At 40.9% G+C, this 144179-nt stretch overlaps 4 protein-coding genes across 7 annotated transcripts in view; 1 reads left to right on the forward strand and 3 right to left on the reverse strand.

Moving 5' to 3' along the window:
* COL6A6 (collagen, type VI, alpha 6) overlaps positions 1-623 on the reverse strand; it is a 59337-nt gene extending 58714 nt beyond the window's left edge. For both annotated transcript variants that reach the window (XM_014937855.1, XM_014937856.1), the window contains exon 1: positions 585-623. The gene's annotated coding sequence lies outside the window, so the exon portion shown is untranslated. The remainder of the gene's footprint in view (positions 1-584) is intronic.
* Positions 624-7875: 7252 nt separating this feature from the next.
* Positions 7876-64956, reverse strand: LOC106885569 (collagen alpha-4(VI) chain-like). 2 transcript variants are annotated; one of them, XM_014937857.1, is made up of 35 exons: positions 64532-64956; positions 64017-64072; positions 49931-50015; positions 48199-48289; positions 47963-48066; positions 43289-43638; positions 40402-40480; positions 39685-39830; positions 39498-39590; positions 37976-38029; positions 35522-35593; positions 35043-35069; positions 32517-32561; positions 32197-32250; positions 31889-31951; positions 30848-30913; positions 29722-29775; positions 28736-28771; positions 24603-24665; positions 23721-23783; positions 22779-22841; positions 21143-21205; positions 20654-20704; positions 18633-18668; positions 18445-18507; positions 18082-18144; positions 15842-15877; positions 14935-14971; positions 14365-14376; positions 13773-14260; positions 12743-12830; positions 10919-11590; positions 10101-10194; positions 9622-9884; positions 7876-8523 (listed from the first exon to the last, which is right to left on the reverse strand). In XM_014937857.1, the coding sequence occupies exons 3-35, from the start codon at positions 50001-50003 to the stop codon at positions 8351-8353; spliced, it is 3735 nt and encodes a 1244-aa protein (XP_014793343.1). In that variant the 5' UTR covers positions 50004-50015; positions 64017-64072; positions 64532-64956; the 3' UTR covers positions 7876-8350. The 2 variants fall into 2 exon arrangements, with proteins under 2 accessions (XP_014793343.1, XP_014793344.1); XM_014937858.1 differs by lacking the exons at positions 48199-48289; positions 49931-50015; positions 64017-64072; positions 64532-64956 and adding an exon at positions 46282-46336 and having other exon boundaries at positions 47963-47998.
* Positions 64957-76352: 11396 nt separating this feature from the next.
* Positions 76353-107880, forward strand: CAPN7 (calpain 7). The gene is made up of 21 exons (XM_014937760.1): positions 76353-76512; positions 80756-80864; positions 82514-82671; positions 84872-84939; positions 86048-86248; positions 87048-87134; positions 87986-88112; positions 88941-89026; positions 89951-90044; positions 92811-92957; positions 94628-94734; positions 95335-95455; positions 95691-95835; positions 97563-97662; positions 98931-99066; positions 99529-99604; positions 102095-102240; positions 102908-102970; positions 105855-105985; positions 107162-107254; positions 107336-107880. The coding sequence occupies exons 1-21, from the start codon at positions 76411-76413 to the stop codon at positions 107478-107480; spliced, it is 2442 nt and encodes an 813-aa protein (XP_014793246.1). The 5' UTR covers positions 76353-76410; the 3' UTR covers positions 107481-107880.
* A 4250-nt stretch (positions 107881-112130) lies between these two features.
* Positions 112131-144179, reverse strand: part of SH3BP5 (SH3-domain binding protein 5 (BTK-associated)) — a 53018-nt gene continuing 20969 nt past the window's right edge. For both annotated transcript variants that reach the window (XM_014937759.1, XM_014937758.1), the window contains exons 4-9: positions 130443-130607; positions 122663-122793; positions 119188-119230; positions 116815-117034; positions 114310-114570; positions 112131-113577 (exon numbers count right to left, since the gene is read on the reverse strand). In XM_014937759.1, coding sequence (XP_014793245.1) covers positions 113396-113577; positions 114310-114570; positions 116815-117034; positions 119188-119230; positions 122663-122793; positions 130443-130607 — 1002 coding nt within the window. In that variant the 3' untranslated portion in view covers positions 112131-113395. The remainder of the gene's footprint in view (positions 113578-114309; positions 114571-116814; positions 117035-119187; positions 119231-122662; positions 122794-130442; positions 130608-144179) is intronic.

Consider the following 144179-nt stretch of genomic DNA (forward strand, 5'->3'; position numbering starts at 1 on the left):
CTATTTTTTTTCTATTTATCAAATCCAATTGAATTAGCTTTCGGTTACATTTTAAAAATTTAAATTTTCAAGAAAAGGATCACCCAGCATTGTCCTCATGGCTAGGCTATTACAGCAAACATGAATAATACCAGTGGATATCATTCACCTCCTATAATAACACTGCCATTATTAAGTGCTGGAGGTCTGTGAGATTTTATCACCATTCACACGTTAACTACCTCAGCGTGTATAACAGATATAATCTTAAAGACTTCATTTACTTTCCTTAAGTCATCACCCTTTGAAAATCCTGAGTGCATCGTGTTAGTCTCTGTGTGTATATGTTCACAATTAAACACGAATATATATGCATAGTACAGATGGAGAAAAAGAGGAAAAAAAATAACAAACCTAAACTAAAACAAGTCCAATAGCTTTTAGGGAAAATCAGTAGGAATTTCAGAAACTCAACCCAAAGCTTTTTCAGAGTCATAAATGAATACAAAGAGACAAATTTCTTAAAAGGAGATTTTTTTTGTTACTGCTGGTTTTTTAAAGAAAATCTTTTCCAATGAGCAGAACAGACACTTTGTAACACTTACCAGACAAAGGGGAAGGTGTCTGCGTGGAACATTTCAGACCATCAGCGTCCACAAAAGGCTTATGGAGACTGATAGCCTTTTATAGTGTTTCAGTTAATTGGCCATAGGAAATCTTCCCACAATGGTATTTAATAAATACTTTCTGGTGGTTTGGAAGCTTGTAAAAAAAGTATGTATTTGTTTCCTTTTCCCCTCTTCACCTCCCACCCCTTTTTCCCTAGAACAAGTGCTATCACATTCTTGGACTGCACTTTCATTGCTTCACTTCTCAAAATTCAACACATCCATCCTACCACAGTAACTTCTTGGAATTCAAAAAATAGATTCAGTGCATAGATGATGAAAAGTTAGCCAAAAGCTGGAGTTGCTCTGTGTGTATGTAACATACACAAACCTGTTGATTTTAAGCCTAAAATTAGGTGCTGTAAGAAGAAAATCTATATAAAGCCTATCTGTAGCCAGCATTTGTAGGCAATCAAAATTTCTTTAATGCAATTTGTTGTTCTCACATTTATCTCCACATCAGGTTGCTAGTGGATGATATTGTGGGACATAGGAATTTTTTTTAAGATAATCCCACAGAGTGATGGATCTAACAGCATTACCTACTTATTTTTCTCCGTTTATTTCAAAGATAATTTCACCATTATAAGAATTTGATGTTAAATTAAAGCCTTGATTTAGCAAAATCCTGAAATGCATTCCAGATCCAGGGGCAGCCAGGGTAGAAGTAAACAAAGTGATGTACATCTGTTAACAGACTGACCTGCAGAGTTGTTGGAGAGGAGCATTGCTATGGGGCTGCCAAGAAACTTGCTACAGAAGTTCAGAGACTGACTGGACGCCTCCTTCTCTCTTCTTTCGTTTCATGGGTGAGTGTAAGTCCCAAGATCAGAGCACATATCACATAGAAAAGGGCGCAAAGGTCAGCCTGGAAAGATAAAACAGACAGTGGACATTGACCTTGCACAAAGCAGAGGCGACACCAATAACCAGAAGGTGGCATCTGGATGAATTTCCATCTGCAGAGAAACATCCTTTGATTAAAGACGCCAGAGTGGTGTTAGTCTGTCCATTCAGCTTCTCAGTTCACAAAAAACTTCTGGATTTGTCATCGATGGCAGCCTGATACAACATTAGCACTATCTCCAGGGGAGTGCCCTCACCTGACAGACCTGACAAAGATCTGGAGTGTCACAATATCCAAGCATGAAATTATCAGCCTTTACAAAAATCTGTTACAGACTGCTACCAGGCTTCCACAGTAACACAGGCTTTGCTCGGAGATTTAGCCTAGCTGAGGGGAAGAGGAGAGACAGGGAAGAATGGCTGATGACCGCCATAACATACTCTGTCTCCAGAATTGCAGTTTTATGTGAGGCTATAAAAAGGGCACAGAAAATCTCTGGTCTAGAAATAGCAAGATCTGCTAGATCTATTCTTTCAGTTTTTAGTAATGAGGTCAATGAGGTCAAGCCTACTGCTAATCCTTTTGGTATTACACTCTGAAGTTTTTCCAAGAAGAGTGAATCAGTGCTTTAATGCAGAACAAATGTGTTCTTAAATGTCCTTTTGGAGATACCTATTACTAGTTTGTTCTTATTTCTTCCCCTCTTTTCCTCAATGGCAAAACACTTGGTGTAACACTGGTTTGTTGTGCTGGGTTATCAGGTTTATTGGCATATGGTTATGAAAATGGAATCGGCCTCAGTGCAAGTTAAATGCTCTTTACTTATGCCACTGTCACCACACAGCCAGTAACTCAGCACATTTCTGACAGATTCTTGCTGCCTTAAGGGAAAGCTAAGGTTTGCCATGGTGCTAGTGGCATTCCCTCAACAATTACAGAGTGCAATGGCTGTACCACTGCAGTCACAAATGCTTTGTTTTGCCCACCAACAAAATAGAGAAAGAGATCGGTTTCTGTGTCTCTCTTCCACTCCAGGGAAGCGTCTCACCCTGCAGATCTGCCAGCTAAACTTCTTACATGAGAGCTCCCAGATCCTATCAGGTAAAATGTTCAGGTTTAACCCTGAGACTTGCAAAACTTTGGGTTTTTTTTCCCCAGATCAGAATTATTTTGTCAGAAGTGGGTTACGGAGCCTTAACACCAGCAGCTACATCAGCAGATCTGAGAAGGTGAAAAGACAGCAAAGGAGAGGCAGTGACCTTCCAGTTAGTACTGCTACCCACAGTTGTGCAAAGGGCAGGTGCTCAGCAATGCAAATGTTAAGGTACCTCAGGCACTATGCAACAATTTTTTCATAGTAAAGGAAGCTTTACAGTTGCCATTGCAAAGGTGGAAGGAGGCAGTGGGACTGGTCCAGGGCACCCACAGCCCTTTCCCTGGAAAACAATGCTATTAAGTACAGAGGTGAATCACAGGGAAATCTGCCTTTGCAGAGTTCTCCGTAGGGAGTCACTCATGTGAGTCACATCCCTGCACTGAACTCTCCGAGTTTGCCTTGTCATGCATCAGTAAAGCATAATGTGTCCAGCTGTCCCCTGCTCAGAGTTACAGGAAACCCTGCTCTAAGTTGTTGCTTTTGGCAAGATAGGCAGAGCACCTCTCGAGCGAAGAGGGTGAAAGTAATGTAAATGTTTTGCTGGTTATAATTCTAAGTTTTTACTTAACAGTGACAGTGGCCAGGTGCCAGAACATGCAATCCCTTCTGTAAGCATGTTTTCCATCTGGATGCCCTCATGCAACCTGACAGCAGGCAGCAGAGTGATTCTGGAAGAACCAAGAGAAGGGCTGCCTAGGAAAGCTGATGTTCAGAGCTTACAAATATTTGTATGTGTATTATATCTATATATATGACCTGTTAAACAGCAAGGGTGAATGGTTGTGTTGCACATCCTACTTAGCACAACAGAGTAACTTAGTATTTTTGAAAGCAAATGCAGCTCCCTCTGAGCCCTCCGTTTGCTTTAGAGGTCTGAGCAGTTCATTTCAAGCAGCCTTTGGATGACAGTACCTTTTTCAGCCATGATTCCATGTACTTGCATGTTACGAGAGAATTTCACCTGAATGTCCCAAAATGACCCATGAGGCTATTTTGCTCTGTGGGGTTAGTCATTATGTAAAACATATTAGTTTAAGCCTCAGTGAAAGAGGTAGCAACAGGAATAGCTAATGGGGTAAGGGACTGGAAAAACAAGACACAAGAAGGGAAAATATTGAGCCCTTGTGGTAGAGAGAAAAGGACTTCCTGACTGCCACACACTGGTAAAGGCTTTGGGTCCAATTAACTGCACAAAGCCCTACTAATGGTTTTGTGTCATTTTTTGTGCAAAAATTTCTAATCACAATAGCTGGTTTGCTCTCATGGCAAATTGTTTCAGCCTGCCTCAACAAGCCAGAAACTGCTATGTATTTTGGCAGTTAGAGTTCCCTCAAAAGCAGTATCTACACAGTCACAGAACCACAGTATCATGGCATGGCTGAGGCTGAAAGGGACTTCCAGAGGTCATCTGGTCCAACCCACCTGCTTAAGTAGGGCCACCTGGAGCCAGTTGCCCAGGACCATGTCCAGATGATTTTTAAATATCTCTCTGGGCAACCTGTACCAGTACTCTGTCACCCTCACAGAAAAAAAAGTGTTTCCTGATGTTCAGAGGGAACCTTTTGTGTTTCATATGGTGCCCGTTGCCTCTTGTCCTCTCGCTGGGCACCTCTGAAAAGAGCTTGGCTCTGTCTTCTTTGCACTCTCCCTTTAGGTGCTTCTATATGTATTGATAAGATCCACCCCTGAACCTTCTCTTCTCCAGGCTAAACAGTCCCACTTCTCTCAACATTTTCTTATATGTGAGGTGCTCCAGTCCCTTCATCGTCCTTGTGGCCCTTTGCTGGTCTCTCTCCAGTATCTCCATGTTGCTCTTGTACTGAAGAGCCCAGAACTGGACACAGCACTCCAGCCTCACCAGCGCTGACTAGAAGGGAAAGATCACCCCCCTCCATCTGCTGGTAATACTTTAATAATGGAGCCCAGGATACAATTAGCCTTTGCACCAAGGGCACATTGCTGGCTCATGTTCAACTCTGTGTCCACCAGGACTCCCAGGTCTTTTTCTGCAAAGCTGTTTTCCAACTGGGGGGGGGGGCCCAGCATATATTGATGCAGGGGTATATGTATTGATAAGATCCACCCCTGAACCTTCTCTTCTCCAGGCTAAACAGTCCCACTTCTCTCAACATTTTCTTATATGTGAGGTGCTCCAGTCCCTTCATCGTCCTTGTGGCCCTTTGCTGGTCTCTCTCCAGTATCTCCATGTTGCTCTTGTACTGAAGAGCCCAGAACTGGACACAGCACTCCAGCCTCACCAGCGCTGACTAGAAGGGAAAGATCACCCCCCTCCATCTGCTGGTAATACTTTAATAATGGAGCCCAGGATACAATTAGCCTTTGCACCAAGGGCACATTGCTGGCTCATGTTCAACTCTGTGTCCACCAGGACTCCCAGGTCTTTTTCTGCAAAGCTGTTTTCCAACTGGGGGGGGGGGCCCAGCATATATTGATGCAGGGGGTTGTTACTCACCAGAAGTAAGACTTTGCACTTCCCTTTGTTAATCTAACATTGAACGAAAAATGAGGAAGGAGTTGTTCTTGATGTCGTATTTCTTGTTGAATTTCATGAGGTTCCTGTCAGCTCTTTCTCTAACCTGTCCAGGTCTCTCTGGATGGCAGCAAGACCCTCTGGCATATCGGCCATTTCTTCCAGTTTTCTGCCATCTGCAGACTTGCTGAGGGCACACTCTGCCCCATCATCTACATCATTGATGTTAAGGAAGATGTTAAACTGGACTGGACCCAGTATTGACCCCTGTGGTACATTGCTAGTCACTGGCCCCCAACTAGTCTGCACCACTGATTGCCATCCTCTGGGCCCAGCCATTCAGCCAGTTTTCAATCCACCTCATTGCTCATCCAGCCTACACATCAATAGCTTGCCTATGAGAATCTTATGGGAGACAGTGTCAAAGGCCTTACTGAAGTCCAGGTAGGCAATACCCACTGCTCTCTCCTCATCTATCAGGCTAGTCACTTCATCGTAGTAGCTTGTTCAGTTGGTCAGGCATGACTTCCACCTTAGTTAATCCACGCGGATTACTCTTGAAGATTTTCTTGTCCCTTCATGTGCCTGCAATAGTTTCTAGGATTAGCTGCTCTGTCACCTTCCCAGGGATCAAGGTGAGGCTGACTGGCTTGTAGTTCCCTGGGTCCTCCTTCTTGCCCTTCTGGAAGTCAGGAATGACATCTACTTTCCCCCAGTCTTTAGTACTTCTCCCAATCAGAATGATTGATCAAAGATTATGAAAAGTGTCTGGCCTTGCAATTAAATCTCTCCGCTGCCTCACAGGTGCATCCCATCAGAGCCCATAGACTTATCTCCTGTTTGCTTAAGCATTCCCTGACCTGATCCTCTTCCACCAAGAGTAGTTTCCCTGTGGTCTCCAGGATCTAGGATTCCTGAAGGCCTGCCACATATTGGGAAACAGCACCTGGCCACTACTAGCAACCCTGCAAACTCGAGGGCTCTATTGGTCAATGAAAAGAGCAGTCAATCCCAATCAAATTCTGCACATGCATTACATTTTGCCAAGATGCGATAGCGTTCACCTCATGTCTCAAGAAAGAACATAAGACTTGCATTCCATTCACACTGGGTTCAAATTATGGCCAGGACACATACCAGTTTTGTTACAAAAGATACAATTTAACCCTTACATGTTTCAGATGAGCTGGGATCCTTTCTTATTAGAAAAGCTGGTCAATTTAGCTGTCAGATATGAGGCCAAATACTGCAATAGGAGCTAGAAAATAAAAAACAAAACCAGAAAGCCAGATGTTTTCCCTCAAATGTGCTTCAGATATTTTAGAACACAATCTGGTCCCATTAAATTAATTCACATATATATCATTAGGTCTAATTAACAAAAGACACAATCTGAAACCTTTTACAAATTAGTACTAGATTAGGAGCATTTTCACATCATTATAACCCTTATAACCAAAAAATAACCAAATAAGCAAGGGCATTAAACTTACTCACTTTCATTCAGCAGAACTCACAGGCAGTGTTTTGGTCCCAGGGACATCTGTTCTCTGTTGATCACCTTCCTTTTCAGAGGATTGGGCCTCAGAATTCAGGTACTCTGCATTACAAAACTTAGAACATGTGCATTTGGGTTGACATATGACAGTAGCAGCATAAAGTTTAGTAGATCTACCTTCTTGCACTTTTTAAACTACAGACTATATTTACTACGGCCCTCACCAGCATAAACATCACACACAGGTTTACTGTGGCAAAACTAAATTGCTCCCTGAACAGATTTACAAGTGCATGGCTTGACTGCCTAAATACACTCTCTGACAACATCCATAAAGATGCCACTTCCTTGCTACTTCTGAGAGGTTCACGTTTCTTTTGTAGTTTGGGAGGAATCTGGGATTGAGCAGGGAGAGTTTGCTCTTAATTCCCTCAACTGAGCAGCAGGTACATCTTCAGAAGACTGCTTTCATTAGCAGAGAGAATGTTATCTCTTGGCAGACAGTCATATCCCAACACAAATAGTTGTACCCCAGTTTCCAATGTGTTAATGGATAGCTACTCCTATATTAATTAATTGGTCTTTAAAAAGCAGGGTTTACTAACATTGGCACAAAGGCCTTGAGCTAGGGTGTTTAAACTGCCTTCAAACTAGAGCCAGCTGCAGGAGAAGGCACATAGCACAAGCTATGTAAGCACCTGGGGGACAGGGCAGGAGGAAGGGCATGCCCTGGCCCAAGGAGATCACTACATGCTATACCAAGGAGTAGAGATCCTTTTACAGTTCCACCATCTATTTACACCAGTGTCACTCAAAAGAATGGCATGGCTTCAATAATAGTAGATCCTAGGTACTCCACTACCTAGAGCACTAAAAGTACAGTATGAACTCAGATTTCTCATGAAAGTCTGTTAAGTTCCTAGAAGCAGCAACACCAGAATATTTCACTGGCATCAGAACTTAATATATCACAAAAATATATTTTACCACCTACTGAACGCTGATGTTGCACAATTCAGCAAAATGCAGCAGTCACAGAAGTCTGGTCAGTTGCCCACAAAATAATTCTTTTCATGTTTACACATGAAAAGCCACAACATGAGAATATGCTTACATCTGTTTGAAGAACTAACAGCAGAAGTGAAATATTTAAGAATGATTGATTTTATTCATGTTATATTATTCAGAAAAAAATTTAAAAGCCCAGAATGACTCCACAGTAGAAAATCCTCTAAATCAAAGTGAAGTAAGTTCTAGTAAGCCTGTCCTTTGACAGCTCAATGCTTTTTGGTATTTTCTATAAGCAAGATAAATGCAAGCAAACGCATCAAATCATTTTGACATTAATGAAATAACATTGGATGTGAGAGACTAAAGTCTCTGACGTACTATTTTATCCAGTACATTTCAAAAGTGCACATTTTGGTGTTTATGGAACAAAGTCAAGTTTTAATACTTCTATCCCTTTTAAACAATACACTGTTAGCTAACAAAAGTTTCTCATTATGCAACGTGTCATATCAGATCAACTGTGATGTATTTTTAATTTTATTTCCCCTATTAAGCTACTAGATAATAACTTCACAAACAAGTATTTCTTTCAACTGAAATGTGGGACCAAAGTGGCTATGTAAAGATTTCTCTTTCAATCCCTTTTCCCTATCACCCTGATAGTGTAACTGAAGAACTAGTGTAATTAAGAGTCCCTGCATTAGGAAGACTCTATACACAAGAATCCACATTCTTCTTGTGTTTCAAATCTGTTTTTATTGTCTCCACAGCCCCCATACCAGAACCAACCACACATTTTCTGCTCTTTGTTGTAGTACCACTTCAGAACATAACTCTGACATTCTCCACTATCTTGAACAAGGTTGCACGCATCTGGAAAAGGCAAATAAGGACAGATTTAATAAAAGAAAGATTTACTCTTCTCAGCATTGTAATTTCAGGGAAAAGTAACGTTCAGCACAAACTGGCAGATGAAAGACTGGGACTGGGCATCAGTACAATGTCCCTGAGCCACAGCAAATACTTTATTTGTAAAGTATAAACAGTAATGTGTGCTACTTAATTTTCTGTGTTACCACAGAGTTCATGAATTGGTTAATGGAAGCACTGATTCAAGATTTTACACATGCAGTTACGTGACAGGACACATTCCATCTGTGCTCAGCAAGCCTGTCATGCACTGTGGATGTACAGCATTCCCAGAGGTACATTAGCTCTTCATTAAAGATCCAACATTAGAACAGCTTTGTAAAAGCATTGGCCCTCTCTCGTCAGGAGTGGGGTTACCGGACGTTCCCAGAACTATTTTTGAGTGGAGAGAGATGAAGGAGAAAGGGATGTCATAGCAATGAGCTACCACACCCAAAGCTATGCAGACACTTTTTTTTTCCACAGAAATTCTCTCCAGTTGTAGTTTAAACAATAAAACCGCTCAATAGTGTTATATGAACATTTGCGACCAATTATCTCACTATCAGCATCCCACACCTATTGTATCAAATAGCAAATCTGCAAAGAAAAAGGCATAATTAGGAAGTAAAAACTATGAAGAATATGTATTTTGATAGGATACCTCTACTGAGGGATCCTGCTCTTCCTACAGGAACAGACTGTAGATATATTTAGTTCCTTCATGTTGAGTTAAGTTAGCAGCAGGAATAACTCAGTAACTATAGTAAAACTTGGGGATTTAAAATGATCAGCTGTTTTAGTGAAGAGGATTAGAACTTTATATTATATTATTACAAAAAGTTACAAATCAAAGATAAGATCGTAATGACACTTGCAATTAAGCCTTTAATTACAAACTCTGCTGTGTAGATTTAGACTGAATATAAACATATGGTAACAAAACACTTTATAAAACAATCAATGGAAATGCCTCATACTGCATAAATGTTCAACCGACCCCTCCACAATTTAGAGTCTTTTTACTGAATTAAAAAATATTTTCATATTCTAAAGTCATACCATAATCACTACAGGAAGCTCTAGTTTCTACTGTTGCCTCTAAATTTTCCTCATTCTCCTGAGCTTCTCCATAGTCTTGTGGCTTTTCTCCTTCAGCATCTTCCTCTGTGAAACACTTGTTCTCCTCATAATCATATCTCATTTCTGGCATTGTGTATACAGGTTCTGTGGCTGTCTCTCTAATATCCCCCAAGACTCTACCTTCAGTTCTTTCAATGTCTTCTAAACCATAACCAGTTTCATCAGTTCCAGGAAAAGGCATCCTTCCAAGGAGAGGAAAAAGAAAACAAATTAAGTATTCAAGCACCTGTATGGCTTTGAAAAAAATGAATCTGGTTCATTCCTTCTGAATACCATGAAAAAAAATTTTTATCCTGGTCCTGTTTCTGTTAAAGCTATTTTGAATACAACTGATAAGCGAAAGGAATTAATCTCGTGTTGAGATACACACTCAAAAAGTTTAATAGGCAATTCCAAACCTTTCAATCACAGACACTTGCTGTTGTGCATCTCCCTGATCTAAGTTTTCACACTCTTCTTGAAGTTCAGGTGAAGGATAACCGTTCATGTCTTCTGTGGGGAAAGCACAGATACCACAGGTGTTAAAGTTCTCCTAATTCCAGTATGTTTAATAAAAAGCACTATATGATTTTTTTGTTGTGAACTGGAGTTTGCATTTTTCAATAAGTAACACACCATGTCTAGAGCAACTGGCACTATGTCCAGGACAAAGAAAATTATGTTAGAGATCAGCTAGATTAGAATGACTCCTCAACCAACCTTTTATACTTTTGTCTTGCTCTGTAATACACTATTTACGCAGGAGAGGAGGAGTAACTGCAGCAGAGAGATCTTAATGCCAAATCTGCTATAATGTTTAAACTTGTATCTGCCCCAAAGCCTAAATAGGCATGAACAGCTCAGTAAATCTGGACCTGCCAACGGTCAGAGGAGAAACGCAGGCCTAAATCAGGAACATAACTCTGTTCTCTTAGCTAAAGAATGGTCTTTCTTTAGTGAAAGTGGAGTCAACAAAGCCACACATTATATACAAACTTAAGGGGAAAAAAATCCACTTAAGACTTTGGCCCAAGGCACCATTAAAATATAATGCTGTTCGGTCATTACTGGCACTTCCATTAGTGTCCAGCATCGGTGGTAAACTAAAGATGAAAGACTGACTAGCTAAATTATGACTAGAAGCTGAATGATAGTGCAAATACCCTGGCTACCTTTTGCTATACAGCATTTCTCTTTCTTTCCATAACTTAAGCAAAAGCCACTGTGCACTACTTACGTTGTAGAAGATGTAGAAAAGCCCGGCTAAACCTCTGCGCGTACACCATCTCAGACGCTGAAACCCTGCTCAACGCCAGTAAGTGCTGGTCTGTGGGGGAGCTTGCCAGCTCCATCAGCTCATTGTCACTCACATCACTGCCAAGTGCAAGAGTGAACAAGGTGAACCCTTGACACTTGGCTCCAAGTGAAATCTCTCTCAGTTTCTCTCTGTCCCACATGCTTGTTTTGCTTCCAACTATTGCAAATATGACCCTGTGTTTTCTTTGTCTGGGGGCTTTAAAAAATACATTTTCAACCGTCCACTGCAGGGCAGAAGCAATGGCTGACGGCCCTTCCAGTTGGCGAACAGACTCTTGGATATGTTTCTTCATCAAATCTTTATTGCTGTATGTGACTAGATCAAACTCCAAGGCCACAGGGGTCTGGTTTCTGCCAGGCAGGAGGCCCCTGGGAGCCTGCTGCACCAGTGCCACTCTGATGCCTCCATATGATTCGTTTGGCTGTGAGGAAACGACAAACTGATCTATCATGTTGCTCACAAAGTCTTTGGCTCTCTGAAACTCTTCACTGCTGATGCTTCGAGAGCTGTCCATGATGTAAGTGATATCCATGTCCATCAGAACAGGGGGAGAAGAGGGCACCTTGCAGTTGGTATTTGGTTTGCATTTATCTAGAGAGGAGGAGCCAATAAGCAGCAAACTATTTAGCAATACAACCAAAGCAATAGTTCAGAAAAAAAAAAAGAAAATCCCACAATTCTATTTATCTGTATATTTTTTTTAAGGTTTTTTTTTTTTAAAACAATAATCAGTTTGCAATTTAAGGTTGTTTTTTTTTTAAAACAATAATCAGTTTGCAACTTGAAATCCTGTTGTTCTAGTAAGGAACAACAGGTGAGTCTTGCTGAACAAGGTTTTAAGATATCATGGGAAATTATTCAGGCATAAGAGCAAAAAAATCCTCTTAAGATAAAACTTAATATGTAAGAGTTCCCTTGAGAAATTTTCTTCTGTGAAAATCTAAATATTGTAAAGGAAACTGAAACCAACTCTATTTTTTCATCTCAGACCACTGTTCAGCATTCTGAAATATTATAATTTAGTACCTTTTCCTCCCCTCACAATGTAGAATTTACAGTAAATGAACCTGGTTCCCACAATGTTATTTCAAGTGCATTTCTGTTAAAAAGGAAATGCCAAACAATAATTAATTTCACTTGGCTACGACAACAACTAATTAAATAGCTTTTGTGGTTTTGAGATTCTAATTCTTATCATCCTTTGGATTAAATTCAAATTGTAACTTCTCAGCAATGATAATCTGTAACCAAGGAATGATCTGGCATGGAGGACAAGACAGCCCAGTTGCAAAAGGGATTAAACTGGCTGGAAGCAGAAATGCCAGAGACAGAACAAGTCCCTGTAAGGGGGTGAAGTTTCTCCTGGTGATGACAAGAAACAGTCACAGCATTGTCTTATAGCTATCCTGGAATACGAGCGCTTGGGAGCCACCTTTGGGCAGCAGGGCTGGGCTGAGTCACCCCATACAATCACTTATAGGATTGGGGCTGGTATAAGTGCATATAAGGAACCAGCTCTTAACACATCTTTGCAGAATCCTTGTAGAACCACTTATGGCAGTAGGACTCCACCCAATGCACTGTTCATTAATTTTTAAATTTTTTTTAATACTTAAGCACAAACGTGTTTATAGGGTACCATAAAAATTCCCCAACACCACACTGCAAAATAAAATCTATAGAATTTTTTACTGAAAGGGCAAAAAGACCAATATAACACCTGGAATTTGCAAAATGTCTTACCAAAGCAAAGTGTACAATCTGTGATGCTCTTCAGACTTTCATCCTGTTGTCTTTCCCAAACAAATAATTGAAATCTAGTATCATCAACCTATGTTTTAAAGCAGACACAAAAGTAACATTAAAAAAATATATACAAAATACAGAGGTATACACAACACAATTAATTTCTGATTAATGTCTGTAAAGGATGATACAGATAGGTCTCTTCAGAGGAATTAGAATTAGCAATGGCTGTTTAAGTGATCTTCAAACTGAGGCTCCTAAACCAAACTAACCAAAGCCAGCAAGTATCTGTGGCTACAGGCTGGTAGGATCGTGAAGACCAAACCACCTGTCAACTGCAAAGGCACAAGTCCATCTAAAATAAAAAGGGAGGTTGTATTTTCCTGTGTGGTGGTGGTGAAGTTGGTTGCCTCCCCATCACTGTAATCATAAAGGAGACCTGGGCAGTGAGTTTTTTGCCTTTCCCCCTGCTAAGCAGCTTTTTTAAACCTTTCTACTCTGAAAACTGATTTAGGGAAAGTTGGCACCTACATAAATACCAGATGTCATCATATGCAACTGACCAAGAGATACGAGGCTGTATGAAAGTAAATGTAATATGAAGATTAAAGGGCTGACTTAGATGGTACTAGATCAGAACTTGGACTCCAAGTTTTGCACTTTTTGTCACAGGTAAGTAAACATAATTTCCTTCTATAAGGATAATTTTGAAGAAACAGCAGCTGGAAGGAATTTTATTTTGAAAAAGTTAAAACTGAGCACAGATGATACAAAAATAAATTGAAAAGAGAGAGAATATGGAATCATATTATGAAATCCTAAAGAAACTTAAAATTGTTTTGTTTTGGTAATTGTTTTCTTTTGGTACCTGGTAAAATGAATTGCTTACTTTTGTTTACTACCTTTTTACATGAAGTAATATTTTAAAGCAGAAGTTGTTAATTTTCTCCTGTAGTAATGGCAATACGACTATCAAAAGGTAAGCAAATGGATGACTGACCCAATTTTTTATAGTCTATCTACTTACCAAGAAGGCACGTCTGACATTTGGCACTTCGCTGAAGGCAATAACCACTGGAGTGATATCCAAAGCACTCAACTCAAGCACAGCTGTGTTGATGGAAACACCATCCTGTGACAGACCATTGGCAAAAAAAAGGGCAACTTTTCTTGTGAGGATGCCCTGACGAACACGCTTGAAGACATTCCTTGAAACAAATCTCATGGCTGCCCCAATATTACGTTTTCCAGTGGATCTCCCTAGTGGTATTCTCTGGACCGCTTGCAGCAGCAAGTCACTTTTTTGGAATTCTGAGAATCGGATGAGATAGCGTGTATTCGTATTGAAAGAAACAACGGAGACACGAGCACCTGTTGGGCAATTGCTTTCACTGATCTTAATGGTCTTCAGCAATGACGTAACGATGTTCCTCATTCTTTCAAATGCGGTTGGTGTAACATCCGCAGACATATCGAAGGCAAACACCACTTCAGTTGGATAAACTGGACATGTGTCTGTATATTGAAATTAAACAAGTGCGTGAGAACCTTTCCACAGCTCAAACCTTGTTAGTTTTTCATTCAAGTCTATAAAAGAATGGACATGCAGAGGGGCTTACCTGATGAGCAAGCTAGAATGAAGAAGTGGAGAGCAAATAAATTATTTTGGACTCGTATTCCTTAAAATATTGACATATTTTTCTTTCACTACAGAGCCTGATTCAAAGCTCAGACAACTAACAGAATCTGTCCATGAAAGACAACACTCCTCTTTCCACAATCAAATACTTAAAATAATGCAATTTTACTGGGTGAGAACTAAAAAAATTGTTGTGGGTTCTGCTGAGTGTACAAGTCTGAGAGAGAATGAACACTCCAAATCTGGAGGACAGGTCATATACAAATATTGTCTTCCCTCAGATAATTCCCCAAAGACAGTTGGCAAAATGCCAAACAATTAATTTAATCTTAAATGAGGGCAAGAGACATTTGTTACAGTTTCTGTAATTCAGATAAAGGAAAATTGAGCAAAAAGCTTGAGCCTGTTTCATACAGTTAACAGCTACCAGTCATCATCAAACTGAACCCATATACAACCAACCAGCCTACAGGGTTTCCAGTGGAGGCTATTCCATTTAAGAAGGGTGACTAGATAGAATCAGAGGTAAAAGAAGATGCTCCCTACTTACGGCAGTTTTTTCGTGTAAAATTTACAAGTTCACAAGGCTGGAGAAGCAAAACAAAATCCAATTAATGGCAAATCCCAGATCATCCCAGAGTAGGAATATTACTATTGGTTTGAGTTGAAAGCCATATCCCAGCTCCTGAACTAACTCTAATGTGAATCCAGAATCACACATTCCAGTTTCTCTGTATTTCAAATAGTACAGGGGCTCTGCCCCTGCTGCAGAAACTAAGGGCTTTTTTAAGACGTGCTTTGTTGGCATTTAATTATGCTCTGGAGTATTAAGCAACCATTTATCCATTCTTTATTTTGTGTAATAATTTGATCTAGGAGGTCACCAGGCAATGGCACTTCCATAGTGGAACAGCCATTTCAATAGCAACTCACATAGGAAGCATAAGGTCCACAAAGGAGGAGAGGACCCCTTTTGGACATAGAACACATCTGCAACAGTATTGCCAGCAGGTAGTTGTCCATGCAAGGGATAGATGAAACCTTTACTCAGAAGTGTTCATTTTACATGGGATTAGGATTCTGAAGAAATCCTGCCCTACTATCCCTAGTGAAAACAGCTGTTTGCTGAGGAAACACCTTCCTTTACAAGAGGGTGAAAAGCAACCCTAAACCTGAGCTGGTGCGTAAACTGATGTGAATGAAGAAACAAATCAAGGAATATTAACGCCTCAACCGTTTGTAAAAGTTTGGACACAGCATTAATCCATATGCACAACTGTTTCTCAGTCCTTGGTTATTTGCAGAACAGAAGCACCCACTGCACTCTGATGAGTATTTGAAAAGGGTATGGTTTCTAACAGCTAATTGTGCTCATTGCAGTCATTGCATATAAATGGAAGAAGACTAAAACTGTTAGTTCCATGCACTGTGCAGTTAGCTGTAAGGTATTTACTTACTTCCATTAAAATGGTGCCCATTGGTCCCTTGGCACCCTGAAACAAATTAAACACAGGTCCAGAAAATCAGACCCTGATGATGTATTTCCATCTATGACTCTGTAGCCCAAAGAAAATGTAGGCATACAGTGTTTCCCTGACAACCATTTTTGAATTTGAAATATTAGGAGACCTCAGTTCCCAGCACAGATTTCTGTGGACCTGTTCCAGAGTTGCAGACCTATTTCTCAGTTCATTTTCTTTTCTGGTTTTATAAATGTTCAGTAATTGTTGCCCTTAAGGACCAGTATAATTCAGAATTGGACTTCCTTTCTAAACAGCAATTTCTGTGCTGTGACTCAGTTATCTGTACCTTACATCCTTTTAAACCTCAGATGTGTGATAGGCCTGCCCTTTACGTTTGTGGCGTACGATCCCCACAGTTCTACCCTGAGACATCCTGCAAGACCATACACACATCATGACTGCTCGTCTAGCTAGCTTTGGCTACTCTGCAGCCTTCTCATTGGGAGCTGTGGGCACACACCAGGATCCCAATCAAGTTTTTTTTTAAAAAAAATACTGTTTAATCTTCATGACAGGAATAAAATACAGGAAAAAGAACTTTTTTTTTTCAAGGCAGCTTGAAAATTTTCATCATGTGCTCAATTCAGATTTTCACTTACTTGCAGGGGGGCGGCAGCGAGATACACCAGAAAAATCTGAACTCCACATCCCACAACTTTTATATTAGCCTCTCTACCATAACACTACAGTTGACCAAAATCATATACTTCCTTACATCCCCAAATTACAATCCCATCTCCATATTTGTTGCTTCCCCCTCCAACTAACCTTCCATTCCTCCATCTCCTGCCTGAGCTACCTTCCTCATTTCCTCTGCTGTCTTGCTGCTAGCACTACCACAGCCATTCTGTGCTTTTATCTTTTTCTGTTTTTCAGCAGGTCCCAATTCTTCTTTGGTACTCTTCAGCAAGAGTTAACTGTGAGTTGCCTGAGCGCTAATGAATGTTACTTGCAGCAGCTTATTAGTGGTGACTGAGCTGTGCCAACTTGACCCATACAGATAATCATGCCACCAAGTTAGGAAGGACGGGTAAAACAGGCCTATTTTGGCTGGCCTTGCCTACTGCCTGTACTCCTTCCTGCATCCCCATCTCTTCAAGTTCCCACGGAATTCCCACCTTCCCATTTCCCTGATAGACTGCTACTACAATAATTTCATCAAGCCCATACCTCCCAAGCTCCTCTCTCACTTCTACTTCTGAAGAGGAGCTCTTGAGCTCTGAAGACTTGGACCACAGATTGTCAAGGCCAGCAGCTATCTGGCTCATCAGCACACAAGGTCTGTCTGTCTGTAACGTATGTGAACAGCCAAGCAGCAGGGAAGGCAATACATTCCATCTGGCACTCTTGGTCATTCTTGTGCCCAGCATCATCAAATAAAGTGGGCAAGGTACATTCATTGACTAGCACAGTGTACGTAAAAAAAAAAAAAATAATGTTTTCTAAGCTGCACGTATCCCATGGGCAGTGTTATACAGGTAAAGATACTGTTATCAATAATGTTCCATATTTAAACTGAAAGAGTAACCTTAAGAAAGTTCAACAACAAAATAACTAACAATAGGGATTGTTTCTTGTCTCCATGGTGCTGATTTGCAGAACTGCTGCACGATAAAGATAAGACACATCCAGGGATCTTCCTAACAGCCTACAATGTTAGTCCCAAATACCACTGAAATCGCCAACACTTTCTCCTGCTTAGAGAGCGAATAAACCTTTTTGTTGTATAAAATGCAGATCACAGACAAGTACATCAAGACATCTACTTGTACATATTTACAGGTTACTGTCATTTAAGTTTTAAGTGCCTGTAATTGCAAGTCTGATTTTAAATGGCTTTTCTATTTAAATGAAAAAAATACATAGGGTATCAGCAGAATAATCCAGTTCTACATTTTAGTACTCTCTTCTTTTTTAATTAGATATTTACCCTGCGTAAAGATGATACCAAATACTGTGGAAGAAATTATGCCCTGCATTATATCTTTGCAGCTCCATTTCCAACAGCAGGGGCTCTTGTACACACACATCCACAGGCAAGATGTAACTCTATAAAACTGCCAGGCCAATTAAGCCTAGTTTACCAGATGAAACATTATTAAATATTCCATTAATCTAATAGCCAGTTTACGAGCAATCTAAGAGTGATTTTTTTTATGATAAAAATGTATTACCATAGGTCCTGATGGCCCTTGGTCTCCTTGATCTCCCAGGGAACCGGGTGTGCCAGCAATTCCCTAAAAATAGAAATACACATTTTTTATAATTGCACACACAGGTGTAGAATTGCAGCAGAGAAAAATCTCTATAACTATATTGCGAGTTGGATCCTGCATGTACACAAAGATAGACTACTACCCCTAAGAATTATCTCTAAAGACTTAGACCAGCATTTTGTCAAGATCTCTTGCCCAGGACATGGCAATAAAAGATCAAAGTGGGAACCAATTTCAAAAATTTTTGGTGAGGAAACACTTAAGACATAAGAGCTTCACTTATAGAACTCTTCACAGAGTTAACAGATTTATCATTCTTACTCTTCTACCCTTAACTCCTTTGGGTCCTTCAGCTCCTGGAATTCCTGGGTCTCCATCTTCTCCCTAAAAATTAATGAAATCCAGAACTTTATAGGCAAGGTAAAGACAGGCAAAGACAGATAACCACTTCCAAACAAGAACAATGTAAAACAAGACATAAAGGAAGCAAACATCCCATTTAATCATACCTCTGGACCAGGATTTCCTGTGAATCCAGATTCTCCCTACCAAAAGAAAGCATGAAGACTTCGTAAGAATCTAGAAGATTGCAATCTGCTTAGTGTTTGATGTCTTTAAACTAAAAACAATTGCAAAATTATTCTTAGCATTCCACCCCATTCAAGTAATACTGGCTACTACTACTGCCTCAAATGACACCATTTTAGATTTACAACCTGTTCGTCTAAAGGAAGAATATTTTGAAATTTCCATCAGTTTCTGAATTTTCGAGAGTATTCCATCTCTCAAATAAGTGTTTTATCAAAACTTTTTTAGGCCTCCTAGTAACATATGTTGGAAATTCAGAACTCAGTTTCTAAATGCAGTTTCAAAATGTTGTACTCTCCACACTAAGCAGTGAATCCATAATGTTTTGTTGGCATATTAGAAATCACTTCATTAATTGTTTTCAGTTACTTCAGTTTTCAGTTCTTTGCTCATGTATGAGAAATATGAGAAGTCTCACAAAGACCAATCAGAATTGAAGCGTATCTTTCCTTGACATTAGAGGAACTACCAGAATTCACACTATGTACATACGTCCTTGTTTTAAGAGCTCCCTCCCATGTGGAGGAAGTGGAAGTGAGCATGCTTGTTAAACATCCTATGACTTCATCCTACAATTTCTAGAAAATTACATGCACATAGGCCCCACATTACACTTAAGAGAGAATAATGTGACTGTGAACCTGTATAATTAACAGCAACCTTAAATAAAATCTATACTAAAGGCTTTTCTCTTTGCTATCAGGGGAAACCAACTCTTTCTAGATCTCTACTCTGGGGTGAATTGGTTTTTTGTTTGTTTTTATTAATTGCTTTAATTCAGACCCTCCCAAACCTTGGGCAGACACATCAGCGTGTAAGAAAGCCTTTAAGTCACTATTTGTTGTTTTAAAGGATTGACAAGAAGATTTAACAGAAACATTTTTTTCCTTATTTTTTGTAACAAGGAGGATGTTCCCTGAAATGAACAAGTGGGAGATTCCAAGAGATTAAAAAACCTAGTCTTTCATATAATGCATGTGTAACCTGTGAAACTCTCCCATAAAAGGAAATTTTTGGGGCGAAGAAGGTAAGAAAAGAGATTGGATAATATGAAGTGTCAAGAGTTATTTTAATAAAAAGCCATTTTAGAAAAAGGAGCTCATCAGTTGAAGAGGCTCCTGGGAAGCCTTTCATATCTGTTCTGCAGCACACTGTTTCTCCCACAAAAAGGGAGAGTGAAACAAGTGGGCCTCCAGTCAGATCCATTGGACCACTTCTGCTTTACAAGCAATGAAAAAGGACTAGTATTGTAATACTACATAAACTCTTGAAAGAAGGACTGCAGCTGTTTCCAACATGCTGAGCATTTTGCTCAGACTGACCCATTGGTACCACTGGTCCCATGATTTTGATCTCATACTTTCTTTGCACTTCTTATTTTAGCTGGATTCTTGTACATTTTTAGAGAAGCAGGAATTTCACTGCTATTTTTTTCAGGATTGTGAAGGGCATGACAAAAATTTCTAAATGTGTAGCAATCCAGAGGTCAATCCTCAGATTTTACAGCCAACCACAGGAGCACAAGGAAGAATATTTCACATTAAAACAGTGAGGATGTTTGGAGGGTAATCACCCTCACCTTGGTAATCAAGGAATCCCTCCTCTGAAAGAAGAAAGGAGTCCAAGGTGCCTGGCCCACCAATACTTGCTAACAAGAGTGGCTAGTCAAGCAGACTGAAGTGGGGAGAAAGCAGCAGGTACTCCAAGAAGTACAATCCCCCATGTCCATATACACACATCAAGGGAAAGAGTAAGGGAGAGTGCTTCTCAAAAGAATATCCTTCCTACTGCAGAATTTCTCACAAGGATGGTTGTGGGAAGGCTGAGCCTCTTTTTGAAACTCAGAAATGCACTGTGGCCATGTCTTACATTTCTTTTGAATCAAATATAAGTGGTCACATGTGATTTGACACTGTGAGACATCCTGACTCTAAGCACTCACCTTTGCTCCTTTGCTTCCTTCAGGACCATAGGCATCTCTGCCATCCATGCCCTGCATAGGTTGAATATACCATGAATTAGCTTTTAGTAGAGGATTAGATTCACATCCAATTCCATTTTGCAAAAAAGATCTCCCATTACAATGAGACATCCATGCTGTTAAGACTGACAAAGTAGGGTAAACTATCACAACACAGTCTAAAAGACAGTAGCAAACGGAGGTAAAATCTGTAGAGAAAAAAGAATTATGGTCACACTTCCTCTCCACTATGTGCCCTACCTCTAGCATATTCTCTTTCTCCTAGAGAACCTGATGGGAAAGATACTGTCTCTAGCCCACAAGGAATCTGGTGTCCATAAGGAAACTGAGAACCAAATATGAAATAATTTTAACTGTAGCAATAGAGAAAATAGAAGGGAATTAACTGTACTGATTCAGATGGATGGGTATTAAGGTATAGGGGCCTTGAATTTGGGCAAACAGACTCACAGGCATGCCTCTTGGTCCAGCTGGTCCCACTGGGCCCTTCGCTCCAGGGTCACCAGGTTCACCCTGTTATAATTGAAACATAAAAGGCATTCATTTGGCTAATCCAGGAGAATTCTTCTTTCTGAAATGTAAACTTGTTTATCAGACTGAACTGTGCTTATACATTTTATAGACTACTTGATGCTGGTCAAAAGCATTCTATTACAAAACATGTTTCACGGAGGGTTCCTTGGGGTAGAACTGGAAAGTACTTGGCAAATCAGAATATGCGGAGTATTCATCCAGCTAAACCCCAAAGGCCTTCATCCAATAAAACTCCCATTGCTACACATAATTACCAGTGAAAAGAGTGTTCTCTGCAAAAAGTAATATTTATGTTGGCACACCATAGCCTGGAATTCTACCAGCCTGAAGGATCTGTTGATAGCAGACAGTTTTTCTGAGGCAGGCTGTCCGCACTGTGGTCTTAGTCCTATTGCAAGTTTTGTTTTCTTCAGTTCCTTTTTTGAGTTTCACTTTCTTAATGAACTTTCTTCTAACAAGATCTCCAATATTAAACAGCACAAAACCAAACTGAGAAAATGGAATGTATGGTGGATAAGATCCCTACATTTCTTCCCAATTTTTGTCACTGTTTCACTGTATGTTTTCACACAGTGACTTTTCTCATAGTAGCACTTCGACCTTTTGATATCTCTGGGTCACTGAATGTAGTAACTCTACAAAGAGACTGAAAGGCTTAGCTAACTGGTCTTATTTATGCCTTTTAGATCCAGAAATACAACAACACCTAAAATGAGTTATTTTTCTTTAATAAAGTAAATCCCATATCAATGGCCATTAATGAAAAGAAAGTAAGGGATAACATTTATTATAAGTGAACCATAATGTGGACCACTTAGTAGTATAAGCCTTTCTGTTTAACTTCATGTTGATTCAGTTCTTCTCAACACATTCATTCCTGTATAATAGGCATCATAACAGTCAAGGTTCCTTGAACTGGTTAGGAATCTTTAGAACAAAAAGTTTAAAATAAGCAGCTATGTTTCATTGAACTGGGAAGTTCAAACTGGATATTAAGAAAAGGTTCTTCACTGAGAGGGTGGTCAGTCACTGAACAGGCTCCACAGGGAAGTGGTCACAGCATCAAGCCTATCAGAGTTCAAGGAGTGTCTGGATGATGCTCTTAGTCATATGGTTTAGGTTTTGGTAGTCCTGTGAGAAACAGTGAGTTGGACTCGATGATCCTTATGGGTGCTTTCCAACTTGAGATATTCTATGATTAACTGGTACATATTTTCAACAGATTGGACAGATCCTAGGAATCATAAAACAAGCTCAAGGGTCATATTCCTACGCATTTTATGAGAATCCAGGCCCCACTGGTGAGAACCATGACAACAATTAGAACAGCAGCCATGGCAACACTAAAAACTTCTTAGTAAAGCTCTGACACCTGTAAGATTACCTTGAACAAATCACTTGCCTTCCCACGCAATCTAAAAACGTCTACAAAACTTAACATTTTCACATGTTCCATAGGAACAATACAAGTGTTTGTTCATGCTTCTTCAGCCAGTTCTTGATTGAACGTTGCTGTTAGATTGCTGTAATTGGGTACCTTAAAAATCCTTACCTTTGCTCCTCTTGCACCTAACTTCCCCACAGAGCCAGGTGAACCTGGGGTCCCCAGACTAGCCTGTAATCAGAAGTATCAGTTAAAAGGTGCACAATGAAGACTCAAGGGCTCATTGAACTCAAGGATTCACTGCCAATTGAAACTATTACAGAATCAGTGTAAGTATTAGCACACTGTTAGTGCTAAGTGTTAGGCTTTTGAGCACCACAGTAAGAGTTACTGGTCAAGCTATCATTCCAGCTATTTACTGTTTTCTGTAAAACTCAAAGCGTTATTAAGTATGACATGAATATTACTTGCTATCTACATACATACCTAGTGAATACATACATATGTGCACAAACAATATGAGTACATATACACACACAGGTGTGTAAGCACGAGCATCATTACATGACTGAAGCAGACGTCCAAGACCGACAGAGTAGGATATTACAGTCCTGAGTTACCCTGATGTAATTCCAGAGTAAGAACCCCTGAATCAACAGCATCCCACAAGTGAGAAGACCAGCAGTCAGTGCTCAGTAGTTACCACCTCATCATAACCTAGCATTAAATCTCAAAGGCCAGACTTTAATGAAACCACTGACCATTACCTAACTTTGCCCTCAACTACACCACTGTACATCTGAATTTACACATGCTGTTAGTCCTGATACTATAGAACTGAGAGTGAAATCCAGAGCTAAGGCTTTTCATTGCAGTCATGCAAAAGCTTGGTAACACTGACGTTCACTTCTTATTCACCCACCTAAAATTATTTTCAGGACTGTAATTTTATCATATGAGGCTGCGAATCAGTTTCCTTAAGTACTGTACTGAAAAATCCTCCATTTCTTCTTTCTATATTTTTTTTAAAAACTCTTTATAGGAATAATATCAATGGTGAGAATAAAAAGCCCTAATGTGTACAGCAGGAATATATTATTTAAAGCTAACCAGAGGGCCTGGCATGCCTTGTGGTCCTGGCGGTCCTCTGATCCCTTGTGGTCCTCTTGGGCCCTAATGTAAAAAAGCCATTGGAAAAAATGTCAGTTCAATGGCAATAGCCTTGCAGTGAAAGTTAGATTGCTGCAACAATCAGAATCCAAGTGCCTGTTTCGCAAGCCTTAATGCACAGGTGAAACTTCTCGCCATTTTGTCTGTGTGAAGCATCTGAGATGGTTACTGCTTGAGGGCCATGTTCATAAAGCCACTGTAGTGTCTAAGATACCACAGGAGCCATAAGCAACCCAATGGAAGGCACACCTTCTCCAGATGCTTATAGCTTAAAACTTAAGAGCATCTTTAGAGCATCTAAGAGCATCTTAAGGTTGGAAGCTACTGTTAGTAGTCTACCACCATAATTCTCTACAGTAGTACTCCACCACACAATTTTATAAAAGACAATGCTTTCCTCATTGGTTTTGGCAACAGTATATCCTTTTCATCATTTTAATGCACCCTGGAAATACAGTACATTCAAAAATGTCACAGATTTTATGTATGTATTGCTAGCAACTTCTAATGAATTAACTTCAAAGATATCTGCTTGATAATACCCTGTAAGTTAGAGATGTGTTGGTCAAATTACTTATTTCTGCTATTCACTTTGCATACTCACTTTTCATTTCACTAGAAGTGCACCCACATGAAGAGAAAAACTTGCCACATTTAATTCTTCAGGGTTACAGAGGAGATTTGCCACAGAATAATCTTACTTATAATATTCATTAGTTGAAGTAAAAAAAGCATTCAAAAAAGAAAAATAAAAGATCAAGACTAGTAACTCATCTTCCCCATAGCTAACATAAAAATAATTCAGAAGTTCTTTTTAGTTACCTGCGGGCCTGGAAGACCAGAGTCTCCTGGGTAACCTGCTTCCCCCAGATCTCCTTGCTCACCCTGCCAGAACAAAATCAAAAAAACCAACCACCAAACCAAATAAATTAGCACCTGTCATATGTACATCAACAGATAATAATTTCATATCTGCACAGAGTATCAGTTGAGAGAATGTTTTCCAGTGCTTCCAAACAGTTATCAAGCAAATTCCTGTTGAAGAAAACTCAATTAAGAAGCAAAAGAGTTGAGTAGCTTTTTTTGTTGTTTAGAGTATGTGATCACTGTAAGAGCCGCAGCAGTCAAAAAGGTCAGTTTCATCTGCTTTGCATTTTGCTAAGTGCATTTTACACCTCAGTCTCAGCAATATTCCTGCATTACTCTTGTCCTTATTCACTGCAGAGACCATGAGAAGTCATAAAGCCCCAAGGTCAGATCCCTTCACCCTTATCCACCCAAAAAAAAAAAAACCCAAAACTTTTCCAGCTCCCAGCTACATAAAGTTGCTATCTAAGGATGAGTCAGTTTCACTGACATCCATAAGAAATATTTGTAGTCTGCTGGACTGAGTAAAATGGTGATAGGCCTGGCATATCTCCTTTCACTGGAGAAATTATAAATATATGCCTGAAGATTCTGAGGAAACAGATGGTTTTTGAAATACTCTCCTGAGGAAAACTGCATTTAAAAGGCTGTACTCCCATTCTCCATCATATGACTGAAATGAAAGATAACAATACTAAAAAAAAAAGGGCGGGGGGGGGAAGCATTGAGCATATTGAGCATGCTTATTTGTAGCCAGAGTAACAATACCGTAACACAGAACATCAATTAGTAGGCTGATGCCAGGCTTACAGCAGCTGTAAAAAAATAAAATAGAAATAGATTTCCACAAAAATCACTTCGACTGCAATGAAAATGGAAAAACTTCTTAGGCATATTCTACTGGAATCCAAAACCATGAACCATTAAAAAGTTTTCAGCTACTTAAATTAACTTTGAATCAAACCCAGAAGAGCTGTTCTCTTCTTTTTTCTCCTTCCCCCCCCCCCCCCCCCCCCCCCCCCCCCCCTTCTCTTTTTTTCCCCCCCCCCCCCCCCCCCCCCCTTTTCCTCTCTCTCTCATGCCTTCCTTTTGTTTATTCTCCTTCCTTTCTTCACTATTTTGCTTTGCCTTCAGAACAGAGAGTGCAGTGTTTTTCTTGTCTGTGACAAACACTCCTCTGAGGCTTTTAATCCCTACTGACCCATGCAAATATTATTTGTTACACTTTTAGAAGTCACAGTTGGTCATCAAGTACTTAAATGAAAACAGTTTGGAAGATCTCTCTTGCTGTGGGGTTCAGTCATCTCTCATTTCCTACCATATTATGGAAGAGTTGCCTTATCACTGGGGGAGGGCACATCCTTGGAGATAAAGAAGGTTGTCTCAAAAGGTTCAACTAATTCTGCACTCTGTGAGTTTACTAAACAAGTTGAATATTTTTACTTTCTAACCACACCCGAGTTCCTGTGCTTCTTAGTACAACAAAGATAAGGTACAAATCCATTTCCACAGACTGCAAGTTTTGTCCTGTTACCCCCATAGCTCACTTGGAGCTCACTTCTTTCTTTCTGCTGGTACCTGACAGAAAAATGCAAACAAAGATTTTTAGAGTTCAGCAGCAATTAAATGGGGGAAAAAAAAAACCAAAGCAAAAAGTTGTTACATAATTACGTAAGAAATTATTTCTGAGCTATCAGTAATTAAGAGGAAGGCTTCATGAATATTTGTATCTAAAATGTCAGAATTTCTGAGATAGGGATAGTAAACAGTAACTATAAAATGCTTGTGTTCTTTCAAGTTATGCTGATCCCTGTAAATAGGATACGTGCTTTCCCCCTACTGGCAGAGAGTATCAGAATCTTCCAGAGTCTATTCCCATCTGCGATCCCCCAGACAGTTAAAGTTCTGGAAACCAGCTGGGGCAGGGGTTTCAGCACAAGGCCTTCCTGTGTATTGCAGGAAGCTGGTATGTGATTAGAGTGTAGTTTGGGGAATTTGCAGGACTCTTACTTCTCACTGTCATTTCCCAGTGAAAAACTATTTCGAATCAGCTTAAATGTAAAAAGCTCATGTTACCTGGCTGCAGCACACAGGAAGACAGTAATAAAGGTATAGGAAATATAACAGGAGAGGGACAGGAAGGCCAGAAATAAGAATCAAATCAAACACTGTGCTGCTGCAGAAATATTACTACCATAAAAGACATCCCACTCCTTCCAGTAGCCTTTTTCCTTTACTGAAAATTATGTCCTATATTGCATCATTATTGTTATTCTCACTGCTATTTAGTAACATTTTACACTTGGCCTTCAGTTCCTGTTGCAGAAAAGGCATTCAATCCATGCAAAAGCTTAAAGAAAAACCACAAACCTTTTGCCAAATTAAAAACACAGCAAGCACTTCACTTTACATACAGCATCCACAATTAAAAACACAAGAATAGTATCAAACTGAGCAAACTGTTACCAAGTGTCCTCCAAAAGCCTGTTTTGTACAGGTCAAATACTTCCATGTTGTGAGCTTTGATGAAGAGAACAGGAACTTTGGAACAATTGCTAATTGAGGCCAGAGACAAAGTACATGCACTTCGTCCTGTCTCTTCTTTGATATTAGAACTGCACTGGAACTGCATGAATACGACTTGGAAAGAAGAGATGGGGTAAAGCTGGTCTGAATCTTGCTCTGACTATGCTTGTGAGTGAAGAGTTGCATAGAACAACCTCTCCTCAAAATGCTGGTTTGCACATTTATTCAGAAGCTACAACTCTGCCCATTCCCCAGACTCAAACACAGGGTAAGACTTCAAGATGTATTCCATTCTGCAGGTACTGACAGTGTCATACACGAAATTGTGATGTTCCCCTGGGTTTTATACGCACTATGATAAATGGAAAATGCTAAACCAAGGCATATACCATCTTCCTTATCTATGTTAGCAACTCTGCAGAGAGACTGGGTCAAATCTGAACTACTTGTGCTACAGCAACGTGTTTCCTGAAATGATCACATGACCTATACTAGAGAAAGCAAGCAAAAGGATAGATATAAGGAATATATCTTTCAAGCAGATATATGGGAGTCATGTTTTTAGGTGTTCTTATAGACGCCTGCCAGTGTGAAGGACAAAGGAAAATGTTTGTTTACCTTGTCTTAAAAAGAAAAAAGGAAAAAAAAAAGATAAAAAAAAAGAAAGAAATCTGAGTCTTCTCAGGTTCCTAGAACTTAGCTTTTACTTGTACTAATCCACTCAGCTTTTAGAATTGCTTTGATAACTGGACTTTGTAATTTATACCCTGGGACAAACAAGCTTTCTTTTCCAAGAACATTATTTAGAACTTCATTTAAAAGAATGGCATTGACATCTTCACCAATTAGATCTCAGCAAAGTTTCCTTTCCTTGTAGCTCCATGAGGTTTAGGTCTAGGAAAACCAGGGCTACATCCAAACAACATGACAGAATTTCCCATGAGAGGATCTGTCCGGAATGATCAGTCAGCATACACTGGGCTTGACCTATTCTTTACATCTTATACAAGCATTAGAAGTACACTAATTCTCTTAGATATCTTAAATTGTTCTCAAAATCTTGATTCTTTTATATGGTTTGAGCCAATTTTCAGAGCTGTGGTTAACACTTATGTTTGTTTTAGTAAAGCATCATTTAGAAGTAGCCTTGATTTTGTCTCAGCTGCATATGTGCATCATGCATATATCTGCATGCATACAGCAAAGGAGGAAAAATCTGTCAGACTTTTGGCCTTATGCTGCAGGAATGCAGCCTGACTACTCATTCCCATCATCTTTAGCAACGGTCTCTTCTCTGTTTAAGTTCCAACATTTGCCTTAATAAAAGCTACCGTCTCCTTCTGCTTCAGTTAAAGCTCCTTTCCAATTCTAAATCCTTCAAGTCAGGAGGACCTCCGGTACATCCGCCTGAGATCCAAAGGCTGCATTGGCTTGAAATAGACTTTTGATTATTAAACCCTTCTGTCTCAGATCACACTGAAATTTCTCCCTGAAGAGCAACAAACACTGAGGCTGGACATGCAGCTGCATACAGACTGGCAGCAGCAGCGTTAGCCACTCACCTTGATACCTGGAGGGCCTCTTCGACCTGCTGCACCCTGGGAAGGAGCGGCACGAGACATTACATCCAGAACACCATACAATATGTGAAACAGTAGCTTGCAATAAAATACTTCATACATACAATCAAATTAAATACAGCTTATAGAAAGCAATGAAAGGTTTAAGGTACAAATGAGAAAAGAGTGGATTTGGAACAGAAATTCTTACCCAAGTCTTAACAAAAACAAATAGACAAACAAACAAAAATGCTTTACACCCTTAGTGGGTGCAGAAGGCAGGCATCTCAACAAAATTCTGGAAAACATCTTCCCAGGCAGCTGCCCCTTGGCTGAAATACAGAGAACGAGAGCCCTCTTCCCTTCCTCCCAACTAAAAGGTCTGCGCTGCTTCCTGCTGCGCACTGCTCAGCAGCTCTAGCGAGTGTTACTGTTAAACCTCACAGCACTAGGGGCCTTCGGGATGTTTCTGCAGCCTGAGTGACCATCATTCCAGACTTTGGCATTATACATCTTTTTGACAAACTAGAAGTTTGCCTTAATGAGTTCCAGTATCCAGTGAATTAAAAAGAGCACCCAGTGAGCTTATATATAGGCTTGAACAGGCATACAGAACTTGCAATCACAGGGAGAAAAAAGTGATAGATTTATTTATGTTGAAATTACAAAGCCGTTAAGGCTCATATAAAAGGTCGCATTGAGTTTAAGGGCTTGTGACTTCACATGAATCAGACCTGAAATTAACAGGACAGTAAATTCCCAACTTAAAAAAAAAATAATTAAAAACCAAAACACAGCGCAATACGCATAAGTGACTAAATTTCAAGCCAAATTTGTTTCACCATGAAAATTTTAGAAGACTTCTGTTCCCTCTCATTGCAGGAGTTTTAAGTGTGGGATAAAATGAAGAGAAAAATTGTTTTTTTCAATGGGAACCCCATTGTATCTTGTATCAGTTACTTCCACTCCGTATTGATTACTACTCTTACATCAGGGCCAGCAGCACCCTGCTCTCCTTGGAGTCCATGCAGTCCTGGGTGGCCCTGCAAAAGAAAGTAATGAACAAGCTCTTCAAATACTCTTTTTCTTGTCCTTGCACATTCTTTATGTGTTTCTGCTTTGCTTCTTCTCCTAAGTAATTTCATTGCAATCAGTTGTATCATGCTAAATGCTGATTCTTGTTTTCCACAAATCATTTATAATCAAAAATTATAAGCCAGAGAGATCATACTTGCTTTGGTTTCCCAATCTATCAGTTACTAACAGTTCATACTTGGCCAAGGCTCTTGTGAAGTCACTTTTGTTGACTTCACCCTTTCAGTTAGGCTTCTTAAGATGAGAAAGTTTGATAAGGTTTGTTTCCAAAAAGTTATCAAAACGTAATTATCCAAAGAGTGACCCTCAGTTTTTCTACTGCTTTCAACACACTCTACATAGACATATATGAACATACGTGTGTCTGAACATGTGCACACAACCCTACTTGTTCAGATAGAACCAAACTTCCAAAAATAGTGGATTTTTCTCACACGTTGCTTGTTCCCACCATCTTAGCTTTCATCCACCATCACTTATATACTACTGTCCAACTACTTGCAATCTTTGCTTATTCTTTCCAAAGTGCAACAGTAAAATGGGCTGTGCTTTTTTTGTTTCTTTTCTTGCAGTATTGCTCAAACACCTCTTAAAAATGCAGACATCTTTATATAAGTACATATCCTGAGGAAACAGCAGTTCCATAGTAAAATGAGTACAGTCTGTTAATACCCAATGCATTTTCCCAGCATGGTTTTTAACCGTATCCTTACAACCCATTACTAAGAGCCTCTCAGGCTGATGATGTAGATTTGTGGCAGAGTAATACATTTACACTAAATCCCTATCTTCCCTTAGCTCTATATTACGAAAACATTTCCACAGTCTTTGTTAACCTTTTCAACTTTTTGTTTTTCCTTTTTTTACACTATAAGGCACTTCTCAAAGCTTTCTGTGTTGCAGATATATGCTAAAGGCAAGACACAAAATAAAAGAGAAGAGCTGCTTAGTCACTGAACAGCCAATAGAACTCAGAAATTATGAAAATCCTCTCTCCATAATACACTACTCCTTGCTTACCTGCCGCGCTGGGTTTCCCTTTTCACCCTTAGGACCAGGAATATTATTGCTAGTCCCAGGATCTCCCTGGAAAAGTTAAGCAGAGAGGTCATCATTTTCAGTGACCACACCTTTGTTAGTCTGATAATAGAGGCAGGATATGGAAAAGGGATTAATAAGATTTGTCACTGCAGCCAAGAAATACAAGAAATAAAAAGGCTATTTAAATGAAGATGCTTGCAAGAACACTATATAGGAAGTTCTGCAAAGTCCATAAGTTTCTTTTGCAAAGAGATGAAAAGAAATACTACTAATAGGCAACAAATTAAACCCTGAAAGTGTGAAGCTGCTCTGGTTGTTTGAATACAGATAATTCAGTTAATATCATAACTAGTTAGTGAGTTTCAGATGGGGTTCCACTAGAATGAAGTTCCATTTAGCTAGACACAGGTGAAATCCTGATCTCTCAAAGAGGCAAGTTACCATGACCCCTAATATATTATATTTTTTTTTAGCATTAGAAGACAGGAGTCAACACTTTGACTGTTTGGAACAAAGGTCTTTGTGGTGTCTCCACTGAAATTTTAGTACTCGGGGACTCCATTTATATAGGGCTCTGGAGCATGCAAGGAAAAAAATGTCAGCATGAAGAAGTAACTCGCCTTTGCATCATTATAATTGCTAATCAGGAGTCAGTGCACAGGGTTGTCAAGTGATCCAGAAATTCCTCTGTTGGGTGGGAACCACCAGGGAGGACTAAGTAGCTCCAAAAAGGAATTATGTTGCCCACGGTAAAAACAAACAAATAAATAAAACAAAAATGCATGGAACAAGCAGGTGACCTGAGGCTTAAACACCTGCTTCCAAGCAACATATCAAAACACATCAGTCCATCTGTATCTAACGAGTTCAGGACTCCTGAAGTATGCCATACTTCTTGCAGAGTACTGTGCCATCTAGGATTGTGAGCAACTCTTCAAATCATGTATATATCAGGCAGCTCCATCACAAACTCCAGGCACAAATCAGTGCAACCTAAGAAAAATGAAGGAATACACTTACACGATCTCCTCTTAGACCAGGTTCTCCTCGTTCACCTGGTTCTCCTCTGCAGCCTTTTCTGCCCTAAATACATAAAAAAACCAGCAGCAATTTTGGTACATGTAGAAATAGTATCTGTGGCAGAGGAAGGCCAGATAAGAGAACACTGATCTGTTTAAGTCAGTAGAGCTAAACTGATTCACAACAGGAGCCACAACACATTAGAAAAGCGGTGGCTATTAAAACTGACTCTCAGACACTACAGACAGCATTACACTTTGGAAAGAGGCTTCCATAAAACCTAAATGTTACTATAAGGGATATTTTACTTGTTTTCCTGTGTTGCCTTTCTCTCCAGACCGTCCAGGAATTCCACGTTCTCCCTAGATTCACAAAGAGGGAAGGAAGAAGAAAAAATTAATGATTGTTCTTTCTGATAAACATGGTTCTAAAATTTTGTCTGGCAGAATTAAACTTGAATCAGATATGCAACTCTAAACAACAGAATTTCTGTTCTGGTTTAAAGCCCATTAAAGCCCATTCAAAGGCACAAAACTCTGTACTTTACTACACTGTACTTTACTACACTGTACACTTTACTACACTGTACTTTACTTTAACTGCACTGCACATTTAAAGCAATGATTACCTGCTCTCCATCAGTGCCATCAAAGCCACTCTCACCATGTTCACCCTGTAGTAATAAGCAAAAAAAGCATCAGTCACTTACCTCTGAGCAGGGGAAGTGTTCACCCTACTTTCGGAAACTAGAATAAGAATAGTGGTTTTCAATGGCTAGCATGAATAAGTAATAATTATAAATAGGAATTAATAATTCATATTTTAATGAATTATTAACTTTTAAAAAGTCCATAGTTAAGAACATCTAATAAGAACAATTATTATTAAAACTAGAGATTTTCACCAGCATTTAAAATCTGCTTTTCCATCTGTTAGGTTTCAAATCTTCCCAACTGCAGCACCTACAAAATCTAGATATATTCCAAAATATAACTACTAGTATCTGATCTAAAATGCTGATGACCTTATAATTCTGGTGTCAATCATCATATGTGTTTATACTGTGCTTTTTTCTATTAATTTTTTTTTAATAATTTCATACCATGAACGGTGTATTGAGAAGCTAGAATGAATGAAGAGAAAGAAAGAAAGAACCATGATAAAAGCAATTACAGAAGACTGATCTTAGGCTTTAGGATTTGTAAAAGAAACTTTATTACTGTTTCAGCAATGTGATGCTTGCTACATAAACAGCCGTCACACACAGACTGCTCTTTTCCTCCCTTTGTTTGCAAAAATGAATCACCATACTGCAACCATTTATGGAAGGCATTTTCTCACAAAACACTCATCCCAACCTTAGGGAGTTTGCAATGTTAACTTGTTGTTCAGATGAAGAGTGAGGCTTCTGAATATAGTTATAACTGTGAGAACTTTATTTTGTTTATGTATCCTCCTCAATGTTTCAGATTTGGCCAAATATCACATTCAATTTTTAAAAGACATTTTGAAGTGCTTCTTCTGTCTTTCTTTACAAGGATAAAAATGAAGGAATTAACTGTGATGTTTTTATTTTAGTAGGAAATGAAATTAGCAGAGACCACTACCCTGAAAGCTGAAAGGATATTAATCAAATCACTGGAAGTGGCATAAGAGCATGTTGTAAACATTAGTTAAACCAACAGGAGTCTCACTCTGATAGAGAGAACAGATGCAATTGCTTTGTAGGTGTTGGTGCTAAATTGACTTCGCAAAACCACCAAGTTAAAGTTCCTGAGGAAAATTTTCAATAATTTATAACAGTTTTGTATGTACTAGAAGAATAAAAAAGGCGACTGTACATTTTGATAAGATTAATGTCACAAACAATAATTTCTTGAATAAGCATTCCAGAAAAATGTAGAGCAGTAAGCAATCATAACTTTTATTCAAGTCTTAATTTTTCCATCAGTAGTTTCCTACCTCAGAAAACCTGAGCCAAACTTCATAGTATTAAATATTCAGTGTTGGCTTTTTTGTCCGACTAGCTGTACTGAAATGCCTCACAGACTTCAATAAACTGCCCCGACCTTGCTAAGTTAGCAGTATTGAATCACATTTTTTTATGTGCTGGAAATTTCATATTTTTAGTTAAAATAAAATTAATGACTATAATGACTCAACATAATGAAGACACTCACATATTCATCGGATTTCACCAGGATTTGTGCTCCTCATAATTCCTACCACACAATTCAACATGGATAAATCAAAATTGTCAGCAAGAACTCTCCCTCTTCTATAGTCAGATGTTTCGGGTATTTAAAGGAGGACAAATTACTTCAGGGAACAGAGCAGAAAATTGAAAAGGGAGGAAAAACACATAGGAGGATTAAAATGTCAGTACAGAACAGTACTTTAAATAGAGCTGAGGTATCAGAAACACTCTCTGAACTTTCTCACATGAACAGCCGCTCAGGTTTGGAAGCAAACATTTCCTGAGTCTTTGAGGATCCTAAATCTTTTCTAGGAGTGGTTTTGTATCAAAGCACCCAATACAATTTGAATTCCATTTTAATTGCTCTAACTTGGGAACTAATATTGCCATTATAGATCACTGTCTTCCAGGCTTTACATTTTATTAAAGAATTGGTGACAATATCTCTTTGATGAACAGGTATGTTTGAAAGCTTAAATAAGCAGAGCTGCAAGATCAGTGGATGACAAAAACAGCTGAAGACAGGTCTGCATATTGAAAAAGTGTCAATAATGATTCAGTGAAAATACTGTCAAAATCCACAATAAGTGTTACAATCTTTTTTCCCCTTTCTGCTCTGCTTCCTCAACAATTAGAACATGAGAGTGAGCTGACCAGAATTACCACCTTGACAGATTATTTAAATAGCCAGTAAATAAATTCCTTTCCTGTCAATTAGACTAAATCAACTATGATTGCAACCACTCTAAAAATACAATACAAGTAAGACTGCTGGTTTTTAATCCATTAATCACTTGAACCCATTCTTATACAACCATAGCAAAAGTATATTAAATACTCCAAAGTTTTTACATTGTTTTGCTTCCTTGATGATATTTTTATTTTACAAGGTAATAAACTCAAAAGGAATCAGAACACTGTTCTCAAAGAAAATCGATCACACATGAAAACACAAACCTGACTTCCTCTATAGCCTCTGGACCCCTGAAATTGAAAATAAACATAGATGAAATTTGGTCAAGGTATTTTTATTGAGCTTGAGAAGCAGGGCACAATAGCTTGCTGTGCAGAGGCGTGCTGGGCTCCCTATTCATAGTTCCCACTGCCACATATGGGATTGCCCCCTTTCCTATGGGAAGGCAGTACAGCCTTTATTTTCATTCCCATTCTGGAAAGCTTTATAGCTTTACCTAAGGCCAGTCTGGAGCTGGTGGTGGAAGAGTCACTAGCAAGTTGCCGAGTTAGGAATCTATTTAGCCATTTGACCATTCTTTGGTTACACTGAGTACCTCTTAAAAAGAGACAGCAAAAATTGTCTCCTATTCTCACAGCTGGGTCTCACTGTCCATCCATGCTTCAAGTAGACAGCACAGGGATTTGTCTCCAGTACAGAGAACAGCTTTGTTGGAAACAAAATTAGGAAATGACATACTTGCCTTATGGCCTCTGGCACCTGGACATCCCCTGTCTCCTTGAGTCCCATTGAAACCAACTGGGCCTTTCTCCCCCTAAGAAACAAAAGAGAATGTTCAAACTCATCCATACAATGATGGCTATTGGTTAAGACACCACATAAGATTAAAGCAAGACAGAATCATATTACCATTCACTGCACTAAGTACACATACAGAAGTACAAAGCACGCATACAGAAGTACGAAGTGAAAACTTTCATACTGACTGTAAGAGAACAGTCAATTATTAGTTTGAGTTGCACTTGGTTCTCTGCTCTCACTATCATGCCATGTGTTAGACTGCACTACCAATCTCAGACTGAAATCTCTGTACTTGAAAGTAGGCCTTTTTGGTGGGTTGGATTTTAACTGAATATTGAATTACCTTCCTCTAGTCACTGATCTCTGACAGCTTCTACTGCAGGTTTGTTAGTACGGAAGTTCTAAAAAATATCAGAAAGAAAGCAGCATCTCCCAGCAGATCCCCTTAAAATTGCTGTCTCAAAGGTAAACGATATCAAACAAAATGAGAACAAACACGTGGTAAACACGAGAGCTCCTGTACTACCATGCAAAAGAGAAGACAACCTTGAAGAGCCTAAGATCAGAAAAACAAACAGCATTCTCTTTATTTTTTCATCTTTAAAGAAAGGTCTCTCTTTAAAATAGAAAAAAGGCAACATGGATGACATTATAGATGAAATTAGATAATGGTCCCACAGAACCACACGATATGAAAAAACAGAAGTTTAAGCATTTTGGCCTGACTGCATTGCCTATGTGAAACATTCAAACTAATTCCTGAGCTGAGCTGAGCACTACATCACAATAAAACAAAGCTGTCCAGCTTTATCTCCTCAACCTCCTTTCCTTGTGGCATCTTCTGTCGTCTGTTACCAGCTGTCTGCTTTCTGCTGTGCATTCACTACATTCAACTGTTTGGGATGCTTCCAATACTTATCTTGTGGCTGGAAAAAAATTTAGCATTTAGCAAGGAAAATTTACAACATGAAAGTCACTTCTAGGCCTCACAGGTAGGAGATGATGGAGAAAGTTTCTGAAAGAGCAGACATGACATCTTCTGATCCTTCCACAATAAAGGAAAACAAAAGGACCAGAAATTTCAGAAAGAAAACTTCAGTAATTTATCTGTTCTACAAGATTATTCTGGATTCTCAGAAGGTCAAAAATAGAAATTCATTTTGATACACAAAATCAAATTCAAAATTGTTTCCATCCCTTCACCATTTCAAAAAAGACAATATTTAGAATCTTTCAAATCAAAATGCTGCAGTGAAAAATTTGGGGCATCCCATTTCAATGTGTTCAAAATGTTTCTCATTCTAAAAGCCCCTCAAGATCTGAATTCTAATTCCTGCTTATGTCATTCATTTTTGTGAAAGGATGTGAAAATAGTTCTATTTCTGAGTAACAAATATTTTTTTTTAAGTCATTATGGAAATTGCTCAGATGGAATTTTATTCTATCATTCAGCAAATCAGGCCACCTGAAAAAAAATAAATTCTGTGGAAACTGCTCCAGTTTCTGTGGAAACAGCCAGTGATTTCCAAAGAAATCGTAAAACCACCATCACAACGGTATTTTCTTGATAATCTCAGGTGACAACTGTTCTTTTCCACTACCATCTTTCTCTGAATACACAGCAGGGCTTGCCCCAGGCCGCCTCACCAAAGGCAAATTCAGGCTGACTAATCTGCTGTGAGAACTGGAACTACTTGAATGTGGATTTTACAGTTATATACAGAGATAAATCCTCAGCCAGTTCTTGATTTGCAAGCTTTTGACTTGTAGTTAGGAGTAATACACATATCATGGGTGTAGTGCTGTAACCCAGTTAAACCTAGAACTAGGTTTAAGGAAACTATGGTCCTAAGGAAATTATATCTTATTCTTTTGGGGAGTTATTTGTTTGTTTCTAGACAGCAAAGGAGGATGAAATACTCCCAGTGTGTTGGGCTTCGGTTTATGCACATTACGTTGAAGTTTAGGTCAGGAACAGCACACTGCAAAGGATTTGGAAATCAGCAAAATGTACTACAAAATTTAGATGTGTTATCCAGTCAAACAATATTCACTCATGCTAAGAAGGGAAGGGATGGCCTTTTCTATAAGAACTTTCAGCAGAGAATCTGGGACAGCCTGTCATGAAAAATGAGTATATGATTTAGCCAGAAATACACCACACAAAATGCTGTTGTGTGACTTTTTTCTAATTGATTCTTTATCTGTATTATAAGCTATTATTATGTCAAGGTGCAGATGCATAGAGATTCAAGTCCATATACTTACCTTCAGATATATGTTGCTTAAACACATTTCAGGTTAACATTGATGAGCACTGGGTGAATGAGTAAGTGCAGACACACTCGGGCACCAACCAACAACATCTTAGCAGGAAGGAAAAATGTTTACTTACAATTCCACCTTCCTCACCAGGATGACCAGGAGAACCTCTGTACCCCATACTTCCCTGAAACAGAGGAATTCGAGTGATAAGTAATGCTGTTCTCCAAGCATATTGGGTTCATTTCTATCAGATTACTCTGCACATGGAGATAGAAAACATTTCCTGAAAATTAGATCTGGTTATGCTGATGAGGGCAGGTTCCCTCAGCTACATTTACAAAGACACTCTGCACAGTCCTATGAACTTGACACGGCTGTGGAAAAAAAACAAAACAACCGAAAAACAATGATGTTCAACACAAAAATGTCAGTATGTTATTTCAGGAAACTGCCTGATGGGTTAAGAATGCTCATTAGGATATTCAGTCAAATTAAATATCTTTCTTAGCGACTTGGAAAAGGAAACATTATACGAAACATTATACAGTAATGAAATTCTAAGCTGAAATGAAAAATATAAGGAGTTGAAAACTTGGTAGGACAAAGATATTGCAATACCTTACAAAGACTTTTAAGAATATTGCAACTTTGTGTTTGAAGCAATGCAAACCTCATGCCCTAAGGGCAAAAACTTGATCAGAGAGAAACTAAAGCAAACGGAATTTCTAGGAATGAGGATGAACAAAAATAAGACATGAATTTGTGCTGCAAAAGCATGCTTTTACAATTGTAGCCTGTACAACTCAGACATCATGTTTATCTGCCTGCAAAACAACTATGCCTACATTCTGAACACTGTTTTGTCTAAGTATGTTAATCTAGACATTTTAGCAAAACAGAAAGGTGCAGGAAAATCAACAAGAGTAATGAAAGAAATCAGGAAATTGGTTTACGAATAAATATTAGAAGACTATACTTTCACTGAGACATAACCGAAAATTCATTTAACTGCAATTACATAACTGGAGAGTGTGAACTACAGATACAATTTACTGAGCATGTTACTGGAATAACTAGAAATAATAGTCAAATGGAGACTACATATACTAAAAAGCTTAATAATGCTAGCATTACTATTAGCATACTGTAAAAGTGATAGCTGTAATACTTGAAAGGCTTAAAACAGACACTATAAAATCTTAATGTAAATTAGTACTGTATTTGGTAAGAATAAACTTATAGCAGAGGATATTTGGAATAACTCGTGGAACAAAAGGATAAGGCTCACACATAGTGAAGAAGGATTCTTTTCTACTCTCAGCTTGTTGGCTGGAAGTTTCTTGTTCACAATAACTAATAAGCCTCTTGGCTAATCAGACTTAATTTTTTAAATCCCTCTCCATTTGCTGCTGAATTGGTGAAGAAGAGTGCTTAATGTTTTTTATATGTATGAACTACTTTCATTACAGAAATATTTTTGAAATAGGAACATGCAACAGAGAAACGATCACATTTCATGTTTCTCCTTCATCTGTCCTAACAGCAAAGGCCATGGGCACATGCATGCATGCACACTCTGAAATACTACCAAAAAGGAAAACACTTTGAAAAATAAAGCAATTCTTAAGTAATATATATCTTAGCTCTCCTACCTTCCTTCCAGGACTTCCCTGGCCACCACGATCACCAGTTTCTCCAAGGCATTTACAAACAACCTTACAGCATTTCCTTTCTGCAACAGTATCCTGAAAAACGACAAGAAACATTTAATTGATGTATATTAGTCATAAAACAAAGACTGATGTTCCCTCCTTTTGCTTATATCACAGAAGGACTTACAAGATTTCTCTGCAGGATGTTTGCAATCTCTGCAAACCCAACACTCAGAGGTTCATTGTATCCAAACCCTCTGCCAAACTCTATTTCCCGAAGTTCAGTCAAATTCTGTGTATTGTCCAGGCCAACTAGTAGAAATGCATCAAGACCTTCAACATAAGCACAGATCTAAATTAGTGGATGCCTGATCTATATTATTTAACCAACAATATCATTGTGAATAACAGCAGTTCTCTAAAATACTTGTATTTCATGGCTTCACCACAGTATGTTAAAAGAAATCAAGCTACTGAGAACAATGTATAAGTAATTTGCCAATGAACTTCTTTCCCCAGTTGTCAGACCAGACTGCTACTCAGTGCCCAAACACAAGTGGAGAAGTGTTCTCTCCTGCAGAATTCAGAACTGGGTGTAGCCTCTGATGCTGCACTCACCAGTGAGAGGGGTTGCCCTGAATCACCCCAACTGCCAGAGCTGGACTCCAAAAACCAGAATCATTCCAGGCCCTCTGCACCCCTAGGGATGTTTCTGGCATCATCTGCCAGACAAGCCATCATGTACGCTGGTTCACAGGGAGAAGCTAACACTCTCCCAAGTGACTCCTCTCCTGAGGAATGCCATATTAGAGAGGTAATGTTATGTGGAAATGTTGCAGAGAGGGAGCAACACATTGGGCCACTGGTAGTAGGAGGCTGGAGCATCAATGAGGCGCTGTATTACCTTTAAAGTGAAGCGAGTCAGCTGCTTTTCTAAGATCTTCCAGCGAATCATCTAGGCCATCTGAAAATACTAACAGAACCTGTCGGGAAAGCGAGTAATGCCAAGTCAATTGAAAACAGTGTAAAATTTGAGTCATTGTAAAAAGTATAGTTTGCGTTGAAAACTGGCTATGAGGCGGTCAAACTGCGCTACACTCTTGCAGATCTGACGCATGTGCTGGTAAAAGTGCTGAGGAGCAAGGAGAATAAAACACAAAATCCTCTATTCTTCCCTGACAACATTCCCATGTAAGGGATTTCTCTTGGTGATCAATTCATAGCACTGCTATTAATTATCCCTCTCATCTTCTAAGTATGCTAGGCAAAAGGCCAATTATGCTGTGACTTATTGGCTGAAGAGCTTCTCTGATATCAGAGGAGTTCTCCTATATGTGAACGTGGAGAAGAAGTTAGAGCAAACAAAAATTTCCCTTTCTGCAAGAGCAGCTCCAGTTGGCTGTCAACTGAGCCACACCAGGAAGCGCATCCTCTCTGGGTCCAGTCCTTCCTCCCTGCAGATGCTTATGTCCCCTTGCCCTTCCCACACAGGTAGTGATTACCCTGCTCTACTCTATGCCATATTTTTCCTTGTTAAGGCATAAGGCTTAGCTCATATAAAGATGCTAATTCTAACCCTTTTTATTGGCTACATTCCCACCTTTTCAGGCCAAAGAGCTATTGGTAAGACTATTCTAGGGCTGAGGAAAGCACAATTTCTTACAGTTCCCCTCCAAGCAACTAGTCTCTTCACATTTATCTCCTTACCTTCCCCTTTCAAACCAGAAGAAGTCTTCTCAGGTCCCAATTATCCAGCGGATTAGGTTTCCCAGCTGCCCAGGTAAACTGTCTCCTGCCCCCAACAGCAATGACCTTAAGTTCTCCTAAATATACTGACTAACAAGCGGACAAGCACAGCTGGGGCTCCTTCCCTCCCATCCTTCTTATTTTACATTCCCTATACAATGAACAGCTTCAATTAATGTGAACTCTATTACTTCTGTTAAGGCAATTTTTTTCCACAAGTGACAAAGGCAAATGAAGTGCTTGCCATGCCAATCTTCCCACTTCTGTGCTAAAGCAGCAAGGAGACCAGAATTTAAAAGCAGGCAGAGTTAACTGGTTTTGGTGGTGGAAAGTTCCCAAACATCCAATCTGGAGGCACTGGTACCAATTCTACATTTGCTCAAGCAGAGAGTGATACAGAGGAGAGCTGGACCGTGGATTGGTAAACACATCACAGACAAGTTAGAAACAACACTGCAGGCCTGGGCTTGATGTGCTTTTTTGGCAATCTTTTCATTTTAAAAACATGCAGGGGGTTGGGACTGTGGGGCGTTGGTGTGGGCATTACATATATTTACAATGCTTTTGTTAATATAAAGCTTTTCTCGGAACACATCTGAGTCTTGCTTTGTCAAAAATCCTCAAATTAGGTCCAAATGTTTTGCTGAAAAACAAATAAATAAAGAAAAAATGCAAACAACAGAGAATCACTATCCCTGAGGAGTTTTGCAACTAATAATCTTTATGGAACAGCTATGTTATTGCTCAGGATCCTGGAGAGATTAAATTGTGATTTCACATGCATACCAAAGTCCTGCATTTTCGATTTGCACATAAACACTATCAGAAAGGAATATTAATCAACTTGGAAAGTGCTGAGATGTGCAGCATATTTCTTTCTAGTAATAACACATAAGCAGAAAGAAGTCTTGCTTAACTCTAATCTTCATCGGGGATCTAACAGAATTGGCAATTTGGAAAAAAAAAAGCACTGTTTTTACTTTTATGTCAAACAAGTTCTCTCTACTGAGGCCCAAAAGCAGCAAAATTGTATGTGGTCATGTTCCCTGTCTAGAATACAATAATGTTTTAAGAAATCTTTGGAAAAAAATAGTATTAAATATGCACCAAATTACACCCTAGTGGTAAGCCTTACCTATGCAAACGCTGTAAAAAAACAGAATGCCAACTTTCATATGAAAGTAGGGGGATTCGTAACAATATGGCTTTTGCACTCCACATCAGTTTAAAATTAACATCTTCGAAGATAACATCTTTATAAGAGTTAAAATAAGGTCCATAGAGCAAATCCCTTATGTATTATGCAAAGGCCAACCTGTCCTTCCTCAGTAGGAAGGTCTTCCTGCACGGAGACCTTAGTAAGTGATTATATTCAAACAACTACTACAGGACACAGTGCTTTACTGAGTTAGTGCTTTATTAAGAATAAACTGTCAGGGCAACAACCCTGAAACAGTCCAATGAGATCTAACTTTCTTTCACCTAAGTAGAAAGATTCCCCATTCACTTCAGAAGAGATTAGATCAAGCCTTATGCTTCTTCCTTCACCTCACTTCAAGATGGATGAATTACCTGCAGTGTCTATGCAGATTTTCCTGATCATATGTACTAACCTAAATGTTCTGGGTACCATGTCACTGCAGGAGTGCGTTGGGAATTGAAACTGATACATGCAGTGATACCAAGGTGAGTGAAAGAACAGGAAGTTCAATATAAACCTAAGGAAACACTTTTTTACCATGAGGGTGACTAAGCACTGGCACAGGTTGCCTAGAGAGGTTGTGGAGTCTCCACTCTTAGAGACACTCAAAAGCCATATGGACACGATCCTGGGAGGCCTGGTCTACTTGATCCTCCTTGAGCAGGGAGGTTGGACAAGATGACCTCCCGAGGTTTCTTCCAACCTCAACCATTCTGTGATTCTGTTTATTGGATTCACCAATTCCTGAACTACCTTTTTGTTTCCCTGGAGTATTCAGCATCCGAGTCTGTAAACATCAAACTACACAATTTTTCCAACACATATGTTCAGACTATTAAGTTACCTTAATGTTAGCAGAGGTCACATTAATGAACTTCTCCTCAATTGCCTGTAAGAAGTCTGTGTTCAGGTAGGTGTCCACAGTGGTTTGTGCATCTAAGAATTTCTGAATGATGTCTTCATTATATTCTTCAAAATCAGAATCAAAGATGAATTCTTTGGTCTGTGCCAATACTTGGAACTTGAATCTAATGTTGACTGGAGAGCCAGCATTACAGCTGGTATTTGGCAGCAACTTCATCTGGAGTAAAAGCTTGGGCAGGAATGCTTGCAATTTCTCTCTCAGAAGCACTGTGGATGCTGGCTGCACGCGCCTTGAAATATCAATTGCTATAGAAAGATCTATATTGCAATCTGAAAAAAAGTAGAAGAAACAAGAAAAAAACCTACACTATTTGTGATCTTGTCTTTTGTCAGGATCATGGGAGTGGAACAAAATTCAATACAACAGATTTAAAACCAGAAGTCAAAATCAGTGAGATGGTGTTTCATGTTTACAGAAAACCTATCAGCTCACAAGTTTCAGTGGGGCTATGTGAGCTTGCAGATACTAAGGACTACATTACTGGACATACACAAACTGCAAAACAGATCACTGTTCTCCAGCTGTCAAGCGTCCTCAAAGGGCCTAATCTTGCAAATGTTTCCGTGAGCTTTGCTACTGTGAATGTGCAACACATATTCCAGTTGCAATGGGAAGTTTGACTGCACTTCACCACTTTGTCACAAGACCAGATGATACGTACATATGTAGAACAACAGGCCAAAGAAACAAAAGTGAGAAAAAAAAGCAGCATTGCCTACGTGCAATGGTATACATCCCCTGGGAATAACAGCTGCTGTAAGGCGAGGGCTACCTCAGTTATGGAATTGCTTGTGTAGCTCCTAATAATAACAGCAAATATTGTGATCTGGTTAATTCCTCCTCCCTCCCCTGTCATCCTGCCCTCATCAAGCAGCTAAACCACTTGGCCTATTTCTTTTGTACCTTGATTCTTCATGTGGCATGTTACATTTTATTCTGTGCCCCTGGATGCATTACCATCTGTTGCTGTACCTCTGCAAAGAAGTCAGAGGCACGCAACTTTGTAAAACTGCACTCTCCCTAATTTTGTTCCTTCTTCACCCATTGACTCTGAAACGCTTATCAAACACAAGGTCATTTTCCATGTTTGCTAGTTTGGGTTAGCTCCTGTAGACCACTATTCCATATGAGCTTCATTACAGTTTTCTGGGATTTCCCTCACTCTTGAAAAAGATGAATGTGTTCAGCTCTTTAACAAAATAAATCCAGAAATAATTTCACCTCAGAGCGGCCATCGTGATGTTTCAGTATTTTCACTTGCAGTACAAACTGCCCCCTAGAGGGCATTTCATGCTGGTAAGCAGCATGAAAATCTTTATACTCAGAAAGTCACATTGGATTAGTTTTTATGGCTAAAAAATCCAACATTCTGGCCTTGGAGCAATATAAGAAATCTATACAGCTTTTCTGTTTAGTCCACAACAACAAAAAAATTATCTTAAACAGATGAATATATATCTATACACACACACACTCCTCAGACATGCCCCTTAGCCAGGTTTTAAGGCTGGATCTCTGGTTTCAAGATTCACAGAACACCTGTGATCCATCCGAAAGTCATCATCAGTTCAGGGGAAAACATTTTTCTATTTGTGAAGGATGTTTCTGATTAAACATTTCAATGAACATAAAATTTACTGCATATTTCTTCCACTATGTGTTCATGTCCAGCACACAGAGTACGTTCTCACAATGAAATTTTTCTGAGCTTTGGGTCTTTTTAATGACATAGACTGGAGGCAGTGTGAGGGGCAACTGTGGCCTCAGCAGCTTAGCCCTGACAACTGGTCATCCACACTGCCAAAGCTCTTAAAACATTCCCTGCCAACTCCCCAGCGTACCAGTAATAATATCAAAACAGCAGTAAAGCATTCACTTTTGTTCTAATCACCTGTTCTCCCACACACATCCCCATTGTTAAACTGCTCTGTCTTACTGGTGCAAAGATATCTTTTTACCCTGTTGATGATACATTGAATGCAGTTTTTTAAATTTGAAAAATCTGGCAGTTCAAGAGAAGGTGACAACAGGAAAGATCAGCAAATATAGGAAAACAGATGACAGGACAAGATAAAACAGGCTTCACAGGAAATTGGTCTTTGTTTTATGAGACAAATTTATGCAGAACTTAACAATAAATACATGCATGGGCGAGAACAAAACCAATATGATTTCCTTAACTTCTCTCTCTCTAAACAAGCATGCCTGTATATATATTAAGTTTATTGCTGTATCTCCCATGGAATCTCCCTGTTGCCTGACCATGAAACACCAGGAGGTGCTACTGCATCAGCCACGGTCATGCTGTTCCAGGGCAATGCACTCCACTTCCACAGCAGCCCTTCTGCTTTCAGGAACTGGGGGGTGCCTTTTCAGCTGGAGGTTTCCTCAGCTCTTGATGGGCAAAAAAGATGGGGTGGGGGTGCAGAGCTCACTCTGAAACAGGCCTGGCTGTCCTCTCTAAAAACCAACTAGTAAATACAGTTCACAAAATAGCTTGTGGCTTCAGGGGGGAAGGCCCAGCTCTTCATTTTGGCCTGCAACACCCTGCCAAACATCAGCCAGTCCGGGGGTGATTAAGATCTCCGGAGTCCAGGGTGCAGGAGAGGCAAAGTTATCTATTTGTTCACTGGTTCTCACAAAAAGCCTTAGACAAGCAGCGCAGTTATCCCAGTGTTCCTTTCTCATGGAAGTTTCTGCTCACTAAGGGAATGGAACCTGGAGGACTGGGTTGGATCAATTTTATGGCATAACAAACAAAACTAAGAGCGTGTTTCCAATACATGTAAAACATCAGAAGCTTGAAAGGACAGTCAAAGTATGGGCACAGAGAGGAGAAACACTCCAGAACTGTCTCTTTCTGTTATCCCTAATCAATGCCATCCACTTGCATCACAGTAGGTCCCCCTCACCTTCAGCAGAGGGGGAGCTCAGCCTTTCGATTTCTCATTCACTATACTTTTCTTTCTGCAAATTAACAAACATATCTTCAGTATTATCTTACCACATTGCTGGCATGAATATATAATTTTAAAGAGCAATTGTATATGCTTTCTGCTTCAGTCTTCCTACGTGACAAGGTAACCGATACTGCAGCACCAAGTTGGAATAAACTCAGATACAAACCCACCATCTGACGTCTGATAAAAGTTGCTGTTAATCGAAGGCAATACTGAACTTTTAGTCTCTTTGGGGTTGGGAGCCTCTCAGGCTGTGTAGCATCCAAGCTACTGCTGCCACCAAGAAGACATGATAAGCAATACCACCTTCTGTCTCTTATATAGGAAAAGCTTTTGGTAGCATCTCAGAATTACTGTGGAGTTGCCGTTCACACCTTGCCAAAACCTCCCACATATCCAAGGATGGATTTTCTCACAACCCCTCTCCACAGTGCCTCTGTGAGACTTAATTTTTGTCAACAGTTGCTGCTGACAGTCCCACTGAAGCAGTATGGTCAGCTATAGATGACAAAGTTAGGTTTTTGGAAGGCTCTTTTTAAAATATCACTGAAATGCCTGTTTCTCTCTTTTGGTTAGGATACCTTGGGCATATCTTCTCTGGCTCCTTTCAGACACTGAGGAGCTATGAATATGAATGCTAGATGTGAAGCACTGTCTTACTTAAGAAGATATTTACTAAGATATTTACTACAAGTTGAGAAAGTTGCAAGACTGAGTAACCTCAGCAGTATTCTTTGGTAAAACAGCTCCATTGCTGTCCAGCTAGCTCAGGTACTTTTATCAGGGACTGCATGTAGCTATGTGGCTATCCACCATTATACACCCAACAAAATGTTTATGTTACTTACTCTGGCTAAGGAAAATCACATCAGCATATTGTTCTGCAAATGCTGCACAGAGTGGGGGGAAGTGACAGATGAGACATCAAAAGAAATACTGTCAACCTATACCCAGATCTGGCTTTAAATGTAAGCTAAACGAAAATTACAACCTTTTCATTGATCTCCACAATTTTAAGTTTAGACTGAAGTTTTATCTACAGCATACCATTAAACATACTATATAATTGCTCTAATTCTGTAATTTGACTAATTAAAAAAGAATTCTAGTTAAAGTAAACCTGCAAAAAAAGTCCTAAGAAAAATGTCTTGAGAAGCTCTACTTCTGACAGTACTTATGTAGATAAAAGTTTCATCTTTCTTCCACTGAATCTTCCACTTTTGACCATGGAAGTGAGACTGCATACTTTACCATTCCATCCCTTCAATATTCCATTAACCAAGCTCTTATACATCACTACTGAAATCCATACTGCATCTAAGAACTGGATCCATTTGAGCACTTCAGAATACGCCTACTTTTATAACAACGCCAGCCTGTCCCTTTGTTATCACCACAGTGATTTGAGGAACCCATTCTTCCTTTCAGCTACCAGCACCTGCTAGGAAGTGATCGTCTAGCACAAACCAGAGGCTGTGGCCAGTTTTGCTGCCTCCTCCTTTTTAGTGTAATTTCTGTCTCTTCTGCAAGGTATCGTTCTTGTTATAGTAAGTGTTCAACAAAAATATCATGCATCACTGTACTGAATCGTACCAACATGGATTTTGTCTTGCCCAATACCAAAGCCACTGACCATTGTATACAAGAAGTCTTGCACGATCTTGAAGTTCTTTGTCCCTGTGCTCCAGGTTCCATCTACCAGGAAGATGATGTCTGCTATAGACGCTTTCCTGCAGACTAAAGAAATATTTTGTAACTTTCCTGGTTTCCTACAGGATGTGCAATCTAATAGAAGAATAATTCTGCATCCCAACTGCATTTTGGAATCCAAGACCTATTGGCCCTTGTCAGAATAATCTTTCCACCTACCTTAGTAAATTCACAGCACTCACTAGTTCCTTCTTTTCCCCCTGTTCTTCATACAGAGGGTAAGAAGCTACATCCTTCTGCAACACCATTCCTAGGCAAAGGAGAGATGCTGAAAATGACACCAACACAATTTCCATACACAGCCTGCACAGCACTCATATGTAGTAAATGCAGATGGTAATTGCTGTACACACTTCTGCATGTGAACCACAACCCTAAGGATGCACTGACCTGCTGTTAAGTGAGTGTCCTGGTTTGAGCGACACAGGATTAATTTATCTTTCAGTAATTTTACTTTTCAGTAAGGTCTCTTCTAATGCTAGGGAAAATGGTACTTTTAGAAGACTCTAGCATTTGAATTTGTGAAAATATTTACTTTATAGTCACCTATAGTATGTGGGTTTCAGTCTCAGTGTTTTTGAGCACAGCCAGGTGCAGGGGTGAGGAGGAGTGAGACCCAGGCACTTGACCCAGGCTGGCCAATAGGATTATTTCATCCCATCAACGTCACTTTCGATATAAATTAGACAGTTTGCTGAGGAGTTTCTCCTGTTCTATGATTGCTGTGATCCTGAGAACTTCTCACCTTGGTGCTGGACCCCTGAGCCCTTCCTCCTGAAGCAGTAATGTTCATAGTGTCTAACATTTGCTGTCCCCTGCTGGGAGTGCACAGCTTCCTACTGATAGAATTGGCTGAGTATAATCTTTGTATATTTTATATTGGTATCAGGATCAATATTGGTACGTTAGTATTATTAACATTAATTTTCTAGTCTTATTCTATTAAATCTGTTTATATTTCAACCCTCAGCTTTCCTGTTTTTTTTTCCCGATTCCCTTTCCCAGGTGGGGAGGAGTCATTGGGTGATAGAATAATTGTCTCATGACAATAAATTGTCATGGGTTCTTCAAACCATAACAGTGAGCCCAAAGAAAAGGTTACTCATCCACTTCAAGTTCCATTCTGCAAGCGTACATTACTAATAAATATTTATTATCGGGGGGGGGGGGGGGGGGGATGTTGCATGAATGGGGAGGGGTCCCCAGGTTTCGGGGTGGGTCCTGGGGTTCCGGGGGGGTGTCCTAGGTTCTCAGGGGGGGTCCGAATATGGGGAACGCGATTTTCCGAGGGGGAGAGGGGAGGGAGGCGTGTGGGGAGCCCCAACGCTTCGGGGCGGAGGGGGGGGGGGGGGGGGGGGGGCGGAATTCACACCCACTTAAACAGAACTAATAACATTTATTTGTATAAACACCAAACTCATGTGCTTCCACACGTTTCAGAAGCACATCACACTGGTAGGGCATGGATGAAACAGTTAGTTCCTCAAGCCAAGAGTCATGAAGAAAACGTTCTGCAAAGGGACAGACCACTTTCTCAAGCAGATCTTCCAGAAGACTTGACTATCAAAATGAAAATGCTAAATCCTGTGACTTATCATTCTTTTGGTGGTCTTACAATTGTATGCCACTTTTATTGCTTTTGCAAATATGGAACCTCAGCATGCATGAACAAAAACGAAATTTTAACGAGCTATTGCATTTAATTTTGCAACTTTTTAGGACAACCCTCCTATCCTAGTTTAAATATATGTTTCATAAAGACATACCATGTTATCCCTAGTTACGGAAAGAATAAACTGCCATCAATTCTTCATCTCTCTGGCATTGGGTATTAGTGAAAAAATGAATTTTACTATCAACTTGAAAAAGAGTAATTTCTTTAGTGTATTACCAGTCAGCTGTGCATCTATAGAGCAGAAGGTGGAAACAAAGACAAGAACAAGAAGTTGTTTCCAGTCATCCATTTTGAAACCTCCCTAGAAAAAAAAACAAAGACAGTAAGAAATACAGAACTTTAAATTCATATTTTGTTCCCTCAGCTTTTAACACACAGGCTGAACACAGGCTTGCAGAGCCTGACAATGATGTACAGCATACAACCAAAATGAACTGTTCATTGCTCTGCTCTCACAACCATGCTCTGTTTCATTTCACACAGCTATATTTACCATGATTCAAAATTCAACTAAAAGCAAGCTATTCACAATCTAAGATTAATGGGAGCTATGCTTCCAAGATTCCCCTCTAGCCTTGAAATTGCCTACCCACCCATCTATTCAAAAGAAAAATTTTGTGGTGGTATCTATACAATACACATAGATTTGAACAAACATTCATTTATAAGTGAAATATGCCAGTTGGCCAGTAATAAAGACATTTGCCATATGAAAGTGTCACAACTCAGTGCTGTAGGAAATGGGAATGGAAATCTCTCAACAAGAAAGTACAAAATTAAGCCACACTGAGGTGAGGCACACTAAACAAGTGAGAACAAAACCATTTTGAAAACCTTTCAATTCTAGGACACATGTACACTAAATAGCTAAATTTAGCACACTAAAAAAATAATAAACCTGAGCCTCAGAGACCAAGCATGCAAAAAAGGATGAATATGAAAACATTTCATATGTTGTTTTTCTTTGGAGCTGCTGAAGTTCTTCTTTAATGACTAGTTCCAGCTGCTTTCCTCTGAGTTCCACCCTCACATTCTGTCCCAGATCAAAACTGAGCTCTATAGCACAAAGCTGATGGATGAAAAGATTTTTCGTAATATTTATGAATATAAAGGCCAAATGCTTCTGCACAGTGACATGAGTAGCAGAGAACCAGGTTGGCTAGATATGTCCAACAGTGAGGATGAGAAAACCAGGTATAGTGCTTTATTTTGTGCATTTATTCTGTGACCCTTAGTTATTCAAGCATTTAAAACAGGTGAGTAAAAGATGCCACTGCTGCATTTCTGCCAGCCAAAGTCACTCCTCACCAGCCCTTTGTAGCTGGTCCTCTGTCAACTGATAGCACATCTCCTCCTATTCTAGGGGAAGCAACAGCTTGACAGAAATGCTGTCCATGTTGTACTTCTTTCCCATGGATATGGATGTCAGAGGTAATGCTCTTCATCGCTGTATGTAGCCTCTTCCTCAGACCTCCCAAACACACCTTTGGCAGCAAGGTTTCTGCAGAAATTAGATTGAGGAGGACTACAGAATGAACCTCTGAGGAAGGGGAGATAAAATTCAGCAACCTGACATAACTCGGACAATATGCCCAACTGCTCAGTGATTGAAAAAGACACCCCACTGGGGGCTTCCCTAAGATCTCACACTTAATATACCACCTATGTTATAGTGGTGTTCAAGATGCACGGCTACTGACTTTTATGTGCTACCACCTGTTTATTACCAAAATTTTACACAAAGCACCATTGAGCTACCAGTAACATAGAATAAGCCAAACACTGCTCTGTCTCAGGCTATCTTTTGAACCTGTTGTTTAATCCTGGCTCAGATCTGAAGAGACAGCTGGAGCTAAGTGAGCCACTTATATTCCAGGCTTGGGTTAATACAGAGTGCAACCTCAGTAAACCCAGGATCCTGGCTCCATGCCTTTTTTTTTTTTAAAAAAAAAGTTTCAGGGCTTCTGGAATTCTGATGAGAACAATGAATCTAGAACTTCTATTTTGGAGCTGATTTGCAAAGAAACTTAGCCAGCAATTGTATCTCTGCCATTGCCTAACATCTAATGATTATGTTGTCATGAATACTGCCAAAATTTGTAAGTAACAGAAAGAAATGTATGTAAAGACACACAGAAGCAATTGGACAGCAGGCAAAATACAAGCTAGTTCATCCTCCCAGCAGCTGGAGGGCTCCCTAGGCATGCTTCTTGGAACCCAGCAGCACCCTTCTCAGAAACAGACAGCCCCAGACACAAGTTAATTCTTTTTGTGGAGGGATGTGGAACCATATCTGTATATTGTGAGGACATTCAAGCAGTGGCTACAGCATCACAAGTTAATCCACACATTAGTCTTTTCAGTATCTTCAAGGATTGTGCTGGTAGCAGGGTAGCCACCTATGCAGCCTGCTCCTCTTTATTTCTGCCACTTTTGTTTGATAACCTTCCCTTTACCACTAGTCACCAAACAAGTCCGAGTGGTCAGAACAAAGGTCCACTGTGCTCAATCCCTTACCTTTGACAATGGCCATCAGCTTAAGGAAAGAGCATAAAAGTAAAGTTAAACAATGTAAGTATCTATCTTCTCCCTCCCACACAGACTGGTTTAACAGGTTTCCAGGTTGCATATGGGTGAAGACCTTATTTCCATAAATTCTTCTAACCTGTTCTGAAGCCAGCTATACTTTTATATCAAAATCACAAACCGATTAGATTGTGTATTATATTGTTAACATCATTTATATTCTACTGAAAAAGCGAGCCAAGTATCTGTGAAAATATAAGTTGATGATCAAATTCATTACACTGTTTTTTAAACTGTATCTTCGATCTGCAAAGACAACTTAGTGGAAAGGCTACAGCTGGTCTAACATCATAGCACAGGGTGCAGTTCCAGGTTCTTAGACTAACAGTATGCAATATTACCCTAGGTCTTGTAAATAACAAAAAGCAATGAATAGGAATCCTCTGCTTGACTCTGTATTCTACCCTCAGGCAACAGCAAAACTTCATTTCCAAGTATCACCACACCAAGGTCCCCTGAAGAGTTCTTTGGAACCTTCTTCTGCGGGAAGAAAAAAAGCCACATTTCCTATATATCAAGACATTTATCATATATGGGCACTCTTTACTATTATTAGTACAGCAGTAACACAGAGATTCCAGATGTAACCAAGGTCTCTATGCAACAGAAGGAATTTGTAGATTTCTTCATGTCCCACACATCAGTTTTCTTTAATAAGCGCTTCTAATGTAAGAGAAACTGTGGTATGTCATATATGAAACCATAGCCAAAAAAAAAAAAAAGTTTTGCAATCATCTTCACAATTAACTTTTGCCTTGGATTGAATTATTTTTTCTCTATATATCCCTAGTAGTTACTGAACCACTTAAGAGTTCTCCTTGATCACTTTGTCAGAGATTTGATTCCTGGTTATCTATTTTCACTACTATGCTTCTATGACATCAGCCTGTTTTTTAGACATTTACAAGCAAAAAGTTTATACTGAGACAATTAAATATTTTAATGGTATCCAAAATAAAAACAATCATGATTGCTAACTCGCACTATGGTATTATGCAGTACCGACTTTGATAGCACAATTATTGTGCCAGAAGAGCAGCAAGCATGTTGATCTAACTGGTTTTAATAAATTGCACATTGATCTCTAGGCACAGCTAGAAACATATATATTCAAGGGCAAATAAGCAAAATGCTACCAGGATTTCCAAAGCCACTAGTTATAGTAGTGGAGATTCTTAGAGCAAAACACTGAGTTTGTGAAAATATCACCACGCTTCCAGGGTGTATATGGTTGCCAACAGTCAAATCAGCAAAATATAGTTGCTGTTTTAGCAAGGGGCTAGACTTTCCTCACAAATGTAAACATTTGAATTTCATACCGAAGTCTAGCTCTTACTGTTAAACCATACACAATAGTCAGTGCCTGTTGAACTATGCAACTATTTCCATACCTTCTAACAGCTGTAATCTCTGTTTGCCTCCTTCAGCTTCTTCCAAGCTCACGATTCCAGAATGTTCCCTGCTCATAGGGTCAGATACCCTACACCTGCAATCTCTCTCCCACTCTTTCTAAACAGTGAGTGCATATGGGAACCTATTTCCCACTCACTTTTTACCTTTCCCTTCAGTACCCACTATTGGCATAGGGCAGCTTCTTTAAATATACAGAGACACTGCAATTTAAAAACGTGGAGACTAATTTCCCTACTTGTACCATTTGTTTTGCTTTATCTTCACATAGGAAATTCCAATCATGCACTACGAACTCCATAAACAGAGGTACTTTATGCATTCTATGTGTATTTGTCATTATTTGCTAAGTAAAATGAAATAATTTAAAGGCAAACTCATGTCATACAGCTCATAAAAACTATGGATCAAAGCCCAAATAAACTCATTCAGAAACATGCAGTGTCACAGAGTATTACCGATTCTGAGTATTAAGCTAGTGATATGTTAATTCCCAAACTTATTTGAACATAAAACAGTACATATAAGGTCCTAACATAAGCTACTTAAAGATGCTGTAGTTATTTATATAAATATATATATATGCATAATCTATATAAGATGCTAAGACAGCAATTCTCAAAAATCTAAGAGTTCTTTCCACTTTAATGCTATTTTAGGAGACAACAGTATGAAAATTATTAGAAGCCCTTAGACAACTGTATAAAAGAATACATATTTTAAAGCTTATTTAACTGCCAACATTTTTCCTTATTTGCTCCCAGAGATCCACCACTATGTATACAATAAATCTCAAAGGAAGAAGACGACCAGCAGTGCTCCTGAATTCTTTAAATGCTTTACAAAACCTGCTTGCAACAGTATTTTGTTTTTGTCTTTTTTTAATCAACTCACGTCCCAATTTTATCTCCAGCTCCTTCAATGTTTTCTGTAGGTAAAAGGAAGTAATTCTCTAGATGTTTGCTGCCAGAGCAAAATGCACGGTCAAGAAGTTAATCACTTCTTAAGCTCACTATCAAGAGCATGGAGATTTTGAGGCAACATTCGTTTTTCACCTATCATTTATAATCATGTTGCAGGCTGGATCTCCCTGCATACTCTGGTTTGGGGATATTTTCCCTCTTCTGTTTGCATATACTAAGAGAAGGAACACAAACTCTCTTGTGACAACTTCAAATCCCATCTCTACCAGCGCAAACGAATGTGATCATGTAGCTTTCTCCTACCTACTGAAATACTCCAGTTAGATTTCTTCAACTTTTACATGCTGATTTCATTCCTTCTGAAGTCTTTGGAAAAAGCCCAAATCCTGGAGTGCAGCAGACAGACAGCTTCGGCTCATATGCCCCAATTAGTTATCCCCTTCCTCAGCCATCCCCTTTTTCTCTCAGTAGGGCAAATTTAAAGCCTGGATTCCATCTATGGAACTTCTTGGTTTCACCAAACAGTAAAACTAGGAGAAATTCGTCCCATCCTGCCACTTCCCTACCCTCCTCAAATGTCCACATACTGAACTTTCACCACATCGACACCAGAAGAAGGACAAATGTTGCTGTGAAAATAATGCAAAATATTTCCTATGTGTCAGCTCTTTATGCAAATGAAGAAATCTTTTTATTGGTTATCTCCTCTCCGCAGGCAGTTTTTCCTACAAGTATATTCTTTTTTTGTTAGCACTAAAATGACTCAGGAAGAAAATTGCAGCTTTACTCACTGCAGGTTTCTCAGAGAAAAGAAAAGTTTCCTAATGATCCCAGGTACAATCATATTACCAGACAATGATTCAAGTAAGGAGACCCTGGAGGACTTACCTGACTTAGGAAGTCAATGTGATGAACATGAAGTGATCAAGATGTTCCAAAGAATGGTTTCATTTAGAAGGGCAAGCAGACACAGCTGGAAAGGATGTGGCTGTAAGGACAGAAACGCCCCCACAAACAGACACACGTACATACAAGCGCACAACCAGCCCACCCAGTCTTAAGTGGAAAAACTGACATAAGAAGTCAACTTCATTTACCGTTAGAATTGGCATCTGCCTGTCTGTGAGCTAGCGGGACTGATGGTGACTTGTTGACTTCATTTTAAAGAATGGAGAGACACAACAATTTTACACTTCAGTACTCAGCACACCTTTTATAAGCTTATCATCTATTTTTCTTATCTGAGTAAAGCTAAATAATTAGCATGTTATTATGCTGTAAGCCTTAAATATTCATTATTATTCACACTTGTATCTTCCTGCTGGTGTAAACAGCACAAATTGCAATGAGTACACGTGAGCGACATTTTTAAATGGATCCTGGTATCCTAGCAGCCTCAAACAGTTTTTAACATACAATGAAATTAAAAATAAAATTATAGTTTCTCTTTTTAGTCAAGATGATCCCCAAAACAAAAGGATCTATCAGAGGGCCCAGCTAATTATGATGTCTCCCTATCTGAAGCAACCATACCCACGCAGCCCCTCCTGAAGTCAAAGTATTAAGTAAATATTTATATTCCTTCAAGATCAGGACCTGAACTCTCAGCATCCTTTAAAGACCTGCTCTATCTACTCACCTTCCCCTAGTTCAGCACTTCCCACAGTGCATTGTGGTCTCTCCTTCTCAAGGAATAAATAAAACAGGCAGACAAGCACAGAGCTGCTCTTGCTGCCTGCTAGGTATCAGAACTAAAATATTAGTAAGATTCAGACAATAAAATTTCTGAAACTGCTCTGCCTGCCCCAACCCACAATACTTCGCTCTTGGGAAATCTTCAGTGAAAAGTCCGTTTTTTCCCTCCAGAAAGCTAATCTTTATCACAGAATAAAACAAATAGCTGAAAACCCAGTTAGTTGAAAATAAGATCTAACCAGAATACCTATCACATCTGCCTAAGACCACAGCTGGCTATTCAGCTGAAGTTAATTGAAGTATCCCATGATGTCATTAAAATATGAACATTATTGTACGCAGGACCATGGCTTTAGGCTTTTTCTTCTGGTTCAGCTTCCTCAAAAAAGAAGTCAGGCTGAATGTTACATTTCACCTTTCATCCCAGATGGGGCAAAGAATTTGATAAATCAAACCCTGTAAATGGAGCTGTGAAACTGAAGAGTCTCTTAACCTTTTTAAATGAGTTTTTACCTAGCAATGATCCATTCTGACACAGAACAAGTTCGCTTTCAAACTCCTAACCATTTTGGCTTTTAGCTTCGATAAAAGGGCAAAAGGGGACTTCATATGATAATTTGGATTATAATCAATACCTGTATTTCACAGCAAGTTGAGTTTGCGTCCTACTAAGAGATTTACTGAAAGGGAATAAAGGAGGTCAAAAGAGCGCCTTGGTAGGAGGAGCACTTTTCCCAAATCAGAAAGTCCTTATGGAGCAGGATATGCATCTGTTATTGTTGTTCTTCTCTCTTTCTTATCAGTCCTGGCTGTAGACCTACTTAGCATTAGACATGTAGTATCATGGCAGTACTGAGGATCAAGTTTTTTTGCTTATAGAAAAGAATACAAAGGTGACCAATAAAAACCATTGAAGCAGGAAACCAAAACCATTTGACAGGCCTTGTAAAATGGGCCAGCTAAACCCGGAGGATGATACAAGCAATTTGTCACATCCTTGCCAGTTCCTTTGGCTGGAAAGTAGACAAATGTGAACAGCATAAAGGCTAAGAATATCAACTTTACCCATATGTGCTTCACTGATTCATTTAGCAAAGGATATTAAGTGAACTAAACACAAACATTTCATTCATGAAAGCAGCTTCTCAAAGCCAAAAGTGCTTAACAAAAGTAGCAGATGTGACTCTCTTGCTCCCAGGAATACTGAGTGGGAAAGCATCCTATACACAGGAGTAAGTACTCAAATCCATTCTCATCTGCAACAGATTATTTTTTATAAAAAGTCTTGCTTTAGAATAGAAATAGTGTAAGTCACCTCATGTTGAACTAACACAAAGTGGGGAATTCAAAATTGAGGGCAACAATTTACATGTAATGTTACAGAAGTTTTTGAACCACCAGTATGTTATCCACTAACACACCCTAGGTGTACCTTTGAAATAGGATGCTAACGAACTGAGCTTATTGATGATGGCACGATGCAGGTTCTTGTTTTATAAAAGCTTTGTGTAAGAAAATTGTAACCTTGCAATAGTCAATAGATGTAAAACTTCTGCTAACGTCACTTGGCTAAAAGAACCTAATTGTCTTCTCAGTTCTAACACTGAAAATTATGCAGTTTTACCAGAATCTACCACTTTTGATAGCAGGAAGACCTGAAACAAGAAAGAACTGAGACTTTTGCTTGTGAGCATCTTCACAAGTTCTGCCTTGAAAACAACTGGAAAACTGTCATTTTGTAGCTACAAATGTGAGGTACATCTCCTCTTTCTTGCCAGTTCTAGGTTTATAATTGCTTAGTCTTTTAAAGTATATAAGATTTAAACCAAGCTTTCACTAAGATGCAAAAAATATATACCCTGTAAAAAGAAATAAAGAAAGCAAGATGCTGTTCATTTTAATGTCTTCTCTGAAACTTTCCAGTGCTTTTCTCATTGCCATAATTGTTGGAAAACTGAAAAAGCAACACACCTTTTCTCATCCTGTCTTTCCTTACTGCAGACCACACAAAGTACCAATTAGTTCAAAGCTTATGCCTTGTCAAATGAAACGTCTTTGTAATATCAATAAAGTAGAGATTTTAGCCCAAGGATATTACATACACATTTCTGAAGCACTCTAATATTATTTTTAGGTGCATATTTTATTTTGAATTATTTGGAATAAATTTTGTTTATCCAAAGGCACTTGGCTTATTCACTGAAATGAAGCGGATTTGTTTGACTGCATTTGGATTTGAATGTGTGGAATTATGTAAATGATTGTATGCAGGCAAATCAGAGATGAGTAGCTTTATCATCTTTACAACTACAGCTGTTGCAGAAGCAATGAAAATTAAACAGCATGTTTTATATATTGCCACATGGTGAAAACAAAACAAAGTAAATGCTAGGAGTGTAGAAAGCTGATGCTTTCTCAGGTCTCTAGAGTACTTATGCAGGTAACTTAGAAAATGCCTTTTGTGATACTCACCATGCACTAGATATAATGTAAGTTAATGCATATGCATTGATATTCATTGATAATCTTCAGAAACAGCATCACTACATTAGAGCTCCTAGTAGGAAAAAAATGTTTGCAAGCAGCTAAGGAACTTTAAAATACAGCTTCACGATGAACCAAAGTAAGAGCCAAAAATTCCAATTTCTCCTTGAAGGAAAATTAATTGCAAAATAATTAGGCATCCCTCAAAGTACCACATTTTCTCAAAAAGCAATGTCCACTGATTTTTTGCAAATACTATAATAACAAACTTTTAAACACTAAAATGAGCTATATCAAACTTGCAAAATGAGGGTGCTTTTTGTTTCATTTTACAGAGGGAATCCACGTAGCATAGCTGTTAAGAACAAAAGTATCTCCTAATACAGTGTACTCAGCACAAAGAAATAAAAATAAAAATCAGGTATGCAGATAAAAAAAACCACAAACCCCAATACAAAAAACAAACAAACAAACAAAACCCATAAAATCCCAGACTCCTAGAACACACAATTACAGACTACCTGTGAAAAGTCTGTGATATATAATTAGTTGGCATTACACAGGACTACCTTGGAAGATGCATGAATATCATCTGAGTCTCTAGAGAAGTACTGAAATATTGAGTTTTCTTCCTTCAAAGCCCTTTTGTCACAAAAAATCTAGCAAGAATTGTGCACATAACCTCCTTCACTATTATTTTTTTTTAAATCCACAAGGCCCCTTTATCATGCTCACTTGAAAACTGATGTAGGAAAAATATTTGAGGTAAGATACAATTAAACACTGGTTCATACTGAATATGCACAGGAAGTCAGTCATGGAATTTGGCCCTACAGCATCATCTACAAAAAGAATCTTCTGTTTCCTTAGGACCACACAAAAGAAAACAACAAATATAGCATCACTGTTTTTTCCCTGAGCGCTACGAAGATTTCCAGACCAATGCCTCAATTCAAAACTATCATGTGCCCTTAGTTATTTACAAATTGGAATTCTTACATGAGCAATTATGTTTCTACATTCTAATTTTGCATCAGAAGGTTGTAGGTTCAGCTCAGTTGCAAAAGGTCTTCTAAATAAATGCTTCTTACTTCGTCTGGTGTCAAGAATGCTTAAAAAAAGTGAAATCTTACACCCTGTATTGCCCAACATAGTGACATACTGATAATTTATCTGCAGTTGAGTCCCCTTTTAAAATATGTTAATTACTTCCAAACACTGAAAGCAGAGCTCTTAGGATCCTCTGAAACTTGAGCATGGAAGTGGATCCCAGTACCATCTGGTCATGCTGGGAGACAGCAGCAACTATGTACCCAAACATAGCTAGACTTGTTCTAGGTAAGAAAAACACTTGTACATGCTGCAGAAACATTTGAGATGTCTCGGACTTCAACTGGAAGGAAAACACTGAAGGCTCACTTGCCCAGATCAGAGATAATGACTGAAGGCAAAACTCCTGAAGGGGAGAGTGCACAAGTCTAAATCTCAAAGAGAAAAGGAAGTTAATTTAATTAAAAATACTTAACCTTTTATGGTATTAAAAATAAGAGTCTTCCTAGATATCTTCTCACATATAGAGTACACCAAGCCTGTGCTCACCAGTTCTATATATACAGCTACATCTGGTTACAACCTTTCCTTTGGATTCTTTAATTAATGGATGGGGGATGGAAGAGTACAACACTTCAGAACTTTTTCCATAGGGGTTATGTTGTTCCCTGCCACCTTTTTATAATGTACTCATCAAATGCAGCATTTAAGAAAAGATGTCCTGCCTTCCCACTCCCTACTAATTAATCTAGTCTCAGGACACAATATACGTAATAGCCGCATGCCGGAACACTTAAAGAAAAACCACATAACCAACAAGAAGAAAAAGAACAAGCAGTATAACAAAAATCAAGAACTCACTTATGTTCTGCTCAAGCTCACAGAAAGCTTCTAGGAATAGTATTTCTGTCAACAGCTAATAAGAAAAATCCCAGATATTTGCAGTCAACGAACACGTTGTATTCCAGAAATTCAAACTGTTGATTACTTCATGAGGAAATTAGAAATTCATCCATTTAAAAAAAAAAAAAATTACCTGGAAAAATTTAAAACATACTGACTAGCAGAACAGCAGTGGTCAAGCTGTCCATAACTTTACATAGGTCCATCACAATTTAATTCAATAGGTATTACTTGCATGAATAAATAAAAATCCGAAAAGATTTCTGATCTTCTTCAACTTCAGAAGGTTCACACAGGCCCACCTCTCTAGCTTGTCAAAGTCCCTCTGGATGGCATCCCTTCCTGCTTTGCTATTAACTACACCACTCAGCTTGGTGCCACTCACAAACTTGCTGAGGGTGCACTCAATCCCACTGTCCACGTCCCTGAAAAAGATGCTAAATAATACTAGTCCCAATACAGATCCCTGAGGGACACCGCTCATCAATAGTCTCCACCCCAACATTGAGCTATTGATAGCAACTCTTTGAGTGCAACCACCTATGCACCAAGTGATCCACTTGTAAAATCCATGTATCTCCATTTTAGAAAGAAGGATGTTGTGTGGGACAGTATAAAATGCTTTGCACAAGTCCAGGTGCTCTTCCCTTATCCAACAATGCTGTAACTCCATTGTAGAAAGCCCCCAAATTTGTCAGTTGCAATTTGCCTTTAGTGAAGCCACATTGGCTGTCACAGATCACCTCCTTATTTCCCATGTGCCTTAGCATAGTTTCCAGGAGGATCTGTTTCATGATCTTGCCAGGCACAGAGGTGAGACTGACTGGCCTGTAGTTTCCCAGATCCTCCTTCTTTCACCTTTTTAAAATGGGGGTTATGTTTCCCCTTTTCCAGTCAGCGGGAACTTCACCGGACTGCCATGACATTTCAAACACGATGGATAGCGGCTTAGCAACTTCATCTGCCAGTTCCCTCAGGACCCTCGGATACATCTCATCAGCTCTCAAACTTGTGCACATTCAGGTTCCATAGCTGGTCTCAAACCTGATCTTCTCCTAAGGTGGGCAGTACTTCATTCTCCGAGTCCCTGCCTTTGGATTCTGTGAATTGGGCAGCATAGGTAGAGTACTTACTGACACAGACCAAGGCAAAAAGGTCGAGTACCTTAGTTTTCTCCATGTCAACTGTATACAAGTCTCCCATTTCTCTCATCACAGAGGGTACAGATTCTTTCCCTTCCTTTGTTGCCCTATGTACCTGAAGAAACCCTTCTTGTTCTTTATCACATCCCTAGCCAGGTTCGGCTCCAGCTGTGCCTTGGTATTCCTGTTCCCCTCCCTGCACTCTGACTTCTCCTCAGTTTTTCACGTTATTTTCAACTTGCTTTAACCTACAGCTGCTTTTCTTTTATTTTTTTTATGGTTTTTCTTTTCCAGGAAACATCTTGTTTGTATCACAGAGTCTCAAAACCCACACACTTTTTGTTCTGTTTTATAGCAATCAGCTGTCTCAGGAAAGACAGGCAGCAATTTCACTTTTTTTCCCAATTTATTTCCTATCCAACATATTCCTTGGGATATTATTCAGCAAAGCGCCACTGACTTCAATACCACAATTTACAGTAGATAAGGATCTGGCGTACAGATGGGGCTTTCATTCCAACCTCTCCAGTAATCTCTTTCCTTGAAGGAAAAAGAAAAGCTATTGCACTTTAGGCTGCCCAGCCCTGGCAATGACCAACTACTGTAAAAGTGACTCTACTGGCCACACTACTTCAAGGTACTAGAGGGATCTTTTGGTTTGTTTCCAGTGAAAGAGAGATTTAGTAAGAGAGTCCATCCCTTCTGAACAGAGTAACCAAAAAAGGAGTAAAAAAACCAGGATGAAATGCAGCCATAACGCAGAGCTAGTAATACCACTGTAAGCAAGGCTAATGCTGGAACAGAGACCACATGGTTAATGTTTCTGGTGAATCTATTCCTGTTTCCATTACAAGGAGCTTTACACAATGTGGATTACAGCACAGCAAGTAACAGGGCAATTGCACTGTTTGATTTTTTTAGAGAAGATGTAATGGTTTTAATTTTAAAAGATGCATTAATTTCAGTTTGCTGGCAGAAGCATGATAGCCTCTGTGAGATGACAAGTGATATAAAGTCTTCTCCTTTTGGATTACAGAGATGCAAAACAAGGAAATTTATTGTGATGAGCCAGAAAAAGCAGGAAGTCAAATTATGGTGTTCAGTGCTTCTAACATTTTCCTGAGTAAAGAATCCTATTATGAAATCAATTCAAGGCCCCAAATTTTAACTTGTCCTTCTTTGTAACTCTTCTTTTATTATCTACATACTCAATCCATTTAAACTAGTGCTGTCATCACTGTCAAATTAAATTTGGAAATTTACATGCCATTGGCAACACTACCACTGAATTTACAATCCTGAGGGCTGATCACGAAACAAACTAGCTAATCCACTTAAAAAATTTAAATATGCTGCAAGAAAGGACTAAATGACAGCAAACATACACTATCTCTGATTGAAACAAGCTTCTCCTGGCTGTATGTTCACACAGGTGCACTTACGCAAGTCCAGTATTTTCATACTCAATTGACACCACCACATTTTTTCATGAAACTGTGCAGAACTCAGATGAAAACAGCTTTCAAGGTAGACACACAAACACTTGCAGTATATATGCTCAAGGAAGTACATTTAAGCAATTTTTTGTGCTCTCTTTCTGCAGTGTTTTTGCAACAAATGAGAGGTCACACCAAATGAGGTGAATCTGCTCAAGATTCTGCTAAGAAGTTTAAAAGCTGACACAGCAGTTGCCCAACACTGTTCAGGATCTGCATCAGAATCTTTAACCCCAGAGTATACCTTTAAATGTGTAATTATTTTATATTTTTTTAATCAATGGACAGGATGAAAACACATCAATCCAGCACCTGAAAGTGATAAATTATGCATATTTTAAGTTGGATAGAAAGTGTATTGGTTTACCTGACAATAAGCACAGGTGTGAACAGACCAGAGAAAGTAAAAATTCTGTCATTTACTAACTTCTCCATCTGCCTCAGAGGGCAGTTTTTGCCCACATACACGTGCCACTTATAATGCAAATGCACGTGAAGATAGGGCCTGAGTCTTCCATGGGTGCTTTATTTTAGACAGCTCAATCTTAAAATAAATTTAAAAATATCAGCAAGAGCATCAGTTTAGTAGTCAGAGTTGCATCGTTAAACTCACCTGATAAACTCCAGGTGGTAAAGCCTCTACTATAATTTCATCTCATTTCATAAACCCTATTTATGGAATAAATAAAAGCAAGGATAAATTATAGGATAACGGAAAAACTATCTTCTTTATTTTCTGTAAATTACAAGATACCAGTCCATCAGAGGTGGAGAGGCAGACCTATAACCCATCCACTAAATGCCAGTTTCCTACAAATCAAAACACACACTGATACAGGCTTGAACTGGCAACACTACAGACAGCTTTCTAAAATAAATCCGACACCAAATACCAAAAAAAAAAAAAAAAAAATTGGCGTGAAGGCAGCCACAGCACAGCCTCAATTAACCTACAAGGACACAATTAAATGTTGTGAGTACACCCACATCAGAAACCTCGTTGTCACTGCAATTAGCTGCTGGCTAACTTGCAAAGCCAAGATGGCACCTTGGGCTCTTCTACACACACCTCAAGGTAGGAACGTGAAAAAAAAAAAAAAAAACAGTTGGCTGTAAGGCAAACCTCACCTGAAAGGGTGATGTTTAGTTTCATCAGCCTGATGCACCATCATTTACACTCCATGGTCCTAAAAGACAAATAAAGGCTCATCCGCTACCCGTTTCATTCCAAAGGCATGTCAGACCTATCACTGGCTGCAGCAGGTTAAATTAGCATTGCAGCACATCTTCTATTTTATTGTGCATTTTATTGAACAACTGATTGCAGGTATCAAATACTACAGTATGCTTTGCTAATGTCTCCTGTACCTGGCACGTAGGGGACTCACTGGTCAGTGTATGGGACTGACACTACTGATCATCTGCCCTTCTCCATGGATCATTCAAACTATATCTATTTGCAGAATACCTGAAAAAGTTCCTGGACCACCTGTGGCACATTCATGGTATCAGAATACACAGATGATGCCTTAATCCTGTTCAGATAAGAAATCCTCACTCCCTAGGAAAATCATATTTGATACATCAGCAAGGGAAGGTGAAAGTTCTTCATAAAAACACATTTTAAAACTGACCTTTTTTTTTTTTTTTAACTTCTTACAAATATCACTGGCTCAGTTTTCAACCCTGCAGCGACATCTCATGGCTCCATGGTAGTTCCAGCAGCTAACGCACATTGTCAAAGAACAGCAACAAAACTGGGGAACACAAATGTCTACTCATACAGAACTGGGTAGCTGGCACTGACGAGATGACCTAATCCCATTAGTTGATAGCACCAAACTTATTTATCCTACTAAATAAAGCTAATACAAAACACTGCCTGCTACAAGGGACTTTGGTCTGTTTGTGCACAGGCTTATACCACATGTCTAGAAGGCTAGTTTTAAAGAAAATGAAAGATTGGGAGAATGAAATTCTCTGGAATTTCTGCTGGAAAAACTAATTCCCACCGTTTCTAATACAGATGAGCTACCATGCCAGCAGTCTGATGTCTTAGGTGGTTACCTGTTTCAAGCAGAAGGAAAACAGAGAGTCGTTTAGTTTCAGAGAACTGCACCACATGAATATCATTACAGGGAGCTTTATACCTGCATTGCAGCAAGAGATGAATTAATACTCTGTATTAATAAAGTTAGTATGTTCTTAAAAAATAACTTACTAAAATGCTCGGTCAAGACTGAGTTGTAAGAATAAACCCATTCCAGTCTAACAAATCACTGCATCTGCATACCCTTTCATAATTAAATGCAAGATCAGTCTTTATTCAACTCAAACTCAAAGCACAGTATCTTTTTCTGGGTCAAAAGAAAAACCAATAATATAGTAGTTTTCTATGATAAATAGCAATGCTTTTAACTAGGTCTCTTTGAAGCCTGGTTTCCTTTTGCATACATTGGTGGAAACATTAAGGTACATCAGAGACTGAAGCAACACAGGGGCTGGACATCAGAAGCAATAAGCAGGCTCACTTCATTGTTGTTGTGGGTAGGTTTTGAGTCAAATGCAATTTTTGTGTGATTACTTGTGAAGGGAACAAACTCAGGCTTATGGTGAAAACTCAGCTGCCCTTACCTACACGCTACCATGCTATCCCTGCATCATTACATTTTCATTCCACTGAATCAAATCTTCATCATGTCTTTAGGGTCTTGATCCAAATGCATGTGCACTGTCTAGAAGAACATACATTGAGCTATTAAACTATATTTCCATTTGATTAATTGTACGTCTTACTACAGATATCAAGAAGTCTGAGTATTTCAAAACAAGACATGTAAAAAGTAAAACCTCTACAGCTTTAACAGTGAAGAAAGTATTCTAAAATTTATGGCTACATGTTCTGCATGATCTCTAAAGTCTTGGCTTCTGACATAGGTAATTACTGAAGTCAAACCTTGCTGTAGCAATTTTTGGTATTTAGCAACAATAATAGGGATTTCAACCAGAGGACATGTAAAAAAAATCCTCAAAGACACCCCTATCTTTTATGGAAATACATCTTCCTCCTCGGGCAATCACTAGTTTTCATACAAAAGAAAGGAAATTAGAACATCTGGCAAAATGGCCTTTGCAATGTTCCCGAGAACAGAGGGTTTACTGAGCTCTCTTATATAAACTGGAATACTTCCCACTTGATTGGCACATAAAGATAAGTTAATAAAACATTCGCAACTCCAAACCCTGACTTTTTTTATTTCCCTCTAGTGTTTCATAACCCATATCACTCTCACCTAAACATTTATTTTGCTTGTTTGTTGTTTTTTTTTTTTTTTACTTCTGTTCTTGTGACATAGTTTGAGGATTCTGATCTATCGAAGAACCAAAGTTTATCACAGAGTGTCATATGAGAGAGAAAGCAGCAGTAATGTTTGCATAGTTGCCTCTGATTACAGGAGAACTTGATTGGACAACACAGACCTTTCAAAAGACCTGTTCTTTTTCCTGCTCTTTTTCTTCCTCCCATGTGATCAAATCCCCATGTCCCCAGTGCAGTAAAGTAGCAGTGATTCCAGAGACCAGCAGTAGCTCAGCAGATTCACCCAACCACAGAGCGGGGTAAAAGGGCTAAATGAAAGGTACAGAAAGACTTCTAAGTGCAAAATTACCATTCCGTCTGATGGAAAAAAAGGCAACTGAGTACGCATTTAGAGGGACATTTGGTCATATCAATTAAAATAATTTGAAAAATTTTTGCTAACCAAGGATCTGACAAATTTATCATCATACAGAACACAAGAATTCCTCTCAGAACTCAGGTTTAAGACCATCATAGAGAACCCAAAGTTAAGCTCTAATAGTATGGTCCACTTTAAAAAGGCATGTGTACAAGTCACTTGTAAAACAGAGCAGAAAGACAATTTCCTGCAAAGAACACTGGGGATTTTGTCCTAAACAGTTATAACTTCCAGACTGCTCCTGTTCCAGCTCTAAACTGCTCCTTTGTCTGTTTCTAGGCAGCAAAACAGGCAAAAAAGTGTTCATCTACCAATACTGCTGGAGGTGCCAGTTCTGGTTTCCAGACCACATTCAGTGCCAGCTTCCTTGCCGCAGTACTTAAAAAATAAAGCGAGGAACTGTCTTAGTTCTGAGGAACTTTTTCATATCATCCTTCTGTTCACTCAGTCGTGAGGTAAACATTATTTCACTGAAAACCAAATTAATATCCTATTGGCTTTAAAGCTTAAAACATTGAATGCATAAGTAAAAATGCAATAAAAATGACCCAGTCACATGGAAAGGCACCACCAGGTGGAAAGGCTACAGGATATGATAGCCAGACTGGAAGTGATATTTCCAGGTAACGTTCTTCTGTCCTTAGTTCCTTCTGATTGTACTCACCCATTTTATTTTGGTAATTCACAGCAGACATCCTGTAATGACAAGGATGATAAAACCCACTACATACTAGATTCTTCTCAAGTGTTATTTTAGCACACAGTTCTATATTGCACAATGGTCCCACAGGACTAAAGGGAGACCCTGGTTACTTACAGAAGGAGAATAATAGCTGACTTTTCATTTGAGAAACTGCTTTTCTTGGCATGCTTCTTTTATTAATAGCTGGAGAGTTACGGTTAAGTGACACAAATGTAGCGTACATCTAATTTCTTTTGTTCCAGCTGTGTAAACACTTACTTGCATGAACAATGTATTCCTAGTTAAATTTTCAAGTAAAAGCTTAGTATATGTAACAACTGAATGAAGTCCACCAATACATACACATTTGTGGCCCCAAGGCTTGTGTCATTTTTCCTGCTGCATTCCTATGCAGTGCAAATGGCATTATTTTAGCACAGGTTGTGAGATCTGCGTCCTGCCTGTCTACTTACCTGCTTACAACAGTGTGTCTGACCTGCTGCAAAAACACAAACTCAAACAAATCATGTCACTTGCTGGCTCAGCACAAGTGTATTTATGCATAGGGGGAAAGACTGGGGAAAGCTGAAGATGCAGGCTTGGTATTTACTCCAAATGCTATCAAATCAGTTCTCCGTACCAGTTCATGAGGACAAACTGTCTCAGTAGAGTGACAATTACCAAGATGGATCAAAATGGTCTTGGAGCAATTCCTAGGCATCCTCCCACTACGTGTATTCTGAGCAGTTTTTCCTCACTCCCTCATATACATTTCTTCTTTGCACCTAGATTCTATAGCATAAGGACATGAAAACATTTTCACCAAAATGGCATCTCCAAAATGAAGTCCAATGTCATTAGTACAGTAATGAAGTTCATTCGCGTAGGAAAGAGATCTTTGACCATCCAATGTCTTGCTGGCCCTGAAAGACAGTAATAAAGAGTATGGATATTTGAATAAATTATATAAGAATTTACTTTATTGAAGAAGCATCCTTTTAATTAAAGCAAAACTTTTTTTCTTAATTAGAGTAAGCATATTAAACAAAAGAGTAAGGAAGTTTGCAGGACAAAGTTTACGAATCAACCTCATAATCAGTATCAGCAGGAGGATAAGCTATCCAGTCTTCCATCAAATCAGCTTACTTGGGATCCACAGAGACCATTACTGCGATCCCAAGGACTTCCCAAGAAAATCAGTCTCCCCATAGTCCACTGAGCTAATGTTTTTAATTAAATCCAAATGTTATGAATTTTCTTCAAAGTTTCCCCATTATCGAGCATTTCCATGCTTAGCTGAAAGTTGAAATTCAACCCATTTTGTTATTTTTTCAATCTATTAGAAGGATTAAACATGCTATCAAATCCCAGAGACTGATCAAAGCTTGACTGCAATGTAAGATTGGGATCAGTGGTTCTAACTTATATCTCCTTGCTCACCGACACATTGCAACTGGGATTTTAAAAAAGGTCCCCCCCCGTGTGACTCGGCATCAGCTTAGGCAGCAGAGACTGTTCCCTTCTGCACCTGTGGATTAAGTTTAACCCACAACCTTCACGTCAGGGTACACTCACTGCAAATAGCACAGGGTAACCCTGGAATGGGAACCTAAACTCTCCATGAACCTCAGTATCCCCCAACGCAAATCTTGTCTTCAGTTGTGCTTTAAATGTGTAAAATCAAATAGCAAAACTAATCCAGTCCAACTTTAGTAGTGGTGGTGGGGTTGCAAGGGTGGCCTCTGTGAGAAGAAGTATGAGGCTACCCTGTGTCAGACACAGTTGGTTTGGCAACGGACCCAGTGCAGGCCAAAGCTGAGCCAAAGTTTGTCACACTTCTATGAAAAGAGATTTAAGAAAATGCAGAAAAAAGCTGACACTGAGAGAACCAGTGGAGGGTACCAAAGGACCAATAAGGTCAGAGTAGGAAGGGCTGCATGTTGGAACAGGTACAAGCTCAAAGGAACAGCAACCCACGCTGGGGCAGGTACACCCCTGAAGGGACTACAGCCAGTGGAGGATCTACATCAGAACACAGGAAACAAGTAAGGAAAAGGGAGCAGCAGCAGAAAAGAGGGGGAAAAAAAAAAAGGAGCAGTGAAGCAAAAAAAAATGCTACATACCAGCCCCTAACTCCTGCATCACTTACAGCACCACTAAATATACTAAGTGTAACCTGTGTCAATAACAAGGAGGGAACCGAGATGCCTGCAGCAAAGTTAAGCCTGGAAAAAGGGAGAAGCAAAGTGTTTTCCAATGCCCAAATCAGTCATTAAATGTTTACATTAACGGGCAATAAATTGAAATTCCACAAGTGGAGTCTGTTTTGCCAACAACAGTAACTGGTGAATGATTTCCTTGTCTTTATTTTGACCCATAAGTTCTCGCACTCCTGTTCTTCCTATTTTCTCTGTTCCTCCTCCAGCCCTGTCCTGCTGTGAGGGTGGAAGTGCACGAGGTTGGCTGCTAGCTGAAGCCAACCCTTCACAATGAGGAATGTGTATAAAGCTTTAAATTTATAATTCCTTGGGAATAAAAATCTTACAGTGTAACAAGCTGTTTCAGTAAAGGACTTGCTTGATCAAATTCAAGTCTCTTGCAAGTAACATTATTAACTAATCAAACAACTAATTAACAACTAATCAAAATCCCTTCATCGGAAGTGAGAAAATAAAGAGCACCTTAAAAAAAGCCCCCCTCACTTCCCAATGCATAGTCTTTTTCTTCAAAAACAAACAAACAAAAAAATCAGCTAATATAAACCCTTTAGGAGTTGCTTCTGGAAAGGATTTGCTCTCCTCTAAAGAATACTGTTTTCTTTACCGAAATTTTTATCAACAGATGACAGATGCATTTGAGCATCTATTTTAGAACCTTTCTGCTCTTGGAATTGAGAAAACTAACTAGGGCTATGTTCATTGTTCTGATTACTTTCAGCAATTTTGAGGATTAACATGGGATGTTAATAGCCAGAAATTATCAGTGCTCAGGTGCTAGTGTACTCCAGAGCACATTCTCGATGTATAATGCTGCACACACAAAGAAAAGGATTGCTGTTAAGTGACAACCTAGCTTTTAATAAGATACTGTTGCATATACCTATCTATTGTAATTCATTTACTGAATAGAGAAAATTAGCATTAAGAAGTAGACAGCGAGTGCGATAAAAGAAGAAAAGACAGAGGAGATAACCCATGGCAAGAAACTGAACTAAATCACAAAGACTATACTGACCAGCACGCTACATACCTTTTGGTGCACAACAGAGTAACCCTTCAGGTCAACATAAATAAGTGAAAGAGAACACAAGAATTACATTTCACTTTTATATTGTACTAAATCTATTGTTAGCCCACTTGTCATGTCACATTTGAAAGAAAGTAGCATTTAACAATTTACTTTTGCACTAACGATTCCAGCTAGACTCTTGATTATAAAACACAGTTACATTACTCTCTCCTACTGGTCCCTAAAATGAGAAATCTTGTCTCTGGCGAAGTCAATCAACGTACTCAACATTTCACCTGAATTCAACACACTCATGAAATCTTAACACATCAGTCCGCACACGTGTGGGACTTGAATACCTGTATTCCTCTCCCTACTGCAATCCATAACATTTTTAATATTAGCTTCTTTTAGAAAGCAGAAGAGACTCTGGCTCTGCTTGGTCAATTTGTTACAAAATTTCATACAAACCAAACCCAAGTTTTGCAGACTCCTTCAAAAAGCACAGCATGTGCCTTTGACATCTAAGCGGGGCGGGGGGGAGGACTGCAATAGTTTCAGGATTTAACATTTTCTACAATCCTCTGATTGCTAAATTCAAAGAGTGATCATCAACCTATGAATACTTTGAGTAAATTGGGAAATGCCACCCTACCATAACTCACTGCAGAAATTCTTCTTACTTTTTATACAAGATTACATCAGACTGTGATGTATTTTAATAATTACATATACACATAAGTATCATGTGGCGATCTCTTACTTAATGCAATAGTTCAGTGTCATTGGCGCCTTCCACTCAAACTTTCATTTTAAGTTTTATTTCATTATTAAGCTTCTTTTCCCAGTCAACAGTCAGAAGAATGAACAAGCAGATGCAATTCCCAAAAGAAGTGTGCTTACTAACTACAAAAGTGAAGAATAACATTGCAATCAACATCCATTTCTCACTTCCCTCTTTCCACAGTTAGGATCACAGTCTCTTATCACAGTGACCAATTTTCTTTTGAACAGATGCCACAAATTACAGTCTATAAAGTTGAGAGCCAGTGTTTTAACTGTGTAAGGAAGAACTCTTTACTTTTAGAGAATCATAGTAATTCTTGTAGGAAACTGATTTACAAGATTTTGTCAGACTGCAATCTCTGCTGAAACAGTGCTATTAAAAAATATATTATCAACAGAATTACAGTAACACGATTTTGTATTTCATACTGCTATTTCTCCAGCATTGGGGGGGGAACACATGACAGGAGGACCCAAAACTTCTGGCCAGTCTGGATACTGGATGTTTGACTGCAAAAAACAAATCTAGATTACTGTGACTGAGTGAAGACAACTTCAAAAACCAAAATTAACCAAAGCAATTCCAGTCACACTTGTAACTAAAGCAGAGCCAAACTAAAAATTTACTCGTTCCATTTCTGTTCTTTTAACCACATAAAAACTTCAACTTCAATCCAACACTAGATAGACATCTAGTGGTGTAATATAACTGACTCCTATTTTCAAGTATATTCAAAGCCCTATAAATAGAAGTGCTTTCTAGCATATTAATAATTAAAATACCATATACACACGTAAGGGCTTTATTTTCAGCTCTGCTTTACCTGCCTTCTTAATTTCATAACAGTACCATCAGTAGAAATCAGGGCTCTGGGTTCATATTCAAAAGCCTTCAATCAAGGAAAATTTCATTTTGTAGTAAAAAGAGTTTAATATAATCAAGTTTAAATGCACAGAAGCTCAAAGAAGAATACAATTCCCCAGTACCTGCAGAGGAAGCGCTTGTCACAGAGGTGGAATCCAACACTTGCAGAGAGAAATGGACGACAGCAATCAGTATCACTGCCAACTACTAGAATTTGCTTCTCCAGAGGAGGCTGCTTTTATTTATGGCTGAGTTCTTACCATAGATGCATGCACTTCACACTTTTTCCAGCCAAGTTCGGAGTGACTGAAGCAACGAAGCTTCTGATCATCATCATTAGCCCTACCAATGTTCATCTACTTCCTATTACTGGCTTCTGCCCAAATAATAACGTCATGTGGTATTTAACAACCTTAATAACTGGAAGTGATTATTTTCTGCACAGTATCTACAAAAGCACGAGTTAAACATAGATGACATCGTTTCAGTGTCTGGGATACACTGATAGAAAGATGCTTCTTCAGCAACAAAAGGAGCCAATTTCAATATCTGGCTCCAAAACTAAACTGCAACTAAAAGCAAAAGGAAAAAAAAAAAATACGTATGAAGTCTTTGCCACAGTCAAGACCTCACTAACTTATTCTACTTTCTGTAGATTTAAAAGCTTCATGTAGAATTTTACAGCAGGTTAGTAAGAAACAGAAAGACACAAGCAATTTATTATCTGCAGGGCCAACCACCACTGATGACTAATTAGTGAAAAATTAATTCTCCCAACCAACATCTCTGAATCCTGATTAGCTAGAGGAGACCTCAATTTATGTTACAGGATAAGTATTTTTGACATGCAGATTTAAATAAGGAGTAACATTTTCTGTTGCTCTTCCCAGTTCAGCCTCCTTTTCATCATGCATGTTACTGGATACCTCAGAGTTGCATTTGATCTGTAAATGGTTTAATCTGAAGCCATGATACACAAATTAATTTTAGGCTATACAAATTATGCCACTGTGTCTGAACACTGAATTGAAGCCGACCTTGACTGAAATTCCTTGTTTGTTTTCATAGTATCATTAAGTAAATATTGAACCAATATGCCTTTCTTTAGAAAAATCCTTCAGTGTAATCTGTATCTTTCCTATGCTCAGATAAGTAGCATGAAACATACTTTGAAAGGAAATAAAAAAATCCCAAAATCTTACCAGGAGCATAACCAAAAGCAAAGCTACGAAGATTACAAGAACTGCCCCCCTACACAGCAGATCACAAAAACCAAGGCATCTTTTACAGAGTATTGCTATATTTTATATCAATGCAGTCTGTAAAGCACAAAAAGGGCAATGAAGAAAAGACAACAGAATGGTAACACTAACTCTGTACATAAGAAAATTGGAAACATCATAGATTCTAGTATTTCACTGCCTAGCATTCCTGCAAATAGCAGTATACCTTTTAATAAAAGATAGATTAATAAATCTATCATCAGAAAAGAGATTAAAAAGTCATACACTCATAAGGGAGAGCTTCAGAATCAAGTTGCCAGGTGGTATTTTTTACATCTCATGAAAACATTTCTTTGCAATAAGCTGCGCTTTCAGGCAGAAACAAAAGCCTGTAGAATAACAGAACTGCCCAGGTTAGAAGGGACCTCGAAAGGTCACCTGGTCCAACCTTCTGTAGGAAAGAGCGCATAGATGAGACTATTTAGCACCTTACCATTTTGACCATTTACCATGGTATTTAGCACAATACCATTTTGAAAACCTCCTGTAATGGGGGCTCTACCGCACCCCGGGGAGGTGGTTCCAACAAATGGCTGTTCTTACTACAAAAATTTCTTTCTTATAACACGATGAAACCCCTCCCAGTGCAACTTATTCCCATTGCCCCATGTCTTCGCCCCATGGCACCTCGTGGAGAGACCCCGCCCTGTATTAAGTAGAAACTGTGAAAGCATGGGGAGAGGGGAAAGCAGGTGCTATCGTGCAAACAAGAAATAAAGCATTGGCAGCCGCCTCCTAGTGAGCGCAGCTTTCCCCTAAACCAATCCTAAGGAAGAATAAAAAAAAACCACCTAAAACAAAACATCCTACATAAGAGATCTAGGTTACAAAATCACCGAATTGAAGCACACCAGAAGCAAGGTTTTTTTCCTCTGAACAAGAGGGCAGCACAATACACCTTTTCTTACTTGCTCCTTATTTTGCACTTGCATGACTGCATACATTCTCTTTTAAGGCTAGAAACTGTGAACAAAGCCTCAAGCACCCACCTCTACAGCTTAGGGCTTCGAAGGAGCTATTAAGCCTTTCAAGAACCTCTATTAAAACATGAGGAAAGAAAAAACCAAAATAAAACACACACACACACCCACAAAACACTGTTTTAAAATACAGCAGTAACACCCCTGGGCTTTCTCCTGTCTGCCCTACTGCCCAGCTCACCTCTCCAGGGGCTCAGAAAGGCGGGCTGGGGGGTGCCTCACGGCCCTCAGCGCGCTCCCCCCTCAACGGCCACAGACGGGCAGACGCCACCACTGCCACCCCGCTTCAGTGCCACCCCTTCCCACTGTCGTGTCGTGTCCCCCCCTCGCCATTCCTGCCCCCCTCCTCTCCTTCGCTGCCGGCCTCTCCTCGCTGGCTCGCTTCCCTCACTGCTGGCTCTTCTCCCCTCAGCGCCCCCCTTCCCCTCAGGGCGGGCACGCGGCACAGGGCGGGCACGCGGCACAGGGCGGGCACGCGGCACAGGGCGGGCACGCGGCACAGGGCGGGCACGCGGCACAGGGCGGGCACGCGGCACAGGGCGGGCACGCGGCACAGGGCGGGCACGCGGCACAGGGCGGGCACGCGGCACAGGGCGGGCACGCGGCACAGGGCGGGCACGCGGCACAGGGCGGGCACGCGGCACAGGGCGGGCACGCGGCACAGGGCGGGCACGCGGCACAGGGCGGGCACGCGGCACAGGGCGGGCACGCGGCACAGGGCGGGCACGCGGCACAGGGCGGGCACGCGGCACAGGGCGGGCACGCGGCACAGGGCGGGCACGCGGCACAGGGCGGGCACGCGGCACAGGGCGGGCACGCGGCACAGGGCGGGCACGCGGCACAGGGCGGGCACGCGGCACAGGGCGGGCACGCGGCACAGGGCGGGCACGCGGCACAGGGCGGGCACGCGGCACAGGGCGGGCACGCGGCACAGGGCGGGCACGCGGCACAGGGCGGGCACGCGGCACAGGGCGGGCACGCGGCACAGGGCGGGCACGCGGCACAGGGCGGGCACGCGGCACAGGGCGGGCACGCGGCACAGGGCGGGCACGCGGCACAGGGCGGGCACGCGGCACAGGGCGGGCACGCGGCACAGGGCGGGCACGCGGCACAGGGCGGGCACGCGGCACAGGGCGGGCACGCGGCACAGGGCGGGCACGCGGCACAGGGCGGGCACGCGGCACAGGGCGGGCACGCGGCACAGGGCGGGCACGCGGCACAGGGCGGGCACGCGGCACAGGGCGGGCACGCGGCACAGGGCGGGCACGCGGCACAGGGCGGGCACGCGGCACAGGGCGGGCACGCGGCACAGGGCGGGCACGCGGCACAGGGCGGGCACGCGGCACAGGGCGGGCACGCGGCACAGGGCGGGCACGCGGCACAGGGCCCGGGGTGGGCTCAGAGGGGTGGTGTTGACGCCGGTCAGCGGGAGGGAGGGGACCGGCCATGGATGCCACCACGCTGGAGCTGGACGCGGTGAAGTTCGCGCAGCTGGCGGTGCAGCGAGACCAGAGCGGGCTCTACCAGGAAGCGGTTTTCTACTACAAGGTACAGGGGGCGGCCGTTCACCTCAGGGCGGCCGGTTCACCTCAGAGGCGGCTGGTCTCCCCTCCGCCGCTCTGAGGCCCTGGAGCTGACGGTCGGTTTGCGCTCCTCCCCTCAGCCCCCAGAGGGCCGGGAGAGGGAGGGAGGGTGGCTCGCCGGGGCTCGGGCCTGCCGGTGGGGCGGTGGTGCGCTGGGTTAGCTCTGGCCCCACACCCGCCGGGTGCTCCCCGGGGGCGGCCGCGCTGCTCGCCCACCGGGGAGGACGTGGCGGCTCCCGCTGAGAAGGCGGCGGAAGGCCGGGTGTGCGCGTCAAAAGTTTGTCAGTCTCCGGGAGAGGCGGCGTCTGTCAGGGCAGGTTGCGAAATGTGTTTCGTTTTTAAGGTAGGACCGAGCGCTGCCGGTGCGCCGCTGTCTGCCGGTGGGTGGGGGGGTAGGGCGGCAGCGCAGAGCTGGGGACGGTGATGCTCCCGGCTGCTGGGGACGCGGCCCCCCGCCCTGCTGCTCGGGAGGGTTCCTCGGAACCTCGCTGGGAGCCTCCCCGCAGCGCTGGTTCTCTGCTTGCTGGTCCTGGCCTCTCCCGTCTCCCCGCCAGGCCCCAAGGACTGCTCAGTTTTGCGTGGAGATGTAAGCGCTGAGCACTCTGGAGGCCGGCGATTGGGATGCTGCAGCTCTGAAATGTGCAGCTGGAAGCAACTCTGTTGTATAAGCAGTCATCGAATAAGTAGAGAACTATGTGGCAAAATACAAGGTGCTCGGCAGTCAGCTAGCTTCAGGTCTCAAGCTTCCAGTGACATGTTTTTAACCACCTGTGAATAGTCACCCTGTTAGGGATCCAGTTTAACTGTTTCAATACAGCTTCAGGTTGCTGTAACTGAGAGTGCAAGAAGGTTGATTCAGCATCTTGTTCAATATCTATAGGCTTACTGCTGGTATTTAGTGGCTTCTGTGCATCCATTATGTATTTTTCGCCATGTAACTTGTCTTGTTTTGTTGGATTTATGTTTTGCAAGATTACATTAAAGTTCCATATGCCAGTGGCTTTGCTTCTCATGTGTGAGAAGGGGTTTCTTTGAAGCCTCTGTTTGTCCTTATTGCAGTAATCATTGCACATATTCCATTATCCTACTGAAGTAATTATTTTCTATTAACTTGCTAAGAGCTCTACGGTTGGCCTTTTGCCTCATAAGTACTAAGTGTCTTTGAAATGTATGAAGAGCATAGTGTTATTATCAGGGTGGCCTATGCATGTAAGTGTGAAAGGATAGCAAGAGGACTATCTCTTTTCTTTAGCCTGCTTGTTAATGTAGGGTGAGCTAAGTTTGTATATGTAAAGTATATATATGCCAAAGTTATAGTTACCCATAATCATACCACACTGTGCTTATCAGCAACAGTGTGTGTGTGCATGGTCTGATAGCTATGTGCAGTACTACTTATTACAGTACATTTCTCAGTACATCTGTTAGAAATTATCAAATGCTTTTCAGAAGAAAACCATATTTTTGTGCAAGTAATCACTCTTGTATGCGTGGAATCACTCTATGTGCAGTGCGTGGAAAATCTTTTTCACTTGCTGCATACGGGTGATATTCTTGTTAAGGTCAGAAATGTGTCCCTGACAGTCTTGGTGTAGTTCAAGCTACACACGACCAAGAGTGTAATCTAGACAGAGTTTTCTGGCATGCAAAAGCTAGGCCACATAGCAGCATGATTATGGACACTGCTATGTAATAGGAAAGCTTTGAATCGCAACTGTAGGTAAGATTTTTGGTATTCAGACAGGTGACTCTTGACAGTCCAAGATTAGGTATTGACTCTTGCAACAGATTATATGGGAAGGTGTTGGCGTTCAAACCTGTTGTGATCAGGAGGAGTGAGATCAAACTCAGCAGATATTGTTAAAGCAAAATTCTTTATGTATGATTTAGCCTGGATAGATATGATTTTCTGAATGTTGCCTGAAGGATCACTGTCGATGTTATATTAAACAAGAGTAGTTACAAAATATCATCTAGTATTTTGGGTGCACTTTACGTATTTTTTAGGAGAGTGGAAATAAGCTGCATCCCATCACGAGCCTTCTTACCAACTGCTCTAAGCAGTTCAGAGCCAACTGGTGCAATTATTAAGTGTATGGGAAAGCTTGGGTGCTGTGCTGGATTCTGCAAGAACTTGACCTTAAGGATGAAGCATGGGAAATACTACAGTTTGCTGATAGGAACTCCATTTGAACAGGTCCATTTGTTGCCTATGGCTTGCAAGTGCTGTCAGCTCCTGCTAACGTGTAACTTTGATAGATTCCCAGAGGAGGGCTGCCTGTGAGCCAGCTCAGGGTAACTTGCTAATGGTGCTCTGCAGAAATGTCAGAAGCATACTTGGGCACCTGTTCACTTCAGCAAAACTGCTCAAGACTATTGCTAAGTTTGACTGTTGACCAGCAGTCAGCAGCTTGCAAACGGACAGTCAGCTTATTGTGACTGTGGCACACTACTCCTGCCAAAGAACAGTAGTGGTATTGAAGAGATCACAAGCACTAACTAGGAATTGTATGTCCCTCTTGTCACTGGAAACAGTTGGCATGCTGGCTCTCCAGGCAGTTGGTCAACTACTTTAGAGGCTTAATTGATAAGACTGTTTTCATTATGTTTGTATCTTAAAACCAGGCAAAACACTTGTGCTTGAAATCACAGAAGCAACATCATTTCTGCATAGGTTTTGCAGCACTGGTTTGAAAATCCACATTTGTTCTTTGCATCGTATGTAGACAACTTATCGTTATGATACAGCACCTGTTTTGTCACTTGTGGTATGTCACAGAAAGATATATACGTCCTTTGAGCAGATTATCTGTAATGGACTTTTTCCCCCCCTGCAAAAAAAAAAAAAGGTTGTATAATAGACTTTAACAGTAGTTAATTGCTATCTATAAATGGAACAGTACTTCTGTTTACCTTTTTGCTGCTGTAGACATTTTATGTGATGCAATATGGTGATGGACGTTGACAGGGAGTATGCAGTACTTGGTTCTGTGATGCTTGTCAGTGAAAATTTATCCTGATAACATGCACGGGCTGTATCAGGATCAGTTTTAAGCTTGGGCAAACTGAGCGGATGTTTATGGGAGAGAACTGCTGTGCTTTACAAAAAAATCATGGCCATAAACCATACAAGAGACCGTCTGGCCACGGCTCTGTGCTTGCCCGATGCAGAGCAGCCTCTCTGAGCACCATCTTCGTGGAGCAGCTCTCTAGTTACTGTTCTGCTTCCTACATATTCAGCCTGCTACATGACCGCCTCCGCTCTTCTACTGCTGCTGGAAAGACGAGCACTGTCACGAAAGTGTGGAGGTTTTTCCATGCTAATAATGAGGGCAAAGTAAGGTTTTTATCCTCTTTTTTTTTTTTTTGTGAGTGACAAATTTCAGTTCTCCATATGCTTCTCAGACTATGTCAGCTTTGACTGTTTATTATAACCCTGCCAAACCTTACATGTTTTTCATAAATTTAGTGAATGAATAGACAGCTTATGCAGCTGAAGGTGTTTTTTCTGAATAGATTTGTGCAGCATGGAAAAAGCCTTTATGTGGATAACGTACTGTGCTCCCTCCTGGAAGCAGACTTTCATCAATATCCACTGTTTTGTGTACATACAAACATTTTAAAAAACAAAGTTTGAGGAACTAGGAAACTTAACATTTTTAGACTTTCCAGATTTGATAGCTTGATGAGAGTAATACTAAAAGACAAGACTTTCTTAACCAAAATTGCATGCATTTGATTTTGAAAAGCTTTTTATGTTGGTTTACTTAATTACCAGATAACTTGCAAATAAATAGTGAGCAGCTTTTTTATTTTCCTAACCTTAAATCTGCAGCTTTAAAAATAAAAGGCAGTTTGTGGTTTGTGGACTTTACTTAACTAATTTCAGTGCATGCTTGAAAAATTGTACTTAAGATCTCCTAATTCCATGCATTACTATACAGACAGGCCTAAGATCTGGCCTTATAGAACCTCAAAAGGTTTTTCATAGTCTTATAGGTTGTCCCATGTGTGAGAAATTGAATGTGATCTCATTTATAACTTGAAACTGGTTCTTTCCAGCAGAATTGCCTGCAGCCACTGAGTCATTTTTTCAGATGTAGGAGCTTGTTTTCATGCAACTCATGGCTGTTTCAGGCCCTTTGTTTATGGAAAGTAATTTTGTAGGCAGCAAACATTAACTTTGTCTCAAATTCTTCTCCCTGCAGGAGGCTGCACAAGCTCTGATTTACGCTGGGATGGCAGGGTCCAACTTAGAAAATATTCAAGAAAAAATAAATGAGTACTTGGAGAGAGTTCAAGCTCTCCATTCAGCAGGTGGGTAAGGAGCTTTCTAATTAAATGTCTGCTTAAATTAATTGAGTGGAAAGCCTTTTGGTGCTGTGAAATATGTATCAATGATGTTCGCTCTTTCTTCGTTGTTGTAATTCTTATGTCCTTTGTGAAGCACCACAAGTACAATGAGCACGTCAGTGTGTTGAATTCTGATACATCAGAAATGAAGCAGAGACTTACTTCCTAAAGACTTGGGTGTGGGTATTTTTTCCTTTTAAATGTTCTTAGGAACCACATCTGCAGAGCAAACCTGAGGAAGTAGTTAAATTTAGCAACAAAAATTAATGAGGAACAAATCAAAACTTGCATCTAAGCTTCAGCTGCATGATGGGTTTGAAGCAAGTGGGTTCTAGTATTATGTAGAATTACTAACTTTGAGAGAGCAAAAAAGGTCTGTGCTCTCATAAAGGTTTCCTTGTTTCGGTGTTTGTGCTTAGGCCAAAATCTCAAATTTTCACACACCTGCTATTATCAGTTAAAATCATAGAATTGCTTGGCCAAAAAGAGACCTTGGGAAGTCTATAGACCAATTTCCTGCTCAAAGCAGGAAGGGTAAACATTGATTTTTTTGGCCAGATTGCTCATGTCTAGTCAGGTTCTGAAAACACGCAAGGACAGAAGTTTCCTGTGCCACTGGGCCTGGGTTCCAAGGTGCAGTTGTCTTTCTAGTGGTTTATTTTTTTATATGTCTAGTTGGATTTTCCTCTGTTTCAGTTCATAGCCACTGGCTCTCATTCACTTTCTTCGCACCTCAGTGAAGAGCCTGAATCCATCTTCTTGATAAACTTGCAGTTACTGGCAGGTCCCCTCAAAGCTGTCTCTCCTGGCTGGACAAACCATTCTCCCTCAGCTTCTTCTCAAAAGGCCAAGTCCTCCATTCCCAACCATCATTAGAGACTTAGTATTAGATTAGTATTCCAGGTACAGACTCCTGAGTGCCAAGTATGCTTCCTCCACATCTCCAGGCCGTGCTGCCGCTGACACAGCCCAGGGTGCTGTTAGCCTTCATCGCTGGCTTGGGTTTGCCCAGCTGTCCCCCAGGACCCCAGGCCCTTCTCTGCAGAGCTGTGCCCTGCAGGGCTGCTGGTCTGTCCCTGACAGAGGGCATAGCATTCATCCTGGCTGAATTTCCCAAGGTTCCTGTCAGCGCCTTCCTTTAGTTTGTCTGTGTCCCTTTGAATAGCAGCTGTGCCCTTCAGTGAATCAGTTTGGTGGGATCTGCAGCTTTGATGAAGGTGCACTCCATCTTCTCCTTCAGGTGATTAATAGGGGTATGAAATGAGACAGACACCTAAGGAACTTGTATATTACCACAGGTGATACGTTTTCACAAACGATGTACTATTTTATGTAATTAAACATCCTTGTCCATAGTGTAGTATGAAAGAGATTATAGTTACGTTATTTGATGTGAAATATCCTGAGAGTGTATCTCTGCTTTGTGGGGTGTTTGTGGTGGGGTTTTCTTGTCCTTGCAAAGATGTTTTTAGTGAAGTTTAGAACAGTTTGGTTTCCAGCCAAGAAATAGACATTACCCATCTGATTAGAACTGCTGGTGTTTCAGTACCGTGTTAAGGATGTTTTTACACACCTGCTGCTGTAGAAAGCTAAATACTTTCTTTTTCATTCAGTTCAGTCACAGAACACAGACCCTCTGAAGACAAAACAACAGTTGGACTTGGAGCGTGCTCGCTTCCTAGTTACACAGGCTTTTGATGAAGATGATAAAGGCAATGCAGAAGAAGCTATAGAGTTGTACACGGAAGCGGTGGAACTCTGTTTGAAAACAGTATGTTAAGCTACAGGTTAACTTGGTGGAATTATGTGATGGTAAGAAATTCTTCCACTTACACAAGTGACTGACCCTTAAAGATTGGCTTAAAAATGGAGTACCTGTATTTCTAAACACTATTTTTTAATCTTTTTTTTTTTCCACTGTGTTTTTAGTGTTTCTTCCAGTCTTTATGTTATGTTGCTATTCAACAATGTAAATTTACAGGGATTTGTGATTTATGTGTTTTTCCTGAACTGGATTATACTAAAAACTAGAAATATTCTGGAACTTTTTTCATGTTAGTTTTTACCCTGGAGCAAATGCAACACTAAAACAGAAATTAATACCAGTTAAAACTGAAGATGACTTGCTAATGTTTCAGCTATATTACTTTCTGACTACATTAAAGGAAGTAATTTAAGGGAAATTTTGGTGTGTAACGCTTTCTGAAAACATAACTGTCTACTGGTGCCAAAACTAGTAAAAACACTAATTGATTACTCAGTGCCCAACACTAAAGCTGTTACAAGTGAATTCAGTTCACACTGAAATTAATGATAAAGATGAATTGGCCATTACATAAATGATGGAGAATATAATTACAGGTACTGCTTTTTTCCCTTAAATCCAGTTGCCTTAACTAACTCATTATGGGAAGAGCTCACCATCATAATGTAACTCCACCAAGTCTGTTTTTATTTTTCCCTTCTTTCCCTTTTTTAATGTAAATCTATGTGGGTTGTTGGGAGGGGAATGTTACTTTTGCTACATGCTAGAGTAAAATCTTCTTTTCTCTGAATTCTGTAAACTGGTTTTATGTAGGCTAAAAAACCCTGGTGATACAGTGTAACTAGATGAGTTAGAACTGCTCTAGTTTTTCCACTTGAGCTGTTGGAGCAGAAAATTATCAGTCTATTACATAAAATTTACTGCAGCAGCATACTGTTTTTCCTCTACTGTGTTCTTCCTTCTGTTGTATCAGCGCATGCAAATATTACTTATGTATATTGAAGTTAGGCTGAAATTATCTCATATCAATAACTGCTTTTATCAGGTATTTCGTTAGGTACAGATACTACTGAAGTTTCTTTTAATCTTGACTAGCATATTATTTTAAGATGACTGTAGGCTTTATCCCTCAGGGTGATCAAAAAGTACCTTCTTCCCAGGATTAAAGAAGATTGAAGGAACTTTGCTTCTGTCTTTCTCCTCAATATATTCAGGTGGAGAGATTTGTTTCTTTCTTACCTTTGAGACACTCAGAGAGCAGCCATTCCTCCTCCTCTGTAGCTGACTCCTGGATGAGTGTGCTGGTGCATCTCCACTGCTTACCTTCATATATCTTCGAAAGTCTTTCCAACCAGGAACTTCAAAGTGTAATTAATTTTCAAATGAAAATAGTTGCTTATACAGGGTGTTCCTGGTTTTGTTTCTTGGGGTGAAAGTCGCTTGCCTTTTGTTTCCTCAGTTGGTCTAGCAGACCTGGGAGAATTGGTCAAGGTACAAAGCTAGACCCTGAAACCTGCTTGTGGGTGTCTTGGGAGAAGCCACACCTCCTGTTGTGCCTCTTGCAGATTGCGTAGCTGCAGTAATCATGCTTCCTCTGTAAGGAAAACAAAAGCATAAACTGGTTGTACGCGCAAACTGCCATAGCTGACCTCCCAACTGGGAACAGAAGTCAGCACTCTTCATAATCTGTTTTGCTGCCCTGTCTTGCCTTAGATGTGCAAGAACAAGATTTTTAACCTGCAAGCAATCATCTTTGTTTCTATTTTATGAAAGTAAACACTCACATTTATTTTTTTCCTAAGTTACCATGACTATTTTTGACTCATTTGGGAAAAAGAATTGGAACACATCTAAGCTCAGTAGTATACCTAACACTTGTTTTTGTCTTCTCTCTGCTATTACTGTTTTAATATGGTTAATTCTTTTGGCAGATTTTTTGTGTATACAGTGTTGCCCTCACTGAAGAATTTTAAATATCACTTTTGTTCCATGAAAGTTCACTAAAACAGCAAAATTATATTTGCTTGCTTTTTATGCTGAGATTTTTTTAAATAACATATTTGCTCATTTCAAAAGAAAATTGTAAAAAAAAAAAATAGCTAGTTACTGTTTGCTGTAATCTATAAGTGTGGCATTTGACAAATTGAACGTATAAAATCTATGGGGGTTTTGGATGCATAGCTTTTTCTTTTATTTTGCACTTAAGGCTAATGAAACTTCAGAAGCAGGCGCCCAGTCAAAACTGAAACAGCTGGCTCGACAAGCACTGGATAGGTGAGTATTGCCAACACTTGTAAAATACTTGCTGTCAGGGGATGAGTGCACTCTCTGAGTTGGATTCTCAGTCTAGAGTGTCTGTTCTCTACTGCAAAGAATATGGATTCTGGGTAGAACGAGTCTCTGTCGAGTTCTCCTGGCAGATAGGTGCTGGCTGCTATACCACTGAATATAGTACCTGTTGTGCCAACCCTCTGGGGATCTTGGGGCATGCAGAATTAGGAAAGGGCTGTGCGTTCTTTAGTACCAATGCACTACTTCAGAGATGCAAATCAGAGTACTGTACTACAATATTTGGCTTCTATAAAAATGCTGATTTCAGGCCAGGACTAAGTCAGGGTGTTAGCATCCCTTCATAAGGAAGACAGTTGGAAACTGGGAAATACTTCTCTCGACAGTAGCAGTCTATTTGTATGGGTAGATCTAATGGAATGGAGTCTACATCTGAAACAAGTTACACAAGTGTAAGGTCACTGTGACTCTTCAAATCAGCTGTATGATGGCGAATAATGGACTGTGTTGGGTTAAGTCTCAGTATAAACTGGTCATCAGCACTTCTCAGTCTGTTCAAAATAAAAAAACCACATATTTTTCATACACGTGCCTATCCAGCAGATTAATGCAACAACAAATATGGCTCCTGGAATACACAGTCTTTAAGCAGTTGAAATTCTGGGTTGTGAGAATGCTAGTGGGTTTTTACTGCTATTGTAGCTGCTAGACAAATTAAATCCTGAAGGTATGAGAGGATGTAAATCAGTTTTCTCTGTGTTTCAGTGGTATTGTTCTGAAGTTCCAGATAGTGAACACTCACTCAAGTTCTCCTATTAGCATAATTTAGAGGGAACAAAAATCTAATGAGTTCTGTCAAAAGTAGCTTATATAGGAGTTGGAAATGCTGTATTTTAATTGATTCTAGAACAGGAAAATAAGTAAGTACTAGCATCAAAAACTGATTTTTCTGAAGAAGAGTGGTGTTGGTCAACTTGGGCATTTGTTCATTCCATTTAACATATATGGGAACCTAAATGAAGCAAATCAGTAATTGGACCATAACTATATTTTTATCATTGTTGTAAAAATACATTTTGTTTACTTGCTTTAGAGCAGAGGCACTGAAGGAATCTCTGTCAAAGTCATCTCAGAAGGAGAAGTCAACTGCAGCTAAACCAAATCAGCCAGTCAGAACATTCTTTCCATTGGGACCTGATTTTTCTCTAAATGATAAGCCACAGACAATCAGAGCAGTACAAGCTAGTGAACCTCAAGGTCAGAGATACACTGCAGAGGAGATTGAAGTACTCAGGTAAGTTTAAGACAAGTTTTTCCAAAATGTTATTTGTGCTCACATCCTTTGTGCATTTTACACAGTAGATTGAAACAGCTGAAGCATGAGATCAATAAACAAATCCTGTTGCTGGTGTAACCTACACATTAATAAATTCTTGTATTATCTACAGTAATATTATTAATGGCTTTTATTCACAGTCCATACTTTCTAATTTGTGTTGAAAAGACAATTTCTTGTAACCAACTGACAGGATTATTTTTCATAATGTTATTTTTGTACTTTGTACACAAACTACCTGACTGAGTTCATGAAAGATCTGGCTCTGAGAAGCCAAGGTACAAAGAAGGTTTTATGGATTATACAACTACTACTTCACTGGAAATTGAGGAAGCGTAATATTTTGTAGGACTGTGATTTCTGTTACATCCAGTTCCTTTCGCTTTGTTTTTTATTGTAGGTAGAATACGCTACAAATAATCCATAAAACCTGTAGCTTAAATTGTGAATTTTGAAAATTATCAAATATATCTTTTAAAAAAGAAAAATAAAATGCATTGTCTATTAAGTTTTTCAACCTTCCTCCTCCTCCCCATAAAATGATTAGTGACTGAGCCATCAAGTACTGCACATTTCAAACATGAATAAATACAGTGATTGTTCCATTTTCTAGAGGAAGTTGTCTTGTTTTCAGAAGCACTGTCTTGTTAGTTTTTAAAAGCTAATTTTGTTATTACCTTCTGGAACTTAGTCTCTGAACAATGATAGATTAAGTTTGTAACTATATTTTTTTTTTCTTTTTTCTTATGACTTGCAGGAAGACTTCAAAAATTAATGGCATTGAATATGTACCTTTCATGAGTGTTGATCTTAGGGAACGTTTTGCCTTCCCTATGCCATTTTCGTAAGTGAATCAATTATTGTACTTTTGTTTTTATTTCCAAAGCTTTCCCGTGTTTAGTATTTCTGTGGGATTTCTTTCAGAGTCTAAAATTGTTTAAGTAGGCTTTTAAGCATAATTCAGACAGATATTTAAATACTACCACTTCCTTCTTCAAGTCTGATCTTAAGACTTTAATGTAAGCTGATCCTGCTCTGCACTGCTTTTGCAGTTGTCTTCAGGTCTATAAATTTGGCTTTTTTTGAGTATTAGGCTGAGGTGGTAACTTGGGTCCATTTCCTGATTCTCCTGTAAGCTAATGAGGCTAGCTCCTGGGGCCTCAGTTGCCTGTAAAATGAAAGTGGCAGCTGTTTCTCCATAAAGGACTATTCCGAGAACGAGTCATATGTAACTGCTAAACCTTCATTCATGAACAATAACAGTATATTAAGATTACATAGCCATAATAGACAAAGACTCTTGGGGTTCGTTGGTGGTTGTTTTTTTCTCCCACTCAAGGCTTGTCAATCAGACAAGGTATTTTAGAACTAAGAAACCTTTTTTCATCGCATTGAAATAAAGTGAAGAGTTTGGATTTCTGATGGTGTAGATGGCTTTTTGGAATTCCATTCTCCTGTTCAGTCCTGTATGAATGAAGCGTTTGGCTTTTATTTCATGTTCTTAATGTTTTTGCTTTTTTTCCTTAAAAATCACAAACTTAGTAGCAGTGTTCTTTGAAATTGTTTTGCAGTTCCTATACAAAGCAGTGTAATTGTTCTGCACATATTTTGCACCATCTATCAGACATACATACCATGAAAAGCTTTTCTAAACCGCTGTTGATTTATTTCTGCTTTTCTCTTTCTTAAATCTAGTGATAAATGTGGGAAGTTACCATTATCCCCCAAACAGAAAGCAATGTTTGCCAAGTGGGTGCGACCAGATGACATAACAAATAACCCTACGATGATTTATACTGTATCAAGTTTCAGCATAAAGCAGGTAAATAGTTCCTAAGGAGAAATGTGTGCTGCTAGCAGTTTATTGTGGGGGATATAAAACTTCCTTGTTCAAAAAAGGATCTCTACATGTCACGGTGCTTTCCTTGGCTCTCATGAGACGAAGTAAATAAATAGTAGCACTTGAGAATAAACAGGTGTGTTAGCAGTGGAAGTGAAAATAGGAATTTGCATTCCAGCTGAAAATCCTGTTTTCCAGAAATAGTGGGAAGGTTAGCATGGAAAAAAAAGGCAAGGTATACTATGCAGCAAATTGTTCACTTAATTTGCTGCATGGAAAAAATAATGAGCAAGATTTAAAAATTTATCTGACAGAAAGCAGAGCAGCCCATTGAGAACAGTGTAAATGTCTTGCTTAGTTTTTGATGGCCCAAGCTATTCTGAAACCAGCGATAGGCTATGCCATTGGATATGTTTTATATTAGTGTGCTTTGGGGAGGAGGGAGTAAGTGTGAGTGAATGCTGAGGTATCTGCACTTGCCTCTGATTGTCATTAATAATTCTAACTCTCAGTTGCTCTGTAGGTGCCTCGGGTTGAGCAAGTCCCTCTGATTGTCATTAATAATTCTAACTCATTTGCTCTGTAGGTGCCTCGGGTTGAGCAAGTGTATGTTTCCTGCCTTTTTAGTAGTAATTTTGCTTCTCTGGGTTCAAATCCTTTCCCTTTTGAAGGGAATTACTAACTGGCAATTGTCCTTTGCTCCACGCACCCTGCTTGTCTCGGCGACTGTCCTTTGCTCCACGCACCCTGCTTGTCTCTCAGTATCTAAGTTATTAGTAAATGTCCTCACTGTTTTTATTTTTTTTATAGACAATAGTGTCAGACTGTTCTTTTGTGGCATCACTAGCAATCAGTGCGGCATATGAAAGAAGATATAACAAAAAATTGATCACAAGGTAAGTGTTTCTTCTAAGATCTTTTCAGGCTTAATACTACCAAGCTTTTGCACTGTGTTCTATGACAGTTGGACACAGTAAGACCTAGCATTTGTTTCACCTTCATCTCCCTGGGACTCACGTGGCTTCAGCACTTCTGAGAGGGAAGTCAGCTTTATATAGATATGTATACAGACACTGGAGTCTAACCTCAGGTATGCTTTGAGGACTAATAAATAGTTTGGAAGGTTTGTTTTGGTTTTTAATAGAAATTTTACATATCATGCTTTAGAGGTTTACTTTCCTACTTTGCTGTGCCAGCCGCTGTGCAATGGGTGGTCCATCTTGCATCTTATCGTAGAATTAATATTAACCACACTATCTCAGTTCCACTCAACTGGTGTCCTGTGATAAATTTGGTATGGGTTTGGCACACTCTGCCAGGGGTCCATTGCCAGACCAGTGTGTGAATGTTGTTCCCTGGATTATTTTGTTTGTTTGTTTTAACCTATACTCATTAGAACTGAATTTGTATTCTTTTCAAGAGCAGCGAGTTCTGCTCCGTCTTATCCTTCTTCAGATGTTTGACTTGTCATTCAGGCAAATACTATATTTATACTACAGATATGTAAATACCGTTTGTTTAATAGTAAGATAAATTTGTTTGCCTTGTTTCTGTTGGAGAAACAATCAGACTACTTATGTTCTTTTTGTTACTATATTAAGCAGAGAAGTGCAGCAAGAGCAAGGTCTAAAAACAAACGCATATTTAAACATTATTGCTATTTTTGCTAAATTTGAGTTGCTCTTTCATCAGAAATTCCATATATATATATATATGTTCAGTGTAAATTCTAGAAGCAGATCATGTTAATTGCTATCCGTGTATGTAGAGCCAAATAATATATGTTACAATTTCCCTTTTTTTTTTTTTTATTTTTACAGTATAATTTACCCTCAGAATAAGAAAGGAGAACCAGAATATAATCCATGTGGCAAATACATGGTGAAGCTTCATATCAATGGTGTGCCTAGAAAGGTAAATGATTTCAGAGAGACTTAATGCTCTTACTGTTTAAGTCGCAAATTTTAAAGACTTGGTCTGCTTCACTGTGAAGCTGTGCTTGCATAGCAAAAATTTTAGATATGGTTTGTTGGAAAGTAGTTTTTAAATGTTAAGCCTTTTGAGATTCACTTTGGTTGTGAGTACGTAACATAATGTAGGCATTTGTTCTACAGGCATTCATGAAAATAGCCTTACACACTTTAAATTCATTGAGAAGTCCCTGTATGGCTTAAAAGAATTATGAAAATCATACAGGAACCAAAATATGCCTCCCATATTTATGACTAAGGTGTGCAAGTAATCCACTTCCCACTCCATCTTAGAAAGGAAGTTACAGAACTAAAAAGTACAGAGGGTGACATCCAGGAACATATAAACATGGAATGAGACCCTAGAGGAATAACTGAACCACAGATTTTCAGTAAGGAGAGGCGACGCCTGAAGATATATGATAAAACTTCATAAACTCACAAACAACTTCATTTTCTTTTCAATGCAATAAATAAGGGCATAAAATAATTTATTTCTTCGTATAATACTTAACTGTAGCACTGATTGTTGTAGATCATAGTGACTGATGAATGATTATGGGAGTTCAAAAGTTGAGTGGTCATACTCATGGGGCCAAAAAGTAAGTGGAAAGTGCTAAAAGGCCATTAATTGCTAAGATACAACCTCTGGTTCAGGTAGTCCTTGAATTGCAAAATTCTGGAATCTGAATGAATGTTTCAGGGAAGTATAATTTATGTGCTTGCCTTGCTCTTAATACTCTTTCCAGAATATCTCCTCTGGATGCCTGTAGTTTGGTTGAATGGCCGTTTGCTTTTCTATGAAAAGGATTATTTATTCCTGCACAGACAGAATTTGACCAGAAAATGTGCTGTGTTGGTAGCCTCTGTTGGTAACAGATATATGTTCAGTGTAAATTCTAGAAGCAGATCATGTTAATTGCTATCCGTGTATGTAGTTCAGTGTGAATTCCAGAAACAGATCATGTTAATTGCTATCCGTGTATGTAGAGCCAAATAATATATGTTACAATTTCCCTTTTTTTTTTTTTTATTTTTACAGTATAATTTACCCTCAGAATAAGAAAGGAGAACCAGAATATAATCCATGTGGCAAATACATGGTGAAGCTTCATATCAATGGTGTGCCTAGAAAGGTAAATGATTTCAGAGAGACTTAATGCTCTTACTGTTTAAGTCGCAAATTTTAAAGACTTGGTCTGCTTCACTGTGAAGCTGTGCTTGCATAGCAAAAATTTTAGATATGGTTTGTTGGAAAGTAGTTTTTAAATGTTAAGCCTTTTGAGATTCACTTTGGTTGTGAGTACGTAACATAATGTAGGCATTTGTTCTACAGGCATTCATGAAAATAGCCTTACACACTTTAAATTCATTGAGAAGTCCCTGTATGGCTTAAAAGAATTATGAAAATCATACAGGAACCAAAATATGCCTCCCATATTTATGACTAAGGTGTGCAAGTAATCCACTTCCCACTCCATCTTAGAAAGGAAGTTACAGAACTAAAAAGTACAGAGGGTGACATCCAGGAACATATAAACATGGAATGAGACCCTAGAGGAATAACTGAACCACAGATTTTCAGTAAGGAGAGGCGACGCCTGAAGATATATGATAAAACTTCATAAACTCACAAACAACTTCATTTTCTTTTCAATGCAATAAATAAGGGCATAAAATAATTTATTTCTTCGTATAATACTTAACTGTAGCACTGATTGTTGTAGATCATAGTGACTGATGAATGATTATGGGAGTTCAAAAGTTGAGTGGTCATACTCATGGGGCCAAAAAGTAAGTGGAAAGTGCTAAAAGGCCATTAATTGCTAAGATACAACCTCTGGTTCAGGTAGTCCTTGAATTGCAAAATTCTGGAATCTGAATGAATGTTTCAGGGAAGTATAATTTATGTGCTTGCCTTGCTCTTAATACTCTTTCCAGAATATCTCCTCTGGATGCCTGTAGTTTGGTTGAATGGCCGTTTGCTTTTCTATGAAAAGGATTATTTATTCCTGCACAGACAGAATTTGACCAGAAAATGTGCTGTGTTGGTAGCCTCTATTGGTAACAGACTAATGTCAATGTGAAACTGAAACATCTGTTCTGGGAAACTGTTTCAGACCACTGTAAATACTGCAGTAACAATCTGTAATAACGCTGAATATATTTTACCTAATTTAAAGAATAAATGTTAATATTTTCAAAACTTCTGCTTTGGGTTGTTTTTCCTTCCCAGAGAGAATAAATTTAAGTCTGGAACTAGAGACTGTGAAAGTGATGTGGCACATAACTCGTTTCCTTGTAGATAAATGACTTTATTTTTCTGCTGGCTGCCAAGCACAGCCCATATCCTGTTTCCTAATTAGGTGAGGAACATTGTTAGGCTTTTCTTTACTTTTTGTGCTCGAAATTACACTGAACATTTCTGTGGGTACCTTTTACAATAGAGTTTAGGCATTTTACAGGAGTAAAATATAGGGAAAAGTGAGGGAGATGATCCAATCAGTGGACCAGTGGAAGTAAGAGCTGGCAACAGAATTTCTGGTTCAGTTGGGGAAACCGCTGCAGGATTGATAGAGATGTTCACATGTGAGAACGATGGTCAGGTGTGGCTCTGTCTTAGAAGTTGTATATTAATAAGATCTTGGTTTTATTTTTTAAATACTTCCAAAATGCTTTATGATAATTTTTCATTGTTTATTTCATACAGGTAATCATAGATGACCAGTTGCCTGTTGACCATAGTGGGGAACTTCTCTGCTCTTATTCTAATAATAAGAATGAATTATGGGTATCACTTATAGAAAAGGCTTACATGAAGGTCATGGGAGGATATGATTTTCCTGGATCAAATTCTGTAAGTACCAGATTATTTCTGAGAGGCAAAAATTCCACTTAGATAATCTTGGGTCAAATAATTTTCCTTCTAGTGAAATCAGACAAGGATTGGGTTTGCAGATTTCTTGCAATTTCTCTCTCTCTTTCTCTCTCTCTCTTTCTCTCTCTCTCTTTCTCTCTCTCTCTTTCTCTCTTTCACAAATAGGTTTAGGTTGATGAGATTTATTCCATCAAAATAGAATGAGCAAGACATCTTGATGGGCAGACTTAATCTTGGTTTTCTGACTTCAGAACTGGCACTTATGGTTGGGAAGTAGATGTGTTTTAATTAGAGTCTGTCATTCAGTAAATAGGGTAGTTCTCCCTCATTAGATAGAGGAGTCAGCTAGGAAAGGAACAGGCTAGTCATTTAGTACATGCATATAGAGGGAGCAAGTACTTTGATCTGTGAAAGTTTATCAGATTGTTCCACTCATTTACATCAATATGTGATGGTTCCTTGTAACATGGTTACTGAAGAAACAGTCATCACACTGCAGCTAGACTGACATGCAAATTATTCTGTTAAAGAGGGGTGGTTTACTGAAATGAGTAGCCCGCATAATCTTCATTTGTCACTTGGGAAGCACTTCTGGTTTTTATTAAAAATTCTTTAACATTTTAACAATATATTGTTGTATTTCGTGCTGCTGTTTACATTCTAGTCAATGTCTTAATAATTGCCTTCTTGGAAGGTATATTAGATAATCATCAAATTTTGAAAAATTGTTATGGAGACAAATGTGTCTTTGTATAAGGGTAACTGTAGCATACGTTTTTATTTATGTTTATGTCAGTGTTGGGCTGCTTTGTTTTGGAGTACAGAAGCTGTTGAGAATAGCTGTATTTTATTCCCATTGTTGTCCTCTAATTTTCTATCTAGAAAACCAACTTCACTTGTAACATTTACTCTCTACCTTTCCCACCCCTCTGCTTTCATCTGTGTTATAGCTTCCTTCTGTAATCAGGGTTACTCACTGGCTGTGTTGTACTTGTAATTCCTCAAGTTCCCACCCACCAGTGCTTGTTACTGACACTTCAAGCATTTTATAGTCTCTGCTCTTGCTTTGAGGAGTACAAAGCAAAAGAAAGGGGAATAACCAATATATTTCAAGGAGATGAAATGGGGAGATTAAAGCCTCTTTTTATGGAAATACATGTCAGTGTCAGCTTTACTAAAAAGAATAAACAACTCAAACCTTGAGCCTTAGAAGTAAAACTTAAATTATTTAAAATGTATATTTAATAGCAAGGTTCCAAATAGTGCTTCTGAGATTGTGCTTTAAAAGTCTGTGAATCAATGAAATAAATAAAACACATCATAGAATTGAGCATGACCGGTTATTCTCTTATGTTTCCATTGCTCTGAAGTTCCAGTTTGTTTCATCAGTTCTCTTTGCAGCTTTTTTTTTTTTTTTTTTTTTTTTTGGAAATGTTCTAAAATAATCAAATAAGTTTTGATTGTGGTTTTTTGTTGTTTTGGGTTTTTTTTACCCATAAGCTTATTCTTCAGCTTTTTAAGTGCAGACCTATATTGTATCTTGTGTATACTTGATTTCTTTCAAGGCACTTTTTATATTTTATGTACAGCCATCATATGTTTATAGATGGAACATCTATTCTGATTTCTTTTGAATGCTTGCATTTCAGAACATAGATCTTCATGCGCTGACTGGTTGGATACCTGAAAGAATTGCTATGCACTCTGACAATCAAGCTTTCAATAAAGACAGTACTTTCAGAATGCTTTATCAGAGGTAGAAGTTTATTCTTTTCTAAGTAATTAAAATGCTTGCTGTGTAGTAGCTGGGTTACCACTGTAAAAGCAATACCAGCACCACAGATAGTGTTTGGGTACTACTACAAATTGTGCTTTGTAAAACCTCCGTGTGCTTTCTGGAAGAAGTAAAATTGAGGTATTGGTGACGCTAATACAGAACAGTAAAATATTGTGGAATTTTGTATGAGATTTTTCTTTACATTTGAAGAAAAAAAAAAAGCAAAATTAGCCGATTTCTTGATGAGGAAAAGCAGAACATAGAGTTGGAGAAGAGCACGTTGGAACCAATGTGCAAGTTATAAGTATTTAAAAAGTATAAGGAAGTCTGTTCCATGTTCCAGCACAGTTCCCCAGAACTTTGCCAATGATTTGCTATCCTTATCAAGCAGATATGGTATTTCTAATTGTATCACAAGATCTTGATTATTATGCCCCATTGGTATATACGGAGAACCAGCAAAAGTCTGTCAAAACTGCAATACTGATCTTCAGACCCACCATAACAATTCTAATTATGGTGAAAAATATAGCTGTAATTTTTTTTTAATTAAGATATTTTTCACCTCTTTTTGAACAGATTTCACAAGGGAGATGTCCTTATCACAACAGCAACAGGGGTGATGTCTGAAGAGGAAGGAGAAAAATGGGGCTTGGTTCCAACCCATGCATATGCAGTCTTGGATATAAGAGAATATAAGGTATCAAGTAAAACTGAAGATGTTTTCAGATGCCTGTTTGAAATCTGTGTCTGCGATGGGTAGCTATGATTTCTTGCTCTAATAGCTTATACGGTTCTTGTTGTCTTGGCTCCACTGGGAAATTCCAGAAAGCTTAATGATGCTGCATTTCCTTGAGCTATTGGTCCATATTCCATGTTAATACAAATAGAAAAATTACCTTGACAAGATCAATCCAACAGTTTTATTTCTTTAGGGACTTCGATTTCTTCAGTTGAAAAATCCCTGGAGCCACTTACGTTGGAAGGGACGGTACAGTGAAAATGACACAAGAAATTGGACCCCAGATTTACAAAAATACTTGAACTTTGACCCCAGAACAGCTCAGAAAATAGACAACGGTAATAGAGCTTTAAAAGTGACTATCTTTTCAGTTCATGTAGATATTTGTTGTGTATCCCTTCAGGAAGGTGGAAAGAAACACTTAAGCATAAGGAGAGGGTGAATAAAACAATAAATAGCCAAAACTTTAGGAAGTATTTCTGTATATAGAACTGTCATTTCAGGATTGTCTGGGGTTTAGGTAATCTGGACTGTTTAATATAGCTGAAATTAATTGAAAAGAAACTACCTTTCTGCTTAAGTGCTGCTATCTTAGTATCTGGGCATGGGGGAATTCAATGCAAAGATAACATTCTGACAACAAGCTGCGTTATGCTGCTTTTTAGTATATGAAAAGATTTTTTTTATGGGTTTTATCCCCCAACATTTGCAAATATGTATCAACATGCTTACTGTAGTCAGTATTTAAATCTGTCTTACCTCCAGTGCATAACCTCAAATGTAGGCATCTTTCCATACATTCCATTTCCAGCTGTAAGAGTAGATTGAGATCCAAGTTGGAGACAGTGGCACTACAATGTTACTGTCCAGAGAAACCATTTGGAATGGTGCCCAGCATTGTTCTGTCCCATCTTTTCTAGGGAACAGCAGAGCGGAGCATGTGGGAAGTTGGTGTGGGTTTGCTGGTGGAAGGGCAACCTGCTGACACTTTAGAAATTCTGCAGAAGCTGCATTTTACATTCAGAGAGAGATCTCTGCTCTTTTTTATAGCATCTTAGTTGCTGTTTGCTTATCTCTATAAGGGCACCCTTTTGTTCAGTGACACTTTATTTTGACAACAGTATTATGACAACATAATGACAACATTATGACAACAGCTAAAACCATGAAATTACAGCATTTAATGATGAGCCTCATGCAAATGTGTAAGAAAAACTTCTGATTTAAATATAAGAATAGCAGCTCTGGCTTTGTGATAGTTATAAGAGATTAGCTCTTTGTTTATTTACTGATTCATTCAGTGAGGAATTTACATCTGTAACATCTAGTAGTTAAAATGTATATAAAATTATAGTAATAGTTTTTAAGGGAGGTTTTTCTTCTAACTGGATTTACATTCTGGTCTTGTCTAAATATGTAGCTATTCTGACTGCATTTTTTTTTTTCAAGTGCTGCAAGATCCACTACTGCCTCTGTCAGAGACATGAATTAAAAGGCTGTTACCTTTTTGAGAATTCGTTTCATCAGGAATCTGTCAGCTTGCAGGCATTGTTGATGGCTGGATTTGCAATTAGGGGAGCTACTGAGAATTAGAATAGTTGTCTGACAATATGCTAAAGATGAAACAGATTCAGGGGGCTAAAGTCAGTCATGTAGGTAGTGAGTACCTTAGAAACACATTCAAATGTACTCACATGTTGACTGAACACCTGATTGTGTTGGATGACTGCAGAAGTAGGTTGTTGAATTGGGGATTTTTTTTTTTCGGAAACCTAGGAAAGGGTAAGGCAGGTCAGAATCACCTAATTTCGCGTCTTTCAGTACAACAGATTCTCTCATGCTTTCTGTTTAGTGCTTGAAATTTAAAAGCATTTTGACAGCTACAGAAAGTCCCTGATGATAGGCAGAGACTAGCTTGTTTTTCTTGGCAATGCAGATGTTACTACTAAGTTTTACAGAAACGTGGGTTTATATAAGCTACATCAGTTGCCTGGCAAGAAACTTTTGAAAACCAAGTAAAACGAAGGTGTCTGGTAAGGAAACAATAACATTATTTCCTTTTTAGGCATTTTCTGGATTGCCTGGGAGGACCTGTGCCAGTACTATGATGTTATTTATTTGAGTTGGAACCCAAGTCTCTTTAAAGAATCTACATGTATTCACAGGTTGGTCCAAAAAAACCCTTTTGTTTCAATACCTGACTAAATGTTCTGATGTGGTGTTTCCTTCCTGCCTTTCTTCTTTCCAGTTACAGCTGAAGAGGTTGAACTCCAACTGTGCTCCCTTGAGCCTGACTTTACACTTTAAAATGCTAAGCCCAGGCTCCTACCTATTACCCATCCCATTCAGTCTTTCCATCACCCAGTTTGGGGATAAGTGTGTCAGATTCTGGAAGCAAGTGTTTCTCTGTTTTTCCACTCTGCTGTACTGCACTTTGCCAGTGGTTCCACACTGTTTCTGTGTGGGGTAGCTCTGCACAAACAACTTCATCCTTAGTACAACTGCTAAGTTTTATCTGTAAAGGCTCCTTCCATCTTTTTGTTCAAATTAATTCTAAAATACACTGTGGTGATGTAACGCAATGAGGTAATGTGTATGCTAATCTCAAAGCTCACCTACTTACTGATCTGTCTTTCTTTATATTATTAGTCCTCGTTGTAGCTCAGTGTAGGGAAATGCCTAGCACAGTGCCAATTGCCATAAAAAGTGGGGTTACGATGGTGATAATTTGAACCTTAGTCGATAATGCAGCAGGTACAGGAGGGTCAGTGGGACTTAGGAATAGTTTTATCCACTTCTGTTCCCAGCATGCCAAGCTTTGCAGTCACTCATCAGCACTTTTTGGTTTTTCAGACCTTATTTTTCTTGTCTAGACAGTTCATGAGGCAGCTGGCAGATTTTGCAATAGGGTACCTCGAAGATATTTTTATTTTTTTTTAACACTTCATGCAGGTACCTTTCCAGATGTAAAACAGTTCAAGTTTTAAAAGGAAAAAAAAAATCTGAATGAAAAAATGGATGAAAAAATTTGGCAAGCTTTTGAGACTAGCCATGGCTTATATATGGAGTCGCACAGTTACAAAAGCATAGGTGTTTTTCCCTTAATTATAAATGTGATGTGTGCAATCATCGCAGTAATTGGCTAGCCTGGGCTCTCTGAATGGCTCAGCTTCTTCTGTGCTTTGTGTTGTTGCAGTCACCATACCCAACAGCCAAGATGTTTGTGTTTAGCATTTTTTAATTATCACACTTGTGTTGTAGTAAAGTCATTTATAAAACAAAGCTCTTTTGACACTATATTGTGCAACCACTGTCACAGCGGTCAGTAGCTTTGATACTGATAATGGCTAGCTCTGTGTATATGTAGGATTTGGAGTTTCAAAGCACCAATTAGGGTCTTACTTATCTAATAACGTGTGTGTGTTACTTCCAGTACTTGGGATGCAAAGCAAGGCCCGGTGAAGGACGCCTACAGCCTGGCTAACAATCCTCAGTACAAGCTGGAGGTCCAGTGTCCACAAGGCGGTGCTGCCGTCTGGGTTCTGCTCAGCAGGCACATCACAGATAAGGTGCCACGTTCTTTTTCTTACATTTTCTGTATTCTGAGCTCTGTAATACCTTCTGTTAATCCTTTTTTTTTTTTTTTTTAATAGCTTTGTGTGTTATTAGTTTATTACTGCTTATCTTTTCATGTTCAAGTATGTATACGTATAGATTTTAAATTCAGCAGGCACACATAATTGTATACAAGATCATTGAAATAGACCCAGAGTGAAAATTTGAGTGAGGTGATTATATTTTCCACCATAAAGGTAATGAAATAACTGAAGTGTTTTAAGTTAAATTAGTGGTAGTTTGTTTATTTCAGGTGTTTTATTTTTTTGTAAAGAATTGGATGAGGTGTCTTAGTAAATACAAATATCAGCGATGTGGTGGTCAAAGGGGATGATAAAATGCATACTTCATTCTGCTCAAGCGTTAGTTGCGTTCCATGGAAGTGTGAAACTCTGCTGCTTTTGTGTTTTCTATAGGATGACTTTGCACACAATCGAGAATTCATTACAATGGTTGTATACAAGACCGACGGCAAAAAAGTTTACTATCCAGGTCAGTGTACCTTAATTGTCCAGGTGGTGATGTTAGGAATAAATGAAGAATTGCGAAGTATTTTGCGGAAGGACACTTCTTACTTTAAAACTGGATGCCTCACTCTGAGGTCAGTCCTCTGAAACAGTGTTTTGGCCCTGTTTGGCCACCTCCAGCAGTCCACGCTATAGGAGTGAACCAAGCTTGAAGTGTGCAAAGAGGTGTACGTAGTCCTGCCAGGACACCTCATTTGGCACAGCATTTTCTTCACTGTTCTGCTGATCCTGCAGTGGCAGTAGTTAATGCTTAGAGGAAAGAGTTGATGTGCTTTGGTTTATCTGATAGCACCACTATTTCCCAGATTTGTGAAATTATTTAAAGGTTTATGGCTTCTACTAATTGACAATAATCAAGGTTAATTGTTCTATGAACTTGGCTTAGCAAAGTACCTAAGCAAGTTCGTAAGGTACAGCTGAACACTTCAACATTGGAACAGGCTGCCCAGGGAGGTGGTGGAGTCACCATCCCTGGCTGTGTTTAAGGGCCGTTTAGATGCAGTGCTAAGGGACGTGGTGTAGGGGAGGACTTGGTAGAGTAGGGTAGATGGTTGGACTCGATGATCCCAAGGGTCTCTTCCAACCTAGGCGATTCTATGATTCTATGATTCTATATTTCAAAGTATCAGTTATGGAATGTTTAAGAAAAATACATAGATGCTCAAGTTTTATCAAAGTATTACTCTTGGTCGTCATAGGTCAGGTTCTACTCACCTTGAGAAGAAGGAGCTTGGCTTTAGCTTTGAAAAAGCCATGTATGTTTTATTTCAAGGCAGATAGCAGATCTGAAACGCAGGTTGAGACACTGAAAGTACAGGTAACGCCCAGGTTGAATGGATAGAGTAGACCACAACTTTAGGTAGAGCTAATAATAGAATTTTTTTAATCTTTACATCAAGTAGGAGATCTCTGTAAAAATATTCCTTGGAATAATTCAGTGAAGGTGAATCCTAGGGCAGGTAGGATTTAGCCTCTTGCTCTCACAGGTAGGGAACTTCTCTAGAACCAGGATTGCATTCAGGTAGCTGCTCAGGCAACAGGTATTAGCAACAGTTAATTAGAGACAAGCTTTTTAAAGCTGTTTTCACCAAAGAGTGGAATTTGTGGGGTTTTCCCTATTGGAATGGCTGGTAAGGATTGCATTGTTCATCTCTGGTCTTGTTCAGTGAACTCTGCCAACCAATTTCCCCAGAATCCAAGCTGTCTTTCTGCAGGAGGCATCTGTTGAGACCTGATCAAATCATCATCTGTTTTTGCAAGAGGTGATCTTGTTAAAGCATCTGCTTGTCCGTCCAGCCCAAGATGTGCTTCTGGTTGTCCTGGCTGGAGTTGCTCGTGCTTATAGCAGTGCTTATTTTACATGCTGTCTTACTGAAAACATTCTTAAGTGGGCAAACCACACACATTTGTATAGTGGAGGGAATTGCTCAGTTGTGCTTGAAACAGATAGTTTTCCAGAAAGAGCACTAGCAAGAACTGGGTGATTCATATGTTTTGTCTGTCTACCCAAACTCTCTTACAAACTTTTAATCTCATGAGCTCAAACTCATTTAAAACCTTTTTCCATGGAAATAGATTGGTCAAGCTGCAGTATTATTTTTACCATCTGTTAAAATGAGATCAGAACAAAGCAGGTTAATCCTTCAGCAGCGAGGCAGAGATTTCCCAATCCTAAGCTTCTCATTGTTTTATATTAATCCTTTCCCCTCTCCCTTGTTGCTTTGTGGAAGAAAATAAAAGGACCTGATCCTGGTCCTATTGAAGTAATTGGCCAGACTCACTCCTGCTTCACTGAAATTAAAAGAAGTCTGGAAAGAACCAGTTAGAGGCCAAATAACAAATTACATTGTCTAATTGTAAAGGCAAATATTTGGGATGTTTATAATAAGTACCACGTGTGCATTGGTGCTGGGTTGCAACTTTGTGTGATCACAAGGATTTTGAAAGATAGAAAGTGTGTGTCAGTTAAAGAAATTAACATGTTTCAAAGCTTGCATTTGGGCAGCTTGCATTCTGGACCTGTCCAGCCAAGGAAGAAGGAACAGGCTCCCTGTAGAGATTTTCAAAGAGTGCTCAAACATTCCTTATCTTTCTCTTTAAATTTCAGCATAATCACAGTAGGTCTCCTTTGAATAGTGACATTGGTGGGAGACGGATAAGAAGTTCTTGCAAGTCGCGGGATTAAAGCTGTACTTTCAAGTGCAGAATTTGTGTTCTGTCATGTGTGACGTACCTCTCCTGAAAATGATAGTTGCTCTTAAGATTATCTGTCCTTTTTATGAGCAAACCTTGAGGCTCTATTCTCTTGAGAGCACTCAGGTCTGCTCACAGTCTAACCTTAGTACCAACAGTCTGTCTTTCTCGGCAAAATTCACTGATATAAAATGGCTAAGAAGTTTACCAGGCTGGGAGATTTTTTTGATCAAGGAAAAGTCTTCATCCTTTTCTTTTTCAGCTGATCCTCCTCCGTATATTGATGGTATTAGGATCAACAGTCCTCATTATCTGACCAAGATAAAGCTGACCTCCCCAGGGACCCATACATTTACCTTAGTAGTGTCCCAGTATGAGAAACAAAACACTATCCATTACACCATCAGGGTAAGTAGTGTTGATTTCATAATGAATGTAAACAATTAAAGTATACTTTATTTGTAAATTTGATTAAAAAGTGTACTTCTGGATTGAAATTGTTATTCTGGGGGAGGGAGTCTATGAATGATGGAGCAGAACCACTGGATGAAGTTCTTGGTATGTTCTCCATTGTAGTTAAGACAATATAGTGTTTGTGATTTTAGTAATGAAATTTTAGTAATGCATTCGGCTGAAAAATGCTTCAATTCCCTACCATTAAAAATTACTATCTGTATACAGACAGAGCATTGGCTTTCTGCATGTCCAAAACAAGCCTATTATTTCAGATTCAAGTTAGAATTTAAAGTTTTTGACTTATCTAAGTCATTGGACTCAGTATTTTGTTTTTTCTGTAACTGCTGAATCTTGTGACAATCAAGGCCTAGATTAAAATACAGATTGTTTCAATTTTGCATATTTTTTTCTAATAAAAGTTAAGTAGAGCTAAGTCTTGTTAGTCCCACCATGATTCTGGATTGTGTTTCAGACGGGGTTGTCTCATGAGTAATACAGGCATGTAGTGAACAGGTATCTGGAAATGATGTGTAGGCAATTCTGCTTTTTTTAACATGTCATGATTTTGTATGAAAAGTGCAAGATGAATGTGTGACCAGCCTCTTCTTCTGCAACACAGGTGTATTCCTTGTGCAAGTTCACCTTTTCCAAGATTCCTACACCTTACACCATTTCCAAACGGGTGAGTAAATATTTTCTTTTATGGATAATAATTCTGGTTTGGCTATTACATATTTGAGATGTACAAGGTTTTAAAATATATTGTTCTACTACTGCCCCAGAATGCCGGCGTAATCCATCTTCTAACTAATGAACCTTCTTAACTGAAGCTTAATCTAAGCATCATTAGCACAAGACCAATCCTGTGCTCAAGTTATGTACAATTTGCCAAACAATTAGCTGCACTGTTAGCATCATTCACACCAGCACAGAAGCCCTTGGGCTGGCTGGCTCTCTTCTCACCACTCCCTATGGATGGTGGCTTGACTTCCACCAGCAGTTGGTGTATGAGCTCCACCTTCGTTGCAGGGTGTGATGTTAGATCTGTACCATCGCAGAGAAACCACAACACCTTTGTAGAACAGGCTGGCCTTTAGAACAACAACCTGTCTCCTCATAGGCAATTACTCTGCAGAGATCAGATTGTGCTAGTGCTACTAGTGATGCTCATTTTCCCTTGAGAGAATTGCATGATTTTCTTGGAAAAACTTTTGGCATGACAGGACAAAATTGGCAATGGCAAACCAAAGGCACCAGTAGGAAGAGTGACAAATGGGCTTAGGATGGCAGTGTCGTAATACGTTACTGTTCCTAAATTTTGCAGAGATATCTCAAAGGTCTGTAGGCATTGGGATAAGCACTCACATTGCCCAACAGGATCAAGGCAATATACCCATGGTACGTTTCATGTAGAAATGCTCCCTGAGAGTACAGCAGCAGGGGAAAGAGAAAAAAAAAAAACTGGACTGAAATGAAGTCAGAAGCCCAGGCAGTTTTGGGGCCAGCTGCTGTTTATGTTTCAGCTGTCAACATGAGCTGCAGTGATACCTTCAGCTGAAGTATAAATAGAGCCAAGAGCTCACAGGATAAAGTGACTTGCATGTATTTTCATGTATTAGCAATTTTATCCTCAAAGAAAGAATAAGCCAGCAGCTGTTAACTTTAACGTTAACCTCTGCACCTACCATGCATACCCTGGGGGACACTACTATAGGCAGAAGTCTTCTGTCCAAGCAGTAACTTCTGCATGAGCCACAGCAGAACAGTCCATTTTGTAGGACACTCGTTCCTGAAGCCAAGGATTACTTTGCTTTGGTCAGGGGGCTGTGTTGGCAGCTGGACTCTTGAGTTCAGGCAGTGGTTTGTACCAGCTGTTCTTTCTGGGACAGCCCCTTGAAGGCAGTCTGTTCTGGAGACCCAGAAGTGGCTAGAGAGATTCCTGAGACAATTTTCTTGGTACTTCCAGAAACCATTGTCATTTTTAGCTGTTAAAAACTGGGCTTAGTTTGGGGGAATAGTTAGGAGATGGAATCATAGAATTGTTTAGGTTGGAAAAGGCCCTTAAGGTCATGAAGTCCAACTGTTAACCTTGCCCTGCCAAGCCCACCACTAAACCATGTCCCTCAGCACCACATCTACAGGTCTCTGAAATATCTCCAGGGATGGTGAGTTAACTGCTTCCCTGGGCAGCCTGTTTCAATGCTTGACAACCCTTTTGGTGAAGATATTTTTCCTTAAATATCCAATATCTAAATTTCCCTGGCACAACTTGAGACCATTTCCTCTTGTCTTGTCACTCATTACTTGGGAGACAGAAGCTTTAAGAGGTAAAAACTCATTGAAGGTGACCAGCCTGTTTGAGGCAGGACATCTGTTTTATGTTGTATTGTGTTTCCAAAAAAAATTAAGTATATGGAAACATCCTGTTAATTATTTGAAGATGTCTGCCTAGTATTCAAGTTCTATCTATCTCTTATGTTCTATCTATCCAAGGCTAGCTCTGTCTGTGATTAAACAAAAAGTTAGTTGCCTGTGTTTAATGCTTATTTGATGCTTGTTTAGCAGTAATCACACTTAAAAACAAGCAGATGATAACTAATTCACAGTTTGCCAGTAAAATCAATGTCTGTTAGATGGCTCGTACTGAAGTTGAGTGGTCTTTGGGGCCCCAGGGGACATTCCTGGATCAAAGCGCAGTGGAAGCAGAAAAGGCCTGGAAAGCTAACGGCACGCAGCAGCATCAGGTTCCTGGGTAGCAGGATGGTGGGGAGAGAAATTCCCCTTGCTTCCAAACTTGCCAGGTTTGAGGTTTTTTGGACACTGAGTAAAGAAATCAAATCACAAGAAAAAATGTTGCTCCTTGCTGATTTGACAGAAAGGGGAGGGAAGTAACAGGAGAAGTGGATCCCAGCTATAAATTGGTGTGAATGCCTGGCATGTCTTACAAGTCTAACCTTTCAGTTTAATGACTAGCAGGAGGAACTTGCAAACAGATGGCCCGTTTCTCAAAGTCTGAGCAGCTTTTTTCCTCTTTCATGTCTTTGTCCTTGTGGAATTGGTCCTTATGGATATCTTGTCCCAGTAATGCTGGTTGTCAGAGTGTGTAGACCTGAGAGGACAGGGCTGGAGGCAGCAATTTCAAAAGCAAAGGTTACAACACAAGTTGTGTTGTGCTTCCTGTACCACTGCCTTTGCTCCTTTAGCACAACAGAGGAGACAAAAAAGAAAAATAACCTGCATAGTCCAGTAGTCATGGGACAGATGGAAATACAGATCCTGCATTAGATGCAGTTTGTCAGAGTCAGAAACAGTTGCTTGTTACTTACTGTACTTTTTCAGCTTATATTAAATATGCTTCCAAGGCTTGGATCACAGTGGGTGGAAGATTGCAGGGAAACCTGAATGCTTAACATGGCCTTTTGCTTGCACTTTAAAAATTAGGAGACATTACTAAAGTCAGTGAACTCTAAAGTGAGAGGAGCCTCTACTCTTCTTTCTGTGTGTATAAATAAGCACTGCAGATCCTCAGGACATAAACTATTTTCTGTATTTTTGGCTTCTTTCAGGTTAATGGACAGTGGAAAGGTCACAGTGCTGGAGGATGTGGAAATTTCAGAGACACCTACAAAAATAACCCCCTTTATCAATTCCAGCTGGACAAGAATGGGCCATTACTAATTGAACTACGGGGACCAAGGTTCGTAGAGAATAAGTGTGCAGCACAGAGAGAGTATGATGTGCTAAAGCTTTGCCAGTGCCCTCCATGGGGAGGGTGGGGAGTTCCTGAAAATCCAGAAGACAAGTAATGGGAGGTGTTTCAGATTGAGTACTATTTACATTTCTAACTTCATCATCAGTAGTGATTTAAACCTGCGTGTTTGCTACTGAGGAAATCCTTGACCTTCGAGGAAAGCAGGAGCTGCCTTTATTTTTGGGATCTGAGCAGAGCTAGGCCTTGCACAGAAGGGAAGAAGGTACAACGGACTTCTTCCTTCTTTTAAAACTAATTATGATCATAATTCAATTTCTTTTGTAGTAAACCTAATATAGGATACTAAATCCTTACAGGGTGTTATATCAGGGCCTGTGCAGCAGCTTCGGCTCTGAAAGCACATTTACTCTGCCAGTAGCAGGCCAGGAGAAATATTGGATGTCAGTACCCTACAGAGTAGACCTAGGCAGGTCAAATGCCTTTGGCAGAATTCCTGATCTACCTCAAAATAGCTGTACACAGCGCTTCTTAATGGCAACATCTTTATCTTTTGTAAAGCTGTACCGTGGCCCCACAAAATGGCAGCACTTTCCATCCATCCTCCCCTCTGTGAGGAAACTCCTCCTCTGGTGAAATGATGAGTGCAGAGGTGTGACTACACTGTCACACTAATTGAACAGGTTTTTAGGTGTGCTTTTTTCTTTTTTTTCTGGACTTGGTGATGCTATTTGGGTAGTTTGAGTGACGGGGGCAGTGGTGCCTGTCACATGCACTAACAGATCATAGACAAACCCTCCCAAGTTACAGGGCAACATGAGAAATTCTGCTGAGATGGCTGACACGATTCCTCTGCCAGCCAGCAGACCTGTGCCACGTGGCACCCAAGTGTGGCACCACAACTTTAACTGCTTAAAGTCTGCTTTAGGCAGATTTCTAGCTGGCATTTTCTGTACAGTCTAGTTCTCAACCTGAAACGTGTTCCAGCTTCCTCCAAATTCTACGCTCACGTTCATGGTAAGCTTGACTTAACGTTTCTGTCACAAATGTGACAAAACTTTTAGCTGACTTCCAGTTGCACTGTAGTTTTTAATGAGTAGCCCTCTTTGTGGTAATCCTGAGGACCCAGATAACTCAAGTAACAGCCTGTCATGTCTCTTGCAGGCAATACAGCGTTGGTTTTGAACTCGTCACGGTCTCAACAGTAGGAGATCCTGGTTCCTACGGCTTTCAGAAAAAGAGCAGTGGTGACTACAGGTAATACTCGCTTAGCCAAGGCTTAGAGCTTTGAAACATACTTCAGATCTTAGTTCTAACAGGTGGTTTCTTTTATCATAGGTGTGGATTTTGCTACTTGGAATTGGATAACATATTTGCCGGAGTTTACAACATCATCCCCACCACGTTCCTGCCTCAACAAGAGGGGCCTTTTTTCTTAGACTTTAACAGTGTTACTCCTGTTAAGGTGTCCCAGCTGCAGTGAGGAGACAGATCTGGGCGCTAGCGTTGAAGGAGGTGGTTTTGATCTATCCTACAGCCCGAGTACAGGTGAATAACTCTCCCTGCACATCTGCGTAAAAGAAAATTACATTCAAAGTTATAGCCAAAAGCATGGAATCACCAATTCGCCAGTTAATTGGGGTAGACAATTAGCTGTAGGGTTTGCTGCTACACTATTGGAGTGAGCACTGTTCACCAGGCTTGCTGACCGGCTAAAATGCTTAAATGAACTGGCAGAGCTCAACTCATTGCAATTTTTCCACACTTCTAATCAAAGTCTAGCGAGTCAAGAGAAAAACTACCCTTGAAATTCTCTTCTCCTGAAATACAGGGTATGTGGGTTTGAGTTTTTATTCTTAAAAGTAAACATGTAAGGAAAAAAATATTCTTGTGTATTCTGCTTATTCAGTCTCAGGACCAAATAGCTTTTACTACATATCTGTGCTGCTATCTCAAACGTTTTCAGCATTGAACTAGTTCTCACATCTAAATGTAAGTTTACTGCTGCTGAGCATGTGGTATTCCAAACGCTCAGCTGACCTAGAATACGTGCATAGGAGTAAAGGAAAAGGAAGATTCCCACCTCAGCTATTTCTAAAAGAAAAGTTCCTTGTGTTACAGGTACTTTGAGAGCTGTTATTTCATATCTGTATTACTTTACATGTAATAGTGCAGCACAGGGTACTCTATGGCTTCCTTCCTACCAGCTGCAGGACCCGGCTCGATGCACATCAGCAGTGAAATGGGGGGATTAGCCAGCAGCAGCACCCAGGCAGCACGGTGTGCCCTGCCCTCAGTGGCTGGGAAAGGCTTTTCTCTAAAGCTGCATATAAAACCTCTCTATTTACTGAGGTCATCTCGTTTGCCGGCGGGAGGAGGTAGGGAACCACCCACCATCAGCATCCCAGCAAAGAAATGTTTCATCCTCACCATTTTTATAAATATTCAGCTTGTAGGGGAAGGATCGTTTAAATCTCTCCCCCTAATAAACCACAGCTACAAGAAATGCATTTGCTGATCCTGCTATAGGAGACATCTTTTAAAAGGCATCTGTTTAAGTTGAAACCAGTAAATGAATCGAGCGCTTGGCCAGTGACATCAATAGGAGCAGCATCAAAGTTATTAAGAAAATACTGGAAGTGGGATTAGTCCAGAATAAGGTTTAAAAGTCCACTATATTGGACAGTTGGAGGGGAGGGTGTTTTTAGAACAGCCATAGGAAATTCTTTGCTGTTCAGGTTGGTTTGGCAGCTTTTCAAACAAAAAAAAAAAGTGGCATTTAAATCTTATTTTAGAGCACAGGTACCATTTGGTCATTGGGAAGCTGAGCACATACGTGACAGGAGCACCAGAAATATCTGTGGGCTAAAACTGCTCCCGCAGATGTCTGCTGTTAGCCCTCCCCACCAAGTACAAGATGCCTTTTTCATTTCCTTCCCCAGCCAGCTGCTTAACAAATGTCTAGCTTTAAAAGGGCATTCAAAACAAATGCCTTTCTGACTGCAGTTCTCTCAAAGACCATCTGGGCTAGGAAATTGGTGATGAGCTTGTCACAGTGTGACTTACCTTCTTTTGCAGGGAAGTGTCTGATGATTATTGCAGCAAATCAACACAGGGAACAGCACAGGCACAAAGTGAGCCAAAACCAAATTAGGTTCTTTGTGGTTCTCCTTGGCTTTTGGGAACACCCAGCAAGGACTGCTTCATCCTAACAAAATTGAAATTTCATTCCATTCACATTTTCCCTACAAATAGGTTTCTAAGCTCAGTCCAAACCAGGGTGGCAGCAGAATCTTGCATATATTTTATCACCTGTGAAGTCGGAGGTAGTCAGGAAGCCTCAACTGAGTCTATTTTTGCCAGTACAAAAGGCTGATGCCAGAATGGCCAGCTTTCAGCTACAAATTCTTGCACAGCCTCGCTGTTTGAGACCAAGGTGGCAGACTTGCCTACAGTAAAACTTCTTATTGTTCTTCTGTAGCTGGTTTCTACTCTGCAGGAAGGGGTTTTTCTCTACTTCCACCTGCCCTGCCAAGTGCCAAAGCTTAATGCTGGATGAAAGCACCAGGCTCAGCCTCCATACTGTGTGAAACTGATGCTGGTGTCAGCATGGAAATGCTACACAGTAGGACTTTAAGAAGAGAATAAGGCCCATCTGTGCAAAAATTTAAGTAGCTGCACAACAGCTCAGACTGTACCAGAGTCTGCTGCTTCACTTCCAGTGAGACAGTCATGTACCTCTTGGCCCTTAAGTCTTCTCTGCCTGTAAACGTGCAATTCAAGCTTCTAAACATTAAAATACAAAGTCTCGCACCCACCCAGCATCCAAGACTTTAAGAAGGGAATAAGGCCCATCTGTGCAAAAATTTAAGTAGCTGCACAACAGCTCAGACTGTACCAGAGTCTGCTGCTTCACTTCCAGTGAGACAGTCATGTACCTCTTGGCCCTTAAGTCTTCTCTGCCTGTAAACGTGCAATTCAAGCTTCTAAACATTAAAATACAAAGTCTCGCACCCACCCAGCATCCTGCCCTCCCCACGTGTTTGTCACACACCCTACGGGTCTGAGCTACAGCACGAGGGGGGGAACGGACAAAGTGATGGCCAGGAGCTCTCAGGGGCTTTAAGAGGTTTTACACTTTCTTTGAAGACTACTCCAAGGAAACTATTATTAATTCTCCATCAGTGCTGCAGAGGGACAACCGTAGATAGATAGCCTCCTCAGAGGTTCTGATGTTCTGCAACCGTAGATAGCCTCCTCAGAGGTTCTGATGTTCTCCTTAATCAACTGCCAACCCTCTTCTGTGTATTTTTTTTTTCTAAATGTTAAATGTTAACCTTAAAGCTCCATTCAAACCCCCATAATGCTGCTATGTGAGACACCCCCAGACACACACATCCCCCGGGTGGTTTTGGCAGGAAGACACAGGTCAGTCCGTGGTCAATCCAGTCCATCCGTTCTCAAAAGACTTGGGGAGCTGTCTATAGGGATGAGCAGTGCCAACAGCTTCTGTCCCACCTGCCCCCCGAGGCTGAGATTCACTCCTAGTTTCCTCAGCAAGTCTCCTGTAACTATTTTTTACAGTAATTATGCACTTGACCATACAATCTACGTGATGTTTGAACACCCAGCTATTTAGAACGAAGTTTGTGTACATAGAGTAGAGATTTTCATTGCTGACTCAAAAAGGACATTTAAATTGTTTGATAATACCAAAGAGAAGCAGAATTCCTGAGTTAACATTTGCTTTATACATTCTCACGTGCACTTTGATACGCCAGAGGCTTATTTTTATACCCATGAAGGCAGCTACCATCATGTTACACTTCAGAATGCAGAGAGAGCTCCAGCTGGGGAAAGCTCATTCATTTGCCTGTACTGCATAGCGATGTATGTTCATTTAAGTTTGTCATATGCTTCAGAGAGAGCTCCAACTGGGGAAAGCTCATTCACTTGCCTGTACTGCACAGCGATGTATGTTCATTTAAGTTTGTCATATTTATAATTATGGCTTTTATGAAGTTTAAAATAAAATTAGTTTTCCATTAATTTATTAGACACGCAGTTCTGCCTGTTTGCTTGCCTGTCTCAAGTGATTTATTTACCTGCCAAGTCCGGAGGGTTGCCCAAGGAAGAAGGCTGCAGCCAGATCTTCAAACCAGCCTTGCAGAAGTGGGGTGTAAACGTGAGGGCAGGGCAGGGTCCGTACCCTTTCCTTCTTCCTGATCCATGGGTTTTCCCTGCTGGGACCCCAACCCACTCAGGGCATCCACAAGGCAGCCCTTTTTATACCCTGCTGAACATAAAGTCAATTCATTGCTCCAGTGCAGGGAGTTTGAGTTTCCAGTCAGAATTGGCAAGATGAGAGGAAATTGAATAATAAGAGGGGATAAAAAAAAACCAAAAGCACCCCCAAAAAACCAACCACCACCAAAACCCCACCCGAACAACCCAGGAAAACATAATAGGGTTTGATACAAGATACTCAACCACAAATACCTCTGCTGATTTTTCTAACTGTATGCGGCGCAGCCCATTACTTGACTTAAACTTTTGTAGTTAAGACATGTAATACAATATGGTGCTTTTCATATTTAATACTCTCAACCCCAGCTTTTCCCAAGTATCGGTCACATCAGAAGTTGGAACCACTGGGTTCTTTCTTAAGCATTTATCGGCCTGGGAAGTGCTACCAATGCCAGGTCTTTGGAAGATGGAAATGTATAAATATGTAAAGCTATTACAGCTTAACAGCTATAATAAGTTGAATCTAATTTGTAGGAAAACAGGTTTCTTTACCTCCAGTTCTGCACGGCCTTACCGCAAATTTCAGCAGCATTAATTAGGGAGGTGTTAGGTAACAGAACACCACCTTTTCTGCAAACTAAGGGATTTTGGAAAACTTGACTGAAGTTCTGGTCTCGCGCAGTTCAGAGCAAGAAGTGAATCGTGGACGCGGTGGGTCAGGAGCTGGAAGGAGGCAGCAGTTGTCCACATCCAGCAGGGGATTCTAACACCAGCACGACACCAGGCTGTGATCTGGGACTGGAACCAGATATTTAAAGACTAAACTTGCTGCAGGAGAAGGTTCAGTTCTTACCCCTTGAGAGAGACTTAGCTTGCAGACTCGCAGTGTGGAAAACAAAAATGTTTACTGTAGTGTGAAGGATTTTACATTAACTTTGAGGATAGATACACAAGCCGTGGCAGGGACGAAACACAACAGGACTGCAAAAACATAGAATAGAAAATACTTTGGGCAATACTAAAATTCCCATCAAATTAACAATAGAAACCGACATCTTAGATAAAATGGTGCTTTCAGAAATGCGTAGCCACCAAAACTGAAGAGTCCTAGGATTTTTTTTACTACCACTTATTAGCATAATTACCAGACACGACTACTGCCTAACAGCTGCTGGCAAAACATGCCCGTGCCCTTTCTAGTTCCATTGAACACTTTCTGTCGGGCACACTAAAATCCCAAGTCCCTTTAACAGTTATAAAACCTCACACAGTACGACCTACGGAGAAGCTTAAAGAACACATTGTCAATCTACACTGGCAATTCCTTTTCTTCATGCATATTTCAAGGGCGAATCTCTTACCATAACCCTCCTGAAAACATCTATGACTCCCATTTTGGAGGAAAAAAAAAACCAAAACACTTAAAGTGCTGAAAAATTATACTTCACTTCTTAGGGGAGGGGAAGGGCGAGGGGCCAATCAACTCTTTTTTTTTGGTCACCGGAATCACCCTGGGAGCCCAAGACAGAGTCGGGAAGGAGGCTGGGAAAGGGGCTGCCATCCCCTTTCCGTCCCTCTGTCCCTTAACATCAGCTTTTAGGGGCGTGACTCATCCTTTCTGTGAGCACCAAGGGAAGAGTGAAGGCTGTGAGACCCCACACATGCAACAGCTTTCCTGTATACAAAATATTTCTACAGTTTCCGCATAATACAGACAAATACAGATGTTTAAAGAATATGCCACTTAAACTCGAGAGATCCACTGTTATCTAAAGAGCATGTCGTTCTACAAAACCGAAGCCAAACCGCTCTCTGCAAATGTCTGGCTTGAATTTCAGCCCCCCTACTGGCATGAATTTACACGGGAACGTTACTAGTTATTGCTTCAGCCAGGCTGCTACAAAACCATTTACAAAGTCTGTGAAATACGAGCACAGCTTAAACATTTGATAACTCGTCCGGCCTACAAAGGATTTACTGAATAAAAACTTCAGCCCTCCACATCAATTAGACTTCTTAGTGCAGTTTTAAATTCTTAGAGTAAACGCTTAAGATTTGGCATCTATTATTGGCACAACGTTCTTCAGACACTTAGAAGTTCATGTATAAATATTTATACTCCCATTAATCAGGACAGGGCGCAAGGAGGACTCAGCCAATCTGGGCAGCTTTTCTGCCTGCGCATATCCCCTCTTTGATTTTCATGCACTGCAGGGAGAGCTGCTTCATTCGGTTATCCAGAGCCAGCCCCTCCGCGGAGCCGCTCCTGTTGCTGCTCCTATTCTTGTTCACTCTGTCGCTTCTCTTGTTCTCAGCCCCTTCTGCCCTATCCCCTGCAAAGAAAGGATTAAACTCCGTGTTAAACCCGGGTTTTCATTCTGCAACTTAAGCTTCAAGCGGGTGCCTCTGCAGCTTCCTCGGCCAAAGCGTGCAAAAAAATTAAAAAAAAAAAAAAATTAAAAAAAAATAAAAATACAGGAGCAGGAGCAAGATGCTTTAACGAAGCCGAAGTTGGCCTTCCAAGCTGCACTCGTCCCGTGCGCTGCATCAGCAAATTACAGTGTAAGCAGCTTTAGGCTGGAGCACACAAGAGCGGTGGTAATCCTCCAGTCTCAATTTGTCAGCAAAGCCTGCAAGAGGTTCCTTTTTGGCACGTTATTTCTTTTTTTTTTTTTTTTTTTCCTGGAAAGCAGGATTTTCAGCAAGCACGACAGTAATTTTTTTTTTTTAAAAAAAACCAAACAACCTCTCAGATTTTCTGTAAAATAAACGCACCATCAGAATCCCACTGACCACTTATTTCATGAGAAACCTCAAACCCCTCCATTGAGGACCGGGGGACCTTCCCAGCCAGGAGAAGAATAATTAAAACATTTTTAGATGTCATCGTTAACCGTGGGACGCGGGGCCTCCAAGAACTGCCTTGGAGAACTGTCCCCAAGGAAGGGACCAGCAGGTGGGAGCTGAGGGAGCTGGCGACAAGCCTTAGGGCAGCTGAGAGGGTTTTCCTGCTCCCTTTATAAAGCTGAAAAACATGGGCCCCGGGCGGATCCAGGCGTGCGTACCTCTTTCCGCTTCGCACTCGGGGGAGGAGGCCCCGCTGCATTCGCTTCGGGGGCCCAGGACAGGAAAGATCATCCCGAACTCGGAGAGGGACACGGGGCTGGGCAGATCCAGGCTTCCCGGCCGCGCGGCGGGAGGAAACTGAGCGGGCACCTCAGAGGGACTGGTGGGACCAGAGCTGAGGCTGGACACCGACTGGGTTTCCGAATCTTCTTCGGATACGAGGCTGCTGCCGTTGTCGTCCTCAAAAACTTCTGAAGCCACTGCAATGTCCAAAGAATGTTCCAGTTAGCAAACCTCCTGCACCTTCCTGGGCAACAGTGGTGTCTCAGGTTTCCATCTCCTGTAGAGGCTGCCTCTCCTCCCGCTCTGCCCCCTCCACATTCCCTTCATCCAGCATTCCCTACGTGACCCACAAAGGCCTGATTCTGCCCTGAGGAAGAGCCCACCCACCAGCCCTGCCAAGCAAGACCAGCTCAGCACTGGTTACTGCTCCTCCTGTCACGATGCTCTTGGATTTTTATTGTCCCCGTGCCCCCTGCCCAGGTTCCCTTGTGGTCTTTGCAGTCCCCTGTGCCCGCCTCCGCCACCATCATCTTGATCCCAGCACAGGCTCCTTATTTAAGGCACTAATTAGAAAGAGGTAGCTCCAGGGACAGACTGCTTCCCCCTCACCTTCCCACTTCTGCAGTTAAAATCCAGCATGAACTCCCAAAATCTCTTTTTGGATGAGGATCACCAAGCAACACCAAATTATAAAAAGCCCCACCCACATCTTTGATTTTTCCCTGCTCATGTTTGCTCAGATCTGAATTCTAATTAAAGCAAACCAACTTTAAACTGTCTGGCTAGATTAAGCTGCAGGCTCTTTGTTAGCAACAGGAGGAGGAATCCATTAAAGAAGATTCCATTTTGAGCAACGGAGGGGCGTAGATTTTGCTAAAATTTAACATTTTTCAATCTGGGCTCACTGCAGGATGGGGACACATGAACCAAAGGCTTCTGCACACGAGCGAGTCCCACTGGGATCAGTAGGATTTTTTCTGTGCATCAGCCTCTACACAGAAAAGCGTGTGCTGGAATCACACTGCTCTGAAGAAGTCCCACCAACAGCAAGACGTTTACAGTGACCTGAGGTTATCCTCAAACGCGCCTCCTTACGAGTCCTGCCGTTGTTAGAGAGGCTCAGAACCACCTCAAAAACAGCAGCAGGAGCAAAGCAGCAGCATTAACAAAATGGCTCAAAGGAGACATTTCAAAGTCGTCGTTCTGTTACCCCGGCAGCCTGGGGCTCACGTGCACCACTGGGACACGAAGGCAGCCACAGGGGCAGCTACCACCATGGTTATTGCAGAGATGTTCAGCCTCTTTCTGCTCTATTTGCAGAATTGACCTAAAAATGCTCTAAACATAAAATGGATAACAGCGTTGCCCACCTCCCCGAGCCCCCTCTAGGGCCCTTTGTGCTCAGAGACAGTTTGTTGTGGTTTGGGGTTTGTTGTTTGCTTTTAAGGATGTCAAATCCAAGACTGCGGAGCGGCCTTTCTTCTCGCTTGCTGTGTTTATCACTACACGGGGAGGAACAGAGATCACTTTGCAGGGGTGAAAGCAGAAAAACCTTGGGCAAAAAAAGATGTTTCCCACTACAGGAAAATCTGCTTGGCAAAGCAGCAGTGCCACCCAGAGCTCCAGCACATCCCATGAAGCCTCCTGCCACTGCAGGGGATGGACCACGACCCAGGAGGCCTCGGTGGTGATACCCACCAGCCTCCATGAGGGAACTGCACTTTCAGCCTTTGGATGCTGCAGCAGTGTCATTATCAACTCCTGCCATCCTCACCTAGACTTTTCCCTGCAGAAATGGAGCTGAAATACAAATTAAGCTGGGATTTGTGGGACTGGGCAGCCAAAAAATATTTTCTGCATCAAGAAGGGGAGAAAATACCCAGGAGGGAGGGAAAAATGGGCCATATGCAGTGTCCATTTATCCACTATCTATCCCAGAGTACAAAAGCAAGCTCACAATACATCAGATCGTTCCAGTCTTAGCCACTGAAGGTCCCCACGTGCCACCAGAAAGCAGAGGTTACCTAGGCTTGGAATTTGCTCAGTGCTTGCTGCTGTCACCCAAGAGGAATGTCCCTCCTAAGGAGCCTCTCTACACTGCATTAACGTATTGATGCTGTCTTCACAACAGCCTGCCACCACCCCTGGCACCACCACTGGCTTAACTATCAGAAACATGCTTTCAAGTGTGTTAATTTTGTTCCTTTCTGTACAAAACCCAACAGTGATGCTCAGGGAACAGCTGACGCACTTCAACTATATCCCTTCCCATTGAAAACTGGCTATTACAGAATACAATCAACTCCTGCAATAAAGAGAAGTGTTAACGAATTAGGCACAGTCCCACAACAGCCAGCAGATTTCTAACTGCAGAATAAGCAATCTTCATCTCAGCATTTCTTACAGTTCTCTTTACAGTACTGCCGGCGCTCTGCACTCACTGGAGATGGTGTCCGACTCGGGTTTACTGGCTGACAGGTCTTCCACAGAGGTGTTGCTCCCTTCAGCTCCCACGCCACATCCACGAGGCCCTATGGCACTGGATCTTCTCCTCTCGTGAATCTCATCCGAGATCATCTCCAGGTTTTTCAAGGCAGTCTTGTACTCTCCTTTTGCCAGGGCCAGTTTTGCCTGCAGGTCATCCACCGTCTTCTTCAGTTGCTAACAAGGAAGACAGGTATGAGATGTAGTTTTCTTTATGTTACGTTAAGGCACAGTATGCAGGTCTCCCCTACGTGTGTGTGGCTCTGCACAGGTGTGAGCCAGGGTTGGTATTTAGATGATGGGAGAGGTTCATGACTCAAGAGCAGCCCAGTGCAGGCTGTGGTGCCTGTGCAGGAGACAGCAGCAAGGCAAACCACAGGGGCTGGGGCCGCCTCTGGAGCGTGGTAGTGGCCCCTGACCAAGCACAGAGCTTGGGTCCCCCCATTAATCACAGAATCACACAGAATCATAGAATGGTTTGGGTTGGAAGGGACCTTAAGGATCATCCAGTTCCAACCCCCTGCCCTGGGCAGGGACACCTCCACTAGACCAGGTTGCTCAAAGCCCCATCCAGCCTGGCCTTGAACACCTCCAGGGATGGGGCAAATTAACATGCAGGATCTCTCATTAACACGAACGCAGCTCTCAACAGGATGGTGCTGCTCATCCCACAACCACCCCTAAGGGTCTGCTGGCAGCCCCCACCTGCAGGGCACACCCTAAAGGGGCTAATCCTCACTCTCCTCTGAGCACCAAACCATCACTTCTTGGTGCCTAGAGCTGCAGACCAGAAATCAGCAAGCCCCGACACCCGAAATACAGCAGTTTCCTTGTCCCTGGGCACAAACCTCACTCTACAGCAAGGGCAAAAGTGTCGCACACCCTGTCTCCCAAAGGTAGCACCCTGCCTGGGTATCTGCAGCTGTCTCAACTCTGGTTTATATTGTACATTAAAAGCAATCTGTGCTGTTTTTTCTATTATGTTTTACACAATGGCTCGGTTTCAGGAGGGTACTGAGCAGCTGCTGTGGAGAAGCAACAGGCCCCCAGACAGCAGGCCCATGGAGAAAAGGAAATTTTCAATAGATGCCTCTAGACAGAAGGTATTATTATTACGAAGAGCTGTTGCACCTCGGGCAGCCCAGGGAAGGGCTCACAAAAAAAGTGTGGGACATAACTTGCAGCCCAGGCAAGGAATAAGAACTTCCTTCTAGCCAGGTTCCTGCTGACCTAGCACCCCACTGGAGCCTTCCCACAGCCAACAGTGCAAGGTGACGTTCTCCACTTAGACCCTCTGCATGTCCCACACACCTACAGCAGCAGCCACCACCCTTCAACTCAGAGGAGCCAGGCTCGTGGCTTTTGGGGGCCACATGCAGCAAAAGTCATAGAATCATAGAATTATCTAGGTTGGAAAGGGCCTTGAAAATCATCTAGTCCAACCATCAACCTAACTCTGACAAAAAATAAATAAGAAATAAAAATCATAGAATTGTCCAGGCTGGAAGGGACCTCCAAAGGTCATCTAGTCCCAACATCCCCACAGTCAGCAGGGACACCCCCAACTAGACCAGGTTGCCCAAGGCCTCATCGAGCCTCACCTTAAATATCTCCAGGGATGGGGCCTCAACAACCTCCCTGGGCAACCTGTTCCAGTCATTCAAACAGAAGGCGAGTGCTCCTTGCGTTTGAATTTTTAGTCTGACTTTGCTCTCCCAGCCCCGGCAGCCCCAAGGCTAAGGGCTGTACCAGCAGGGATTACCACCATCCATCCATCCATCCATCCCATGCACGTCCCAGGGCCGCTGTGCCCAAGCCCTGGCCAGGCACCAGAGCGCACTGCAGAGATGCCAAAAGGTGCCCTGGCAGCCAACCCAGCCAAACCCCAAACCCCAGATCAGAAACTCACACCTGCCTGATGTTTGAGCGCTACAAGCAGGTTACTTGTTCTGTTAATTGACCCAACCAGCAAACAGAAAAGAGCACCCCAAGCACAGCTAAAAAGTCTGATGCATAAAACATTAGAATAAAACAAACAAACAAACCAACCAACCCCAGAGACTTCAAACTACAAGAAGTAAAGACAGTCCAACTGTATTTGTTCAGTTCTGGCAGTAAGTAGCAGCGTTCAAACACTAATTTCACACAAGGAAACAAAGCCTCTCTTAGTCTTTTATCTTTAAAATGTGCTTAGCAAATCGCTGAAGAGGTTTTGAATTGAATTGGTTTTGCAGAGAAAGGCAACACAGTTGTCAGAGCACTTTAGATGTAATTTCAGTATTTACTGTAAGCAGTAAAGAGTTTCAGATGGAGCTGGATTACATACGTACCTCTAGTTGGACGTAGTACTTTGCCTTGAGTTCAAAATAAGGTCTGTGGAAAAACAAAGAACAATTGTTTACAACCGCTGGGACCGAACGCAGGGTACTGGAGTGGGAGTTGCTCTCTTTGTGCATTAACACAGCTATTTTGTGTTTCACTGTGATCCCCAGACACCGCTATCTACACCTACACGTGCTCTCAGTGTCTCTCTTTTCCCCTCTAATATAGTTATTTCTCATGGGTCTTTTGACCTAAATACAAATTGCAAAATTTGGGGGTTTGGATTTGACAGCGTAATTCTTTCAGGCCAGGATTCTGCAAGATGTTTAAATGCAGTGTCCAGCTTCAGGCGTAGGCATCCCTTCTGTATCCATCTAATTTTTGATCCCACATGACATGTATTTTCCCCACAGAAGGTGAGCCTTAGCATTCTCCATGTTCAGATGCCGGGTGGAGGGGCAGTTTTTAAGTTTATCAGGGAAGGAGAGGGGCTGAAGGGAGGTCAGAGCACCACATGCAGGGGCACAGCACTCCCAGGTGATCCCTCCTGCTTGCAGGGCTCACCAACAGTTTGCTTGGCCACAGAGGACAGTGTCACACCCCATCTGTTTCCCACTACGGACAACAAAAAGGACAGGAACACAAGAGGTGCAGTACAAAGCCCAGAAACCACATCCCAGCTTCGAAGTTCTGAAGTCCACAAGGCAGTACCATCCAACATAACAGCAGGCAGCCAAAAAAGCCCTGATTTAGCATCATAGAATTGTCCAGGCCAGAAGGGACCTCCAAAGGTCATCTAGTCCGACCTCCCCACAGTCAGCAGGGACACCCCCAACTAGACCAGGTTGCCCAGGGCCTCATCGAGCCTCTCCTTGAATATCTCCAGGGATGGGGCCTCAACCACCTCCCTGGGCAACCTCTTCCAGTGTTCCACCACCCTCACAGTAAAGAACTTTCTCCTAATCTCCAATCTAAATCTGCTCCCCTCCAGCTTAAAGCCATTGCCCCTCGTCCTATCACTACAGGCCTTTGTAGTGATTTGAGCAGGCAGGTGTACAGGTAACAGACAAGAAAGATGCTGTCCAAGCCAGGAAAAGGACACCAACATGGCCTGAGGTGCAGGAGCTCAAAGGCAAGCCCTCTCCCTCACTCATCCCCACCACCCAGCCAGGCAGGAGATGCCAGCAGAAAGCAATGCCCTGGCAGGGCAGGGACTCGTGTCTCCCCAGGTCACTTCATTCTCTTACATCCATGACCTGGTAACTAACTGGAACCCACCCCATGACACAGCAGGGCTGGTGAATCATTCAGGGATGCCCTCGGTGTCCTACGTCATCAGTCGTCTTAAGTCCACAACGTGGCACAGTCAAGCAAAGTGTTTTTTAAGGAGACGGCAGCGAGAGTGCAAAGCACTTTGCCCAAGTCACCGGAGCAGAAAGTGACTTCCAAAAGCCAGCTAACACAGGGCAGCTCGTTGTCCTACAGCTCAGGGGCACTGAGCCAGAAGATGTGGCGACTGTTAAGAACGTGCAGCTGTATGCACATTCACAGCTTACAAGCAAGTAAGCACCCAGAAACAAAATTAAAAGCAAAACCAAACCAAAACAATCCAGTAATCATCCACTCATCAGCTTCACACGGCAAATCATCTAACTGACTTTTCCCCAGGCTGCCCGAGCCTTCCTTTCAAACAGCAGTGCTTTAAGCATCTTAATCCAGACTGAAGTGATGGAGCAAACGCAAACAATTTTTTTGCCTGGGAAAGAGCAACTCATTCAGCGTGTTTACCCCTGAGTTTATGGAGAGAGAGGATGGACAACACGGGCTTGAAAGGCCCAGGCGTTACAGCCAACCCTCCTGCACCACCCAGGGAGAAGAGCAGAGCACTTTGCTGGTACTAAATCCTTCCTGAGAAGCAGCCAGTAGCCAGTTACACTCTACAATACAAGCAGCTGCAAATTCAGCAGCCTCATTTCCCAGCTCTGTGGAGCTACTTGACAGCACTGATATTTTCAGCTCAGTTTCAATTTTCCTTTACATGAAAATTGCAATGCTGAGAGACGACTGACCTTTCCGACGTCCCTGTACAGTATGACTTCAGATACACCCACAATAAGCCTGTTTGTGCCATGAGGCATCTTTCACTTGAATGCTAGGTTAGAACTGGCATTTCTGTACACCCCTTACTAAAGGATCTCCAAAACTCCCTACCTAGATGGTTTATGCTGCAGCTAGCCCTGCTGTGACACAAAGGGATGCTTTGGGATCCTTCCACAGTCCCAAGACAACACCCCCATGAGGGTAGTTTCAGCAAGGAAATGAAAACTAAAGGCAGCAAATCACACCAGAGGCAGCTGGGACACCAGTGGCAGCACCATCATTGTTCTAAAAGGGTATGTAGGATGCCAGTGACAACTTACCAGGGTCTTTATTTTAAATCTGATTGTAAAGAAGGAACTCCCAGCAACCCAACAGCGAGGAATCTGTCATTCAGTGATCTGACCATGTTTTTCACAGTCCCTGTGCAGTGCTAGACAAACAGCGTGCAGCTCCTTCTACCAAGCCATGGTGCTACACTGTTTCAGCAAACACACTTGAATCCTCCTTGAGGAGTGCTAATCCTTTCTTGAATTGAGCAAACACCAATCAAAATAGATTTTTAGTTGACCAATTTCACCAAAAAGTCATTTTTAGATGGAAGGATTAAAAGCTAAATACAGCAAGCAGATTGTTCAGACAAGCTACAGTCTGGAGATATAAAGAGAACAACTGTGAAATATAAAGAGGATTAAGAATTGGTTGCAAGCAGGGCCGAAATTTTAAACACGTTCTGAGCAAAAAGCTGTTTGACTTCTCCACGACAGAGCAAAACTGCACATCAAATGCAGACACATTTATTAACGATGTTCAGTGCTTTGCTACACTTTATGAAGTGTGATTTCTTCCCCAAGAACAGCTCTCACACAGCTTTGCTACGGCAGCCTTAGGAAGTAAACAAGCCTGCTGTAGAGCGTGGTACCCTGCTGCAGTCTCGCACCTTTCAGGTTCCTGTCACTTGCTTTGGTGCTCTCCTGACTAAAAATAAGAACTAGACCGCAAACAATCCTAAGCTGCAAAATCTCTATGCACAGAGCTCTGCAGCTCTGTCAGCAGCATCTACGTGAATCCCATGAGCCTGTTTCTCAAAACACATCACCAAAGGGTTCAACACGCTGAACAAGACAAGGAAGATGCCCAGAAAATGTTTCTTATCCCACTTCGTTCACCAGTCTATCAAGCTAGGTGCTTCAAAAGACAGTCAAGAAGGACAACAAATGCAAGGACAAATACCAATTGTGCTGGAGGCTGTTACACGCAGACAGGAGCCCAAAGGGAGAGGTACAAAGGGACAACACGCTTTCACAAGTTTGAAAAACTGCCCAGAATGGGTATTTCCCCCAAACAGATTTCACCACTAAACTCGTGTCCAAACAGAAAACGTACTTTGACTTATTGATGGCTCTCTTCAGCTTCTTCTCCAGCTGTTTCATCCTTCCCATGGCGGCATTGTATTTGGCTGCAGTCTCCTTGTGAACCAACTCACTTCTTGTTTTCGTCTGTTCCGCCTCCATAACCTTCAAGAGGGTAAAAAACAGGTTGAGTGGCAAGACACAATGATCCATTTCTTACCATTTTAATTAGCAGCATCTTCATAATCTCTCCAATCAGCTCATGTCAGGAAAGTGAGGGTATAGAAAAAAATGACTTTGAATGAACCTATTGAAAAGTCTTTCCTGAAAGGAGCAGCAGTATGTCAGATTTGCAAACGCTGTGTTAATTACGAGAGAGGTGTTGCAGCTTCTTGCCTAATGGCTCTTAGGGCAGGTTCAGAAGAGCTTCTGTTTGGGGATCATCCATTTTTGAAGGCAGTGGGATGTTCAGGAGCGGAGCAGCGCTACCAGAACTCACCCAGTTATGTTTAAGAGCCTTGTTTCTATTCCCTCTTGCTTCTCTCATAGGAGTCTTTCCCAGCAGGGACCCATCAAGCTGCTCAGCGCCTGGCTGCGATCCCACCGCTCTGGGAAGGGTTGAAAACACAACCACAGGGCTGGGAGGACTGAAATGCAGTCCAGCCCGAATCACCACTCACCAGAAAACACCGTGTCCAATGACTGCCTGTTTGCAGGAGGCCCAGGAAGCTGGCTTTTCTCTTAAAAGAAGCTGACCAGCCTCAAATCATGGTGTCAACGCCAAAAACACACAGAGGTTTGAGCCCCGAGCTGACACCCCTGTCACACAAGCCTGGGTCCCAGGCCCAGCACAACAGCCCCTCTTCTCCAGGGCCAGCCAGCCGGGCTGCAGCCTCACACACAAACTAGAACATTCTTCAAACAAGCATTTCTTCAAAGCTTTACAAACAAACGCTCGCTGCTGGGGCGTTTTGCAGCAATTGGGAGTCTACAAAAACAACGGGAAAAGTAAATGTGCCTCCACGAGCTGCTCCGCTGGCATCCCATAGTCACACTTTGCCAGTAATTCTATCCAGAATACTTTTACTGTGCAAGTTTGAGATGTCAGAGGTATAAGACACAAAACTGGTTTTCTTTAATGCACCAGCAGTCAAGATCCAGACAGGGAGGTAACCTATATGTTTCAAGTAAGGAAAGTGGTGACACCTCTCCATTGGTCTGGCCATGAGGAGAAAGCAGGCAGTTTTCGGGCTCCCTCCATTGCAGCTGTGAAGGTATCCATACCAAAAAAAAAAATAAAAAATGGCAGAACTTGGATTTTCTCCAATACTAGATTTTAAAATGTCCCAGCTGTGAAATCAACTGCTCCACAACTTCAACCAAACTTGCTCCAACTGGCTCCCACCAACCAGAAGAGGCATTTGAGCTCTCACCCACAAAGCTCTCTCATTTCTTGGAAGTGCCCTAGCCCTCGGGCTGAACTCAACAGGGAAAAGAGCACAGTCAACTTCAACTTGCCTGGAGTGCTGCTCCTCTCAGGAAAAATGTCATGTTGTCCCTTCTGATGTGTGAAACTGCTACACACCAAAGCTAAACTCCATCAGCACCAACTAGAAGCTCTTGCTGCCACAAATGTTTTGCTCATCTGCTCATACCACTTCCTATTAAACAAAGAAGTTCCTACAGAACTTTAAACGACGAGGAAAAAAAGGTTTCCAAAGGCTCTTCTGTTTAGATATAAAATAATATACTCACTCCAACACTCTTCAACTATTTTATATATAAATAAGGCATCCACTTTCAAAGAAAGGTCAAAAAAAAAAAAAAAATCAAATCCTTAACAGGCTCCCTCCTGCATCCTGAAAACAAGCTGCAGCCTCTTATCTTGAACAACTGTTCAAAAGCTAAGTTGATGCAATGACTTTCCCTAGTAACATATGTCAGACAGGGCTGGTTGTAGTCTGGTGTTTTAAATTAAAATGCAGTCTCCAAAGACTGCACAGAAGCTAGTTCGCTTTCTTTGTAGTGTGGCAAGGAAACTGCAATTTAAAAACGCTGGAAGCTACAAAATAATGGAGCGGCTGGAATTTGCCAATGCTCAATTAAATGTCAATCCCTCGCATCCATTCTTGGGGCAAAATTAGCATCAATTTTGATATCTGGGATATCAAACCACATGACAAGTACTACCAGCATCAGGGTCATAAAGCAGGTTAGGTGTCCAGTACCATGTTGACTTTGCATATCTTTCATTTCAAACATCACAGAAATGCCAAACACTGCAGAACTGGGATTTGAGGGTGACAGATCATAAACGCCTCAAGATATCTGACAAAACATGGAATTTGCTGCCAGCCACATATACTCATGTGCATTATCCTTTACAGAAAGAAAAGAAAGGTTGCAGTACGACATCCTTGTGAGAAATCAGTGGTGTAAGGAAAACCATGTGCCTCCACTCCCTTGTTTTCCCATGGGCATTTGGTCATCAGGCTCACCTTACCCACCCAAGCCTGGGGAGAGGCCAGCCTGAGGAGACAGCCTGTCCCCATCCCCTGGGACAGCAGCTCAAGTGCACGCCTGAGGCTGAGGACAACACCTGGAGATTGTGAGGTATCTCTGTGGAGATCCATCACCTCCCAAGATGCATTTAAGCATTTCATTCAGACAAGAAAAAAAACGAAAGATCAGCCACTCCTCCACAAAAGCCAAAAGGGCTTTAAATAGAAAAGCTGTCCCTTAGGGCAGGTGGACAGAAACAGACTGCAAACCACGCTGCCACCCCTACATCTGAGAGGTTCAGGGTCAGACCAGCTTGGGAAGCCCCTCTCTTTTTAAAAAGGTATTAGAAGACCACCAAGGCTTGTGTGGGAAAGTACTTTTTATCAGGGTACATATTCTTCCACAAAAACACCCAGAGTGGGTGAACTTCTAGGATGCCAACACATTCACTGGACATTTCTGTACCCCACACCTGTCCTTAATTACCAGATCACCTATTCCAGGCAGAATTCATTGTCCCAGGTAGCACAGGGTACAAGATATAACTACTGGAACACAAAGCAAACAAAATAAGCCAGCACAGGTATCAATCAGTTCCTCTTCTCCCCTACCCTCTGTTTCCAACCCAGATGTCTGGGAAAGGAAGGCTGGTGTAGAGCTTATATTTTTAGTGAGTAAGTCTGTATAAAGAGCTTTGTTCCCCACAAAAGATTTGCACGATCTGAAGGCAAAGATGGACTCCACGCAAAATTTCAGTAATAACAACAGATGCAAAAGAAAAATTTATCAGTGAAATGAAGCAAATCTGACCATTTAAGCCAGAGAATTACTCTAGACAACTGTTCCTTTCTCAAAAAAATTAAATTGATGGCTCTGTTAGGGGAAGAATTAGAAATAAAAGACAATGCAAGATCAGCAAACCAGGAGGACAGAATCAACAATACAAGGGACTGCATTTAACCCCAGCATTTCCGGGGTGATGTGACAGAAATTCAGGCAGGGAAGGAGACATGGATATTTTTGTTGTTCACGAAGTCTGTTCACAGATATTTTTTTTTTTCTCCCTTTTTTTCCCAGGTATTTCTGTCTGCAAGAAGCATCTCTTCTCTCTGTATCACAAAAGTACCCACGCATTTTACACTGACAGATGGTACTTCATGGTGTAATATCAAAGGGAGCTTCACAAGCCAAATTAAACCAAGAGGGAGCATGCCTCCTCCCTCTTCACTCTCCCCTCATCCCTTCCTTTTTAAAATGTTTCATGATCAAGAGCCAAAACATTTCTTCTCCCTGCCAGAATTTATGAACTGAACACATCTCAGGAAAGACTGTAAAAGCAGAACCTTTTTAAAATTGCAGATTGCTAATTTCTAATTGCCGATGCAATTTCTCTTGAAATGCATGAAGGCTCTTCCTCTCTGCTCCAGCTTGTCTCAAACTTGAGGTAACACATCTATCAGCCCTTTCTTTTTGTACACATTTATGAATGATTTTCAGCAGGAGTATAAATGCAAAGATCTCTCTCCTTCATCACTCCAAAATTCTCCATCCTTTGGCCCTTTTTTAGCCCTGTGCTCTGCACCCCAAACTGCAGCATTGTAATTCAATAGCAGGTAGGCAACACAATTCCGCTTCTCAAAAACACGTTCTCCAAATTTTAAAGACACCCTGCAGTCACCCAAAACCTGACAAACCAATGGCTAACAGCAGACAGTACTTTTCTTCTCCAGGGACCTTAAGAGCTCGTCAAACCTGTCTACATGCAAGCTAGGTGACTACATTTCCACTGTAATCAACAGAATTTGTCTTACAATGAACTGCCCCTCTGGTCACATGAATTGTTCTCCAGTTATCATCAACTTATTGGTCAGACCTCCTTTGACTATAATGGAAGGTCAGGCAAGTAACTGGGATGTATAAAGTAACATTCTAGACACCTGAAACTGATAAACTATAAATCCCAGCATAAGCGTCGTTACACTTATCTCAGATCTGTGAAGAAAAGGACATCTAGAAGAAAACTACATTTGTGGTTTACCCAAAAATACGCATCAAGTTAAGAGTAGAAGCAGGTAAAGCCCCTGCATGACTTGCAGGATTGCATCACCGTCCTGTGCTTCACTGAGATCACCACAGGGCTCAAGCACAGACATTTCCAGGGATTAGTTGCATCTTCCCAGGCAGGCAGGCATCCAGCTCCTATTTAGGCACCCAGCTTCCTTTGGAAACACAGCTCAAACTGCAAAGTGCAAAGATTGCTGAGTGACAGCCTGTACTCCCTGTACCTATTCAAGCTGGTCCTGTCTGCTCCATGAATAAAAATATTTTCCACGTGTTATGCTTCCAGCCTACCCAGGATAAGCAAAATTTCAGATCAGTTTAATTATATGACTTTCTGTATCTGTGGCTACAAGAACCTTGTTTACAGCAACACACTAGACTGTCACATTAAAAATAGTGCTAATAGTTTTCAGTCTACGAAGAAAAAAAAGCAAAAAAAAAAGCAATTGCAACATAGAACCTTTATCTCCATTTCCTCCCAGTGAGGGTCTGCAAACAGCATTTCCCGTTTGGTAGGCTGGAACCCAAGTCTTTGCCCACATTCATTGGGTCAAGTGCAAAAGTAACCTGGCAGTATTTCCATACATGCCTGTATTTTTTTAATTAAAAAAAAAAAAAAAAATACTAAGTGTCTCATTTGTTCTCTTGCCTACCCTTTTCCTTTATGCTCTCTGTTTGCATTGTTAGTCAGCTTCCAAGCTGCTACAGGGCTCAGGGTTTGTTCCAAATTGCAGATTAATTCAATACAGCCTGCTACCTCTGCCTAAGAATAACAAATAAAAACACTTTATTCTTGCCTCACATTTCTATCAATAGAGAAACAAATTAATTAGTAGCCCACTTCTAACAGTTGGCACAGAGGTGCTTTTCTGCACTTCATTTATTGCTGTACAAGGCCCAGTGCAAGGTTATTCTCTGCCCAGTAAAATTGTCATGTATAAATACATGCAAAAAAAGCTAGCAAATCCAAACAACTGGAGTGCAAACACTTTCTCCAAGAGTGATTTTACATGTGGAAGTAAGAGGAATTTTATGTCTTAACACTCAGCCTTCCCCCACAGAAATATTCTTTTCCATTAGTAATTTCTAATGTAATTAATAGTTAATGATCTGATTTAAGAGCAACACTGTAGCAGTCAAGGAGATCTCATCCTCCAAACAGTTTTCATTCATAGCTTGGTAAGAAATGCTGATGTTTTCTGCTCCTTGAGACTGGAATTACTCTATATACCTCCCTGAACACTGAGCACTTCACTAATTGCATGCACTGAAACCAGGGAAGAATTTGCTCTGCTTCAAAAGAAGTTATAAAACTCAGTCAAGCACTTCAAACAAACTAACACTGGGTCTGCTCAGTCAGGACTTCCAACAGCATTTTCACCCTTCTTGGCTCTGGCCCTAGCCTTAAGACCTCCAGTATGGCCAACAAAAATCACAAGACAAACTTCTTTGTAACTCTTTCAAAAGCTGCTGTCCCCTGGAAAGGTGCAGATAGGTGCTTTCTGGGAATTGAGCTTACCCAGACTATTTTAAAGCACCAGGAAGAGTTGGGTAACACACTTTCCATTCAAGGAGCCATCAGCAGCTCTATACGATGCAGTCTGTGCCTAGGAGATTTTTAAACTGCATTAAATAAACCTAAGGTTCCTACTCATTCTTCAGCTGTAACCATCAGAGACATAATGGTGTGAATCAGTCCTTCGACAAGCAGATATTCTGCATTCAGTGATGATATGTACCGACACCACCAAACCCTGCCAGCAGCTGCCTTCTGCTCTAAATCATTGCATTTGCCCATCTCAGGTGTAATCCTCTCGCAGACTGTCAAGGAAGGACTAAGGGTTGTAGAAGGACACAGCAATCCCCTTGAAATATCCAAGGAAAAGAGGAATCCATTTGAACTCTCAAAATTGTTAGCGTTTCTTTCCTTGTTACGCCAGCTAGAGAGAGGCAGCTGATAACGTGGTTGCTATCACTCCCCACCACATCTCAGCAGTTTAGCAGCCAGGAGCTCTAAGCAACCCTTTAGAGGCTTCCAGTTTTCTCACCTATCTATTCTGAGAATCAAAAATTGTGTGTGCATTATCTGAACTTTCCTCATCTTGAAGAGGGATAACAACCAGGTAAAATGACAGCTGCTGGTGTCCCAGCACACACGTGCTGCAAAGGTGGAGGTCCCTCCAGGAACACACAAATCTGCAAATACCTCATGATACCAGGGACAATAACACCAACAATAGCCTGGAGTTTGTTTTCTCTTTTTAAATATATACCAGGTTTTCCATCTCTCCCCTACACACAGCCAACATCCGTTTTGTTCCTGTCTCACCATCAGGCAGCTGGTTTTTTACAATTCACTCTGAAGTAGAGGCTTTCTTGTAACTGAGAAGCTTCTGCAACCAAACAGAGCTACTGCTCTGAGGGCTGCAAGACAATACAAACACTGTGTGGCACACTGGCACATTTGGAATAGCAAGTTCAGCTTCACTGGCATATTAAGGGAACTCTTGACAGAACAAAGGTTTTTAGCTTCAATTTTTGGTTCTTTTATGTTAAAAAAAGCCAAAACTTTCTACCTGGTTTTTTTTTTCTTTAAACAGACAGGAAAAGAGAGACATGGCAAGTGACAGGAAAATTCTTCTTGACAGCTGCTAAAATGAATACCACCTTTTGTTGTTAGTGCATCTCTTCCATAGATTTAAAAAGATTTTACAAAGGAGGTAAGATCTTGTCTAAATTGGAAAGTTAATTCAGGATAGAGCAGCGTGCAAGCTTCAAATGCAACACATGTTTTTGAGTAATTCCCTATTCAAACACGTGTTTCCAAAGTGAAGTGTCTTGCTCAACTTATTCCATACTAAGAACAGGTTATAGTATAATTGGAACGTATGCCTGTTTTTCCAGAGTAAGAGTTTCCATAACACGTGTATTCTGGAAAAGCCCTCCCTGTGCAATTATTCGGGCATAACCACATGCAGATATGCCTTAATACATTGTTTATCCTTATGAGATAGATGGTAATTCACTCCACTAGCTACTGGCACAGCCAGATAGAGAACCATAGTTGTCCCAGTAGCAGCCCAAGGCCCAAATCATTTAACTTTAGGCTTTGTAATTTGCTGTAGCTTCATTTCCTACATGCCACGTATCTGAACCAATACAAAAATTTGCTTTTTCAGAAACTAAGGCTCATACACCACCGGAGAACACAGAATATGGAAAAGAAAGATGCTGGGGCAAGTTTGTATTACCCTCTGAGTAGCATGGTTGAGCATCTCCTGCCAGGCAGAGTCGAACTGACGTTTGTCATCTTCCAGTAGCCTCTGCTCAGCAAGGGAAATGGTCTCTTTTGCAGCCCGCAGCACTTCAGTGGCCCTCTGAAAATCCTGAGTCGCCCTCTGAGCTTCCAGCTGTGCCTAAAAAAAAGAGAAGCAGAGATCAGGGACAAAGGAACCCTCACAGTCATATTTAGAAGATCTATCACGTTAATCCCAGGACTTTAAAAACATCACAACAGCATCACTGTTTCCCAACCTTTTACTTGCAAGTGACACATATTTCCTCACTGGAGTAAGTACTGCTAATTCAGCAGTTTCCACCCCAACAGGTAATTTACGAAGAATTGTCTCATAGTGTTCATAGTCAAAAACCCCACAGTTGATGACCTACAAATAAGCACCTGGCTGAGAAACAAATACTTTACGATGGAGGTTTAATCACGGAGAAACAAAACAAAAGAAAACGCAATAGCAAACGTGTAGCATGTCAAGAATACATTGAGAATGGCACTCCCTGAATTTAGTCAGGGTAGATTTTTATCTGGTACACAATTAATCTTGCTGAGGAAATGTTTTGGAAGTACTACCTTGCTGTAAAGCATGAACAAGTTTTCTGAGAAGATGCCTTTTAATTCTTTGGACGTTCTTCTCCTTTGCTATATCACTGGGACACGACTGGTTCAGCAAGTCCCCAGTACACAAACCCAAAGGGAACCAAGAGAATTTGTAATGCATGTAACCACAGATAAAGGCCTTGTTATATCCTTTGGAAACTGCTTCTTTTCAGCAAAATAACACAAAGTTTGAGCTTGAAGGTCGCACTACAGGAGAACTATATGGTTCTTGCTGAGTCAGCAAAGACTTCTCCCAACAGAATTAAGACCTTCTCATCCAAGCAAGCACAGCTTCGGAGCCATATAATCAATGAGCTGTGATCTCTTTTATTCTGGACCAAAAAAAAATTCTCTATGACCCTGCATTTATCCACCACCTTCATCTCTCCTGAAGGTTTTAACTGGGCTATCACGATATCCAAATCCCACTCTGAACAATCCTCAACTAAAATGCTCACATCCCATCCTGCAGGCAGGAGCCACCTCTGTGTTTCATAGGTGAGTGTCAGCCCTCCAGGGTCCCTAATGCAGCAGCAAGCCCTTGCCTATTCAGCCCAAAAAGGGAGAGCAGCCAATAAAGCAGAAGAAACGCCAGTCATGCTGCAGGTTTCAGTGGTACCATGGTGACAGGAGTCATCACAGAGTTCATCAGCCTGCAGTGTTGCACTTTAGCACCAGTGACAAGTCTTAAGTGTTCAAAATAGGTGACTCTACGACAAATAGACAAAGAATATCTATGAAAAAATTACTGGTGTTGGCTGGGTTTTGGTCAGTTGGTGGGTTTTGGGTTCTTTTAACTATAAAAAGAGAGAATATCTCTATTTTATTATCACTGACTAGCAATTTTAACATTCAGGCTTTCAAACATGCAGCTTTCACATTGTTTTCCTTCATCACAAATTTTTAATTTCTGTATTTAGCTTCTGTGTTCATTTGCTGTCTCTTAACTGCATCAGCACTTTACTGCTCCAGAGCCCTTTTGAGGTTGACATACAAATCCCTTGTTTAGCCCAAAAGTAAAATCTTTACCTGAACTTTTCTACACTATGTATTTCATAAATTTCTATTTAAAGTAGTATTTTTGAGCTGTTTTGCACCGAACCACCCCCCTTCAAATGTAAGCTTCACATTCAATTAATTGAACATCCAGCACTGTGAAAGCAGTTTTTGTTTACACTTCAATGATTTTCTAAAAATAAACTGGAATTACTGAGTTTATACCTACGGGAAATGTAGGTATAAACCAGACAATGCTGACAGAACAAAATAATGAATAAAAACTTTACATGTCATGATACACAAAGAAGGAGTCTGAGGCTGAAACAGGGGAAAGGATTCTGTACAGAATACTAAACTGAGGAAGATGAAGTTTTATGAATAAAGGAAAGGGTGGTAGCGTGAAGAAACGTTGGTCATTTTGGAAGTGGCTAAAAATCCCTGATATGAAATGGAAAATAAGTAGAACAATAGTTTATTTCTCCAGCAAGCAGCTGGCTACACCTCCTCAACTCCAGCTGCATCAAATACCTTCACACTTGAGACATCAGTTATTTGTAAAGGTAATGGAAAAACCCCTTCCCTCCCTGCCCTATGGCGGGGGAGATGGACTCCTCCTTTAAACACAAGTCTCAAAAGGAAATAAAGCACACTAAGTTTCCCTCACAATGTCTTGAATTAGCAGCAAGCTCTTCTTACTTCCTTCCCCCTATCACACGGAGAGGTACTTCACCCCAAAGTGACCGTGGAAAAATAGCAGTTGTGTGTCAGAGGTCCTTCAGCTACTAGCTGGGAAGGGAAATCAAAGCCATGGCAATCAGCGCAGCAATTTCCTTCCGACCAAGGTCCCTGATGCACTTCCTTCTGAAGTGGCTGCTGGTGTTTTCCACAGCAGAGAAATTTATCTAACCATGCCCTTTGCTGCTTTCGGGCGGCTTCCACCACACCACTCTGCTTAAAGCCTTCACGAAGAGCCAGAGAATTAGTGTTAATTTCCATGTAGGACTGCACATCCCAAAGCAGCACAGAGCTTTGGGGTGACACTAGGGGATGAAAAGCATCCTGCTGCAAATCCATTGTCAATATGGTATCTTAGAAAGTCTAAGAAAAAAAAAACCTGGATGAAAAGCATCCTGCTGCAAATTCATTGTCAATATGGTCTCTTAGAAAGTCTAAGAAAAAAAAACCCCACAGCATTACATCTCATCACCCCAAAACACCAGCTGCCTGTTTCAAATCATAGAATCATAGAATGGTTAGGGTTGGAAGAGACCTCAAAGATCATCGAGTTCCAACCCCCCTGCCATGGGCAGGGACACCTCCTATAAATCCAGAATAAGCCTGACTAAAGAGTATTTTAATTAAGGCACTAACTAACCTAAACCTTGGTACCCACCAAGCACAGGAAAGCCATCTGAGGATGTTTAAGCAAGGCTCAACCTAAGTTTCCAACAAAGGATGTAGCAGGATGCCTCGATCTTACTCCCCAAAACATCCTCTGCTGAATTCTCCAAAAATTCACAACTTTTTTTTTTTTCTTCCAGGGAATTTGACCTATGCTAGGAAAGGGACCAAATGCAAATAAAAGTCAACAATTTTCCATGAAAATCGTTTGAGATAGGATTTTAAAAAGTGATATAAAAATGCAAGACTCCAGTAAGAGCCTGCACACCAGTACTGAGGATATTGGGAGGAGGAGCAGGACTGATTTTCATGGAAGATCCTACAAGAGGGAGGTAGGTCCCAATAACTTCCAGGCAATAAGGCTGCCAAAGCCTAGCCCCAGTGGAGGCTTCAGCTCCACGGCTGCCCCACTGCAGGAGCGGGCCTGCCCACACAAGACATAACAAACCCAGGAGAACAGATTGGCGACCCGTTCCTAGCACAGGCAGAACTGCACCAGCAAGTAACCGCTTTCGAAACTCCAGTAAAACCAGATCCCAGGGGCAACGCGAGCACGGGAGAAGTACAGTTTTCTCACCCTAACTGCATCAGCACTTGAAAGTTTCTGTTGGCAGAGATACCCGGGTCAGGGATCAACACATCTAAGCCAGCAAGAAGTCTGCAGAGCATTAGGAGCTGAGTTACTAAATCCCCACAGAAAACAGCATTTAGTGGCAGTTTGCAGCACTAGTAGCTCTTCTGATCATGCCTCTAAAGCACAATTGGCTGCACAGCAGGAAAACATTCTTTATGATAAGAAAACCAGAAGCTAAATTTACAATTCAGCTAGATTTCTGCTTGCACCTGGACCTGTAGGACATGGAGAGCTAGAGCTGTCAACAGGCAGGCCCATGACTCTGGCCACGTTCAGCTTCATGCCCCGTAAGCGTGTGGGCAAAGGGAAAACTGAGACAAAACTGTGCTTAAATACTGTCACCCAGCTGTATTTGTTGAATGCTATTCTGCACTGGCAGTTTGGAAACACTGTTTGGAACGCAAAATGCTTTTTTGGTTTAAGTAAAAGAGTTAGTCCAAATAGCAATTTAGCTTCAACACTTATCTGAAGTCAGTCTACAGTCTTTTATTTTAAGCAACTTACGGAAAGCCTGGGAAAGAAAAAAGCCAAATGCTAGGGTAAAGAATGTCATTAGAGAAACATCAACAGGTTTGTGTTTTTGCCAATGTGAAAAAGGATACTCAAACGCTTTTTAGTTAGTACAGTTACTCCATAATTAACCTTCTTTTAAAACTCCCTCCAGCACGTACGAGTTGTTCTGCACCGTCACTGACAGACCGCTCTCACGCTCTCTGCTCTCAATCCTGCAGGTCACTCAGTTTGATGGAAGAGAGAGTGGCCATGTTCTTCATGTGCTTTTAAAGCCACAGAGAACAACACCTCTATGTTCACATCTCCCTCCAACCTCCTGACACCACGTACGAACCTCTTCATTTTAGGCAGTGGCTGTTTCTCTCAAAAGACCAGAATTCAAAATTCAAATGAAGGGCTGAAAACTAGGTTATTTTGCTGTCAAGCACAAACTGGTGTTGAGTTGAGAAAGGTTTAGCCCTGGGGTAGCACGAGGGAAAACATACTAGGGATGAGGACAAAAATCTCCAAGGGAGGTTGGAGGCAAGTGGGATGCCAACTTTCTGCCTGTTGTCCATATCACTGGTGCTTGATGGAGTCTACCCGGTATCAAAGTGATCATCTCTTTAACAAAAGTCAGAAGGAGCTAGGCCAGTGAAACTGCTTATTGAAAATGAGAAAGCCTTGATGCCTTGGGAACTGGGGACCTGTGTTCCAGCTCCCACGGCCACAGTGACCAGGAGCTCATCATCATCATTGCTTTCTGCCAGGAAACTCAACTGGATGTCTTCACTGCTGCAGACCCTTCCCATATCCATGTAAAACATAAAATGGGACCCCTTGAAAAATACAATTAAGCAGCCACAGAGATCTCAGCTAAGGAGCCCTGAACCTCCCAGCCAGCTCCCAAAGACCCAGGGGTGACGTGCAAGAGCAGCAACCACAGAAGCAAATGGAGCCCTGCGATATAAAAATATGCCACCTTCTAAAATAAGCAATGATGTAAAATTAGAGAGGCTTCATAATTGCAAGCTGTTAATGTATTCCAGAAAGGAGCTCGTTTTGGGGGGATAAAAGCTGTGCCCTCGTGGGCAATCCTCTGCTTACCCTACACAGGGCCTTGCACAGAAGGGAACCACGGACAACAGCTGGATTGTGTTTCTAGCTGAAGATAGCGATGAAAACAAAGAAGCTTGGCCATGGCAAGCTACGAGAAGAAAACAAAGCCAGGCACTTTTTAAAATGCAGTAACTCTTCTGGAGTTGGCAGCAGCATACAGACAGATTGTCAGGCCGGCACAGACGCATTCGCTTGTCCACTTTCAAAGCAGAAGAAGCTGTACTCTTTAATTATGAAATACAATTTTCTGCTTAGTCCACACAGCTTTTATTGCCCCAATACCCCTTTGTAGTAAGAGCCCTTGCCTAACTGACCTAACAGAGGATTTTTTTCCCACCCCACCACACATAGCTTGAGTCTTCTGCATTAACATCAACCAAAACATATACTCCTCTTCCTCATTTCATCTAATCTCCAATTTCTGTTTTTGCCTACTGAGTTATATGCACAGTATCACTGACACCGAAACACGGTGCAACACAGCTATAGCATTCCTCTGAGGTTACCTGACATCTAATACACCCTGGTAGACACTGCCCAGCCTCTGACCTGTGAACACATGTGCAGGCAGTTAATGACCAAGCCAGGTTACCAGAAATAGATGCAGAGGGTACATTTTGTGGGGCTAAGCCTGCTACGGAACTCCTCCCCTTGGCCAGCCTCCCTCACCAGACCACAAGTGCTGATAAATTCATGAAAAGGGCATCCCTAACACAACCAGCAAATCTCCCGTTAGAAATTACAGTCAGCAAAGACCAACTATTTCAGAATATTTACAAAGCTGGCTTTGCATTTAGCCAGGTGAACCTCTCACGTCCTGTGCTGCCAAGGTCTTCATGCTCACTTCCTTTCAGCATCTCTCCCCTATTGCCAATAGATGCCACAAACAATCCCTGTTTGTAAAAATCACTGTAAGCTGGAGTGTGAAGGGAGCACACAGCTGCTGCTCGGAACAAGGCATCGGCACATGACATGCTGGCCCAAGGCCTTTGCTCTAAAATGCGCTTGTTTGTTAACGTGAAACCAATGTCTCTCCCACTCATTAATCTTTAAAACAATAGTTTAATTGCCACCAGCAAACACGTACTTGCTTACTACCAAACAGATAATGATTAACTGTGTTCCAGTCACACTCTTCAGAAGGAAGCAAATTTCAGATGTTTCCATTCTGGCCTCCTCTCATTCATTTAACAACATCCCACGGTTAATTTGCTGTGCAAAGTACAACAGGGAACATGTTTTAAAACAGGAAACTTTCCTCCATCAGTCGCCCACCAGAGTCATCGTCGTGCTGTCTGTCTTCAGGGATGGCTCCGGTGACCGCACTGCAGCATCCTGCACAAACTTCTGGGATGAGGCCAGCAGGATCACCCCTCCTTGACCAGGGCATACCTGCCTTCCCCATCACTGCAGTGGGTTCAATAATTCAGTAGCCTACAAGTTGAGGGCAATTAAGTGCATTCACAGTAACTAGCTGCTAAGTGTTACTATTTTGGATCCAGTTTTCCTCAACCTGTCTCAATGCAGCTGGCCACCAGTAACAGGAAGAGCAGCCCAGATGACAAGATGAGGGCCCATAATGCTCAACATCCTCACAACCACCTCAGTACCAGCACGGCTGCACCCCCAGCAAATCTGCGGATGATACCAAGTTAGAGGAGGTGGTTGAAAAGGCAAACAGCAGAACCTTAACCCAGAGGGACCTTGTGAAACTCGACTCAGGCCAAGAGAAACCTCATGAGGCTCAACAAGAAGAGTGGAGTCCTGCAGCTGGGGTGGAATAATCCCATCATCAGCACAGATGGGAAGATCAGCCCTGCCAAAAAGGGCCTGCACATTATGAGGGGTGTGGGGCTGAAAAAGCTCAAAAGGTGTTCTCTTGCTGTGAGTAAGGCAAGCCGTGTCCTGGGCTACATTAAGAGGGCCATGACTGGCCATCATGGGGAGTGATCACTCCTCCCAACTCCGTGCTGGTGAGGCTGCATACTGAATACTACATCCAGGCCCCCCAGTTCAAGAGGGACGTCAGCAGAGGCCTACAATGACTCCCACTAGGAAGGAGTGCTGAGGGATGTGGGCTTCTTTAGTCTAGCAAGGAGGACACTAAAGAATAACCTAATTAGCTGCCAGTTGAAACTTGAAGGGGAGCTGCAGAGATGACAGGCAAACGAATGCTTCTCAGCAGTACTGGATGATATAACATGGAGCAACAGGCACAGATAGCAGCTTGCAAGTTGAAATTGCACATTAAAAAAAAATCCTTACCAGGAGGGCAGTGCAGCCCACAGACAGGTTCCCCAAAGAGGTTCTAAATCTCCACCTCTGGAGGTTTTCAAGATTTGGCAAAGCCATGGTTGATGCAATCTAGCAACGGTGACAGTTCTGCTTTCAGCAGAAGGTTGGATCAGATGACCTCCAGAGATCCTGTACAACCAGCATTTCCATCAAATACCACCATTTTTTCTTACAGTTTCTCAAAAAACAAAGAACATAGCTGCAAAAAAATTTGCAGCGATGCTGAATGTTCTCCTAGATTCTCAGACCCACACATTTATTTTCTTGAATAATCAGAATAGTGATGCAGTTGAAGGGGTGGAGGTTTTGCTTGCCTTTTTTTTTTCCCAAAATGACCTTCCTTTTCTCTCTCCCTACAGACTACAAACTCCAAGCCAAACCAGAACTGAGAGATGGTAAAAAAACATAACCGTCTTCTTGCTACAGGCCACATACAGATGCTTATAAACTACTTCTAAAATCCAAAGCCTTGGGAATGACCTCATTTTGGCAGATCTACGAGGCTTTTTGTGAGCTATATATTAATCTGTGATGATTGTTTGCATTATTGACAGAAAACAGTCTCTCAAGAGTCTGAAACACCCTCATAATCTTTAAGCTGTTTATTGAAAAGCTGTAAAATTGTACACAGGTTATAATTTGCTTTTTCAAAAGCAGATTTGAAGATTTTTATTTGGATGAAGAACGCAAATGAGAGGGCAAGGTGAAAATAAGCCTTGTTAGAGCTTTTTGGAGCACAAACCATTTCCTCCCTACTGCATAACTAATGAAATACCCGTGGAATACAATGACCAGATGTCCCTTAGTCTCTGCTTTTGGTTAGGTGTCTTGTTCTTGTGTTGGGCTTTTTGCTCCCATCCATGCATCCACCCCTTCTCTTCCAATAGCTTGTTACAGAACTGACCTGACTCCTGGCTCTGGTAAACCTGTAGTCTATAAAAAGGGCCAAGAAATCAGAGTAGACCGACAAAGCGTGTTCTGAGAGACATTTAGCCCTGTGCTAAAGTTAGGCAATATGTGTAACTCCCTTAAGACCAGATCACAAGCCATATTCCAAGAGACAAAAAGTTCAGGGTACAACCAGCAGCTCGCTTCATTAGCTACTTCTGTTACCAGCATACAGACAGTTGGTCTCCTCAAAGACAGAACCCCACCTTCCTTCTTTAGGAGCTATGGAAGGAAATGAGAAAGAAAATATCTAAACATATAATTTCTTTAAATGCTGTTAAAACCAAACCTGGACCAGACCGAAAAATCAGCTGCCAGCACTTCTCTGTTCTCTTGTGGCTCTCATCTAGGCTGTACACTATGATCTTGTGAAACAAGGGTAAGAACACAATCGCTGAACCAATCATCACCACTGTGCACTCAGTCATTTAAAAATCTACTGGACTCCTCATTTTTAATTGATCTAGCTCTTTGCCTTACAGGAGTAGGGAGGCGATGCTCATTTGGGCACAAAGATTGTATGGGACATAACTACACCAAGCCTTTCGGCCCTTACTCATTTTTCATGAGGTTGTTGCAAGATGCTGGTCTGCTTGGAGTTACTTACACTAATTAACGAGTCTATGGCACCAGAATATGAAAAATTGTTCATCCTAATACTATCCAGACACTGCCTTCTTGGGCACTCACTGCCATCTGCTTTTTAGTTGTGCACTTGTTTGTGGCCAAAATTATAAAGCTGCTGCACTCTAGAAGATGGGATCGTAGAATATGCCCAGCTTTTTCTCTCCAAGGTAAAATATCTTATTAAGAGAGGAAAAAATATCAAGATAACTTGCATTCTTAGGGCTTAGGCAGTGACTCAGCGAGTCCAGGGTTTACAGCTGGTTTCTAGCTTTACACAGGCTCTGCATGCTCATCTGCACCTGGCAGCGGCCTCCTTCACTGAAATCAAATATAGAAGCAAGGAACAAACCCCCACAAACACACGCTGCAAGATTTACACAGACTGCCTTAATGGATTTTGCTAATTATCCAAGATAATAAACATTCAGCACATACAGATGCAACAGATACGTTCAAGAGAAACGCCAGATCGTTGTCTCACCCAATTCCCACTAAAGCAGCAAATGCTTGTCCGTAGAAGTTTCCAGAAGGTTGGGAAGGGATTGGCAGCCTTGTTCTGAAAGCACATCTTGTGCATGCACACATACCAACATGGGCAAAGACAAGGCGTGTGGGTAGGAGTTTCACCTGGGAGATGGGCTGTTCTGAACATGTTCTCCCAGTCCCCAGAAACCTCACACCCACCAGCAACTGCCCATCCTCAGTAGCAGGGACGTGCTACTTTTGAGACAGTCATGTTCCTAAGGGACCTTTTGAAGATACTTAATCTTTTGACTCGTCAAAGTTTTTCCTAGTGGAATTATACAACTCCATAGCATGTGTAAGAGGACCAAGGCTGGCCTTGCTTAAAGGAAAAAGCTGGGGGTGCTGTCCTGAACAAATGAAGGGCTAAGTCCATTCCTTGAATGCAAAAGTCTAGGTAGCAGCAGGAACAGACAAAATTTAAATTCTACTTCACAGCAATAAAATTCTTCTTCAAGAAAAAACCATTAGTACTCTTTACCAAGTGGAAAAAAAACAAACCGAACATCGGAAGCAGACACAGCAAAAAGAGATGGACATTTCTTCTACATCTTGGCAGTGAAATTTATATTCTAGCAGTTTAACTGCAAGTTTGCTGCAATTGGGAGAGATTTTTCTTATGGAAACTGAGTCAATATAGAGCTGTTCCCACACACGCTAGAGAGGAATTAGACTTCACATAATGTTTTCCAGCAAGAACAGACAAGAGCTCATAAATTCATACTGTTTTACTAGAAGTCCTAATGAAACACACCCAGAAAGCAGTAACCAACATCCGTATCAGATTTGTTTTGGCAGCAGCCTCTTGCATGAGCGTTTATAATTTCATAATAAACTCCCACCTATTTAGACCACTGCACACCATAAAGATTGGGGTGACTGAACAACATCCCCAAAGTTGCAAGACTGCCTTCAGCAGCCATCCCTGAGCAATTACCACACAAAAAACAGGTACACAGGATATCACCCTGACCTCAAATCACCCAGGCACAAATGCCAGCTACTATTTTTGACAGATGATCCTATCTGTGGCTTACAATCTCTTGAAATAGCCTTTACTAGTGGCCAGAAAAGATTGGGAAATGGTAAGAGAGAACAAAGCAAGGCAAGCTTTCCTTTACATTTTCTGTTTTTCAAATGCTGTATATTTGCCTTTTGGCAATAGCTATGGAAAGTGCTACAGCTGTGGAAAGGAACCCACAATACACATATACTGGGATTTTCCAAATTGAAGAGGGTGCAAATCTTCAGACAACAGCAAAGGAAACAGGAATTAATCTCTATTTTCACATCCCAGCACCCTTTTAGAACTGCTTACACCTTCCTGCCAGTTCCAGCACCTACCATTGCACCTGTGGCTAAGCACAGCAGCCAGATCACCTGTATCACTTCTTTTTGCCTAAATCAGCTGACATCTAACAAAACCCCCCAAACTTTCCTGCCCTAGCCCACTCTTTGCTACTCCAAAGAATGGAGGACATTTCTACACCAGCATTCCCCAGTATTTCAATGTTTCAGACCTACTTGCCCAACACTTGAGTATTTCACAACAGAAAAAAAAATAAAAATACATTCTTGAAGGGTAGGGAAAATAATTATGTCATTGCATTGTCGACAATTACTGGAGAGGAGGTGGCTTTGTATTGCTGCCATCCAGAATAGCTAAGAACTGATGGATGCTTTGTGGGGTGGGAGAAAGAAATACACAAAAAAGAGAGTAATCTTTTTAATCTCTTCTAGATAAATTCTTCAAAATGCTTAGATAAAACCAGTATTTTATTCTGCTTCTGGAAAGAAAAGCAGAAGAGGGAAGAACCTCTAATTTACAGTGGACAGCTAACAAATCTAAATAATAGAGCCCTCCAAGGCACACCTTCTATTAATGATGAGAAGACCAATTACAGTTTTTGCATCAATAGCTTATACAAACTAATCATCCATCAACAGAATAGTGCTCACATAAAATGAAAATGTAAAATGTATAAACACCAGCCCAAAATAACTAGACCTGTTCACTGAGGCTCAGAAACTACAGATAGACACAGGAGGTTTAACTTTTAGAGGGCACACATATATGCACAGAATTATCAATCCAGGTATTTCAACAACCAAGTAGCTAAAAATTAGTTCCTACTATCCAAAGGTCCCAAAACCATAGTATTTGCAGATGGTTTTGCTACAGATGCCACCTCATCTGCAGGAAATATAAGTAACAGAGCACTAAATATGAATCAGGTAAGGATTTTTTTCAGTTCATCCACGAAGTAGCAGCCAATAGTGTCCCCAAACACAGGGCACATTTTCAGCTGCTCAGGATTAAGAGGGTAGAAACCTGCCAGTCACACTGACCTACTATCCTGCATTAGCGGGGTGGATGGGAAGACAAATGCATTCAGGAACTTTCCTCCACAGATCTGATCTTTGGCTTAACTTTCCAAATCCGGCCAGGCAACATCTGTTATCTTCTCAGAAGCTTAAGGACAGCTAGTTTCAGACACTCGAATATCATACTGCTCAACCAGATGACAGAGCCAGAACACAAATCTAAGTTATTTACTTAAACTTTAAGGCTTCAGATAACAGCGCTAATACACCAGCTAGCCAAAACCCAGCTGGTTGACCCAGGTAAGTCTCCCTGAACCTCCTGCTTCCTGGGCATCATCACAACTTTGACCCGAAGGAAAAATGCAACAGAACCATAATGCAAGACTTGAAATACAGTTTTCAATACTCCATTCAAGTGGAGCAAAATGAACACACAAAGCACAAGCTCCACGTGGCAGCAATGATACAGTGAGCCATGCGTACCTGAACGCAGGGTAGGGACTCCTACACACTGCTCCCAGGATTTCCATCACAACTGTGTAAACATGACACTAGAGGCACTCCAAATTTTGAGTGCGGCGAAACATTTTCTTTACTTAACCCAAAGTGCATCCTGCTTTAGAATTAAAGTTACAAAACTCAGTGGATTCCCTGGTGGAAGTCCAGGAAGTGACTCCTCACCCTCAATAATAAAATTACTGATGTCAGATATCCTTGGTTGGCTTATTTCCTCTTCAGACGGTGCCTGCCTCCACAGTCAGCCCCGTACCATGTCAAAAGGGAGATGAATATATACTGAGAATGCCCCTTGGGATCACAGCAACGGGAACTCCACATTTCACAAGAGGACTGATGTCACATCGACATGGTTTCCCCAAAATTTAATGATGTATTTCGTAACAAAAAATGAAAGAGTTGGTGGGAAAAAGGGGTTCAGCTCTAGAGCAGGTCCACAGGGAGCAGAAAGGGGAAAAGGACACAGGTACAACCCACAGCCTCCATGCCTCATCCTTTCTTCTGGCACAGCTTGCCTACATTTCATCTCCTTACCATCTATTTACAGCACGGGGCTCCCTGGTTACCCACAGGCAACTTCCATGTCTCCTTTCCCTTTGGTGCACCCCAGCCATCTCTTCCCAGGCAAGGCTCGTCCTGCCTGCCTCCCTCCCTCTCTCCCGTGCCTGGCCTGCCCCAGGACTAACCAAGGCCATCACATCAGCCCCCACCCCACAGACAAGTTTCGACCACCAACAGGTAAATCCCAGTTCAGGAAGGGAGCTGCTCCCTTGCCTCTGAGCGGCTTCTCCACCCCACCAGCCTAAGTAATCCAACAACAAACCACAGCCATTTCTGTAGGGCTGATTAAACACCCGGGGAGCAAGCTGCCTCTCACATCATTCACCCCACCTTCCAAAACCAGAAATTGCTACCTCCTCTATCCTCACACTTCTGTGAGGCTGCCCAGGAGCCACCAGGGCAGCTGCAAGACAGCATCTTCAATTAAAAGGACAAACTATCAGCATAGGCAGATAACAAGTATCATAACCTATATTGCCAGCCTAGACTGACTATTGCAAACAGCCGGAGGAGCAACATCCATACAAAATCCCTTCTGCTGGCTCCAGAACCACAAACAAGGGTGGAAATCCTCTTAGAAGCCTACGGCAGTTACTGACCCCATGTTGACAGGAGTTGTACTCATTTGATAAAAGGGGCACGGCTGCAGACATCACT

This window comes from Calidris pugnax, unplaced genomic scaffold (genome assembly GCF_001431845.1).
Source record: "Calidris pugnax isolate Ruff unplaced genomic scaffold, ASM143184v1 scaffold11, whole genome shotgun sequence".
NCBI lineage: Eukaryota > Metazoa > Chordata > Aves > Charadriiformes > Scolopacidae > Calidris > Calidris pugnax.

What these genes read in the sequence shown, in the direction of transcription:
- LOC106885569 (XM_014937857.1), bottom strand. Translation starts at nt 50,003, where the DNA reads ATGGATGACTGGAAACAACTTCTTGTTCTTGTCTTTGTTTCCACCTTC. An exon ending in GAGGCTATAGAGGAAGTCAG is followed by an intron (nt 32,562 to 35,042) that starts GTTTGTGTTTTC and finishes TTATTACTACAG; the next exon opens with GGTGAACATGGTGAGAGTGG. An exon ending in TGGGCACCATTTTAATGGAA is followed by an intron (nt 14,972 to 15,841) that starts GTAAGTAAATAC and finishes TTGCTTCTCCAG; the next exon opens with CCTTGTGAACTTGTAAATTT.
- CAPN7 (XM_014937760.1), top strand. Translation starts at nt 76,411, where the DNA reads ATGGATGCCACCACGCTGGAGCTGGACGCGGTGAAGTTCGCGCAGCTG. An exon ending in AAGCGGTTTTCTACTACAAG is followed by an intron (nt 76,513 to 80,755) that starts GTACAGGGGGCG and finishes TTCTCCCTGCAG; the next exon opens with GAGGCTGCACAAGCTCTGAT. An exon ending in CTTACACCATTTCCAAACGG is followed by an intron (nt 102,971 to 105,854) that starts GTGAGTAAATAT and finishes GGCTTCTTTCAG; the next exon opens with GTTAATGGACAGTGGAAAGG.